Source organism: Opisthocomus hoazin, chromosome 8, assembly GCF_030867145.1.
Source record: "Opisthocomus hoazin isolate bOpiHoa1 chromosome 8, bOpiHoa1.hap1, whole genome shotgun sequence".
NCBI lineage: Eukaryota > Metazoa > Chordata > Aves > Opisthocomiformes > Opisthocomidae > Opisthocomus > Opisthocomus hoazin.
This window is the reverse complement of record NC_134421.1, coordinates 69736531-69850449: the sequence shown is the minus strand read 5'-3', so window position 1 is coordinate 69850449 and position 113919 is coordinate 69736531. Positions and strand designations below refer to the sequence as shown.

Sequence of the window (113919 nt, the reverse complement as noted above, 5' to 3'; positions counted from 1 at the left end):
GTAACCAAGCTAGCTTGGGTGTCTTCACTCTAGGCTGAATGGCAACACTTGTCTTCTGAAATGACATTCTGTGATTTAAAAACTCACTGATTATTTAGGACCATTTCGCACAGAAATTTGCAACCTAAATTCACTGCTGCAGCCTTCTGCTAGTATATAATTGCCTGATCTAGGCTGCCCAGATGGTTATCATGGCTAAACAGGCACCTCCAGAGAATGATCCCAAGCACTTCTAGATATTTGCCCCACACAGGAGGAATTATGTGCTGTAGGTATGTATGCCTTGGCCTAGAAGAGCAGTCTAGACAACAAGCTTAAGCTAGAAACCCAGCTTCTCCTGGCTAACTCTCAGTAAGAGTCCCCCAGTGTCCTTGCAGTGCCCATATGGTGAGGTTTTATCTTGGGGTAGACTCAAGCCCACCACCCCTTTGTGGTGTATCTGTGAGCCCAAGGCTGCCAAAAGTGGGGTGGGTCAGGAGAAGCTAACGGTATTTCAGTTCCACCGTGACAAACAAGTTCCTCTTCTTACTGTGTACTATGTTCCAATTCTTTCATATCTGTTTAGTTCTTCATCAAAGCATAATTCTATGTCTGATTTCAGGATTTTGAGTCAGTTCAAAATTTCACTGACCAATATTATTTCTCCCCTGCGTTAAACTTGCAGACATCTGTGATTGCAAGCAGATGTCTTCTGGCTTTTGGAAATCCCTGGGCATTCAGGGGTTTGTGTTTCAGTTGTAGCATACAGAAGTGAAGAGACAGGAGGACAAGAACATATGTTCTATCTCAGCATTAAGATAACAGGTTGCTTGCTACAATAGCAGCTTTTTATTAGGGCAAGGGCAAAAATAGAAGAAACAGTAGTAGAAGAAAATAGAAACATCATTTAGGAAAAGTCTGAAACAAGCATTGAAATCAAGAACGTATCCCTACTGAATGGTAGAAAATGACAGACCTACTCCTCCCAGGTGAAGAGGAAAAATCTCAGTTGTGGGACCCCACTTTGAGCTAAGCCAAAAGCGAAGATCTCAGTAGAGGTCCTGTGAGAACAGATAGCAAAAGTCACTAGACACAGATCTCCTTGCAAAAAAATCAGGTTTCTAGCCTGTAGAGTTACTGTTCTGGTGCAATGAGTAAAATATAGGTTAGTTAAAGCCTCATTTTCAACTGCATGTACCACAGGAAGATGGTTGTAGAACTTCACCCCTTCGCTTATGCAACACTATCAGAAAAGCTTTTAAAGAACAGACCTAGTCTCAGACACATACAGTGACTGGGGATTTGTAGATTACTCTGACAAACACCAATTTTCTATCACTTTCTGTTATAAAAAGAACTTCTTGCTATGTTATGCTACAAAAAGCATATTCAGGTTTTTTCTTCTGAACCAGCTGTGGGACAAACCACCTCGTGAATGCTACAGGCATAGTTTACAAAAAGCCTACGGGTATCTTTCCGTAGGTGTGTATGTGTGTGCTCACCTAATTATGTCCCTGAACGAACCTCTCTGGCAATACACCCTGATTTACCTACAGACACTTCTCAGCTTCCAGGAGCCATATGTCTAATTAGTCCCTAAACAGAATAACCTTTGCTCAGCTTCCCCAGGGAGCAAACATTGAATCAGAAAACCAAAGTCTATTTGTCACCAGCTGGCAGAGGCCAGAAGCGTTTGCTGGGAAGCTGTGAGTGTGGGTACAGAACCGCTCACCTATTGCACGGTTGTCTTCAAACAAAGGTCCCTGGTGCCTTAGGTAAGACATTAAGACGACAATAGTACATCTTCCTTGTCCAAATACCAAGGAAATTAATAAATAAAAGAAATTCCCATTAGAAACACCTTGTCACATTGTGAAATAAGTGTTTCAGTCCTGAGGGAGGCTTTGGTTTTGTCCTTCTTTCATGTTGAAGGGAAAGACACTCTGCCTCAGGGTTTTACCCATCCATTCTAGCCTTGGACAATTCAACTATTCCTGACAGCTGCGTACAGCACCAGGGACTGTAGGACCAAGGCTCCCTCCAAAGCACAGAGGAGGCCACAACTCTTACTCTGAATACAGTGCCATTTCCACAGAGCAGATTCCCCAGGGAGATCATGGCCATCTAATATTTGGCACCTCACTGCTGCAGAGAACAAAAAGCTGCTGAAGGAAAAGGAAGCAGATGAGATGGACAGGTATATGAGCTGGAAAAACAACACAAGATGAAGCTGCAAAGCAGTTTGAGTCCTGTTTTTCAGAGGGTCTCACCTGGCAAAATACATTGGGGTGTGGGGTCTGCAGCGCAATCAGACAGGCAGCTGCTGGAAGGGGACAGACTGGGATTTCTAGCCAAAGACAAAGCAGGGCAAAGCCTGTGGTTCCTTTAACTAAATAAGGCTGTTTAAGAGTAAGGTGTCCAGACCCAGTGGGAGGAGATCACACTGAGAGCAATTCATCTGACTTTTTCAGACAGCAGTATTAAGAGGAGATGAATCTGCTTTAGAGAACTCTGTTTCCCTCTGCGGGCTCTGGAGGGAGCTCGGATAGCTAACGTAGACTCATGGTCTAACTTTGGACAGCTAAAATGGACTCAGACTAATCCCACCCCACTGATCCTGGGATCTGAGTGAGAGAACAGTACTTCATGGTCTTGAATATCAAAAAAAAAAAAAAAAAAAAACCCACACCAAAAAAAACCCCAAACAGACCAAAGGTGCTGCAGCCTCCTTAGGGGCAACAAGTCAGAGAGCTCCTTTCTCCCCTTGCAAGTGTGAGATGATTGTCCACAGGTAAGGTTAGGTGAGATGGATCCTACCTCTAATATCTGTGCATTGTTGATCCAAATATGGGCATCCTACTACCTGCAGGACTTCCACTTCCCATGCTTCTGCATCTCCTCAGTGGAGTCTTTTTGGTCTTAGGCTACCATTATGTTGCTTTCCATCCAAAACTCATGGTCTTCTCTGGCTATGTTCTGCAGCTTTGCAAATTCTGGTCATTTTTTCTGAGCTTAAATCAAGGTATTTTCATAAGCTCCTTCTGAGAGTGCCTGGTTTTTTGGAGAGTCTGTTCTTCTTCATGGTGAAGTCTCAAGTGAGGGATTCCACATGTCCTCTTCACCTTTAACTCAGAAAACACAATTTCTTCACACATTTCTCAAACCTTCTCCCTGGTTCAGACATCTTTCCAAAACTTCATTCCCTGTAGAATTGCCAAAACCAGCAGCACTGTTTGAAATTCAGTCCCAGAATCTGAAAAAGCCACCTCCATTGAAAACCTTCAGCAGCAACACCAAATGCAAAAGGCTGGCATGAACATTATAATGTCTTTAAAGGAGCTGCAGATCTAGAGTGGGCATTGCACTCATGAGCAGCCACCCCACAAAACACTCAGGGAAATAAAGGAATTTGTACAGCTCAACCACAAAGATGCTTTCCCTGGGGTAAAGAACAATCTCTGTTTCTGTTTCTGCTCTCCACATCATGTCTTTTCACCGTGATCTCAGTCCAGGTCCCAAGTTTTGGTATGTTGCTGTCACTAGTAAAAAGCAGGCAGTGCTGTGACCCAGCCGTACTCCCTAGAGAAAATCCTTAGCTTTTCTGAGTGATCGTCCTGACTGCAACCACTGAGGTTTTGCAAGCCCATCCCACTTGCACTGCAATTTCTCATTGGTCTCACTGCCTGGCGGTAATGGCTCTGAGACCTACTTCATCTCCAGCAGCAATGCAGCACCTGTAGTCTGCAGATGAGGCATCTTGCCTAAGCCATTCACCCAGGCTCTCCCTAAGGTCACAAGAGTGATGAATTCCCACTCAAAGAGGCCACCCATTGACTGGAGGAAGTCCAAGTAGCTTGAATTAATTTGGACTAAATTCAACTTTTAGATGGCCAAAGATGGCTCACTGCGAGTGTCTTGCCCATTGCTGTAGGACCAGGGTGCAGAAGTAAACCTAGCCCTAGCTTTAATCAAGAAACTAGATTTTTTTTCAACTTCTATATCCTGAACAGCTAACTAAGGTTCAAGACAGTCAGATGCACCTTCCGCCCTTGCCTTCCCAATGAGGGAACAATCTTGGTCTTGTTTGTTCTGGGAAAGGTCCTTGCAGATGCTTTAAAAAAAAAAGTGCTCATACATAATGAAAGAAATCAAAGCCTTAAAATATAATGAAATCTGCAACTAACTCTGCAAAGTACTGCAGGAAGTTACAGAAAGCAAGAGCAGGACTGCTGTAGGGTGGGATGGATTTGTATGATCACCTGTAGCGGCCACTGTCCTACTCTTTCAAATATTTTTCTCTCCTCCTGTTAAATATGGAAAGACAGTAAAAAAAAAAAGCCTGACTCCTCTGGAATGCAGCTTCTCTGGACAGCTGTGAGTTATTTCAGGTAGCTTTGCATCCATACATTGCAGAGCTCAGGAATCAGATAAAGAAATACAGCCTGCTCTGCAAGCCGTGCTCGCCCGGCTGAGCACTGGGGGCTCCCCTGTAAACAGCTTCAAGGATGCTTTTGTTCAGATGCTGAATTCAGAGCTGAGATGAGGAGGCACTGTTTGACAAAGTCTGGAAGCCAGCTTTGACTGCATGTCTACGTGTCAGAGACCTTATCTGTTCAAGAGCAATATACCCAGCGCCCTGCAGTCGCAGCCTCCCCTCCAAAACTGAAGGAGACAGTGAGCTCAGCATGCATGTCTATTTATGCTATAATATTTCTGCACTAAGAGGAGTTGTATGTTGGCTATTTGTGGCATGGGTTCAGTGTTTGGGAACTAGAATGTGAAAACACTTCTCCAGTAAGTGGACCCACTCAACTGAGATTGTTTTGTATCAGCTCTCATCTAAGGGTGTGATTTACAGATCTGATCTAAGGCCAACTGGAGCCAGGAAAAAAGATTCCCCTTGAATTCAACAAACACAGGATGAACCTACGTGCCCTCATCACTGTGTTCATTGCTTTGGAAAACCATTGGATATCCTAATGAATGAAAAATAATGACAGTAAAGTTATTATTTTAAATAAAGTGCATATTTGACAGCAACGTGCTTTACTAATCACCACCAGATTTCAGGTTACCTGTCATAGCAGAAATAAGCAATTCCCCTCTTGATATTTTCCTTGTGACTTATGTTTCTCACTTAAACAGAGGAAGTAATTAAGCAGGAATTGAACCCAAAAACAGAGATCTCAGCACTCAGTCCTCCAGGAAGAACTGGCTCGGGCTAATCAGTTCTTCTGCCTTTTGCAACATTAGTCTTCTACAGCACAAAATCAATGTTTGCATGTTGGATGATATACCGGGCTGGGACTCATACCATCTGGTTTCCTGGGTAGGATCCTAAGAAGAAAAACACAAGTCTCCACTTCTATTACCCCCTCCCATTTAATTTCCAGTATGATCATTATGGACTCTCTCGTGCTTCTCGTATGGCTATCAAGAATTTGCCAGTCTCCACACTTGACTTTTAGCCTGAAGAAAGGGTGTGCATGTTTCTTGTGAGAGACCAGCTAGGAGAGTAACAAAAAGCTTTTAAGACAGCTGATGATTTTCAGCAATCCCTGGGAAGAAACACTGTGGGTTAGCACAGGGGCAGATTTTATTGAGGTTTCCAGGCTGAAGTCAGGCTTCTTCGTGAATCCCAAGAAGGCTTATTTGCTGTGATATTCATTGAAACATTTCTAATCCCAACACCATTAACACCCCTTTTCCTGCACACCCAAATGTTTTTCTGGAAAGAAACACCCCCATTAATCCAAAGAGTGAAACTTAGCCAGAGGATCAAGCCCTCTACTGAAAGCTTTTTTGTACCCGTAAGGTTACATCACGCTTCTAACCCGTAGTTCTGCAGCTGAGATTGCACCGTAAATGTGAAACTGAGTCCTCGAGCAGGTTATTACTTAAAAGTTAGGCAGCATTTGCTGTTTTGGAAACATCCCAGAAAAGGTACAGAGGTGCCTTTCAGGATTATCGTCTGCAGCGTGAATCAAAATAATATCTCTACTGCAGCTGTAAAAAATGCATTAAAGGAAGTAGAAATGATGACTTTGCTGTAACATTTATAAAACATCAAGGATGGCTTGTGAGGGAACCTGTAGTTTTCAAGTGCTAATGGAAGAAGGGCTTGGCAGCAGTGAATATTTGCCAGGTCCCGTCAGATTAGCATTTTATTTCAAGACTCTCTATGAGCAATAAAACTCAGGGGAAAATAATCAAGGTCCTCTCAGGTTCATGCTACTCGAATTTTGTGAATATTTAACATTTTGCCAACTGGGTAGGTCTCCATTTCCTAACTGATCTTTTCACATAAATAGTTACCCAGGCAGTCAGATGCTCCCATCCAGCAAAAGATCTGAAAGGATTCATCCAAACCCACGACTGTGCAGAGAAAAAGGCTCTCTTTTCCCTGGAGAAATCTCAGGTCTGCCAGAGAGACAGAAGAGCTGTAGAAGAACAAAACCGTATTTGATTTGATCTTTTTCTCTTTACCTTTTTTTTTTTTTTTTTTTTGTCTGAGGAGAAGTCTGATCCCCCTGAGGTGGAAAGGTTTGGGACAGGCAGATGGGCAAGCGCTGCCGCCTCGATGCAATCCCTGCCTGAGATAACTCCAGGTCCGGTCTGCCTTCAGGAGTGGGGACAGGATAGTGGTGTAACCACACATCTCGATGACCACCAGAGATCAATCGACAAGCCAAAATATTGCCAGTAGTGCCTCCAAGCAGGATTAGGAGTCAGACCTCCAAAAGGGTAGGATTAGGACACTGCTTGTCTGTCCAATAAATAGTGATGCATCACAGGGAGAAGCTGGAGATACAGGCTGGCTAAAAAGCACAGCTGCCCAGAAAATGCATTTCATGGAGAACTTAGGAGATCAACTCATCCATCTTGGCACTTCAGAGATCAACTCATCGATCCTCCCAACCCAGAGCAGAAATTACCTAAACTGTGCCTGAGAAAAGACTACCTAAAAAGATGGATGTTCCTACAACCCTCCAGTGGCAGAATTTCTCTCTCTGCCCCTGGCAACTTTACTGCACTTTGTAACTAGCCTTATTCCTGGAAAAAGGTGTCCTGATGCCAACCTAAATCCACTCTGTTGCAATTCAGACCTAGGGAATTCTGCCCAGGCCACAATGGCCATAAATTCAAATATCCTCTCAAACTTGAAGGAATTTCTATCTGGTCATCCCATTCTTACAAAAGATGGGCCCAGGCCACATATCTGAGTGTGGCATGCTCCCGAAGTCCAGCCCCATGCCAGGAGGTACCAAGAGCAAGCTGGAACTGTACTGTAATCTTTGTTCTATGGTTTGAGAGAAAGTTTAACTTTCAAGAAAAAAATATCTCAAAAACAAATGTTGAATCTTTCAAATAAATCTGTTCTTAGCTAAATAGTCACAAGCCTGTGAATCATCTTATCACTAAAAAAACATGTTTCAGGTCAGTCTAAACTTCTGGTGTGATGACTGTCCCACGTGCACTTGCACAGCACCCATGAAGAAGCTCAGATCTCAGGTGGGGTTTCCTGGCATTGCAGTGTTACAGACAACAGCTAAATGTCCTACCAAAAAGAACCCGCTCAGGACATCGAGAGCTGCCTCTGGGCATGCTTAGGTGGGTGCTTGTACTCCAGTTAGACGCTCCTTGCTTGGCTTTCTCCTGCCGTCTGCTAGGACCTAGGTATGTAGGATACCTCCATTTCAGTGGCAAAGCTGATTTAAGCAATCCCCGCCTCTTGCCCCAGCTCTGCAGCTCTCCACCTTCATCTGTTGTGCCAGGTTAAACTTTTCAGGAGGTTCCCTATACACAAGATCAGCAGCGGGATCTGTGTTAAAGTGCACCAAACCACGTTGGTAATATTACTTGCAGGGCTGTTGCTCCTTCTGGGCTAGCTGCAAGCTGCTGCTTTACGGAATAAAATAAGGCCACGCAAACCATCTGCTCCGATGGTTCAAATAAGCTCATATCACTTGCTACCGTGATGGAGTAATTGTGATCCATGGGCTACAAAGTGTCCTCAAAATGTGAAGAATTGGAACAGCTGTAGCTGTTCTCCAGTTTAATCAGAGGAAGAGCAAAATGCAGAATGATTTCTTGACTAGCCTACGGGCATGTACTAGTACCATAGCAAAACCAGACACTGAAACTGGAGTTTCAGTCCACTTTCTCAATTACCATTCAACCTTCCATTAAGCTGGAGTCCTACCAGTGGTACATGAACTAGTCAGTCTGAGATAGGTGCTGCACTCCAGGGGACCAGCAAGGTAGAAAGGCGATTTCTCAGCTGTCGTGAGCAATGCACAGGACTGAAGAGCGGGGTCTGGCCTCCAGTCCCTGACACCAGTAAAGATGAGCTCACCTGTCATCAGTGGAATCTATAGCTGCTGAGATGGTGCAGGACCATCATCTCTGTATGCATGTAGGGTGATAATACGATCCTGCGAGGGTCAACCCTGATACAGGACCTTCATCCCCATAGGGGTGGTGGGACCTGTAGGAGGTTCCTTTGTGGTCATACAGGACCTTCTACCTTTGCCTCCTACCATAGCAATGACCATGCAGGGCAAATGGGATGTGCTCAAAGGGCTGATTTGCGCAGTTGAGGTGTTCGGAATGAGGAGAGTAAAAAAGGGAGTCTCAGACCTGCCTCTTTCTTCATATCAACACAGCCTGGCATAGACTTGAAAGCCACTATCACCTGCCCCCTGGCTGACACAGCTAGGGGTGAGCTGGGCAATGTTTGAGAGCCTCAGCTCCAAGCCTAACACAGCATGCCACCAATATCACAGGCCCTGTAAGGTGTGAAATTGCTCACATTCATTCAGAGCAAGACATTGAATGTCTCAGAATAACACAGCTAAAGCACTGATTGAAAATACAAAAGAATTATCTTGACAATTACTCCTTGGAGTATCCTGCAATACAAAGTCTTGGCTGATATAAAAATTGGTGTTGGCCTCTTGCTTATGAATATAACCTAGAACTGATTGTTAAATGTGCCAGGCCTTGTAAAATGGGTAATTCAGCAAGAATAAGGCCTATCTGCTATTTAATCAGCAGGGATCATTGCTGCTGGCAGCATGAATAAAGTCTGTTCCAAATATCAGTCAACGGAAGCTTTCTCAGGAGACTTTGTTTTCAGAAACAATTTCTCCATCAGATGAGAAATAAAATCAAATGAATAATTCACATGAGTGTCATCCTGGAAAGGGAATTTTCCTGTGCCCCCCTCCAACTTACCACAATAACCATCAGCAGACCTGCCACTGCCCCATCCTCATCCCCACCATCCCCACTGAAGACCCTGGGGGTACAAAGCACCTGAGTGCTTATGGGGCAAGTGAGTTGAAGAAAATGATGTTGTGGTGTTGTAAAAAAACAGCACTCATGTTTTTGCGACTCTTTTCTGACACATGGGGCTGTCGCTGAACTGCCTGGAGACAGAGTAGGCTTACTTCATCTGAGAGCTGACCAGAATGGGTCAGAGGAAGATGTCCTTCAAGAGGCTGTTTCTCTCCACTGGCCATGAAAGGAGCCAAGGGACATCTCAACAGCGGACACCTAAAGCCAGGTGAGATGGATCCCACCCAAGGGTAGCTCATACAGGGCAGGGACTGGCTTTTTCATTCTATGATTGTACCAGGACTGCTGTAAGGGCATCCCAGGCCATGGCAAGATTACAAAAAAGTAGTAGGCCTAAAAAGAAAAAAAACCCAGCAGTGGGGCTTTGGACACGGAGGGGAATGCCTTTTCCTGTGCTGTTTCCTCCTCAGCTCGGTGCAAAGAGTGGCAAATGCAAAAAAGCTGGAGCCCCTGGCCCAGTGCCAAGTATCCTGCCTGAACCCAGGCCAGCAGCTTTTCACAGCTATGTGTCCTTCAAGTGAGGAAGCCTTGAAACATGTGTCCTGCCCCCAGGTCTGTTTTGAAATTGAAGCCCAGACGTACCGAGGACTCTGTGTGTAAGCCGGTACCTGCACTGCCTGTCAGACATCCCAGCGCGTGCGAAGGGGTGACGTGCAGATGGTTGCCATTAGCCATTGCAATGGGCTGGGCAATTCCCAGTGCTCCAAGATACCCTTTTTTGTGACAAAAAGATGATTTTCCTTTTCAAACAAGGATGGGAAAAAAAGAAACAAAAGCATATTGTCCTCAAGGAATACAGACAGCCCTTTGTGTCAGGAGGTAAGTACAAAAGGTCAGGAAGAAAATGAACATAATCTCAATAGCCATAGGGTAAAATAGAGCAGGATTACTGGAAAAAATGCACTCTAATCGAGCTCAACACCATGCACTTATTTTACATGTTCTCTGGATACTGCCACTACTGATTTTGCCAAGTCAGATCTGTCCAGCCCAAAATACTTGCATTGATCTATGTCTTGATGTCTGGAGCCCACCTGCTATGCTCACACAATGCGGGAATGGCACAGAAGACACCCCAATATCCCAGCTGTGACATCCTCAGTCAAGGTGGGGTTTACATGAGTAACAAGACATCCTTTCCTGCCCTGATTCCAGTGGTGATCAGCTGCACCATTGCTGCAACTCAAATGAAAGAAAAAGCTCTCTTCAAGCACAAGATGGACATCTGATATTTTTCAGTCACTGTCTTCTCAGCCAGAAAAGATGCATAAACAGCTCATAACAGTGCTGTCCTTTCGAGAAATGAACAGGTAGGTGTGAAGAACAGTTCTAACAACTTTCTCTCATAGCTTTTCCTAGCAACTTTCTCTGTACTAGAACAGTTTTGCCACAAACCTCATTTCTCCAATGACATCTATTATTCCTGAAGGTTTTTCTGGGGGAAGAAATTATCCTGTTTCCTTTCTAACTTCTATTCTCTCAAATGTTAGTCTTTCTTCTTGCCTTTCTCCATACTTCAGCATGTATACATCTTCGTGTGAAAGCAATTTTGGGCTGAACCCAGCAACTGCTCCAAATTTTCTCTAAAGCACTCCTGACAACCTTCCAGAACAGGATGGGCTTTCTTCACAACAACTTTTTCTGTTATTGACACCCATTTTTCCTGCAGACCATTTACATCTCCTGATCCTCTTTCCAGCCAGGTATGCCACTTTCTGCCTCCTTCCCTCCCTATCACTCATTGCATTTCACTCTGTTGACTTTGTACCATCCCTCCCGTTCAATGAAATAATTTCTAATTCTCACCCTAAACTCACAAATGTTTGCAGACGCTTCTAGCTTGGTGTCCTTGATTGCTGCCTAAGGGTGGGATTTACCTTACCTGATTTTAGACGCCTGCCTCGGAGCCACCGCACCTCTTCTGGTGCAGCAGCGAACAGCTTTTTGAGAAGTTGGTGGGGATTTGTCGGGAGGCAGTCCTCCTGCAGAGCTCATGGGAGCCACGCATTCACAGCTTATTTATGAGAGAGACACCAGGGTGGCAAGGAAAGCCTTCCCCAAGTCAAGATACGGCTAGTTGTCCTCTCAGAGTAGAAAATGAAACTGGCTTGACATGATTTATTCTTGTCAAATCCACATCAGCTAGTTTTTATTATCTTATTATCCTCTAGGTACTTATAAATTGATTGCTTGATAATTTTTAGTAGTACCTTCCTGGTTACTAGAATAAAGCTGGCCAGTCTCAGATTCCCCAGACTCTCATTCCCCTTCTTCTCACAGACAAGAACAGCGTTTGCTCTTCCCCAGTCCTCCGAAACCTCCTCACCACGTACCCTGTGATAACCCCAGAGGAGCCAGGCTTCACTCTGCCCACTCACAGTGACTCTTGCACAGGTTTCTTCAGGTCCTTAAATACATCAGACTGGCCTCCTCACATCTTTTAACTTGTTCTTGCCCTGCTCCTTCTCACCTCCCATCATTTTAAATTAATTTCACTTGCTAGCTGGGCACAGCTAATGCTTTTTTAAGAGTGAAAAAAATTGAGGTATTTTCTGTGGCTTCCATTAGCTGTTTTTTCCACTCTCTGAGAATTCACAGATTTACTCAATCCTTCATTTTCCTCTTGCTTTCATGCATGTACGGAATTACCCAGATTGGGTTTGCATCCCTTTTTACTTGAAACTGCTCTGGTGTCTCGGCTTTTCTGATTTTAAGCTTACACACATAGCCTAATAGTTGAATTCAGTATTCTTGGGTCATTCTTTTCTTTCAATGATAATTTTTCAATTTCTAGTTCTTAGGAAATTTCTTGCATTACTGCTAACTTGGTTTGCTTTTTATTACTTTGTTATTTTGTTAAATGGCATCGGTGTTTCTCACCGGTATTTCTGCGTGCTCACAAAGTCCAACAGCCAGGTTGAAGTAAATCAGCGTAAACTGGCCAATGCACTGTGAGCCTCTCCAGACGTTTGCCCAACCAAGGTTAAGGCAAAAGGGGAGGATGGCAGCCCTGAACTTCTCTTTCCTGCCATCACCCCACTCTTGCTGCTGAGATTGGCTGCAAAGCCCTAGCATAGCACAGCTGTCGAGGGCCTTACTCCAAACAAAGAAGGGAGTACATTCACTCTCTGAACTTTCCTGCTCGGAAAACAGCTTTATGTCAACTCAGGATAAAATCCACAGCCCCAAAGGAAAATTTGCTTACGGGAAATCATCTGTTGAGCTGTGGCACCTGAAGGCAACAACTCATTACCTGTTGGTTGCAGCTTTCACTGGTTGCACTTGCACTGGTCGCAACCAGGCAGACACACACTTTGGGAACTGCTGGGTAGGAAAAGGATTCACTGCCTCCCTGTGCACCTGCAGAGAGATGGAAAACCCTGGGGGGAAAAGCAGGGAGAAAGCGGGGCATTTTAGTTGTCAAAACAGTACAGCAGAATTTAGCAGCCAGAGCTCCCAGACTCCCCCTCGGATACAGCCGAGCCTTAAGGGCTTTTTGCAGAAAACCCAGATATTTTGAAGTGCAAATCATGCTCTTGATAAAGCAAAGCTGTGGTTTCACGGTGGAGTGTCGAGCAGCACTGACCACTAAAGGATACCTGCCTCCTCCCGCAACAAGGGGTGAAATCAAGGGGGTTTCTGTTTATTGCCCTCTTGTAGCCCGAATGTTTTCACACATATGAGGCACCGTGCTCTCTTGTAGATGTAGCAGCACCTGAAAATAAGGCCTCAGACAACTTTGCGCTGCTGAATGCAACAGCAGGGAGAAATCACCATTAATCAGGACAGTTAGAAAAGGGGGGAGGCACCACTGATTTGAAGAGAGCCTTAGGGAAATTGTCCCCTTTTGCAATCCACTGATGCATCGCAGATGCCCTCTCCTACAGATAGTTTTCAGGTTACTCCTAGAAAATGAAATTTTGAGAAATATCTATCTAGTTTATATGTCTCTTTTTTCCTGTGTGTTCACCAATTGTTGTACTGTACCTGGGTAAACAGAGTCCAAGGCAATTCCCAGGTGAAAAATTATCATCCAGCAGCCAATTTTTGAAAATTGTTCTTTAGAAGCAGCCTAGGAAATCTGAGAAAATGCAAAATGTTAGAGCCTGAGTAAATCTGTGCTAAGATATGTATTTGCTTAATAGATGCTTCCACATATAGTCTGTTGAACTGGCTTACATAAGAGTATTAACTTTAATATTTGATTTAGAATTTAATATAAAGGAGACTGATTGCAAGACACAAACGGATTTAGCAACCCAGGGGAATGAACCTTTTCATGAAACCAACAATTACACATATAAAATCAGCTGCAAATGAGTTAGCAAGATCAAACTTTCAGCTTGCTGACTGAAGTAATGGTTAAAGTCAGTGAGATAAATGAACATCTATCAACCCAAAATTCAATTTGCCCTTCAAAATAAGAGGGACTATTTCTGATGGGGGTTATTCCAGCAACGTGGAGTCAGCACGTTGGTACCAGGGGATGCGTTGGCTCCGCTGAGGGGCTGGGGAAGTTCAGTGCAGGCAGCTGGTGGAGGGACCCTCTGCCCAAACTGCCGGGCACTAATGATCTCATCAGGACAGGGCATTCCCAAGCCCATCATAACACCATTCCCTCCTGTGTTGTAAACAGGGACCTACTTGGGAAGCAGGCTAGCTCCTATGATTTTCTTATCTCACAACTTTTACCACTGTTTTTAGGGCCATTGCTCGGAGTCATAAGGTATGATGAGATTTGCAGCCTCTTTGGCTTTGTAACCAAACACAAGCTCCTGCTTCTCAAGGTCAGGGAGGAAAACTCGAGCGCATGACCTCAGTGCTTCCTAAAAATGGCCTCAAGTATACTGGAAACAGAGAGAAAATGAAACCTACCCTTTGGGGAGGAGGCTGTAAAGGGGACTGGGACCAATGTTAAGCAGAGCAGCAAAAAAAAATAGGTTTGAGGCTGCAGTTTGAGATCCTGACCCCATCAGCAGACCCTGTAATGTCTCAGATCATCTTTCCACGGACCACAGGAATCGAAGCATAGGGTAATTCAGTTTGGAAATGACCTTGGGAGGTGTCTGGTCCAACCTTCTGCTTAAAGCAGGGTCAGCTCTGAGATCAGAGCAGGATGTTCACGGTTTAATCCAGTCTTGAAAACCTCCAAGGACAGAGACTGTTCAGCCTTGCTGGGCAGCCTGTGTCATTACTGTCCTGGAGAAAAAAGTTTTGCCTGACATCCAGGCAGATTCTCTCTTGTTTTGGGTGATGCCCACTGCTCTTTGTCCTCCCACCATGCACCACTGGGAAGCACCTGGCTTTGCCTTCCTGGTGTCCTCCTCATAGGGACGTGCAGGCTACTGTGGGCTGTCCCCAAACCTGTCTCACCACCAGCTCCCTCAGCCTTTCCAACCAGGGAAAGTGCTTCAGCCCTGAGTATCCTGGTCTCCCCCAGCCCAGCACCCCCAAACTCCCCAGGGCTGACCCCCTGCTCTCCCCCAGCCCAACCAAATCCCTGACTGGCACCATTCCCCTTCTCTCCCAGCCCAGCATGCCCAAAGCCTTGCTGGCACAATCTGCATCTTCACCCCACGTCTGCACCCCTGACCCTGCTGCCCATCCCTATGTCCCCTGACCATCACCCTGCAAATCTGCTGGGGCGATTTAATGTGTGTGTCCCCCTCCACCAGTTCTCACAAGCCCTGCTGAGACTCACTCTATCTTCCCCAGCCCAGTACCCCCAGTTCCTCTGGCAACCCTCCTACCCTTCACAGACTGCTACCCAAAATCCCACCGGGACTACCCCCAACCCAGCACTCCAAACCTTGACAAGACCCTCTCCAGCCTGATACCCCAAACTCTGCTGGGAGTCCCTCAACCCAGCACCCCAATCCCAACCAGGAACTCTATCCACCCTCCTCAGACTGGCACCCCATTTCCTGCCAGGACCCCCCCAACCCAGTACCCCAACCCTCCCCCCCCCCATCCCAGAACCTCCCCCTCCTGCCACCCCAAACCCTACCAGGAGTCCCCCAGCCCAGCACCCCAAATCTTTCCAGGACCTCTCCAGTCAGAGCACCCCAAACCCCACCGAGACCTCCCCATCCTGGCAGCCCAAACACTTCTTGGACTCCCTCAGACCAGCATCCCAAATCTCATCAGGACACCCACTCACCCTCCTCAGCACTGCACCCCAACCCCACCAGGACACCCCCAGCCCAGCATTGAAAACTTTGCCCGAAACTCCCCATCAGGGCACCCCAAGCCCTGCTGGGACTCCCTCAATTCAGCACCCCAAACCTCAACAGGATTTCCCTCAGCCTGGCACCCCAAGCTCTACTGAGACCCCCCCAGCACCGCAAAACCTGACAGGCTTCCCCCAGCCCCCCATCCCAAACCTTGCCAGGACCTCTTCAATCAGGGGACCCCAAATCCCACCAAGACCTCCCCATCTGGGCACCCCAAACACCTCCAGGACTCCCTCAGCCCAGCATCCCAAACCTCAATGCGTCACCTACCCACGCTCCCTAGCCCAGCACCCCTATCCCCAGTAGGACTCCTCCAACCGAGCACCCAAACCTCACCATGACTTCCCCAATCCGGCACCCTAGTCCCCACCAGGATGCGCATCCCCATCTCCATCTCTACCACCATTTCCACCTCCGTCCCTATTCCCATCCCTGTTCCCACCTCCATCTCCACCCCTGTCCCCATCCCCATCTCCATCACTGTCCCATCCCCATCTCCATCTTCATCCCTGTTCCCATCCCCACCCTCATCCCCATCTCTATCCCTGTCCCCATTACCATCCCCATCCCCATCTCTGTCCCTGTCTCTGTCTCCATCCCTACCCCCATCTCCGTTCCCATGCCTGTGTCTGTCTCTGTCTCCATCTCCATTCCCACCCCATCCCCATCTCCATCCCTGTCCCCATCCCCATCTCTGTCCCCATCTCCATCCACACCCCCATCTCCATCACTGTCTCCATCTCTATCCCTTTCTCCACCCCTACCCCCATCCCCATCCCCATCTCCATCATCTCCATCCCCATCCCTGTCCCCATTTCCATCCCTATCCCCATGTCTGTCCCCGTCTCCATCTCCAACCCTAGCCCCATCTCCGTGCCTGCCCCATCTCCGTCTTCATTCCTGTCTCTGTCCCCATCCTCATTGCCATCCCCATCCTCATCTCCTTCCCCATCCCTGTCCCTACCCCCTTTTCCATTCCTATCCCAGTCCCTATGCCTGTCCCCATCCCCATTCTTGTCCCCATTTCCATCCTGGTCCCCATCTCCGTCCCCATCCCCATCTCCATCCCCATCCCCATCCTGGTCCCCATCTCCGTCCCCACTCCCAACCCATCTCTGCCCTCATCCCGGTCCCCAGCCCCAGGCCCATACACAGACACACAGAATCACACACAGAATGTTCGGGGTTGGAAGGGACCTCTGTGGGTCATCTAGTCCAACCCCCCTGCCAAAGCAGGGTCACCTACAGCAGGCTGCACAGGACCGCGTCCAGGTGGGTCTTGAATATCTCCAGAGAAGGACACTCCACAACCTCCCTGGCCAGCCTGTTCCAGGGCTCGATCACCCTCAGAGGGAAGAAGTTCTTCCTCATAGAATCACAGAATCACAGAATCACAGAATGGTAGGGGTTGGAAGGGACCTCTGTGGGTCATCTAGTCCAACCCCCCTGCCGAAGCACGGTCACCTACAGTAGGCTGCACAGGATCTTGTGCAGGTGGGTCTTGAATATCTCCAGAGAAGGAGACTCCACAACCTCCCTGGGCAGCCTGTTCCAGTGCTCCGTCACCCTCAGAGGGAAGAAGTTCTTCCTCATGTTCAGATGGAACTTCCTGTGCCTCAGTTTGTGCCCATTGCCCCTTGTCCTGTCGCTGGGCACCACTGGAAAGAGTCTGGCCCCATCCTCCTGACACCCACCCTTCAGATATTTATAAGCATTTATTAGGTCCCCTCTCAGCCTTCTCTTCTTCAGGCTGAACAAGCCCAGCTCCCTCAGCCTCTCCTCGTAGGAGAGATACTCCAGTCCCCTCCTCATCCTCATAGCCCTCCGCTGGGCTCTCTCCAGTAGCTGCTCATCTTTCTTGAAGTGGGGAGCCCAGAACTGGACACAGTACTCCAGATGGAGCCTCACTAGGGCAGTGTAGAGGGGAAGGAGAACCTCCCTCGACCTGCTGGCCACACTGCTCTTAATGCACCCCAGGATGCCATTGGCCTTCTTGGCAGCCAGGGCACACTGCTGGCTCATGGTCAACCTGTCGTCCACCAGGACACCCAGGTCCCTCTCCACAGAGCTGTTCTCCAGTAGGTCAGCCCCAGCCTGTACCGGTGCATGGGGCTGTTCCTCCCCAGGTGCACTTGCCCTTGTTGAACTCCCAATCCCCATGCCCATCTCGGTCCCCAGCCCCATGCCCGCCCCTCCCGCCCCCGCCCCCGGGTGTGGCTGCCTCCGGCGGGCCCCGGCCGGGGGGCGGTGGCTGTCGGGCCGGCTTTGTGCGCGGCGGGGCCGCTCCTCTCCGCTCCGCTCCTCTCCTCCCGCCCCTGCCCGCCATGGCCGCCCCCCGCCCGGCGCAGGGCTGCGGCAGCGGCGCGCTGCTGGGCCGCTTCGGCGTCCTGCTGCAGGCACTGCTGGCCCTCTGCGCCTTCAGCACCCTCATGCGTGAGTACCGGGGGGGGTGTGCTCGGCCGGGGTCCCCTCCCCGCGGGGTGGGTGGGATGGGATGGGGGGGGGGGGGGTCGCTGCCACCCCCGCCCGGCCCCGTAACGCAGGGTGAAAGCTGACGGTGTAACCGGAGGATTCACAAGGGGGAAGGAGCTGAGAGAAACAGGGCGGGTGATGGGCGCGACGCCGCTTCGTTAGCGTTAATTGACTTGTTAACGCTGCTTTGTCCGGAGTTTGCTGAAACCGCGGAGTTTTGGTGAATCGGAGGAAGGAGGTCCCCGGAGGCGTGCGGAGGGGTGGTGAGCTGGGGCTGAGCAGTGGCAGAAGGTGGGGGAACACCAAGGCTGGAAGACCCATGAGAATTCACCGTCGCTTCGCTCCGCGGCTGGGTTCGCTCGGAGCGCTGCCCCGCTCCTGGGCCGAGCGGTTTCACACGCCTTGGCTGGCGTGCCGGGACTCGGTCCCTTTTCCTTCTCCGAAAGGCTCACGGCGGCGGCGAGCTAAAACTCCGGGTTTTCTGGCAAAGTAGCTGCAGATTTTTGAGGCTCGCTTTGCCCCTCTCTGCCCGCTGGAAAGCGCTTGTCGAAGGCTCCGGCGCTGCGGTAGACGCTGAGCTGCCGGGCAGGAGCGCAGCGAGTTCTTCCTGCGGTGACGGGTGGCTTTCTCCAGCTGGAGCAGCCCAGTTGGAGCACTTCACCGCTTGCTTTTCACCAAGCGTTGACATAAGATGAGATGGATTTTGTGTGTCCTTACCCCTTAGTGATGTGCGCCTATGGGTTAATTGTCTCGTAAACCCCCTGTCTGGGCATCCCTCAACTCGGCACCCCATCCTATAAAATCAAGGGTATCAGTTAATTATGCTCCTGTGGATGAAGGCTTCATAACTCCTACTATAGCAAATCATCAACCCTGGGCTAACTGTTGTCCTCCCCTGGTCCAAGGGCTAACATTTCCTGGAACATTAATAACCTCCTGGTTAATGAGGAGAAACCACATTCTTGCGTGGTTTTGTTGTGAATCTGCTCAATGAGTAGAGCTGGGAAGAGAATGGCTGGCTAGGACCCCAAAAGCCAATGTGTTTACAGCCCTGGGATCTTAAGTGCAGCATCTTCTCTGCCCGCAGCCCCACTGGTGGTCTTTCATTCTCCCCAGCTCTTATCTCTGCCCCATTTGCACCCTCGCAGCTGGAGGCTTTCTCAGATGGGCTCTTTGTACATGGACTTCCAACCCACGAAGGTTGCAGTGGGCTTACCACTGACTTTAGGTCAGGCAATAACTTGCTTTGAAGCAGCTTTTGGGCCACTCATGTGGCTCATTCAGTTGGTGGCCTCCTGGGGAGGAAGAGATTCCAGCAAGCTGGAAGGTCTGGGAGCCCCTTGAGACAGTGGTGATCTGTGTCCAGAGTCAAAAAGGGTGCTGGGAACCTTGACTGCATCTTCATCCAGGCCGGCATCGTCAGGCAGTCCCAATGGGATGACTACCTCATCTAGATCTTGGGACCTGGGTAACTACCTCATCTAGATCTTGGGACGCTGCTGTCACTGGAGTCAGCCCTTCTTTGACGCTTCTTCCTTCAGTACTGTGACGTTCCTGGGTGTGTGTTTCTGTTGTTCATATGTCTGTGATTTCTGCTTTAACGGGATGTTGCAGACCAGCTTGCTCAGTCTTACAGGTCAGCAAGTGGAATTTAATTCCTAGCTGAACCCAAGCCAGTGCCTTCTGCGTTCCTTCTACTTTAAAGTACCGGTTCACCTTAGCTATAGGAGCATCTGAATTTGAATACGTAAGATTTCCAAGTTGTGCAGATACTGCTCAGAGCTCTTGAAAACTCAGATTAACAATAATGTAATGTTCTGCAAGGTTTTGCAGGGGCATGTGCATGGGATGTGCTCACAGACCGAACGTGAAGAACTTCTTCTTCCCTCTGAGGGTGACGGAGCACTGGAACAAGTTGCCCAGGGAGGTTGTGGAGTCTCCTTCTCTGGAGATATTCAAAACCCGCCTGGATGAGGTCCTGTGCAGCCTGCTCTGGGTGACCCTGCTTTGGCAGGGGGGTTGGACTAGATGACCCACAGAGGTCCCTTCCAACCCCTAACATACTGTGATACTGTGATGTGGGTCCCAAGTATGGCCCGTTGTAGGAAGGAGAAGTTTGTGCGTTCTTACCAGGAGAGTTTGTGTCCTTGAATTTCTGTTTCTTGAGGCTGTGGAAGGGCTGTCTCCTGCCAACCTGGTAGGAGAACTCAACGGAGGAGGAAGTCAGTCTTGTATGGTTGTCTGAATTGATGCTCTGCGCCCAGCACATGTCTGGGTTGCAAGAAGCACAGCTCGTGTGCAATCCTGGAAGAGAATATAGTGGCAAAACGGAGCTGTCACCTGTGGTTTCAAGTTTTATTGAAACAGCTTGCTTTCTTGAGGCCAGTTTAACCTTTAGTTTGCAAAGGCTACAAAAAGGTAGATTTAGAGCAAAAGTTCTTGGGCAGCAGAGGGAGTGCTTGTTTCCTCATGAAGGGGTGAGTGGGGTGGTTGCTCCCCATTGCTGTGGGGTACATGAAATGGGCCCTTCATGTGGTGAAAACAGGACCCAGAAGTAAACGATGCTCAGCCTTGGTAGGGAATCTGGAAAGCTGTTCAGTGTGTCTGTATTAGTGTGGTTAACCACCATGAGCAATAGTGATGACAGAGTTCTTTTGAGCCTACAAATACACTCTTGCTTTCCCAGCAAGAAGGTCTTTAACGCTGTAGTCAAGCCTAACTCCAGTGTGGTCCAGGGCTTGCTCTGGGTGCAGTTCTACCCTGTTTGGTAATCAAATAAAAATGGATTGTTATCCTTCCCAGCTGCCTGCAGTGGCTTTGGAGGCACTTTGGCTGTAAGAACGCTTGCTGCAAGAGCTGAGAAACACTTGAAAGAAGAGGCAGTGAAGCCTAGCAGCTGTGCGTGTGTGGCAATCCAGTTCCTGTGCAGAGCTTGCCCTTAGGGAGGTCACTACGTGGAGGAGTGTGGATAATTGTGCAATCCCATCCAAAGTAGTTTTTAATGCTCTGCCTTGATCATTGCTCAACTACAACATGCTTTATCCACTCAATTATCTCAGCTGCAGATGCTGGGTGTGATTTGGGGGCTGAGTTGCTGCAGTTGCTGCTATTTAAGTTTAAAACTTTTTTTTTTTTTGAGGAAGGGCTTGTAAACTAGCAAAACTTGTCCAGATTTTCAACCTGGACAGCAAACCCCTTTGAAATAGGGGGAAATCTTGTGTAGAAATTTGAGCTATAGCTTTCTCTGTGGATTAACTGGAGTGCAAGAGAAATGGGTTTGGGGAGTTGAGGGGTTGTTTTCTCCACTGTGAGTGGAAAAAGCTTTCCTTGGAGATAGTATGCTTGTTTTCTACCCCACCACAAAGAGCGTGGAGGATGTTATAAGAACATTTATTTCTCTTACAACTTCCTCTCTTAGTGAAAATGTCTTGGCAGCCCTCTGAGCTCCTGAATGAGGTTTAGCAGCACTTCTGCCACAGGTGTCAAAATGGACTTAGCTCTTGGAGAGAGTTTGTACTGCCAGGCAGGGAGAGCTGTACTGGACTGAGCTCCACAGCCCTCTTCACGCAGTGAAACCTGGTTTTCAGCTTGACTCTTGAAAATGTCTCGGTGCTGCCTAATGTGACTGCAGTGCCCCTTTATCCCCTTCGGCACATCACTGCTGGATGCATTCTTCCAGCACATCTTGCCTTGAGCTTAGCCTAAGAAGGCAGAGCTGCACCCAGGTAAGGCTTGGTGATGGAGGTGTGCTCTTAGCAAGCAGGGTGATGTTTCATGCTCTGGTCCAAGTAGCTTGCCCTGAGGCAGGGCTGTAGAACAGGAGTTTGCCAGACTGACTGTAAAAGAAGTGGTGGCTCCTGACTGTGGAGGAAAATCCCTGGTAAAGAATAAAAGTATCACCCCATTGCTGGTGTTTTTCTGGTCTCTGTGGACTTACCAGGTGCATTTTTCCCCAGGATGATGGCCAACTGGTTACTCAGGATAGGAAACAACCTTCTGGTGAATGGAAGTATATGAACTTTGAGAGGGATTGGTGGAAGCCATGGTACTCATCTCCATCAGATAAATCAAACTTGAGCAACCTTTTGTGACTTTCTAGTAGGCCCTGTAGCGCTAGGACAAGGGGCAATGGTTTTATACTAAAAGAGGATGGATTCAGACTAGATGTAAGGAAGAAATTTTTTTACAATGAGGGTGGTGAAACACTGGCATGGGTTGCCCAGAGAGGTGGTCAGTTCCCCATCCCTGGAAACACTCAAGGTCAGGTTGGATGGAGCTTTGAGTGACCTGATCTAGTGGTAGATGTCAATGCTCATTGGGGGGGGGGTGGGGTGGAGAGTGGTGGTGATGGTTATGGTTATGGACTAGATGACCTTGAAAGGTCTGTTCCAACCCAAACCATTCTATGATCCTGCCCAAGTGTTAAGTTCAGGCTTGTTGCTATACGTAGTTTGAATTGCTGCACTATTTCTGTTCTTCAAAATGATTCCGAGTGTTTTCTGTGTCATGTTTTGACTTTTACACTGAAAATGTCTCATAAGAGTGGGTGGAAGTGTGAGTCCATGTCAGGAAAGAGAAGAAATATGTGGTAGAGCACTTCATCTGTCCAGACTTCCATTCTGTTTTGAAATAAATTTGCCCAGGACAGGAGAGCACTACAGGCTTACTGTGCCCAAGACAGGCTCCGCTGACTTTGCTTCCTCTAACACAAATACATAACTGTGATTTCGATTATTCGCACATATGTATATTTAAATGGGAGCTTCACCACTGCAGATGCTTTTCCCTCTAGGGGAAAACAAAACCACAAAGGTTAACTGGGTCTCTGGAGGCGCAAAGCCTGGGGGTTTGCGGTCTGTAGCAGTCAATTTACATGTAGGTTTGTGGGTTAAGCAAAAAGCTATGTATGGCAGGGCTCTCAAGACATTTTTCTTCTGCTTCAGTACATATGAAAATTGGATGAGCTTGAAAACACGCGTTGTGCTGTGTAAGCTGGAAGGTGCGTGCAGCACTTGATGTGCTTCATTAAGCCGAACGCGGCTTTCTACAAAGCTTTTGAATTCCAGCTGTGGATTGTGTTGACCTCTTCTTGGAAGTCACCTTCTGAACAGCCACACTGAGCAGTGAAAGCTGTGTGCATAGTGAAGATGGTGAGGTTCCTGGTTTCTGATGGAACAAATGGGCTGGGTGAGCTGAGAAATGAGCTGGCAAACTAGAACTGCCTGAAAAGTTACCTGTAACCAAGGGGCACGAAGCACCTGATACCTTGCTGAGCTGGTTCTGCAGAAGGTGGTGAACAGTTGGTATTATAGGTGACTTAATTCTGTACAAGGAACTTTACAGTGAAACTAGTCTTCTGTAATTAAGAGATGGAGCAAGTAATGCTCTAGGGAGGAGGCTATTAAACTTCCAGCTGTGTTTTTTTAACAGCATTTGTGAGAAAACTGTATGGCACACAGACTTTAAGTACTAGCCCAGTTGCTTGACTTAATTCTTCAGGTGTTGGTCTCTTAATGATCTCAAATCTTGTGGTCTTAAGATACAGCAGTCCCTTTTTAAAACTTATTTTTCAAGGGACTGACCTGAAACGTGGTGACTCTTTATGTGGAGAGGGTCACTACTGCCTTCCCCCAGGACAAAGTTAAATAATACATTCTGTGTTTGTGCCAAAGCCCAGCCCCACTCCAGGTCTCCTGTAAGATCTACTCTGTCATCAAATAATGTGCTCTGTTCTCAATGTGCAAAGCATGACCAATTGCTTGTTATCTTGAACTTATGATTTATGACCCCCCTGGCACTCGGCTGTAATGCCAGCTGCAGAAATCCACATAGAAACAAGACACACAGGGTAGAGCTTAAAACCGAGAACTGTACCAGGGTACTGCGTGGCAGTTAATGTGCCCAGGTGGATGAATGGTCCAGCTGAGGCTGTTGGCATGTGTCTGCGGGATGGGTGGTGGGGAGGTGGTGCTGCTCTGTGAGTTCCAGAGCTTCTCTTACACCACACCTGCAGATAACTGTGGATTTGTATGGGAAATACGAATAGATGGGCAAAATAACATCAGGAGCTACACAAGAAAGGGAAGAGGAGCCGCTGTTAGGTGAGATCTCTGGGACGAAAGATGTCCAAATCTTTTTTTTTTTTTTTCTTTTGTTAGGAAAAAGCAGAACTGCTTCTTTTTCTTGTGGTCTACCTGCATCAGCCTGGGAGCTCCACCATGCAGGACTTTGCATAGGACCATAGCTTCATCAGCGCCGTCTTGAGTGCCTGCTGTCCATGCATGCTCCTCTTGCAAGTCGGAGCACTCTAACCCAGAATAAACTCTTCTTATGTGAAAGGTGCTGTAGCATAGCAATAGTTGGATATCTTCAGTAGCAGCTAGTTCACTATATACTTCCCTGCTGCCTCATGTCTTGCAGACCCAGAGATAACCTGGAACATATCCTCCACTCCTGTTCATTCCTTAGAACATCCACTCTGCCAGTTTTGCTGCGGGTGCTTCAAGCGTTGGTACAAGGGTATTTGGGAGGGAATGACTAAAGACCTCTCGTAGAGGCTAGAGGATGTGAGTGAGTAGTAGTCCATCTCCTTAAACCGCTGACAGGCCTTTTGCTGCTCCCAGGACTGATGGAGGGTATGTGTTTTAAGCCTTTCCAGCTCGGGCGCGCACTTATCTTGCAGGCAGCGTGTTGGCCGCGCTCTATGAACTGTGGCTGCTATTTCCTCCCATTGTGTCCCAGGTTGAGCTGCCTGAGCAGCCGCATGCTCGGGCCAAGAATAGTGCAGACCCCAGGGTTTTGGCCTCTGTATCCTGCATGTTGGCTTCTTTCCTGCCTGGGGCTTGGAAAAAGCCTGGGAAAGGGTGTGTCCTTCAAAATAGGTTGAAATGTGTTATTGGAGACTCTACTGCCTATAAATAACGTGGAAGTTGGGCAGGGGGAGAGCTGCTGTTTCCTCCCTGGTACAGCAGCTCTGAGTCCTCTGCTGCTAGGGCCAGAGATAAAGTCCTGACCCTCTTGCTAGTGCGATGTTGCCCCAGAGATGGGCCCTGCTCTTAAAAGCAGGTGACAGTGTAGCCAGGTCTGGGCATTACAGCCTTAATTTTTTTGGCGATTTTTGGCTGCAGCGCTTTCTCTGAGTACTTCCAATATTCATATTCAGCATTCATCCTCTGGGGCCTGCCGCTGAGCTTGGTGGCATCAGGCTTGCATCTCCTGTCAATCCAGTCCTAAAAGCTTTGGCCAAGTCGACATCTCCCTTCCAGACTTCAACTTTTGAATCTTTTGGTTAATTGCAGTAAAACTTATAAAGGAGGTGGTCTGACTCTCAGCCAGGCACACCTAAGCGTCTTCTAGGGAAAGATGTTTCCCCCTTTAATTTTGTAGAGACCTGAGTTAGTAGTCTGGTTTGCTAATCAGCAGCTAGTTGCTGCTGCAGGTAATTCTGCCTGGATTAAGGCTTTTATTTCCAAATGAGGTGAAAGGCACCTGTGCTGATACACACACCTGCAGCGGAGCTGTCTGAACGCAGTGTAGGGTCAGTGGATGCAAGCGAAGGTGTTGCACGGGGGAGTGCTCCACCGTGAATGGGGTGAGGAACAGCACAAGGGAACTGGGTGGTCACTGCTGTCCTTGTCTTAATCAATTCTAATAATCGGGAATTTGTTTAAAAACAAAAGTAGACAAGAAAACACCATAATAAATATCTACCTCTTAGTACTCTGAAAAAAAAAAAGTGAGGATAGCCGTCACTGAACTTTTATCTTCTAGTTTTCTGACTATTTACAGATCTATAATGAAAGAATCTCCTCCCAAACATTTTTTCCTTTACATTTCACAGGTCCTTATTGAGACATTCAGCTTCCACCCAGCCTTGATGATCCTCGGGGAATTTCAAGCATATATGATCTTTATTGTCCTTGACTGAAGAGGAAGGGCCTGGGAGTATTTTTATTTCCTGCCCTGCCCTTTCTCAGCCAGGGGCAGAGTAGGGCTTTCAAATTGTCACTCATCTTCCTTCCCTTTTGTTTAACTTCATGGCTTTGTGTCTGCAGTAGCTGGAGCTAAGTAGGGGCAGAGTGGTAACTTATGAGGACACCAACTCAAGAAGGCAGGCTGTCATCTCAGTGGTGTTTTGCCCCTCTTTAATGGGATAGACCTGGGTCCCTTTCTCCTGACCCTCCCAGGAGCATCGTCTTCCCAGCTGCCCAGCCTTTTGCTGAGATGCTTTGGACCATGTGGCAAGTCTAAATGTTCACACAGCACTTCACCTCCATGCTGCAGCAGGGCTGTGCTCCTTGGAGCAGCTTGTGTGCTTCAGGCTGGGGTTTCGTGAGGCTTCCTTTTGTTGTCCTTGAGGACTGTCTTTGCGTTTCCTTCAGAAAGGCTTCATTTCTTCAGTGTGAACTATTTTACTGTTGACATCCACCCACTTTACTGGTAATTGAAATTTAAATGGAATCATTCAGGAACAGATTGAAATATGTTCAGTGCAGGGTTGGGTCCTGCAAGAAGAGCCTGGGCAAGCAGTCTCCATCTTCCTCTCTTGAGCAACTTTTTTTTTTTTTTCTTCCATGGTGCTTGCTGTAGCATCCTGCTCTGTTACAAGGACCCTCAGCCATGAGCGTGGGCTGTTCAGCTTTATTTCACCCAGCATCTCCTATCAGCCTGTGGTGCCTCTGCAGCAGCAGTAAGCACTGCTGGCTGGTTTTGTGCTGTCAGAGAGGTGGTTGAATTGACACGACTCCCGGGTCTGCTGCTCTTCAGAACACAGATAGGTCTGCTCTGTGATAAAAGGGCCAACTCGGTAGGCCAATGACACTAGCTAGGACTTGCCTTAAACGTGCTGCAGACATCCAGACTTTACACCACCAGTGGAGCTGGGAGTTGAGGCTGACTTCTCCAGCTTCCCTGCTTGAAGTTAACCCTGGAGCAGTTGTTCCCAACCCGCATTCAGCTTTGAGGTTCGTTGCTGCTTTTAGACGTCAAAGATTTGTCTGAAAGCTTCCACTGGTGATTTCTTCCGCTTAGAAAGATTTGAAGAGAGAAACTAAAGGTTCATGTGGATTTTGCTTCCTTCATATGTTGTTGGGACTAGTTTCCTGATTAGTGATGATGTGAAGAGGCACGGGGTGAGATCAGGAGTCCTTACTCTGTGTGCGTAGCATGCTTGTAAAGACTGAAAAAGTTAGTGACTAGCACATGGGTCTGTGAGGAGCAAATGCGTGCCGGAAATCTGGGGAACCTGTGCTTTCCTGGCCTGTGGTGTAGTGCAGACTGCTGCCCTAATTAGGCTGTCCTAACTGGGCTCGCAGTATCCGGCAGCTTGGGAGGATCACTCGGCTGTAGTGATGCGCAGTAACACTGCTTCCTGGCAAAAGCCAGCTCACTGGACAAATGGGCAAAGCTGAGAAGGGAGGCAGAGTTAAAATAAGCAATGCTGTGGCTGGTAGCACTGTTGAGGAGACAAATGCCTGTTGTCTTCTGATGTAGACCCAGTACACGCTGGTCTCATTTTTAATCTAGTTGCATGGGGGTTCTCTCACATCTTGTGCAGCTCTGTGTGCAGTAAACTAAATTTTTAAATGGTTGTAGGTGCTGAAACTTACATATTTCTTTCTTGCTTCATGCATGCATGACTTTTCTTAAAATAAATCTTAGGGGCGGACTGATCTGTCTGAGCCATGCTAGCAAACCCGTGCCTACAGCCAGTGGGAAACTGAGCTGACCCCAGTGAGTGGAGGTGAGTTATGAGAAGAGCAAAGGAGACTCCAGCCTTTCTTCAGCCCCATGCAGCTGAGCCTGTGGCTGTGCCACACCGTGGCTTGGCTCTCTTCAGGGCTCGGAAGAGGAGAGGGACACTTTGCAGTTGCTCCTCAGCCTGTTGCTCCAGAACCCTGCCATGCTCCCAAAACACAAAAGAAGCAGTGCTGCTTCAGAGAGGACTCGTCAGTGCCTTGAGTTTGAAAAGACCTCATGCTGCTTTTATGTGGGTTTAGCATCACCCCTAACCTCTGGGTCACAGCCACCAAACAACTCTGCTGCCTGTTTAAGCTCCGGTAATCTTGGCTGGATTTCTGGTTTAATTTGAAGACAGCCTGCTGCAGCTCTGCACAGTAAATGCCCTATTAAGCAGTTAATTATTTCTCTATAATACTAGCTTTTATCTTTAATACAACAGTTTTACTGTCTCTGATAATTACACAGTCTCGGATAACTCTCTTAAATCTAATGAGGCATGACAAGCTGTGTTCAACAAGGCAGCACACCATTAACATCTTACCTCTTACTTGTCATCTTATCATACTGAATTACTGTACTGCTAGCCTGAGTGGCTGTGGATACACAACATGTCACTTCTCATTAAGACAATGAAGAAATTAATCCCTGGTGCTCTTGCAGATGGGCTAGTGGTCAGCTGGCTGACTTGGTGGCCTGCAGACCCCTTCAACAGCTTCTCTGCAACATAGTGCTCTTTGCCCCACGAGCTCAACAAGCTTGTTAGGTTTAGTTTGAATACTTCTGGCCACTCAAACAGCTTGGTTGGCCCATGGGTGTCTTTTCTTGTGGCTGGTTGAAATGGAAGTGGCTGTTTGAAGGGCCATCGGTGAAGGTAGAACTTTTTTGTGCTGCTGGAAGTCATTGCTGCAGGGATATCTTGTGGGATTCCACTGGGTAAGGGAAACCAGGAATTTTTTCTAGATAGGGATACGCCACAAACTGCTGTGGAAATGCTTGGTGTAACCTGACCTGGCTGCTGCTTTGTTAGCCAGTAGTGGCGGTAGTGGATTACGTCATTGGGGTTCTGATTTTCTGTGAATTTGAGTGACACCATAAACCAAAGTTCTGAAGTTGAGGGGATCATCTTTTCATCCCTGTCACCTTGCCAGTAAAAGAAGTGCAAAGTTATACTGGCTCCTGGCAGGAAGCGCCTGCATCTTCTCAGGCTGGACCAGGCAGGCGTTTCCCAGTGGAAGGAGCCCAGGCTGTCCCTCGGGGCAGGAGGTTGGGCTCCAGCTGGCAGGCTGAGGCCGGACTGATCAGATAAATTAGTGACCGTCTGCATGCAGAGCAGCACAGAGCCTTTTGTTGGGGAATCTGTTGTATCCAGCTAACGTTTTGGTGTTTCTTCCCAGCCTTTGCAGAGCTGACTGCTTTTGAAGGTGGGTTTGCCTTCTGGTATGTGGAGCCCATATGAGTTGTGCTGTCAAAGCTGTGTATTTCCCCACAGGGCAGGGGAGGAAAAAGCCCTGTTAAGGTTATAATCTCAGTCTTTCCGATTCCCTGTGGGTGTTTTCTGGGATGCCCATGGGACTGGCTACAGTGGTGTGCTGGAGTAGATCAGTTCCTGGCTCTACAATGGCATTTTTTGCTTGAACAGAATTTGCTGTTTGCTTCTCTGCCATCTCGTTAACTGAAAGACTAACTAGCGGGTAGAGTGTAAATCTGGAAATGGAGAGTGGGATACCAAGTTGTGTTTAAAATTGTTCTGACCTTGTCAGGAGTGTTAGTGATCTAAAATGGACCAGAGGTGTTGCCTGTGCCTTGTTCCTCCTGCAGGCTGTAAGTGAACTCATGTCCATCAAAGTGCATCTCCTTAACCCACTGGGGAGCAGGCAGAAGCATGTCGCTCTGATGCCCTTGCTTTCATCTGTGGTACTCTGGGTCCCTGTCTCCACATCCCCAAGTTGCCCTGGGAAGTGTCCTCATGTGCCAGGATCTGTCAGCAGTGAGAAAAATCCCTGCCTTTGGTTGTAAATCCGAAGGCAGGGGCTGATCACGTCTAGCTGGGGAGATGAAGGAAGAATAGCTGCTGACCAGTGGGATGGTGCGTGTCTGTTCTGGCTCTGCTTGCTTTTTAAAGTAGCTGAGTAGGCTACAGGGCTCCCAAGGGTGAAGACTTGGTGATGGTAAAATCGATTAACTGCTGGCCTCTTCGGGCTTCCGCAGTGTGTGTGCTCTTCTGTACTCATCGCAGGGATCTACCTGGTATCAGGCACATCTGGGAGGTGCAGAAGGATTTGGTGACTGGGATGGTTTCTCTAACAGGATTGTGCCTTGCGTACTCCCGTGTCCCACTGCTTTCAGGCTCCTGGTTTCACAGAATCACAGAATGGCGGGGGTTGGAAGGAACCTCTGTGGGTCATCTAGTCCAACCCTCCTGCTGAAGCAGGGTCACCTACAGCAGGCTGCACAGGACCGCGTCCAGGCGGGTCTTGAATATCTCCAGAGAAGGACACTCCACCACCTCCCTGGGCAGCCTGTTCCAGTGCTCCGTCACCCTCAGAGTGAAGAAGTTCTTCCTCATGTTCAGCTGGAACTTCCTGTGCTTCAGTCTGTGCCCATTGCCCCTTGTCCTGTCGCTGGGCACCACTGAAAAGAGTCTGGCCCCATCCTCCTGACACCCACCCTTCAGATATTTATAAGCATTTATAAGGTCTCCTCGCAGCCTTCTCTTCTCCAGGCTGAACAAGCCCAGCTCCCTCAGCCTTTCCTCGTAGGAGAGATGCTCCAGTCCCCTCACCATCCTCGTAGCCCTCCGCTGGACTCTCTCCAGTAGCTCCTCATCTTTCTTGAAGTGGGGAGCCCAGAACTGGACAGAGTACTCCAGATGGAGCCTCACTAGGGCAGTGTAGGGGGGAAGGAGAACCTCCCTCGACCTGCTGGCCACACTCCTAGATTCACTAGATGGCACCACCAAGCAGCGGCTCTGCTCGCGTCCCCAGCCGGACTGTCAGGAGTTAGAGGATGCACTGCGTTGTTATTTTTTTTTCCATTTCTCTCAGTAAAAGAAAAAAGTCACAGCTCATTATTTTTACCTCTGAATCCTGTTCAAGCTTGCAGCGTGTTTGGGAAGTGATGGTGCCAGATTTAATGCGCCTTCCATCTTCAGCTCATTAGCACTGGTGAGGAGGAGGAAGGTGGTTCCAGCAGCCGAGGCGAGGTCGGGATCCGCACCCTGTGTGTCTCCCTGAGGTTTGGAGGCAGCGTGCTTGGGGCAGCAGCTCTAGCGATGATGCCTCTAGCTCTAGATGTAGCTATTAGTAACCTTACCAGAAAGCCAGACAGTGCCACTGAACGCACTTTGCTTTTTGTTTGGTGTTGGTTTTTTTTTTCTTCTAATTTAATTTAGTGGAAAAGCCTCTTCCAGGTCTGCTTGTTACAGATCTTTGGTACCGATGGGATTAAAGGGAAAAGACTTGTCCTGGTAGCTGGTACTTTCTAAAATGGGCTGCTAGCTGGAGTGACAGCAAAACAGTCCAAAATTACTTTTGCGTGGTACTTGGTACTTTTCCATTAGCAGCTCCTATTTGCACGTGTAAAAGCTGGTTGAACCCAAGGAGAGCATTAAATCGCTGTGACGAACTAACTGGGACCCTTTGGGATGTTTCTGCAGTGCTCGGACTCTACTCTGAGCAAAAGTAGGTAAAAATCCAACTTGCTGTTGTCTTCAGGCCGTCACAGGAGAGAGCTTGGACTGTGATAGCTGGCACTGGAGGGCTCCGTAGAGGAGGACAGGGCTGAAGGGCTGCAAAGACCAAGCTCATCTAATGGATGAGGGGACTTCCTTTAAAGAATCAGGGTTTGGGTTGGAAGGGACCTTTAAAGTTCATATAGTCGAAGCCCCTTGCCATGAGCAGGGACATCTTCAACTAGATCAGGTCGCTCAGAGCCCTGTCCAGTCTAGCTTTAAATGTTTTCAAGGAAGGAAGAGTTGCTTCAGATATCTTTTTCAGGGCATATGGTTGGTGGTACTGAAGCCATGTGTCTCAGACTACTGCTCCACAGTGGTAGCCACTGGGCATGCAAAATATTGTGTAATGGAATAATGTTTTAATACGAAACATTATTCCAAGCCTGGAGCCATGCCAGCTCACGGGGTTTTGGGGCTTGGCACTGGTACCTCTACGCTGGAGATAAGTGCAAGTTCCAGCTTCCTCGACGGTCCTCTGGTCCTGTTAGCTGCAAGGAGGAGGTGGCTTTATTGCGGTGCTGTGACTCAAAACCTTGATGGACTCTTGTTTCATATTTTTTTGCTGTCGCTACCATAATTTATGTTTGCCTGGAAGAATTATTAGGGCTGGTAGGTAGTGGTGAACCTGAACCTGCCCTACCTTCCCTCGGGTCACTTCTCATGGTGTGAAAACGCTGCTGCCGAAGGGTGCCAGAAGCACATTCCTACCTCCCAAACACCTTAGCTGTTTGCCCTTCTGACCCGTGGATCCGTGCATTGCCTCTGGGCAGTCTGGAGCCGGGTCTTTGGGGTTTGCTCAGCTTTAGACTGGAAAATGCTGGGCGTCCTCCAGGTTTTTCTGACTGCTTTTGCGTTGAAGATTGACGCAGGCTGCACACGTGTATCAGTTCAGCTCTGATGGGTAACGTAAGCTCTCTGATTTTCTTTGCAGTTAAACGGTTTAAGGAACCAAAGGAAGAGAGGCGTCCCTGGAGGATATGGTGAGATTTTTAATTTGGAGCTTGAAAAGACCATGTATATGTAATATTGTTGTCTCTTATACTAACAATCTTCTAAGCCCTCTGAATATCCTGCATGGTATTTAGCTGTTAAATGAAATGCTCTGCTGCCGCTTCCCAAGGAAACCTCCGTAAAGTAGCTGGTGCTCTCTAGAAGTAAAATTCCCTGCCTACCTCCTCCAGAAAAGTTTGGTTTTACTGTAGGTGACTGAACTGAGAGGTTATGGTCCTCTCTAGCTGCTGGCATACCTGCATGTGGGCTGTCTCCCAGACAGGTTCAAATTATGTTCTTAAATTCGATTAATTGCCTTGTCCCCTGACCCAGCTCAGGCATAGAACAGGCAACGTGTTTGGCAGTGTGGTGATGTCAGGTAGCTGGGCATTGCTGTCAGCTTCGGACACCTCTACAAAGCATCCCTGTATCGGTGGGTTTACGGGCTGCCGAGAGGTGGGCGTGTGACGGGGATCAGCGTAGTAGCACAGAGCTACCAGCCAGCGTTAGCGATGGACAAACGTGACAATCTCCTCAGCTTCCTTCTTCCTCTAAAATAATTTGGGAATTCAATCCAATTCCTTGTGGACGGGTGCGAAAATCGTAAACAGCTGAATGCCTTCCCTGCACCTACTGATGGTTGGAGAAACTGGGGCTGGGCACTGGAGGGAGATCTGCCCTTCGCTGCAGGCTAAAATTGGGCAGCAAGTGTCAGGTGCAGATCTGCAAGGCTGAGCTGCCGCGTGCTGCAGTGGTGTCTTTTTTTTTCTTCAGTATTTGGAGACAGCCAAACTGCCCTTTTTCACCACGTACAACTTCTTGAGTATCACAAATACATCTTGGAGGAAAGCAGGAGCATGCAGGGCCTTTGGTTGTGGGGCTGCTGGTGCTCCAGGGAACAGAGTTTCTTGCCTTTTTTCTCCAGGTTTTATGATACCTCCAAGCAAGCAATAGGTGCCCTCTTCATCCACTTTGCCAATGTTTTTCTGTCGGATCTCACTGAAGAGGACCCTTGCTCTCTGTAAGTACGCAAGATGCTTGCATTCATGTCCTACATCTGTTAAAGGAAGAAACGAGCCTGTTGGAAAACGTCATGCACAGTGGGAGCTGATCCATTGGAAGTGCTACACGGGGATAAACTGCGCCGAGCTCATTTTCAAAGTCTGGGTTGTCTTCTGGTCTTTGCAGTCTGCTGGTCTGATGGAGATGAGGCAGTGCAACTGCTTTTCTGATTGCTAAAAGCACCTTGGTATCTATTGTAAAGAGACTCGATGGTCTTGGGTGTCTCTTCCAACCTGAATGGTTCTGTGATTCTAAGATGCTGTGAACAACGCGGTGGTGCCTCATGAAATTGCAGCGGTTAAATGTGGCATGTGTTTGCTCCCCAGACTTTGCAAGTGGCTCATCTCAGAGCAGTGTTGAGGATGCTTTCTTGGCTGTGTGGGTGAAAGCCTGTGTTCAATGTAAGCATGTAGAAGTGCCACCTTTACTTCAGAAAAGCCACTTTGCAGCTACAAATTTAGTTTCAGAATTAACTTCATCTGATTTTTAGAAACTCCTCTAGGCTTCAAAATGCTGCTGAAAGCCCTCTGGCCCAGCTCCTTTTTGTATATTAGTGCTGCACCTTGATATGTTTCTTTAAGCAGGCACAAGTTTGGCTGGGACTAAATATAACCTCTAAAATGATTCATTGTTGTTTTTTTAAACAGACAGTGTTTTAAAATAAACGCTTCATGCTTGTGCTGTGCCCTTTGGGGTTTTTTTTCTTAATGTTTGTTTTGCATTTCCCTGTGCTGCCTGACTTGTCATCTCCTGAACCAGGCAGCTCAAAACTCGAAAGCCCCGTGCCTGGGCTTTGAGGCTCATACGCTGCACGTCCTGCCCAGTATAAACCATCAGAGCCTCATGTTTGTGGCGGAGTACTCTGACTTCAGCAGCTGGAAACTGCAATAAGCTGCTTGTGAGCCTCTCGATGTAGAAGAACTTAATGTCATGTTGTCGAAGTGGATATCAAAAGCAGATTGTTGTTTTCAGTGTCTTTGTTCAGAGGCAGTATCAAGTTCTGGAAAAGGAAATGTTCGTTCCTGTAGCTCTGTGCTTGGTAATTTCTTCACGCTGTAGAAATCTGGCCTGATCTGACAGAAAATATTCCAATAATGGAAAACTGGCCAGAAAACATTCGTCTGAGTGACTCTTGTTTTGTCTTTTTTTTATTTCCCTCTGGAGTACATTAAATTACCAAGCCCTGGAATAGAGCTTGGGCCTTGCAATCCCCAAAAGGTCCCTACTGGTCTCCTGCCTCTGGCACTCTGTGCAGTGAGGCTTTTAAATACAGAAAGTTGCAGAGCAAACCCGTCGGGCCCAAATCTCCTGGTAGGTATGGGTTCAGCTTCTGGATCTCCAGTGGGGACCCTGAATCAGAGGCTTTTGGGGACCCCAGAATGCCTCCTGTTGAGCCAGGGCTGGTTGCCTCTCCCAAGACCTTCTGCCTCTCGGTCTGCATCTCTGCTCATAGGCGCCTCTTGCAGCTGCGCAGTAAAATGGACTTTTTGCCTCTTCTGCTGTGCAGTTTGCAGAGCAGCTGTGCTGTCCAAGAAGCTTCCCTTTTCTTGTATGAAATTCCAAAACTGTCTGGTACCGTTTCCCTGAAACTTGGTATTTCATCCTAATAAGAACAAAAGATGCTGTGAATGAAAAGCCTTCTTTTTTGGCGTAACCCTTAAGCAAGACTATCCCAGGAGGTATTTAATGCTGTACGGATAAATGAGCAATGCCAGAGAGTTGGTGGAGCCTGCTCCCTTCTCTGCTGAACAGACTTTTAAACTAAGAAATTGCTGGGAAGGCTAGAGGAAAATCTAGTAAAAGCGAAAGGAAGTGAGCTCAGACTAAGTGGGGATTTTTTTAAATGTTGGGGGGTTTTTATGGATCCCCGTATTGAAATAAAAGATTTTGAATAAGGCTTAAGAACACAACTGAAACTGGAATTTTCCTCTGCTCTTAGCTACCTTATTAATTTCATCCTTGATGCCACGCTGGGGATGCTGCTGATCTGGCTCGGTGTGAAGGTTGTCTCCTGGATCGTGCAGCGTAAGAAGTACACGTACCTGGTCTTCGGAGAGTATGGTAGGTGTCAACTGCTGGGCACGAAGGTGCCTTGTTTGCTCTCAATTATGAATGAGGAGAAGAAAATGGCAGAAACTGTGGTTTGGGGAGAAAACGTGAGCAGCCGGCTTCTGTTACCTTTTCTCCAAGGAGCTCACAGAGTGTGGTAGCGATCAGCGTGTTAAACACCGGGACATGGCTGGGTCGCAGGTAACCCTGCCTGCTGCCCTGCCAAGCACACCTCAGCGTAGCAGGCTGGTGATGAAAGGTTGAACATTCCTCTGGGCAGATAATATACCCCAGGACGTGCATATAATAAATTAAGGCGTTTGGGCGCTGTGGTGGTGATTTTTATGGGGCTCTTTTGGGTTTTTTTCCTAGCCTCTCGGTTAAGAACACAGAGTTGTTCTTGCATTTGCCTTGAACTGTAGTAGGCATCAGCAGGAGACAGCCTGGCACGCAGACTGAGTTCTCAAATGACTTGTGGGTTGCTTTGGGATTTTATGCCAGCTGATGTTAAAAAAAATTTTGAAAACCACAATGTTAAGGATGCCCTAGTCCAGCAACCACTTTGCTTCGATTCGTGTTGAGAGGAGGAAGAAAAACTGTTTCAGAAAAGCCTTTCTCAGCCAGCCCCACTAGAGGGTAGCACTTCTCTGCATAAAGAGCAGAGCAAGCTTCCAGGAGAGCAGTGCTTCTTTGTGGCTGCAGGAAAGGGAAAAATTAACCCTTTTGCCGATTTTTAAGTTAAATAAAGACTTAATTCAGTCATACCTTAGCAAATGCATCCTATTCATACCAATCAGTTGCTCACCTTTTAGACCTCACTCATTAAGTCTGTTCTGAAGGTAGTCTCATTCCTTTGTGTTTTTAGTAGCTGATCTATTAACTGAGCTGGTGAAACCTGGACCAAACTAGGATTAGCGTGGAGACCGCACCAACTGGTGAGCTCTTGTTCAGGCCCATGTTCAGCATGTGTAAATGGGTCATGGCACAGGATGAAGGGCATGGCTGCGTTTGTGAGACAGCAGAAGCAGCTACAGACTGGAAATGAGATGACAGTAGATGGGCTGAAATGATGGGATGTGGCAGGACCAGCTCTCGTCAAACCTGAGAGTGGCTTTGAAGTGGTCTACAGAGGAGATTCTGCATCCTGACAGTATGGATTTGGTGGGGTCTACCTTTTCTTCCCCTAACGGTTCTTTCTCAAAGAGCTGAGGAGCCAAGCGCAGAGTGCTAAAGTCATTCAGATGAGACAGCAGAGGAATCCCAGTATTCTTGGTCCAGGGACTGGCATTTTTCCATTTGAGCAGCAAGGACTTGAAGCCCAACCACGACCATCCCAGGGCACGGCATCAGCTTCATGCGCCACGTCTGCAGTTGAGCAGAAGCAAGGAAATGTTGAAGTATATTGACAGCTTGCTTTAACCTGGCAGAGCAGTAATGAAGTTCTGTTGAGCTGTAGCTGGCTCCTCATGAAGGCTGGCTTAGACTACAGAAACAGCTTGCTCCTCGGAGGAAATCTTGCTTTCATTAATTAAAAAAAAATCTGCTTTTGCTTGAATTTAGCTCTTAAATTGAGGATTAAACATCTTATCCACCCAGCACCGCTCTTGGTGCAGGTCTCTGGCCAGGGTCATCATGATGGAAAAGTTAAGTAGGAGTCAAGCGGGATGTCCAATGCAATCCTGCCGCGGGGCTAGGGGAGCAAAACACTGCTATCCTCATCTCGGGTGTTAAGTAACTTCCAAAACAGTTTGGAAGATGCTAGTAAATTTTGTACTGTTTGACACAGGCTCCAGAAATATGATTAATTTTCTAGTCTAATTGCTATACCAGACTTTATGTTGCTTTCCTCAGCTCTCTTGGGGAGCAAAAGTGTCTCTTGCAGTTCTGCAGAGGAGGAAGGGCAGAACACCAGCGAAGCACCAAATCCGTGCTGCAGACAGTGCCATTGCCCCAACCATCAGGAAGGGACAGTTGTGTCTTTGTCCAGCATAGGCAGTACTGATCTACCTGTATGGTCTTCAAGCAAAAGTCTGTTGCAACTGCTTCCTTTCTGGCCCTCCAGCTTTTGGTTGCATCCCTGCAACTGATGCAAACCACTGCAGTTATCCTCTCTTTTGGGCTCCGGCAGTCCCTTCTGCTCTACTGTCGATACGCCCATCTCCACGGCCCTGAGTTGTTCTCCATGTGTCACTGCAATAGCTGCATTAATACAAAAGCAAAGAAAAAGGAAGGAAAAGCACCTAAATCTACGCTGCTATTTTAAGCATCCAGCTGTCCAGAACTGTTTAGAAAAATAAATTACTTTCCTATTTCAAAAAAAAAAAGTAGGAGACACCCATTCTGAGATCAGCTTCTCTTGTGCCGGAGCTCTTAGCCAACGACTGCTGCAGCCAGGAATGACCTGCTTTTTAGCTAGCGGAGAGTCAAAGGCTCCTGTAGGCTTATGTTCCTCCATCGTTGTCCAGCAGATCTTGATTCCTCTTTGGACTGCATCTAAGCACAAGCAACTGCATTTTAAAAGGCTGCTGTCTCTTCTGCAGACACTTGGATCCTAAGATCAAAGATTGGAGAGGTTTATTCTTCATCTTGGTTCAAGTAGGCTTTGGAGCATGATGGTTGCCTTACACCTACTCAAAGCTGACAAACTCCACAAATGCTCTATGCACCATTGCTCTAGCAGGGTAGCAGCAGGGGACTTCTGCGGGGAGGAGAGCAGAGTTTAAGCTGCAAAGGACTTGGACGGTGGATAACCAAGGTCTTGGAAGTGCTGCTGGGTCTGCACAGACTGAGCAGAGGAGATGCTGGCTGGAGTCAGAGCGTGCGGCTGAAGCCTGGTTCAGCTTTGTGCCCTACCTCCAAACTTTTCCAGCCCTCTTCTCCTTCCCCTATTCCCATGGTGATAAGCAGCTCCGTAGAGGGAACTTCTGGATGGCTGTAATGTCCTGGCATTGTAGCTGTGTCTAATAACTCTAAACTGTTACTTCAGAAATACTGGAGTATTTCTTAGGTAAGCAAACCCTATGAATTTGCCTTAAGAGGTGGTTTCTGCAATGTGCCAGTAAAATGCTGAAGAGGAGCATTATGAAATGATGGGGAGAAAGAGGGTGTTCTTGCTTGAAAACGCCTCTCTGGATGCCCATTTGGATCCTGACTCGTGTATGACTGTGGCTGCCGTCACTGACGAGCCTAAGCTTGATGCTTTGTGCTCATTCACTGTCTGGAAATGGAAAGGCATGTTGCTTGGAGGCCTTTAAAGTCTGTTTGGTGGCCTGTTGAACTCTGCTGGTCAAGTTTAGTTGTAGGGGAATATGCTCTGCGTCAGCTGCTGAGTTTAACTGAGGACCTGTGTAGGCTGCTTTTGGCTCTGTTGTGATGTTGTACAAAATTTCCATAACAAATATTCCCACGTCCTGAAGAAGCCAAGGGAGCTGGCTGCTAATGCCTGAGGAAATACTGCTGGAAATAGCTCTAACCTGAGGGCCTGTCCTTGGCATGCTTGGCCTTTCCACCCCTAGGACCAGGGGGGGAGAGTAAGGAAGAGGACTGAGGATCATCCTGAAATGGCCGAGTGTGTGGTCAGATCTGTTGCTCTGAGCAGGGGTGCAAACCTTTGAACCTCCTGGGTTTGGATGGTAGCAGCGGTGTTTACCCCACTGCAAGAGCAGTATCTCCAGGGACAGAAGACCCAGGGCAGTGGGGACAGCTGTACACTCACTTTTAGTTCAGAGCATGCCAGAGAGGGTCTGGGATGTCCACTGGACCCATCTGGCTGCTCTGATGCATCAAGTCCCAATCTCTGAAAACCTATTTTTGTACCTGAAGTTAGCACTTCTCAGTAATTCAGATGCTTGACTGCTATTTCTTACCCTCCTCTGTACTTGACACTGATAATTGGATCCCTTGATTTTGGAGGTGCCGTTTGAGTATCTCAAGAGATTTTTATTGACTTTTTCTATCCCTACCATGTCACCCAGTACAACTTTCAGTGCTTTCAAATATTTGCTTTTCCTGAACTCTCCGCTTTGGCTGTGGTTCAGTTTTGTTTTTTTTTTTTTCTACCTGCTCAGTGCACACGCAGTCCCCAAAAGACCGTAAATAAAGCTGTCTGGCACTAACGTGTGGGCTGTGCTGACAGCTTGGTACATTAGGCAGTCTGGATTAGAACTAATCCTGTTGTGTGGTAACAGCTCAAATACCTCAAGCAGTGCTGCTTTTGCGAGCAGTTGGGCTCCCACGCACAAGCAGAATATGCGAGACGTGCGTTTGTGCGAGGTTGCTGCAGGCACCGGTGGTCCTAGGTCTGCACCAAGGGAGTTCTGCTGATCATGGGGAGCACCAGCAATGCTGCTGGAGGAGAACAGTCTAAATGCAGTGTGTGCATCATTTGGGATGAAGGGGGGTATTTTTTTATGTCAGGGTGGGAGATGGCTGTAAAAAGGTTTGAGCAAAGGGTGTTCATTAAGATAAAAGGAGAGGTTGGTGGTAGAGTCAGTGTGTAGAGCTGACATGTCCTGGGTTACCTTCCGACTAGGACTGGGGACAAGAAAGTGTTCAAAGGAAGCATGATATGTGGAATCTCCCACCGAGTGTGATACAGAGGCTGCAAAGTTCCTTTGGACCTGTTCCCCTCTTTTACAAGGAAAGGGAAGCTTTTGACACAGCAAAGAGGAGGACATCTGTTCGGCTTAAGCCTCCAGGGAGCAGTCTGGGTTTTGCTGGCTGGCAAGCTTGTGTGGCAGAAACAGTCTTGTAGGCGCTCACCTAGGTTTATGTAATGCAAACACTTCATGTAAGAAGAATCGTCTCCCACCCATGGAGCAGGGCACTTGTGGACAGCACTTGATCCATTAAAGATATAAAGTTGCATCTGAGGATGCCTCTGACCATCTTGCTGTAGGAAGCCAGCACCTAAATGAAGTGCGTGGTTAGCTGGTGGTTAGCTCAAGTTTTCCAGCCTTGTTTCTCAATTGTGGAAGGAGGAGATGATGTGACCAATCTGTCTTATGGGCTTGCTCAGGGACCGCAGCAAAGGCTTGCTCTTCCCTGATAAGATGCCAGTAGGTGGTGACTTGTATGTTACTGGTGTTAATTGAAGTTAGATGAATTAGTGATGAGTAGGCTTGGATGATGGCCACTCTGAGGTGTATCAATGGTCTTTATATGACTTCAAACCTACTGAGGTAAGGAGCAGCCAGGTGAGTTTCTTAGTGAAGAGGAAACAAGCCACTGTCTATAGCTGAAGTCATCATTGCAGCCCTGTGGGCCATGCTGCTGTTTCATTTTCATCTTTGTCCTGAGTTGTTCTGGTACTGAGCAGCCTCCTGTCCTTGGGAGACTAAGATGCAGTAAAAAAGTAACTGTGGAGACACGCTCTGATCTTCCTGTTAGGGGGTGGAAATGAAGTCCTGTCTAATTCTGTGCTCCAGGATGGCTTCCTGTACAGAAACTTCTCAACTCATAGTCTGAAAACAAAGCTCAGAATGGAAAAGGAGGAGGAGGAGGAAGTTGCAAAACAGTAGCAACTTTGAGCTGCTTAAGGTGATAGAGCAGATGGCCAAATCTGGCCTCTGCATAGCTCTGTGGGTGTCTTTCCATATGCTTCCACTGTCTATGCTGGACACGTAAGAAGTGCTGTTGTCCCTGTAACTGTGGAGGAGATTCATAGTGTCTTCTGTAGGTGATGCAGAAAGGACTAGCGCGAGAACGTTGAACATGTAAAGCTCCATGCTGGAATGGAGGCACCTTTGACAGGGTGGGAGGTGGTGGGTAGTAAGGGGTGCAGGTCTGTCCCGCTTGGTAGCGTGTGTTTGCTGTACTGCTTGTGTGTGCCCTGCACCCTGAGCCAGTGAAGCTGGCCGAACTGCAACAGACCTCTGGTCTTGGAGAAGTGGGGTTCCCTAGATGGGGTCTTACAGTTGCACAGTAAAAACTGTTCTCTAGCAAAGGGAGAAAAGGTTTTCCTTTTCCAAACATGGTCACTTCAAGAAAACTCAAGGGCAATTTAATGGCTTTTATGCCAACTGGAAGCGAAGGGAGAATTTTCTGGGTGAGGCGCTATTCTCCCTGGAGACATGGGTCATGCCTAGGGTGCGTTGAGAAGCAGGTTGTCTTTTCTAGTGTCTATCTTTCAGCCTGGTTAGGGCTGTCTAGTGCACAGTGCACAAAACGAAGAACCGTAGCCCACTGTTCATGATGATCAATGGTAGCGACCTCCAGTCCCCAAAACGGTGTGAGGGGACAGGTATTTGGGAGAGATCTCGAACTTGCTGCTGCTTTTTGGGCAAGCTGAGGTGAGAGGGAAGTGTTCCACAAGTGCCATCGTGACTGCAGCGCAGAAGAGCCGACTCGCAAAGGGTGCTGTGGCTGTTAGCCCTGTCTCCCCACGGGGGATGGAGCACAGCTGACAACACAGAGCGGAAGGGAAAGAGTTCAAATGCAGGAAGGACATGATGGGTATGTTTGTTTTCCTGTTTTGTTTGTACTTGGAGCTCTCATGGGTGATGGTAGCCTGGGGGTTTGTAGGAGAATTGGTCTGTCTTGGGGTATGGGGTAAAAAGCCCCACTGTACCTAACCTGTGCCAAAGACAACCAGGCACCCGAGTCTATCGGGAGAGGCTGTCCATGCTTCAGGAGGATCAAAGGCTCTCTGGCACTGGCCTTTAGCTGCCAGCTGCCTGTAACACTGCTCCCGTCTCCTCCGCAGACCACCCATTAAGCCGTTGCCTGCCAGGCAGCGGAGACGTGTGCTTTCTGAAATCCTCTGCGGGCTCGGCTGGTTGCACTCGCACGTAACCTTCCTGGCTCCCTCTTCCTTCCCTCCCTCTGCGTGGTTGCCTGCTGATCTGGCTCACTCTGCTTGCTGTCCTCCCAGCTCAGCAGCCTCTCTGCACCCCTGGCCTCCCAGTCCTTCCCTCTCCCCTCCTTTGCTTCCTTCTCGATGGTGGCTTGAGGAATCAAAAAAGCTGAGATGCAAGGTGATCACTCTGAGGTCTCTAGGAGACACTAGCTGGATGCCTCTGCTTCTTAGCTGTAGCTTTGCAACGAGGCAGATGCAGATGCTTTGGTGCGTTGCCAACAAACGGCAGAATAAGGACAAATACACACGCAAACCTGTTCTGCCCTTGCTAGGAAGCGGATCCCTGTAGAGTTGGGCTTGGTTGGGTACCAGCTCTTACTAAATCCTGGTATGCACTGCTGGTCTCTGTGGCTGGAGGATTGCGTAGTGGTTTGGATAAGTGTGCTTTTGCAGACTGCTGGTTTTGTCTTCCCCTGCCACGTCTCGACTGTGTTGTGCTGAGGATAAGTGGGGCAGAGCTCCCAGTCAGCCAGCACGTCGAGCATTGGCATCTCTCAGAGGGTTTGGTTCTCCTGCACAGATGAAATTCCAAATTCTGGCCCAGTTATGCTGGAAACAAGTGCTGCCAGAGGTTATCTTTATGTTCAAGTGGTAAGAGGAAATGCTGCAGCTTTCTTAAGGCAGATACTGTAGCCCGGTTTTGCAGACCGGAGATATTCTGATGAGCCTGGGAAGATGATAACCAGCTGGCAGGGTGCTTACACAGGGCTGAAGCAAGCACATGTAATAGATACGGTACCATTATCGTTGATAACAATACAAATATGCTTTTACTTATTACTTGGTAAGCACCCCATTGGAAACATTCATATTTAATTAGCATTGATTCTTTTTGAGTGAATTGCTCTAAAACCTGGGGCGATGGAGCCCCTGTCTCTTGCTCAGACAGTGAGTATCACATAATCAGCCGTTCACTTCATCAGCAAAAAAAAAAATTAATTCTGTTTAGGACTGAAAATTTATGCTTCTCATATTGAAAATGGTGACCAGAAATTTTCAGACTACTGCTGGCAATGGGATGGCTAAGACTTGGCAGGGAGCAAATTGTGGGTGAGGTCGTTAATGGTTGATTTTTTTTTTTTTTTAATTATTTTTTTAAGGAGGCGTGTACAGGATACTGACTGGTCCTGGCGTAGAGGAGGGTCAGTCCAGCAGTGTCTTGTCTTGGGGATTGCTGATGGGGTTAGCTTTAATTCAGAAGGGATTATCAGTCTGCCGTAGTGGTCAAAATGCTCTAGAATTTTCTGAGCTCACCTACGAGGCTCCTATCCGCTGGAAGGGTGGGAGAAACATCCAGGGGCCCATCTCTGTGGACATTTCTAGGTTTGCCGAGGTGAAGAGAAATTAAATCTCTGGTACCTTGACAAAAGGATACCAGAGAAGGGGCAAACAAAATGACCGATGTCCCAAAGCAACACATGCTTGTAAGGACCTGTTTGAGTAGGATGCTGAGATTTCTGAGCTTTCAAGCTTTCTCTGTGTAAAGGATTTTAATGGTCTGGGCTTTGAGGAGATGGGACACTTGCTGCCTTGCACAAGCAGGGCTTCCTCCCCTCAAATCCCTGTATCCATCCAGCTCAAAGTAGCTCAGCACCATGGGAAGGATAGTGGCAATGCCCATCAGTGTCTGGAGGAGAGGGAAAACGTGCATCTCCAAGGCTTCCCCCAAGTGGAGGAGAACATATTTGTTATCCAAACCAAGATTTGTAAAAGTTGATCCAGTCCCTTTAGAGTTACTGGGAATGGCTTTTCCATTAAGCACTGGTGATGCTACAGGGCTGTGGATCTAGAGAGACCGGGAGTGCCTGCAAGTGCTGGGGTTTCTGTATAAACAACGGGGAACTTTAGGTCTTCAGGCAGAGCTAGAGCTGTATCTCTCCCATTTTGCAGAAGCTACCTGCCTGCCTCGTAGGGCGCTTGTAGGACTTTTGCTCCAGCAAAGCCATTGATCTAGGAAGGACAGGCAATGGAGGAGATGCAAGGCAAGAAGGTTTTTGGTGGTGGTTTTCTCCTCTTGGTGGGTTTCAGAGGCAGGTTGGTGGAATGGAGAGCAGGACAGGAGGCAGATAAATACCCGTCGTGTTAGCATCTGCAAGGTAGGTAGGGCTTTTTGAGTTGTGTCTGAAATTTGCTATTTGCTCGCCCTTCAAGTGAACCAGAGTTCTGGTTAATTGCCATCTCCATTTCAGAATCAGCCCTAAAAAGAGTAGAAAAAGAGAATCACCATCTAGAACACAAGGCCAGTGGTGGTAGTAGTGCATGTCATGTCTTGGGAGGGACAGCTCTCTTGCTTATAGCCAGGTTTAATTCAAAAGTACAGCTGCAGTATGAAAGACAAATGGCTGCCCTGATAAAGGGGGTCCGCACAAATGGAAGCGGGGTGCATTTTTGCCTTTCTGTGCTTATTTCTCTACATCAGTTTGCAAAGATGCAAAATGAGGTGTGACTAGTAAGGAACGCAGAGTTTTCTTTGAAAGAGGTCAGGTTTGCTTTTTTTTTTTTTTTTTTTTAACTAGAAAGATTTGAGCTTAGATCTTGGTGAAGTTTTGATCTGCAATGGAGTAATGACTTGTAGACCCAGCAGGGACACCAAACCTTTCTACCTCGGGTATCTGCTCCTACAACTAGAGACAGAAAACCTCTCAACTATTTTTAATTTTGGTACTGAGTATTTGTCTTGCTCCAAAACTTGCAATATGGAGACACTTCCCCTGTCCCTCTAATCAGCTCAGGAATCAAGCATGAGGCAACTGTTCTGCAAGGCTGTCTCCTCCTGTCCTCTGTCTCAGATTTAATATGTTGTTTTCCCAGGTGACCCTCCACAAGCTGCTGCCTGGATTGGCCAGTGTATCCTCTACTTGCTGATAATGGTTTTTGAGAAGACTGTGATTAGCCTTGTGCTGCTTATTCCTGGTTGGACAAAGGTAAGTTCCTGAGCTGTATTTTTGTAGCCACAGTTGTTGTAGCTTGTTTCTTATCAGCTTTGCCTTATTAGTGGTCCCCATCATCATAGGTCTTTAATCTTTATGACTTGTTGACATCTGTCTGTAATCATTAGTTATTATGTTGAGGGAAACATGACTTTCATAACGGTTTGGCTTTTGGTACGTTCTGTTGCTACTCAATAGCTAGTGGAATAAGATGATGCTTTAATTTTCTTTTCTGTCCTTGGAAGGATAAAATGGGCTGGACTGGCAGCTAAGCTACTTCAGCTCTGCCAGAGGATTTCTACGTAATCTCATCACTTGAGTTCATGTTGGTGTTTCGTGATCCCATGCCTAAACTAGGGAGGACTCTTGGAGGTTAATTTGGAAAGAACTGTCTCAGTAGTACCCTGTCCTACCCGCTCCCAACTGCTTCTGTATGGTAGCTCATGCAGTGGTAATTGTGTTGATCATGATTTTCTCTTCTAAAAAGAATAAAAATAATCCTGTGGCAGTTGTGGCCACATACCTGGTGGCAGGTAGGTGTGATAAAAAAGAATTCTGAGTATTGATGGGTAACTTCAGTACTTGAGTGCATTTACACATACTGCCTAGTACCTTGCAGGCTGATGTGGCTTGACTGAGGAGTTACAGCAATCTGGGAGCATTTATCTGTTCCTCTTAAGGGCTTGTCTTTCTAACCCAGTAGTCTACAGTGCTGCCTTGGACACAAACATGTTGTTTAGCAGCACTCACCATCCAGAGATGCTGCTGGATTTCTCTCCATGATTATCACGTAAGGCTGGTGCCCTTATTTTGCAGCTAGGCTTCAAAGAACCAGGGAAAGTCCCACCAGTTGTCAGGGGTAGTTAAACTGAAAGACTAGCAGTACTTATTTCTCGATCTGTACAAAATCCTGTGTTTGGCAGCTGGGCTAAAGGAATAGCCCACATAATCTTTCGAAGATTAGGCTGGGCTAAAGCAAAGACTGCAGAGACCTAGCTAGGAGACTGCTGGTGTAAGAAAGCAACCAGTTTGCAGCAAAGATCTCACAACAGAGCTGTTCAAATAATGCTTTTAAATGTTTTCTCCTCTGCAGCTTCAGCAGATCCTCCTGGGTTACATCCCAAACCCCCAGCTGGAGCTCGTCCTGGTCATGCTTGTTGTGCCTTTCATAGTCAATGTAAGTGATGCCTCTGCAAGCACTGGGTGGGGTGGTTTGGAAATCATGGTCCCCCCTCAATGGGAAGCATGTGCAGTAACTGGCTTGGGGCAGCCTTGAGTAATTGAAGTGGCTGGGACGGGGTGGAGGAGAGTGGAAACAAATATCTTTGTTGTCATGAATACACAAATATGTCACTACTGCCCTGCAATGGTCTCTGTTCTGAATTCCCACTCCCTTGTCCAAGCTGCTGGGTGGCTGACTCTTTGAAGAAAGCTGGAGTTCATTAGCCGAGGGCTGCATCTCAGCAGCAAGCAACAGGCATGGGAATGCCCCAAAGCCCTTGAAGTTGCTGTAAGATGGCTTGACAGTGGTGACTTTTCGCAGCCTGCCAATCGAGCCATTTGGCTAGGCTTCATATTGCGCTACAGCAAGGCAAGATATTCAGGTTACCCAGAACTACTGATCTTTGCAAAACTCAGAATCACAGAATGGTAGGGGTTGGAAGGGACCTCTGTGGGTCATCTAGTCCAACCCTCCTGCCGAAGCAGGGTCACCTACAGTAGGCTGCATAGGACCTTTTCCAGGTGGGTCTTGAATAACTCCAGAGAAGGAGACTCCACAACCTCCCTGGGCAGCCTGTTCCACTGCTCCATCACCCTCAGAGTGAAGAAGTTCTTCCTCATGTTCAGATGGAACTTCCTCTGCTTCCGTTAGTGCCCATTGCCCCTTGTCCTGTCACTGGGCACCACTGAAAAGAGCTTGGCCCCATCCTCCTGACATCCACCCTTCAGATATTTATAAACATTTATTAGGTCCCCTCGCAGGCTTCTCTTCTTCAGGCTAAACAAGCCCAGCTCACTCAGCCTTTCCTCGTAGGAGAGATGCTCCAGCCCCTTCATCATCCTCGCAGCCCTCCTCTGGACTCTCTCCAGTAGCTCCTCGTCTTTCTTGGACTGTGGAGCCCAGAACTGGACACAGTACTCCAGATGGGGCCTGTGTAGAGGGGAAGGAGAACCTCCCTCGACCTTCTGGCCACACTCCTCCTAATGCACACCAGGATGCCACTGGCCTTCTTGGCAGCCAGGGCACACTGCTGGCTCATGGTAAACCTGTCGTCCACCAGCACGCCCAGGTCTCTCTCCCCAGAGCTGCTCTCCACAGGTCCACCCGAAGCCTGTACTGGTGCATGGGGTTGTTCCTCCCCAGGTGCAGGACCCTGCACTTGCCCTTGTTGAACCTCATCAGGTTCCTCTCTGCCCAACCTTCCAGCCCAACTTTCCAACTAGTTTGGTAAAACCTCTTGAAAGCTTAGCTTTTTCCTGGTTACCCTGATTCAGGGTAATCCTTTACCTACTGCTTAGTCCCTGCTAAGATGGGAAGTGAGAACAAATCGTTAATATTCAGATCCCCCCTAGACGAGGAGTGAGTTGAACTCTCTTCATTTTGTACCATGAGCATTGCAATGCATCCAGCGTTGGCAAAGTGAGGTTTATTTGTCTCTGCTGCCAGCCTCTCTCCCCACCCTAGGCTCCATTTCCTTATTTGAAAGCAAACTCTGGTTCTCAAAGAACTGACCAGGGACTGGTGCAGACAGAGCAGGCGAACCTGGGGTGGAGCTTGGTTCAATGGTTATTTCCTGGTGGAAACTTGGCCTGTTGGGGGGGGGGGGGGGGGGGGTCCTTTTTTTTTTTTTTTTTTTTTCTTGCTTCACTGGGTCTTCAACATCTATGGAATCTATAGGATTTATGTGAGAAGAGATCTCAGGAATTTGACACATCCAGCCTCCATGAACACACTTGGTGCAGGGTTAATTCAGATAAATTAGGTTGACCAAGGCTGAACATCTGGGGTAACCAAAAGGAGAAGAAATAGGTGTGATTGAATGACTTTGTATTTTGGTCTCTGCAATCTATTCATGCAACTTCTTTCTCCCTAAGGCCATTATGTTCTGGGTTGTGGACAGCTTGATCATGAGGAAATATAAGCAGAAGGACACCCTGGACATCAATGGATCCATAGAAACTCCTCGGGCTAGGAGGACTGAGGAATCTCAGGTAAGACCAAGGTTGTCCTGTGTTTAAGACCAGACTGCGAGCTTATGGCATGGTCTGTGTTCTTCACCACAACCATGCAACATAACGTCACGTTGCCTAGACCTAGGGGGATGCTTCATGCATGTGATCGATGACCCTGCGAAGTCAAATTGAATTTCCATGCGTGTAGCTGAAGTCAACAGAGGGATGTTTTCCAGGATGATCTGGCCCTGTCTAACAAAAAGCAATATTACAGCCTACAAAGTGTTGCTGAAATTTTGCACTAAATGATGACAGCATCTTGTGAGGGATGACCTAGCTTTTGCACTAACCTGTGTGGGCTTGTTGGAGGCAGGCTGAAGCTCGTGGGTACCTCTGCACCTTCTCTTCCAAACTTCTCATTTTTAGTTGTAATTAATCTTGGCTTGGAAGAGTTTGCTTTCCTTACTGTAACTGGTAGCATCCCTTTTTAGAGGACAAGGCCTAGCTGGGGATCCTATTTTTGTCAGCGGTTGGTATTTTTTTCAGCCAGATGATGGTCCCATAGCTGTAGGAAGCTGTATTCTGTGTAGTCTGAGCTTGACACTTAAAAGTTATGGGGGGGAAGGAAGTGCTCCAGTTGCAGCAGACTTTGTTCATGTTAATGACGCATGGTTTGCTGGGCAGGTGGTGTCTGTACAGCTCATCAGCTTTTGGGCAGACACCAAAACCTGAGTCGCTGGGTTGAATTCCCTTCCCCTGGCACCCAGACCTGGTTTCAAAGTGCTCTGTGTATGACTGCTGATATCTTGCATTCACTAGTGAGACTTGTTGAGATATGAGAGCTTCTGGCAGTCACAGGCTGGCTCCTGGAGTAGCTTCTGCTGAGGAATTTAGGATGAACAGAAATAGCACTTGCTCTCTGAGAGCTCTTTTATGAAGAGTAACTCGGCTCTTGTGCTGATGGGTTGGATGGGCGATTACTGGTGACATTGCAGCACACGTGGAGGTAACAGTGTTTAACGGTGTGCTTGGCATTCTGCACAGCAGCCATGGCTTCTGTGGCTCAAGGGTGCGGCAGGGAAGTGTCTGTTGCTCGTGAGGTTGTGGTGTTGGAGGAATCTTCCCTCTGGCAGGAAGACCAGGCAGATGTGAGCAGCTGTTGAGACAAGTGAGTCACTCCTCCTGGCCCTGCCACCACATTAACAGTTGTAGCTTGGTGAGGTCACTAGAAACATGCAGTGTGCCCCAGGGAGTTTCCAGAGTGGTGTGGGTGGTGAGGGCATCCTCAAGAAATCTTTTACTGTTTTGGAGAGAAGAGGGAAGAGAAGGCCTGAGCTGGGCAGTGCCAATATGTCTTGGTGGTTGTTCACTGAAGCTAAGAACTCATACCTAGGATGTGAAGGTGGATTAACTCTGGGCATGAATGTCTCCCTGGTTATGGCACAGTCACATTTTCTTAGTGGTGACTGATGTTCAAGGCTGTTACTTCCTTGGAAGAGCTAGGCTGAAGGGCTGCTTCAAATGTAAATGTGGTGGTGAAGATCTGCCTTACTGACTGGATATGCTGGTGTGTTCCTAAAGGCTTAGCATCAGTTAAAATTACACCAGCTTAAACAGGGGTAAAGACATGGCTTCCCTAGTTGAGATGGCAGCCTCCTTTCCAGCCTTTCAAACCTAAGCTTGGAGAATCTAGTCTTATAGATGGCTTGCTGCTGTTAATACACAGATGGTGTCGCAGCTAATGGTTTTCCATGAAATTGGAGCTAGTCCTCTGCCTTGCTCCACTGAAGGCAGGCTGAGTGTTTTCTGGCCTCTAGCTTGGTTTTGGATAATCTGAAGGGAAGCTATCTGTTAACCTCCAGAAGCTAGGAAAGGTTCTTCTGCTAGCTCAACTAGACAGGTTGTTTCAAGTGTTGGAAACTGGACTTCCACAGTCTGACTCTTGTTGTCAAAGGCTTCTTCCATCTTCCAAGTACTTGACTCTCTCAGACGGACTTTTGCTGAGGCCTGCAGTGTGCAGGTCACCTGTCTATCCTGAAACCCTCTGATCCATCCCTGCCGTGGAGCTACCAAGGTTTAAACCTGGAACAGCCTGTGGGGCTGCCTCCTTTCCACTCAGACATGTTCCTGTGCTTCTGGCCCAACAAATTGTCTGGGCAGAGAGCAAGGTAGTGAAGAAATACAGAAGTGGGGGAACTGCTTTTCCAATTCTGCTTCTTGGCGCTGGGCCTCAAGGTATAGCCATAGGCTTCTGCTTCATGGGTCAGCTTTTCAGGCTGTAAGTTAAAGATCACATTGGCTGACTGGGCCCTGCAGCTGGATTGGCTGGAATTTAGGCTCAAAAACAGAAAATGAGGGTTTGCTGGACTCGTTGCTGCTAATAACCTGGTCAGGTGGGGAAATTTCTTCCCTCCCTACTGCCCAATGGAAGAGGAAGGAGGGGGCTGAGAAGTGCTGTACAGGGCGGAGCTGGCTGAGGCTAATGTGTCCCGCGGTTTATCACGGTTCATCAGGGCTGTCTAGCAGCAGGCGCCAACAGCTCCCCATCGTGCTGCCTTCTTGAATTTCAACCCCTCTGCCTATCTTGCGAATAGAGAGTGTCATTACTTTTACCTGAACTAGCAGTTTGTCTTTGGAAAAGGAGGGGGAGAGAGAAAGGAGAATGGAAGGAAGGGGCTGAAGTTAACCTGTTAAAAACACATGCTGAGTGTTTTCTGTAGGGATAGCAGGAAAACTCAGCGTTGTCCTTGGCTAGGTAGACTAGGTAGACCAGCTGGGTAGGAAGAAGAAACCCAGCAACCAGCAATCCTGCCTCTGGTGTCACTTACTGACTGTGTGGCTGCAGTGTAGACCAAAGAACTGGCAGCCTCTTGGGGGTTTTCAGGCTCTTCATGTGAGCCACAGGTGTAACGATGGGCGCTTGCTTAGAATGGAGCAAATACTGAACTTCTTTATACACTGAAACCCTGAAAGGGACAAACTTGCTCTTACGGCTGGAAGAATTTCACGATTCCTTCCAAGGCAGTTGTAGAGCTTTCTGTTGTTTGAGACTTGTGTCCTGCCTTGGTAGATCTTCATGCAGTCTCCTTTTGCACTGTCATGGGTTGGAGAGATCCCTTGAGTGCCAGTCTGAATCCAGTGCTCTTCAGGCTGGGGACATATGTTCATCTGCATGGCCTTTATTTCTGCTTTGTGTGCGCCCTGCCCTTGACCCGAGTCTCTTTTCCCTTGCCCTTGCAAGTGCCAATAAACCTTAGATATTATCAGTGATTTCTTTGTTTCCTCCACTCAGGAAAACAAGTCAGTTTTAATAATGTTTTATTTGATCTTTTTTGAACTTGTTTTGTTATTTCCCCAAGGGAGGTGAGTGAGTTTCTGCTCCTTTTCTGAAGGCTTACATTTTCAGAGACGAGCCTTAAAGCAAAATTCGGTCTAATAACAGTGGTACTTGTGAGAACCATTAGGGTGTAACTAGAGGCTAGTTGAAGGTTGGGAGGAAAGCTAATATACTACATGGGGACCTGCCTTTGGTCAGCATGGAGTTCAGCACTTATGCCCCCCCCAATTCCCTTCATAGGAGCTGTGACTTTTGGCAAATCCCTAGACTGCAGATGCTGATGAATGCCAATACCTATGCTTCTTGCTTTGAAGTACTGAAGAACACTCCAAGAGCAAGTTTGATTTATTGGTTGCTTAACTGAGCTGATTTTTTCTTAAATAGCTCACGGTCAACTAAGGTGCCTGGCCCTTGTGGGGAAGCTAAATGAAGGTGGGCATAGAGGTGCCTCTGGAAGGAGACTCTCACACCTGTCAGCCCTGCTGACTCACAGGAAGTCATCTAAGCTCAGATGCAGGAGAATGTTGGGATAGTTCCTACCTCTGTACTAGCCTGGTGGGGCTTTAGGCAAACAGGTTGCCATGGCTAGCGGGGAAATGGCCCCAGAGCTGCTTTGTTTTAGTCTGTGTCACGGCATCTGTCTGTGCAATCTCTTTCTCTGCCACTGAGATGGCTTGATGATCTGAAGGGTTTGCTTGGATGGAGCACCGAACCAGTAGGCAGCCTCTTCCCCCAGACAGGAGAGGCTGGCAGAGCACATGGGCAGTCCTGTTTCAGCACCATGATCCATGTTGTTTCGCAAGCTGCTGGCCTCCTGATGCAGGGAGGAATGCATGAAGTATTTGAGGACTGCTGAGTGAGACAGTAGCACATTGTCCTGGGAAGATGTGGTCCATTCCCAGCTGTGCCACCGACCCACTGTGATCCTGACCTGGATGCATCCGCAGGGGAAGCGCCTTGTCCAAATTGTGTTGAAAGCTCCCAAACTGGAGTTTGGCTTGCAAACCAGATCTGAGGGTATGGCCCATGACTGTCATAGTGATGAGGTGCCGTCTCATGATGAAGCTCCCCAGGGAATTGTGGAAAGGTTACCGAGGGACTGTTGGCTCAAGTGACTGTATATGAGCTGTACGCTGGGCAGGTAGCAGCCTGAATGGGTCTGGATGCACAGTGCTTGGTGCCTGCAACATCATCCGTGCTTGGCTGCAAGGGGATTTGAGTTTGCAGCTGAAACCCACCAAAATTACCAGTTCATTAGGCCCCAAAACTAGCCTGTTGCAGCCTGTCAGAGTTCAGTGAGTTTATCATGCTGTGTGACTAATTACCCGCCTGCTTTTTCAGGTTTAACAGCATCACAATATTAACATGATAAACAGAGGAAATCTTCACTTGGAAGAGATGGAAACTTTCCAGTGTGTGTCTTGAACCAAAAAAATTTCTTGAGACCAGTGGGGGGGGGGACACACACAAAAGGGAGCTTAATCTGATCTGCTGCTGTCTGTGCTGCTGTGAAGATAACATCAGATGGAGGGGCTGGAGTGTGCATAAGGGTGGGGAGGAAATCTTCCCCTGCGGCTCTTCTGCTCCTTTGAAGTCATTGACTCATTGCAGTTTGTTTTTCCTGTTTGGTGGTTTTGTTGCTGTGGTGACTGGCCCCGTGGTGCTGTCCATGTGTTAACAAGCGGAGGGCACGTTACTTCACAACTGTGCCCGGAGATAGCTACGGATAGGACTAATTCCCTCATGCTGCTGTTTTTTGCCCAAGCTCCAGGACTGGCCAAGCTGTTGGGGACACTCTGCAGATGAACGTGCTTGGCTAAAAGCCCACGCACCATCCCTTGACTTGTGCCTTTGAGCTGGAAGGCTGCTGTGGGTCCAGCACAGGGAGGCTTCATAGTGCGTTGGTTCAGTCTTTGGAGCAAAGTGGGGTCAGATGGGGCTGCGGCTTGGGCGGGAGATCTACGCTGCCTTGTTGGAGGAAGCTGTGTTTGTGGGGGTGGCTGTGGTACCTGCCCGCTGTCACTGCATCATCAGCCATGAACTAATGATGCTATTTGAGTTCTGTGATGGGCAGGTGGCAGAGGGGGAAAGGGCTGCTGGCGTTGGTCATCTAGGGAAATATAACTGGAGGCCCTTGACTGTGCTGTTAGGCTTGTGCCCCTCTGTAGAGTTGGGTGCTGAGGTGCCAAGGACCTGGCCAGGCTTCTGATGTGGATGACTAGTGTTTACTACAAATTTGACTGAGATCCTGAGTACTGCTGGGCATGACACAAGCTGCAGCACAAGGGCTGACTGCCCTTCAGCTGTGCTTAGAGCTAGCTACTGTCAGGGGTAATGACAGTAGGGCTTCTCCTGCCCAGAGCTGAGTATTTGAGGTAAGAAGAAGGGGTGGGATGGTGTTGAGCAATCGGTCTGTCAGGCCATGAATCAAAGCTGCTTGTCCATCTAGCCTGCTGGCTGGCATTGGGTTTCAGCTCTTTTGCAGTCAGTGCAGCCATAGCCTGAGTAAAATTTGGCCTTTTTCCTCTTCCAGATGATGTGGCTGGAGGATGTCCCATGCGTGGCTCTGCATCATGCAAACGCTCCAGGCCGGTGGCAGCCAGTTAGCTCAAAACAGCCTGTTGGTAGCTTCAAGTCTGAAGTTAACTGCTGAGAGCGTAGGTGTTCCTGGAGGCAATGGGAAGCCTTCTGATCATGCAGCAAAGCTGTGGGCTTTCTTACCTGGAGAGGTACCGGTGAGAGGTGTCAGTGCTTTATTCTATTTTTGGCTCCCACAATTCAGACTGAGCCAGGAGCTGCTGTGCCAGGTAGAAAGAAGATACTACTAGGCTAGGGCATCACTGCTGAGCTGGCTGGCCATGGCTGAAGCTAACCCTGTAGCTCTGCTTGCTCTCCTGGCTGAACTCTGGAGATAGCAAGAAGCTGGGGGCCTGGGAAAAGGTCTACATTTGCTACAGCTATTCACAAAATACGTGGTCTGTTCTTTGTACATCTCCACTGAGACTGCAGCCTGGCCTGAACATGCATGTCTATGTGTGAGTCCCATCCTGTGATGAACAGAGCTTTTAGCTGCCTGTTCTGCTCTCGAGGGGGGTGGTTGAGACACCAGATCATCAGTGTCTGTGCCCACATCTGTCTGTCTGTTGTTGGAGAGATGACCAAGGTGACCTTACGACCTTTCCTATCTGCCAGAGGGGATTAGATCTTGCAGCAGACCCCTCTAGGGGGGGCTTGACCCCTTCAGCAAGCAGTATCAAGACGAGCTGAGAACTTTCACTCCAACAGCATCTGTCTGTTCTGCTTTCTAGGTGTTACTCTCTCCAGATACGGACTTTGATCAGTCTGAAAGCGACCAGGATATTTCAGGACTCCAGGGAACGAACCAGAAGATGAAGCAGCCCAGCTATCAAGTGGTTATCTGACAACACCAGGATGAGGGAGGTGAAAGAAGGAAATCAGCACTGTGGTCCTTGAGCTGGCCAAGGAAGGGGCAGGGTGGGGAATGCTAGTTGATCGCTATGGATCTAGAGAGATCACTTTGCCTGCCTCATCTAGACCTGTCCTCCTGCAGTTATCTCTTTGGGTTGGTGTCTGTGCATCCTCTACAGGCTTGAGCAGTATCTGCTTTACCTGTCTGACCCTAACCTGTACACATGCAGGCACGTTGAGGTTAGGGATGTGGAAGTGTACTTCCCCTGGCTGGCCAGCTGGATGTAACTTTTTGTCAGGGCTAGAGACTGAAATCAGAAGATTGTTTGCTCTTTTTTATAGAAAAGAAAAAAAAAAAATAGAATCTATGCTCTGCTACCTGAACTTTGACACTTTTATATGCACAATACTGAAAAGAATTTGTTTGCAATATGTACTTAAATGCCTTGAATTGGGAAGATTGTCTCAGTGGATCTGATGCTTTTTACTGTTTTATAAGGAAAGCAATAAATATTTGACCTAGAACTGCTTCATAATTGGAATGCCTTCATGTGCTTAATGTTTTGCAAGACCCTAGCGCTGTAAAGGGCAGGAAGGGGATCTGCTGAAATCTTTTCTACCCAGTTCCTCATAGGGCAGGTTGTCTTTCTGTAGCAGGGCTATCCTAGTAAACTTACAGAAGAGCTGAGCCACAGTGCTCAAGTTTCTGTGGATGGGTTGTACGAGCCACTTCAGTGCGAAGACTTGATGCTGCAGCATCAGCCTGTGCTGGTTCCAGACTGCAACAGACTCGGAGATCGATCCCAGTTGCCACCTTTCAAGCAAGTGTTTACTAGGACTAGAAGTGGACTGCTTTCCCTTTACCTAGTTTAAAATAAACATGTAGAACCTCTGCAGGATCCGATCAAAAACTAGAGCTGAAGAGTCAACTGAAGCACCGTTAATCAGCCCTGATGTCCTGGGTGTGAGGGAATGGCCTCAGGTGGGACTGCTGCAGGAGAAGACCCCCGGGTCATTGCAGATCCTGGCTCTAAATGTGAGGTGCAGGGCTTTGCCCTTGCTCTGTTGGTTGACGTATTGTGTTCGTCTATAAACACACAAAAATGCAAAACACTTTGCAGCTCTCCTGGGGGGGAGAGAGAGGGAGAGAGCACAGAGCAGCTGCATATTGTGCACCCAGGCTGGGTGCAGATGCACAGCTGTGAGGAGACCCACACAGAGTCCCAGTGGCAGATGGGCCTCAGAGCAGGGCCTGATCCAGGATCTGCTGCGCTGAACCAATAGATCTGGTTGAGCCACAGACAGGCTTTGCTTATTGCAAGATGGTCCCCGGAAGTGCTGGGCAGGAATTATTTTATTTTCCCTCCCTACCTTGTATTTTCCCAAGAAAATACCCTTTATTAAGGAACAGAAAATAAGGGATTTGGATTTTTGAACTTAGATGGATTTAGACTTTTAAAAGCTCAGCTGAGAGTGTCTAAAGTTTTTTGGCTTTGTGGGGTTTTTTGGGTTTGGGGGGGAGGTTTCCTGACTTCAGAGTAGTTTAGAAGCATTAGACGCAAATCAAAGTCTTGCATGCCCCTTAGTGAACTAGACGTGTGTGACTACTCTTGTAGCTGTGCAGCCTTATACTGTATTTCTGGAAATTAAGTCCTTTTTTATTTATTCCTTAATGAAGGGTCAAAATCTTACTTGTGTTGGCACATCAAATGGCTTTTGGAACACATGGCACACAGCTCTCTGAATAGATCATTTATATTGTGTGGTGAAAACAGTTTCACAATGCAACTTTTGCTTGTCTAGCAGAGTTCTGCACTGGTAAGAGCTGGAATAACTCCTCTGCTGTTTAATGTCTTGGCTGATTAAAACAGCTTCCCTATTAGAAACTTGCTCACTGTTTTGGGGTGTACTGATATTTTGGGTTTTGTTCTTGCTATAAGGCTGCACAGTGCAATGCTCTAGTATGTGAAGAGTGCCCATTCAGCCACAGCAAAGTCCTTGTCCTGAAATGGAAGGGGAGTGATGTGGTCTTCATCTTAGCCCTTAGCTGTGACTGGCTGAGAAGGCTCACAACAGGCAATAGCAGGGCAAGAATGATGTGGGGGAAGGTTGTCGCTCTGGAGCATCGCGTAGCCAGTGCTCTTCCAGCAATCCTGAATTCAGGAGTCCAGTTCCCCTGTCTGAAATGGTGGCGTGCAATCACTTTTATTGGGCTCCAAAGTGATCACTCAGCCCTCGTTTCTGAGCTATTTGAGCAGCTTGCAATTTTTAACTACATCATGAGAAGACAAAGTCTCTGTAGTGCTCCTGGAGATGAGAACGAATGTGTGCTTGTATGTGCAGTTGTTGCAGTGAGCTTCCTGGGACCTCTCTGTGCTATGACAGTGGGGTACAAGGACCAAGCCTGGTCACATTCTCCTTCTGAGAGAGGGATGTGTTGTGATACCCCCTTTATAGATAGGGAAAGCTGAAGTTTACAGTCCGTGACCTGCCTTTGCTCTTACTGCTCTTGGGGCAACAGGAGCACAAACACTGGTGTTCCATGTCCTGTGCTGCTGAATTTAAAGGTTGGATCAGTCTTCTCTATGTGGTTAAATTCTCAGTTTAGTGTGGGAGTAGAACCTTGGGGTCTGTTCACATAACACACTTCTTGCTTCCTACCAAGTGTATAGAGGCTAAAGAACATCATTGACCTTTAAATTTCTGCTGAAATTACTTTAGTTCTCAGCCTTTCATTATCTTGTGAGTAGTTCTTTCAGCCATCTGGTAATATGAGCTTGTCCAGTAGCATAAAACATACATAACCTTAGCTTCAAAGCTTGTTATCTTTGCCAAATGAAAGTTTCACTGCAGTGTTCACTGTAAAATATTTATTGTGAAATGGATAACTGGAGCCTTAGCGAGAACTTGAGTATATTGCTCCAGGTGCTTCATATGGCTGGGGAGTTGGACTTGATCACTGTTCTTTTCAGGCCCTGAAAGAAATGTGTTTCCTTGGCTGGAGGAGGAGGAAGAGGAGTAATGATGCACCTGAAGCATTAGAAATATGTGTGTGTGTGTGTATATATATACATATCTATATACAGGAGAGACGAGAGGAGAGCCGAAGCCAATTGCTCCCCTTAGCAATACACTTGAACAGCAAAATGTGGGAGGAGAGTGATGGTTTCAAATCTCTTTTCAGTAAGGACAATATAAAGAAAACACCTGATGAACCATGGACTGCCTAGAAGTTCACTGCCACTATCCTGTTCACCCCGTGCTAGTGAAATGGGAAGTTATTTGGGAATGGGCTGGGAGAGCGTCCTGCAGTCTGCTTGGGTAGAGAAGTCAACATCAGAGATGCTTTTTCTCACCTTATTTTTGGCCCATGAGCATTAGCATCTTTGGTTGTTTCATGCTCAGGCCTGCGCTGAAGGTCTTGCCTTCAGTTCTCCCTTGCAGGAGAGCTATTTCTGAGGATAGCTGGGCCCAAAGCAGTAGTTTTGTCTTTATGTTTTGTTCCAAAGCATGAGCCTTGGCACGAGTTTTGCACTGAGCTCTCTGTCAGGATCTTCCAGAGTGCAATTAAAGCTAGCTGGTTGCTTTCAGCTGTTTCCCTCTTCCCCACAGCACATGATGTGAAGATGTCACAGTACTAGCAGTGCTAACTAGATGATCAAGCAACTGGAAAACCAGCACCCCACCCCCAGCAGCTGGAGCGCCTACAGCAACAATATGATTTAATTTTGAAATATGCAAAGTATCAGTCAAGACTGAACCTATGTCTGTAGGTCTCTGGCAACTCTGTTTTCTCCTAACACATGGAGATCATTTAGCTCCTGGAGATGCTTCCACACCCGCCCTCCTTCCTTTCAGTTCTGGAAAGGCAGAGTATACATGAGCTCAATTTGGCATTGCCATGTAAATGTCTTTGTGGTTGTCGAAGTCCTCTTTGGCCAAGTCCTCTACTAAGCAAACTCCCCTCTGGCTTAGCTATAGCGTTATTCAGTGAGTCTCACATTAAAATAGACCACAGCCTTGCAGTGTGGGTTTGGAGGTTTCTTTGCAGAGCAGCACCACCTGCAGTGGGGGTGGCTGGCGGACCCTTCTGCAACCTCACACTGCCAAATTCCTGCTGTGTACGAATTCCTGCAGTGTGAGGAAGAAGGAGCCGGGGAAATTGGGATAAAAAATTTTTGACAATTTGGAATGAATAGATACTTCCTCCCTGATTAGAAAAGCAGCTACAAATGTCTAGTCTAAATTCGAGAGACTGTTTCGTAGGGTCATAAGCTATCGTGGGTGCTGGTTCATCATCCTTTAGAGAATTTAAATCTCTGCTAAGCAGAAGTGATGCTTTGCTCAAGGAGGTGGCAGGTCTGTTGGAAGCTCACAGTGGAACTTTGTTTCTCTCTGAGGGAGTCACGACTCAAGAAATAACTAAACCTGCAACGTTATTTAAATTAGATGCTTCATGGAATGGGAGCTTGCACCACTCTTCTTGCTGCTGAAGACCAGAGGTGCTTTTCAAGCATGCAGCCAGTGTGCTGAGACAGCAATGAACTACATGAACTGTTTCAAGGGTCCATAGTGGTTCAGGGAACACCATGCTTTGTGGCAAATCCAGACCCCATCCCAATAACCAAGCAAGAAATACCCTCTTGTGACCTATTGATTGAAAGTTTTGATTTCTTTGTTACCTCTTTGATGCTAATGGGTCACTGCAGATTAATATCCACCCACCTCTCCTCTCTCGTCGTTCCCCAGGGACAGTGGTTGGAGCAGGTGCTCCAACTCACTTCTTTGCAAAGCATATCACCCAATGTTGTCTTTCTAGATAGGCACTGTGCTGTATGATCTGTGTGTCTCACCGGGTGACTCACCAGCCCCTGGGGATATTGCACAGATCCCTGGATGGGTTTATTTTAAGGCCAGCAGCTCTCTGCACTCTTAGATACAAGTACTGGCCCATTTCTTCCTCGTCTCCCCCTAGGAGAGCACCGATCACGCCTTTAACCGTGTTCTCAACCCTTCCTCCCCCCCAAACCACCTTGTCTTCAGGATTTGATGAACAATGTTAATCTAGCATGAAAGAGAGACAGCTGATTTCCAAGGGAAAAAAGCCTTGGTTTCTTTGGCACCAAAAAAGTAAAGAAATATTTGTAAGTTGCTCTGGAGGCTTCAGAAGGGAACCGCTGTCACACGTGCTGCTGCAATGCTTTGCTCTGATCGGTCTTACAGGCTGTTAAGTGTTCCAGAGCTGGTCCCTGTGTCGAACGGATGAGAAGCCAAATAGTCTTTATAGCTGCCATCGATCAGTTTGTCCGCATTGTTTTTGGCAAACCAGCAGTCGACTTCCTGCTGGCCGTTGTAGATCCTCCTCTGCTTCCATACGACAGGAACGAGCCGTCCTTTCACTTTCAGCGTATTTGTAGGGTTCGGCTTTAATGCTTCAGTTTGATTCTGACCAACCTGCTGACGACTTGTGTGTAGAGATTCCTGAAGAAGTTTAACTTCATGGTTCAAGAACTGACCTGCAAGGCAAGAAAAATAAAGTCCATGACTGGCTGGTTTGTGCCTGTTTGTAAGTTGTTGGTTTGTTGGGTTTTCTTAATAGGCTGTGTTCTGAGGATTCCTAGCATATGGGGTTGTAAAGGGCTTCTGTGCAATAGTAGGAGGAATCTAGGTACTGTGATTCTATTCTAAATCGCACAAACATAGGGACAGAGATTAGAATAAAATGCTGTTTCTTTTTATTCACTCATCAAGATACATTGGCTGTGCTAAAGAGCTTTTTGAGCTGCTAGTAGTAGGTTCCCTTCTGTGGGCCATGCTTACTAGCAGATAATAACCCTGTTATATACAATGCCCATCAGCAAACAGAAAGATCTAGGCCTGAAGCTGCAAGTTCTCCTCCTTTGCCTTCTTGTGGGCAAGCTCTTTTAGGCCAAACCTAAGTGTGGATTTAGAGGTTTGTGCATGCAAGTGGCCTGAATACAAAACCCCACTCATGAGGGATCATCTCCTGCTTAACCTGGGGGTGCCCAAATGTCACGGAAACTATTGCTTCAGTCTTAGAATTCTGCACCTGTACATGGACATAAGCATCACTACTTCTCATTGGCTAAAAGAACCCAACCATCTAGTCATTCTCTGAGCCTACCTAAAGCATAGTTGCTGTCAAAATGTGGGGATGGCTCTTCTTTCACTTCACGTTTTAAAGAAAGGGGCCACAAAAAGTACCAATGTTTCTTGATCTCAGTCAGATTCTGGTGTAAACAGCTCATTTCTGTGAAAACAGACCCTCTGGGAATGTGCAAGTGCAGTAGTTGAAGGCTAAGCCAATGATCTGCAGCAATGTGTGAGCTCTGTTTCAGAATATGCAAGACCTCAGCTGACTGTCCTCTCTGCCTAGAGTCAGACCCTACTTGGCTATGTTCCTGAGAGCCCATTAGCAGCTGGGCTATTCTGAATTAGGGCTACTATTAGAGAATCTCTTACTGGCGCCTTATTCAGGGTTTTTGTGGAATACTCGATTTCTGTCTCTGTATTGGGAGCATCAAGTAAGTGTATTCTAATGACAACTGTATTAAACAGTCATAAAAAGAGTGGAAATGTGAAAAACAGGCACAGCCACATAGCTAGGACTGTGGGAGATAGGTCATACAGAAAAAGATGGGAGAGGAATTGGGGATACTATCAATAGAGAAGTTGTTTGAGAATGGATGTGAAAGTCTCACCTTGGAACTTAATCCCCACCTGTCTTGTTCACTACCTCCTGTCTCCATCCTTTAAAATGTTTGGAAGGATCATTTTTGTCTGCTTTACAGCTCTGAACCTGAGAACCTGTTACCTACCCAGTAGACCGTGGGAGTCAGAAGAGAGGCCTTTACTGTTGGAGATATAGAACCCCAGGTGATTCCTCTGATATGGGGCCGGCTTCTTGTAATGGTGGATGAGGATGACAAAGCTAATTGTGTCTCGTATCGTCACAGTGATGTTGGAATTGGCAGAGATGGACACCTCAAGGCTGCTACTTCGCACAATGGCACTGCGACCGCAGGACAGAAGAAGTCTTTCCCCATCATCCAGGATGACTCTTTTGGGTGTGATCTCTAGGTAAGATCTCTCCGGCTTATTGCTGAGGATAGTGATGGTGCTGAAGTAAGTCCGATGCTTCTTGTGGCCATTGGGTGGTGCAGGAGCTCCAATTAATTGCCCATTCACAGTTACACCTTGCGGGAAAACAATCAATAAATGAAAGCTGGAACCAAGAATAGATCTATTCTCTCAAAGATATAAGCCTTGCAACTGAGGACATGCAGATTCACCACCTCATGCTCGATTATTTCACATATCAGTATTCAAAACAGTATAACCAGTCTGTTATAAAATTATTACCTTATACAGGGCAGCTAAATTTAACCAAGCTCAGAAATACTGGCCTTCCCCAGAGACAGGTGCGCCCAGCCCCGTTAGTCCTAACACTGTGTACACAGTGCTACAGCACAGGATCAGCTGCCTCTCAGCATAGACGCTTCCTAAGCTCCATCCAAACTTAGATCTACCTGTCATTGAGACAATGATGTGTGGGGATTTTAATCCACATAAGACAAATATTTATCTTCCTGAATGCTATAGCCTGACCAACCGTGGTATGATTTACCTAGACCACCTATTTGTTGATGCGTTACTCAAACCTACGCAAACATACCAGATCTTGGAGGACTAAGTAAAGCCGCTGGCAGGGCTGCTTTTCCTCATGTCACCAACTGGCATAGCGACTGAACTTCTAGGAAGAGGACGTGGGTATATCTGAACACTGCTGCCTCAGAGCTTCTCAGGGTAGTAGACAGCTGCAGTTTGATGCTCCTCTCTACCTGACTTATAAGAAGAGAAACTAGCCTGGGAAGCCGCAGAGTAAGGGCTACTATCCTGTCCAACACACTAAAGACTGAGTAAGACCTGTAGAGGGACTAGCCTGACCTGCAACAGTCTGCTAAACCTCCTCAGGCAGCAGTGTAAGAACTTCAGGTTCTCTTTGTGTCACTGCAGAAGAGGACCCTGAATCCTGCACTCCCATTGCGTTATTTTCAGCTTCACCAGTGCTGCTCTTCCACCTTTCCTCAGTTTTGCCCCCAAAGAAACTCTTTTAAGCAGTCTAAGGTGCAGATCCCACCAAGTCAAGTGAAGCCTAGATGTCCAGAGCAAGATTCCCAATCATTTTAATGATTTTTGTGACTTGCTGTCCATAAGACAGTGTCTCGCTTCCCATGGGTCTCTGAACAGCTACCAGTCAGTAACAATAAAGGAGGAGGCTTGTTGTTAATCCAACCCATCAACAGAGAGATGAAGTATCTCCTTATTCCATCATTGCTGAGGGAATCTCTCATTTCTGTCTTGCTAAACTCAGTTTGCTAGGGCTATGGACTCTGTTTTCCTGAAGCTCATTCCACATTTGAGCCACAAAATCACTCAAGCGGTAGCACAAACATAGTCTGTGAAAGAAGTTTAAGAGGAACATTGCCAGGAGCTGGATCTTATTCACTAAGGCAGGCATAATCACAGAAATATGGAGGCTAGGCCACTGCTACACAGAACAGAATTCTTATAACTTCAGTGTGAGGTAGTTTATCTTCTTTGTAGAACAAGTCTGTGCATTGTCTCTTGCTCTGCTACCCCTTCCTCCCACTGTTTCCCTTCTCAGGACATAATCTGCTTATTAGCTGGCCTGCTTAGAATTCCAGATCGGATCAGAGCGGATCAGAGCACAGTTTGGGCCCCTGGGGCTCAGACTGGCTTGGACAAAGCAGGTCCTGAATTGTGTGGGGTTTCTCAAATCTGTCATGACTTGGTAACCAGTTTGGTAGTCTCTTCATTGAAACAGCCTCAGTGCTTGGTTAGCCTGTTTGGATACTTCGCTCTGTCCTACAGCGAGCAGCACTGTAAGTAAATCTTTTATGTGCATGATGGGACTTTGTAATGAGAAGGCTGGTGAAGTTGTACCATCAAAGAAATGCGCCATCTCTGCACCAGAAATCTGAACCCGCTGTGTAATCTCTCAGCAAGGAGGTGGCCGCATGGCTTACGCAAAGGCCACGTGTGGTATGCAAAGTGCCTGTGGCTGTTCCTTTAGCTGTGGCTGCTGTAGCACTGGTCACGTGCAACCCCTAGGTCACACTGGGTCTAGTGAGCATGAACTGAGCTCTCCAATCCAGCTGAACTGAAGGGGTGCAACGTGCTCCTCATGCACTCAGGTGGGTCTCTTGGCTGCTTACATGTGATTGCTGTTCCCTTGATTCCAGTCAATGAAGACCTGAACTAGGAAGAGTTTGGATACACTTGAAGGCCGCTTCTCTCTATGGTTAGGTCTACTCTGTTGACAAACACTTCTGTAGACTAATTGTATATGCAACAGTGGCCAGGCCTCCTTCTTGCTTAGGCTTGCTGTGAATTTAGCCATAAGCTATGATAAAGTTGGAGGTCAGTAAGTGCAAATGAACAGTTTACTTCCCCTTCTAATCCAAGTGATTAGAGCCAGAAAACTGGTGTGCACCAATTTTCCATTGCCTGGCCAGAAAAGCAACTTTTTCTAATTTCCCGCCATTTTCTTGCCTACGAAGCACCTTGGTGCTTATCTTTATTGCTAGAGAGCTGGCCTTGCACTTCAGCTTTCTTCCACAAGCAACTGCTTTCCTTGGCTGCTCACCAGATTCCTTATGATCAGAGACCAGTCGGAGAATGTCCCCTGGTTCTCCATCGATATTGAAGCAGACAGAGAACTTGCCGGAGGGAAAATCAATGACAAAGTGAGGGTCTCCATCCGCTGACAAGACATGGAAAACGAGACAAATGTGAGAGACTTACACAAAACTGCAGCTCCAAGAACGTAACAAAACTGTTTTTCAAAGTGTGTTTGTCCCTGTTTTTCGTAAGACCTCCCGGTTTGTTGTTTTTAGAGGGTCAGATGGAGTTTGCCAGGAAATGCCAAGTTTTGCTTATTTTTTCACAACAGTTGTTTTGTTTTGTTTTATTTTTCTCACAGAAGAGGTTGGGTTTTCAATGAAAACTCAAAACTCAAAGCAGTTCAGGTGAAAATCAGGATATTTTCTTCCTGGAATACCATTTCAGTGATTTATGGGAATTGTCATGCAGGTGGATTATACTCCTCTTCACCATACTTAGTTGACAGGTTACATCCCCCCCAGCACAGAAAAACCTATCTTCTAACCAAGGACTCTGCATGGGCGCACCTTGCACTGAAGCTTCTTGGCCCTCACTATCAGATTGGAGCAGTCAACAGCAGATATTAAACAATCCCACAATCTTAATTTTTCAACAATCCTTGACCTATCATCAATTACCAGATAGGTGTCATTAGGGCTTTGGCTTGTCTTATTATTAGTTTTTAAGGTAAATTTGACCTTACCCTGTGAAATTCAAGTCTAAATTCTTGATACTTCAGTGTTTAGTGTATGAAAAGAATATTAAACAGAGGTGCAGAACGCACAGAAAAATAGTAACACGCTATAGAATTTTCTTTTTTTTTTCCTTCAACAGCATTTTTTATGTTTCAGCAACATTGCTTTATAAAATGTTTTTTGACTAGTTATAGTACAGACAGAACATGCTGCCTGTTCTCCCCTAATCTACAGAAGTCTCAGACATGAGGAGCAAGTATTGTAGATCATCTGCCTTGCTACGTTTCCTCACACCACTTCTCATTACTGATCCTCTCTACGTTTTGTTTTCATTTTCCTCCCTACCCTGCAGGTCTTGTAAATACAATTTTGGCTTATCCATTGGGATGGTTATAACACAGTGGCATGTAACTAAGTCTTCCATAAATCAACCACTATTAATTTGGATTATTAAAGGATTAAAGACATGAAAACAGGCACTGACCTGAAGTTTTGGAGATTTTAATCCTTTGTTTATCTTGCTGTCTGCGTATACCTAGAAGTGGGGAAGGAAGGCTGTTACAATTACTTATTGAGCAGCAGAAAGAGTAGTATACTAGTATAATAACATTCCTAAAATATTATTCAGTGAGATTATGGGACATATTCCTGCAGCTACTTTAAGCTTCATTTAGAATACCAATTTTTATTCAATACTTTCTACAGAGCAATAAGTGCTTCCAGGGAGCGAGTCAGGTGCCTAAAAGGTTTGCTCAAGGTCACCCAGCCCACAATTAGCAAAATCAATATGAAAACCTCAGCTTTCTCTTTACCACCCTGCGGTTCAGTGGCTAGATCATCCCTGTTGCCAAAGTCAGCCATGAGACGTTACCTATGCAAAAAGATTTCTTACCAGCACATGGTTATTTTTCCCTCGTACCTGGTGGTGCCTTGTGTCCCTGCAAGCTCTGTAACTTCTCACCAATGCCATCAGTAGAAGGGCTGATAAATGCCTCTTCAGGTGGTTCTGAATGGAGCCCAGCCTCTCTCATTTTCAGAACAGTGAAGGGAGTGACAAAATTGTAAGTCAGGGCCATTGACTTGGCTTTCTCCATCAAATAGTCTTTTTCCTGATTGTCATCACTCTTCAACCGGGAGTTAAGCAGTTCCTTGATGGTGAGGTAACTCCATGCCCTCTCAATGTAATTTTTATCACCTTCACCATCTTCCAGGCCGGGGACACCTCTGATGTCATTCATGCTTGGCAGGTCAATAGCCACATCTGTTTTGAGGAGAATGTATTTCTTGGAGTTGCTGGCAGTCACCTCCACGTGGAGACTATCTGAGGTTCGGTTGATGAGTTTCCCAGCTATTATAATTTCAGAGCCGTTGAAGTAATTAGGGAAGAAGTTTTGGGTGACTTGCTCCACATTGTCTTCAGGGTAATCAACACGGATATCAGAGAGAAGGGGTGTTCCTATTTCATCATAGAACCTTAAACAAAGACACATTTCTCTCCATTAGTACTGTTCATCCAAGTGTATGCATGCACTTTTGCGCTTACACACGGTCAAAGATAGAATCAGACTTTGTAATATGGCTCCTAAGACATTCAGGAGCAGCTAGAGATACCAGGCCTCAAATTTAACTACTGCATCCGCTGTAACTGGGCCAAGAGAGATGAGGGAATCTCTACCCTTAGAGATTTTCAAAACTTGAGTGGACAAGGCCCTGAGAAACCTCACTTAAATTTGAAGCTAGCTTTTCTCTGAGCAGAAGGCTGGATTACGTGACCTCCAGAGGTCCCTTTCAACCAAAATTATTCTCCACCTCATTTTAGTTTTCAGTGTTTCTTAAGCATCTAAACAGAGTCTCTTAAGTATGTTCAGAAGCATCCCAGCATGGCCTCGCAGTCATCTACTTCCCACTACAATTCCACATCTCTGCAAGGAGATATCTGTGACCCCTTAAGTCTGCTTAGGACCACCTGTCCATTAAAAGTGAATTTTTGGCTTCTCAGGCTCACAGAAAACACACTAGTTATTTCAAAATGTACTTAGAAGATAGGCTGTTACCCACAGTTTTGTAGTGTTATTATGCATGGTATTCCAGAACCAGAAACTGTAAGACCAAGACGCTAGATTCCCCAAAGCTGGAGAGTGTCGGAACCAAAGCTTCTGTATCACTGGAAGAGTCCTAGATACTACCGTTTGGGATGGTCAGCGTAGGACAGGCAGAGATACAATTTTCTGAGCTCCAAAGGAGGAAGAAAATCAAGAAGGAATCTCACTATGCCCCCATAAAATGAGGACATTTCCAAGGAATGCAGGAATCATAGCTACTAAATACAGGTGGCCAGGCAGAAGAGATCTCACTTCTACCTTATTGCTGATTTTCTGTTGGAGCAAGACACAGCTTCTGTGGAACCAAAGAGCTTAACCCTGTAATGCCTTGTTAACGTGACCTGCCATACTTCTGAGTATGCCGTGCAATGGACAGGCCAGAAAGCTTTTACAAGGGGTCAAGGCCCAAGTTTACAGTACTGTGTTTTCCCTGCAGCAATGTGCTTTTAATGGATCTTCCCAAGCTGCTCCAAGAACGCCATATTTCCCATTTAAATGCCAGACTCCTCATCTCTTGGCAAGTCTTTTGAGTCTAATTTGGTAAATAAATAAAGAATTGGCCTTAGCCCTTTTTTAATTCAAGCTGCATTTATTTTTCACATCTGCTAAAACAGATTGTCTGGAAGCTAGTGTGACACATTCTGTTTTATTCTCTCTCCAAGGAAACTCAAAGCCTGAATTGGTTGACTTTCTTTTAAAGTCTCTCTGAGAACTCAGTGTCTTTGATGCAGAGACCTCGTCACATTTTAAAACATGAGTGAATTAAACCTGAGAACTCTCTGTGAAATAACTCCTGGGTTGTGACAAATGGTGGAGTGAGAGATACAACCTGTCTTATAGTACAATGCAAGGAAGTATCTGTGTAAAAATACAATCTACTGACCAAAAAAATCAGAAATTACATTGACACCCATGTAGATTTTCCCTCCAACAGTGGTGTGAATTGGCCTCCAGCAAGTGATTGTGCTTTTCTGTATAAATTTGGCGCCAGATGCCAAACGGGTTTGCCACCACTGAGCTTGACAAACAGTGAGCTGTTTATCGGGTAGAGGTGTTTGAACAAGTCCTTGCAGTGCTGGGTTCCTGCAGCCCAATCAATCAGCACATGCTTCATCTGCCAGGGAATGCCACTTGCTGCCCAAAATGCATGAGCTGAGACGCAAATGGTGTGGGCGGAGTGGCAGATGGATCTACAAAATCCGTTTAAAAGGAAGACACTCTTGCCCATGCATAACCACCACAGCAAGAAAAGCTCTGGTGCAAGGTGCATGGTCTCATTGCTCCAGATGAAATAGACCCTAGCTAGGTGAGAGGTCACTGCTCAATGACTGTCTCTTTTTGGTTTCTGAGGTTCAAAACACTAACTTCTTGGGAGTGAAAGCCAAATATTTTTGCCTGGAAATGCTGAAACACTGCCTGACATTATAGACAGAGCTGTGGTTCAGGTATCTTTTCACTGTTCCTCACTAAAGGAGCATGATCTCTGGTCCTACTGAATGCAAGGGTTACAGAAAACTTGATAGGAGTTTGGGTCACAAAGAATGAGGGAATGAAGTGACTATATGATCATCCCAGGAATGACCCTAGTGTATTTTTCAAAGTCAAATATTTTGGTGTTTGGGCAAAAGGTTATCGTTTTCAAAAAATAAATAATATTTTGCGCCAATTTGGGATCTTCGTTCCTGAGCCCCTCCATGCTGTCTGTGTTGTCAAATTGAAGTGACCAATGCATCCTTTCCTGCCGCCATCCACTTGCAGAGAGGTCACACTCATGCCTCCCATCTCTCCAGGTTTACATGCCCAAAATAATGACCTGAATTAGGGAAACAATTGCCTTGTTCTGAGGGGCTGGGAAGCTCCAGTAGAGCTCAGGGGATCTGCTAGGAAGGAGACAATTTCTGAGTAGGCATCCTTAGTATCTGAGCATACTCTGCCTCTCTCAACCAGAGTTGAGCCTCAGAGAAACTCCCATTTCTTGTGATGTCTCAGAGGATTTTCCTTCCTAAAACCCTTGCCCAGAGGAACCAGTGCAGATATAAACACAGAAAAAGCATAACAAACCCTTTGAGGTGGCTAGCTGCATCCTCGTCCTCCTGGAAATGCCTCGTCATGCCGCAGTTCTCCAGTGCCATCCTCTCCAGCAGCTTGTGGTCAACATCATTGCCGATGCCGATGGTGAAGAGGCAGAATTTATCACGGATGGCATCCTTTGTGTTGCTGAGGATTTTGGACGACTGTGTTTCCCCAACAGTGGGCCTCCCATCCGTAAGGAAGATGATCAGAGAGACGCTCCTGGCATCAATGTCATTCTGAGCAATGTAATCATTTAGCAGCTTTGCACCAGTCTGGAGAGCACTGTTAATGTTAGTCCCTGGGAAGGTACCAGAATGATTAGCTCATTTCTCCTTCCAAGAGCGGTAAAAATAATTTCACTAAGCTCCCTTTAGTACAATGACAGCACCTCTGTTCATCAGGATGTTCCTGTTCTCTACATGAGGTTGCACTAGCCCTTTAATTCAGTTCAGTTCTGTTACTCAGCATCAGCTTGGGATAGCTGGTTATAGTCTTATGAATTGAATTACAAATTGCAGTTCATTACATGAAATTGCTGTATCCTTCAATGTCTCAATGTACAATAATCAGCCATGGTAAGCAAAGTCACAGCACATACCATGTCCTGCTGGTACCTACAAAAACAGTTACACTTTATTGTTGGACTCTCCCAGATGATATCTGAGCTAGGAAAACAAGTTCTGCTCACTTTGTCTGACAGGCATAAGATTTGAAGAGAGGAAAAAAACCTTCAGATGGGAAAACAAGTGGCTGGGTTTGTTCTTCCAACCCCAGGGGCTAACAAAGTCTAAAGGGAAGGGAAATGGCTTTGTTAGCTGAGGAGTGTGTTTCAGAAAACAACTGGTTAGTGAAGAATGGAGCTGCCTGAAGTGGGGAGAAAGGGGGAAAACAGAAAGTAAATGAGGGAACATATGTATGCTAGAAGAATTACCACGAAAAGGATTTAAGCCTACTGCATGTTCAGATAAAAAGAAAGCAGGAAAATGAGTACAAGTATCTCCTTGCTCCATGTGTTTCTTGTTGAGTCAAAGTAAAGAGGGATTGGTTGTGGAACTTTTGTGAGATCAGTACATCTGGGTTAAAAACAGCCCTCAGAATAAAAGCAGGTGAAATGGGTTAAGAGCCATACACAACAGACTCCTGGGGGTCCAGAATGGCAGATCTAGGGAGGTTATCAGCAAGGATGTGCTAGCAGGTCTGACCATGCATCATGTACATAGAAGCTTAGCGTCCACAGCTCCAGTGACTACAGCAAAACAAGGAACAGCAATGGGGCTAAGACTTCTTAAACGTCCTCAAAATCCAGACTGTGTTTTTTGCAAAATGGTTTTGAACCAAAACCCTACATCTAAATATCCTAATGCTCTCTCAGTCTATATCCAGATCCAAAATTGCAGAAGGAATTTTTACCCCAGAAACAAAAGAAAACCACACTATGTGGCACATAGTGTCATTTCAAACCCAGCCACATCAGCGCCAACAAGCACTGAAAACTGCCTTTTGCCACATGCACGAATGTTTAGCAACAATATTTTGTTCCAGTTTCTTTGGTGTGCCAGTATGGCACAGCGGCGTAAGCAGAGCACATTCTTTGTGTGTGTAATCTGTGAGCCTGAGTGCATTCACATCCACTGGAAGATATTCAAGCAACAGCACCTTTACAGGGAAAGTGCAGAGTTAGCCAAAACTAAAGTACTGCTGGCCTGCCGCGGAGAATCACTGCACCTTGCTGTTGAACCCGAGTTAATCATTTCCTTTTACTTTTGTTCTCTGGCAGGTTCATGGGCAAACTCAGCTGGTTCCTGCACAGCTCTTTTGGAACTTCAAGAGTAAAAAGCTTTATACTCTGAGTTTAGTCCCACTCTTGGTGATTGTTTAACTGGGCAGGTCCCTTGACCACTTCCTAAACTCTTCCTCTCACAATACAAACAGTACGGCAAACCATCCTGTTTGCTGTGGTTTTCCATCAGAGAGTTTCCTTTGCTAGGAGTGGTCACTGCTCAGGGGCAGCCATGGGAAGGCCCTGTCTGACCTTCAACCAGCTGTGACAGCTTGCACAGGGAAGAATTTGCATAGGTCATTTTGCAGCTCTGCTTACTTGGGGAGTGCTCAGCTAGGATGGGCACAGCTGCCAAAGTATGTTTGATTACAAACCTCACTATGTTGTTGGGGTTTTTTTTTATACTAGTGTCCATGGCCTCACAGGAGACCACTGAATCAAATTCAAAATCATGCCTGCACTTTGCCACTGCTCAGGGTTCGCCTCCTCTCCCCCTTCACTCCTGGCAACAAGGCACAATCAAAAATGGACAAGAAACTCTTAAATGTCATTCTGGCTGCTCCTTGGTAGAGACAAGAAGATGACTGTACTAGGTGAGAAACCAGATCTTCCAGAAGGCAGTCCCACAGCCCAAACTGGGTAGTCCATTCATGGAGTTTCCAGTCCAGACAAAATCACGTCCCTGCTTTTACAGAGGCTTTCAAAAACTGCACAAGCACAGGCCCTGTGTGTCCTTCACCAGGATATGGTATTTTTTCCTGTGTCCTCAAGAAACAATCCTGGGAACTTTCCCAGCCTGAGAGCCTCACCAGATAAACGGGAGAATGGGTCCAGGTTGGCTTTAATAAGTATATCAGGTCATATGACTGGGTTTGGGGACACCTTGCCATCATGTACACTGATAAAGGGCACATATCATTGTCACATAGTCACATAACCCTGAGTGGAGGTAGCGAAGGGGACCCCTCGTCCCATGACCTAAGTCCCGATGTCTTTTTATAGCTACATGCTACAGAACCACATTCACCACTCTCCATTCTGGTGTGGTTAATTGGATAGCAAAATTAATCCTGTTCATATCTCTGGATCATACCTCCAGTAGGCGACATGTTATGAATGTACTTTTTGGCATCTCTTATATTATTTGGAGTAACTGGTACCATTCGGTCCTGCTGCCAGACCTTTATTCGGTTGGAAAAGCCAATGATATTGAAGTGGTCTTCAGGCCTTAGGTCCTGGAGAATTGTGAAGAGAGCTTCTTTGGTCTAGAAAGAGAAGAGAAAAGAGACCTGTAGGCACAACTGTCACTGCTTTAGTAGGAAAGAATTTAATTCTTAGAGGTTTACTGATCTTATAGATACTTCTACACTGCCAGTTTGGTTCATGAAGAGAATTGGGATGTCCTTCCCTGTCTCAAGGCCTGATCTCTGTGGTGCCAGATGTAAATAGAAGACGAAAGAATGACTCTTGCCCAAAAGATCTTGCAACGATGTGAGACATGCCTGGATCTAACTAAGCTTAAAAATCACATATGACAACTAGGGTAAAAGCTCCCAGTAACTGGGAGAACCATGCACTGAACTAAGAGTTACTGCATAACGTTGACTAGTAACAAAATCCTCATGAAGTTCTTCTAAAGTCCTCTAGACTTGTACTAAGCTGTAAGTGGCATGTGGTTGAAAATGTTACTTGAATATGTCCAGGATGCACATTCTCTGTTTATAATTAGGATACCGACATACTCCAGTGAATAGTTCCAGCGATTATCAAATGTTTAAGCTAATAAATTCATAGAATAAGATATAAAAAGAAGCCCTGACTAATCATTGAAGATTCTGCCTAGTAGTCAGTTTTGTCCCAGGCATGTTGTTTTTCCAGCAGTTGTATTGCTCTGCTGTTCATCATCCTATGCAAATATAGGCAACCAGAGTGAGGAAAGCTGGTATCAAGACAAGCTCATAGCGAGAGATGTTGAGGTTCCTGGGTGATGGGAAAGACAGACCACTGAGGCTAAGTCAACAGGAAGAGTGCAGATATGTCCAGTACTCCCCAATGTGACCAACTTTGATTCAGCAGCCATGCAGCTGCGTTCACTGGGAGACAAACTTCGGCTTAGTAAGACCATCTGAGAGAAGATGCCCAAAAGCAGCCTCTGTCCATGCAGACATACCCTACATTGGAATACAAAACACATGGGAGGAATAAAAGGCAATATCTGTAAGCAGAGGGATCAGCAGCTTCTCAGCTCTGCCCCTTCTTGGCCACCAGTAAGCCTTTGAAATTCCAAGGAAATAATATGGTGGACTCATCAGCATTTAAAGGCTTCTTACATGCCTATCAAAGAAATATGTGAAGAGTTTGTCCAGAAAAAATACAAAAGGTAATCAGCAGTGCTGGAAACCACATGTTTCTAGGCCTGATGTTGCGAGGTAAAGACAGTTTGTAAAGGAGCTCAAAGGACTGATGAAGCAGTCATCAATATCCCTTTGGATTCTGCATTGAATCTGATGATGCAATGAAGCAACTGCAAATAAATTACCCACCACAGTGGAATCTCTAATCCTCCCAGCTGGTGACTTGGCTTCCAGTTCATCTGAAATTAAGGGGAATATTTCCCATAGCTTCAAACATTTTGGAGCCAAGTCTGGAGTCCCTCCCTGCCTGTTTCTGTCCGCTGTATAAACCATTTTCCTCTGTAGAGATTGCAGGATTCATCCCTCCATTTGCTTAGCTGGAACATTGCTCCACGTCTCACCACCATGTGTTTTATGAATGTTTCGCAGATAAAAATACTAAACCAAATGCTGGTGGAAGAGACTCTTTCAAAGAGGAGGGGAGAAACTCACCAGGCTCACATCACGTGCACAAAATAAACCTTCAAGAAGATGAGTGCCTGCCCCAAACGTGAAAGCAAATATTCACAATTCCGTTTTACAGAAGTCAAAACTCAGGCACAGGCTCCTTTAGTAATGATGTTAAGGCCACAAATGGAGAGCTTTCCAAAACTTGGGAGTTTCCAGCTCTCAATCCAATAGGCCAAACCATCTCTCATGCATGCATAGAAGGGCAAAGCAGCAATCACACAGTGGAGAAAAGGACTCTTGGATTTATTCCATGATAACAAGAGTGGTCTATGCGTTTGTCCCTCAAAAAATGGGATCAAAGTAAGCAGAAAGTGAAAATGAAGAAGCTTTTATCCTGCATGAGTGTGACCAGGCCCTCATGCCAACCTCTGCTGATGGAAATTTTGGGCAGGATGTTAAACTGAGCAACAATGAGACAACACCAGCTCCTCACGTGCAACATCTCTCCTCAGCTCCCCACCCTGGGTAGGCAAGGGAGAGAAACAGAGGTGCCTAGAAGCAATGATTTGGAGGGAAACTCCCCAGATCTCATTATCCATATTCTAGCTCTGAATATAATTAACATCCCTTGACCTTTCCCATTACAAACCCTCTGTTTTCAGTTTTTCGCAGTTCTATCAAACTACACTTTTCTCAGAGGGCTTTATTTGGCCCAAACATCTCTGTTGTTTCTGAGAACAAGGTAAGAGGGAAAATAATCTTCCCTTGGCCTTCCTGCAGAGAGACTGTGTCTCACCTCCAGTGTGCCCAGAAATTCCTTTTTACATTCTTGCCTGTGTTCAGCCAAAAGTAAAGGAAAAGAAAAGGAGAAGGACCGCAGAGCAGCAGTGCAGTTTGTGTGTACGCAGCATCCAAGCTAGAACTGCAGAGGGCTCTGGTGGGAACTGAAGCAGACTTTCCTAGAAAAAGCTGCACTTCCCCACACCCTCATACAGGGCCCAAACGTGGAGTTAGGGCCATCTCTCTCTCTCCTTCTTTCATTCTCTTTTTCCTTTTTGTGCCTTATTTTTGTCACAGTTAAGTCATTTCCATGGAGTTTGAGTCAGTTTTGCCCAGGAAAATATTCTGTCATATTTTAATGCAGATGCACAGACAGCCTGGATTCTGGCATCTCTATCATGTGCTTGTCTCTGCAATTCCAAAAAAAAACAACCAACAAACTTCTAATTTGTATAATATATATATATATATACACCAACACATGTACAAGTGTGTGTATGCGCACATGGTCTTGCTCCAAAATAAACAGAATGAGGGAGGCCATATGGTTCATACTCCTGTAGCTTTTACCTCATCCCTAGTAAAAATTAAGGGTGGGATTCAGCTTTCCCAACTCAGTCATCAGAAAGCTGGGCATTGCATCTAATTTCTCTCTAGGCAGGGAAGGACACCTCCAGAGAGTAATCCATCCCATCTGTTTTGGACAGGGTTTAGGATGGGCTGAGTCATTGTCTGGAAGTGCTGGTCTCCCAGCATTGCCTCCAAGAGACTGAGTAGCTCAATTCTAGAGAAGGTGGAACTCACCTCAGGACCAAATCCTGCCCAGTCCTGAGCACCACAGTGCTTACTGGTGCCAAAAGGAGCTGAACTGGCTCTCCACCTCGCCCGGAGTGCTCTGAACTGAGTGGCTCATCCTGTGTGTTTCCACCTCTCCTCCCAGCTCATAAAGACCTCCAGGTTTACCCTAAAGACTGCAGTCCTCACGGGGTGGCAATACACACGTTGCTACGTATATCCCTCACCCATAAATGGACTCTGAGTGAATTCCCTCCGCAGGGCTGGATATGATTCAGCAGCTGGCAGGCAAAAGCAACTTTAAATAAGGAAAATATCGTGGTAAAAGTGCACTGCTTGAAATCCTTAAGTACACAGATATGACTGCGTGCTCTTGGTGCCCAGCCCTCCAAACTCCAGCAGCCCCAGGCAAGGATTTCCAGAGCTCTTCATGCAGAGGGTGCCTGGCAGCGGCTTCAGTTGGGACACGGCAGCAGGTTTCTTGTTCTGTCCTTGTAAGGCCACAGCTGGAACTTCTCCTGGCTCCGAGGAGCCAAGAGCTGAGGCTGCCGTGGGATTCCCAGGCTGCTCCGCTGTGGATGGGGTCTTTGCACTTCCATTCCTGCCTGGCCCCACTGAGTCATTGCACTGAAGCTCAGTGCCAAAGGCGCTCTCCTGCGAGGCAGAAAATTAACTGTTTCTTCCCTGGTGAGGGCCAGATCGTTCCTCCACAACTGCGCGTATGACACTGGTTCATTTCGGGGATAAGCTGGGCACAGATCTAACCCACTCACACTGAGGAAAACCAGTTAAAAGGATCTAGTGCCGTTGTGCCAGGTGCTGTAAGATGAAACAGTTCTCCCAACGTGTTTGCCTGGGTAGATGCATTTTTGTGTGGAAGGTGGAGCAAGGATTAAAGGAGAGGGTGGAAGGAAGTTAAAATACAGAACAGCTGAAAAAAAAATCCGTTTTTCCCAGTTGGGAATGGTTTGTAGCTGTCAGACACGAGTTTTTAAAACAAGATTTAAAAGAGGATAACTCAGTGAAGGAAAATTCCTCAGTTTCCCCCAAATTAGCATGGATGAAATTAAGCTGAAAGGTGGAGACTGAATTGCCACTCCGGTGCATTTGAGTCGAGAAGGTGTGCTGATGAATGAGCTGTCAGCACAGCTGGAACCTAGGGCTTGAAAGAGCCACCTCCAGGGCTACAAAATAATCACTCTCCAAATCTGGAGCAGAAGAGTCACGGCCTGCAGCTGAGGATAGGTGGGATAACTATGGCTGCCAGAGAGTGATCACAGTTTTTGTCTGTGCTTCAGAGATTATAGAATCATTAAGGGTGGAAAAGACTTCTAAGATCATGAAGTCCAGCCATCCACCCAACACCACCATGCCTGCTAAACCATATCCCGAAGCGCTGCATCTACATGCTTTTTGAACACCTCCAGGGATGGTGATTCCACCACTTCCCTGGGCAGCCTATTCCAGTGCCTGACCACTCTTTCAGTAAAGAAATTTTTCATAATATCTAATCTAAATCTCCCCTGACGCAGCTTGAGGCCCTGGCCTGTCATCCTATCACTAGTTAGTTGGGAGAAGAGACCGACACCGACCTCACTACAACCTCCTTTCAGGCAGCTGTAGCAAGCAATAAGGTCTTCCCTCAGCCTCCTCTTCTCCAGAGTAAACAAGCCCATTTCCCTCAGGCACTCCTTGTAAGACTTGTTCTCCAGACCCTTCACTGGCCTTGTTGCCCTGCTCTGGACGTGCTCCAGCAACTCAATGTCCTTCTTGTAGTGAGGGGACCAAAACAGAACACAGTACTTGAGGTGCAGCCTCACCAGTGCCGAGTAGAGAGACACGATCACTTCCTTTATGAGAAGCTGAAGATGGGTTCACACTGTCTGAATGACTGATGTGCAGATAGTGTATTCTCAAGCCTAGGAGGTCAGAGACAAGCCATCTCCTAGCCACCACTCTAGTCTTTGTTGTCACCTCTACACCAATACCTGGACATGCAACACAACTGCTGCTCTTCTGATGCTGGCTTGCTAAGGGCCCTGCATCATGGCCAAGATGATTCGGGGCTGTATAACCCCCAGTAACAGCAGAAAGAGGAGAACTCCCCCAGCTACACTCCAGTTCGGCTGTGAATTGTCACCTTTGTACCTGGCCCTTGGAGCTAGCTCTGACAGACCCCACTTAGCTTAAACACTGGTAAAGCAAAGCATGGGAAGAGACACACTCCCATGGGAGAGCTGAGAGCCTTCAGCCCTTCCTTGGGTCAAAGAGCTGCCTCAGAGACATCTGGGATGATGTCAGACCATCTGGGTACCTTTTAGTGGGAATCTGAATCCCGGTGACATTTCTCTCACAGTCTCTTGTTTGTTTGAGGAGCAGGGTGAGGGTGAAGCCTGGCTACCCTGAAAGCTGTGCAGTTCAAAGGCAGACAATGTGTGGTTGTTAGATGCCATGGTATTGCCAGACATTGGCCCTGCGATGAAGCAAGGGGGGAATTCAAGAACCTCATTATAATGCATGTCTCAAGCCCACGTATTCACACTTTCCATTGCCTAGAAGAACTTGTAAGCGCTTCATGCTAGGCCCACATCCTCTGCACAAGCTTCATGCCAGCTCATTAAAAAAAAAAAATCAAGAGACTTTCAGTTCATGCTGAATCCACTTCTGTACGGATAGTGGGTCTCTGCAGCACTGCAGTGTATCTCAGCCCCTCTTGGAAATGGCTTCCAGATGCAGAGGGACCTCTCCCAGCACCCACCCCATCAGTGCCTCAGAGATCACTGGGCAGTCCTCAGCTGCATCCTGCACGCCCCAGCAGGGCTGGCATCTGCCCTCATAATAGTTGGGCAGTGAGACATCGACTCCAGCAACACGGACCCTTTCCAGCTTCAGGCCACACCAGGGAGCCACGTGGGCTTGAGACCAGTCAGTCTAAACAGTATGGCTAGTAGAGAGGACAGCATTCATCACTAAAGCCTTCAGAAAGCAGTATCTGCACAAGGACAGTCTGCAGATAACAGACATGGAACCATCTGCAACCATATACTGAAGGATGCCACAACTAGAAGACAAAATTTAAGTAGGCTTTACTTTGTCTTTCCAGATCCCCTGTGAGAGGCTGTATTTGACAAGAAAGGAGCTAAGGCACAAGATATAAGCTCACAGGGAATTAGGAACCCACAGCTCTGTCCAAGGGCTCAGAAACCAGATCTCCTACAGCGAGAAGCAGAAAAGTACAAGTAAATATGTTGTTTGGCAAAACACTGCAAGGAAGTACAGGGAGAAAAAACAGAAGAGCTCCCCCCTCCCCTTCAATATCCTCTGTGCTTTGGTTCCTATCTTTCCCTTTCCAAACATGCACAGGCAGGTGTTAAAAAGGTCCAAATCTGGCTTTTCCAAGCTACAACAGCAATATCTGGTCAAATCTGCCCATAGTCCATCAGAGGGATTAATACTGTGACTCAGGCAAAGGCTGGCATCAAAGTTGCCCCAGAAATGGTGCTATCGAGGTCAGACAAGGTACAGCCATAGGCTTGGTTTGGGATCCAGGAGCCAAGGGGAAGGCGGTGTGAGCTCCACTGCCATTTTACAGTGATGAGCTGAGGTACAGAGAGAGCAAAGGTTTGGGCATTGTCCTGCCCACTGAGGTTTGAAGCCACATCTGGTGAGTTTTGCTTTCATCTCTGACCCAGTTTCCTTTCTGCCCACACAATGCAGATTACGTGCCAGTTGCCAGCAACAGCAACTTTTGTACCAAAAATGGGTTTTAACCCAGAAGTGTATCCTTGAATTTTTTTTTACTTTCCTCCATACTCCTCTTGTGGAGGACAATCTGCCCTTTCTTCCTCTGCAGGGAACGTCATGCAGTTCAGGGACTGCAGCTCACCCTCTCCCTGTCAATGTATCTTTGTGCTTTCTTCCTGGCAGACACTGATCATGTAACCAAGGAAAACTCCTTCACAATTCTGGACAACAAGCATTTTGTTTTACACTGACGCTGGCCTGTGACTGGAGGGAGTTTGGTTGTAGAGCTTTGGACAATAAAGGTCTGTCTCCAGTCCATGGTCCAGTCTCTCCCAGCTGAACATCAAGGATCACTTGCTAGTAGCTTGAATATTGCTGACTCCCTATAAAGCCTTAGAAAAAGTTGCTTTGTAGTCTTCTGGTCTACAAAAGAAATACTTCATCATTTAGAGCAACAGTTTCTATTACCTTTTCTGAAAACAGTTTTCCATTTAACATTGAGTAAATCACTCAGCTTCACTTTCATCCAAGGCATTTAAGCACTGGATTTCCGCTCAGTGGAAGATAAAGCTGTCTTCAAGGATGTGGACAAGTTTAGCTGGCAGTTGGGATTAGCTCACTTCTCTAGCACCCAACAGCACGGTGAGGATAAATACGTGAAAAACTGCAAGATGATCTGATTTCTCCAGAACCGGAGTTTCATGTGCCCAGAGGGCAGAGTAGGTGCTAAGTCTTTGCCAAATCATTGCAGTGTTGAGGGTATAAATAAATGCTTGTACAAAGTTTTAAGGAGACAAGCTGTTACCAGCACCAAGCATCATTACTTCAAGCATTGATCAACTGTCCAGTACGGATTACATTTGATGCAGTAAACATTGCCATACAGTAAGTCAAAGGGAAAAGTTTAAAGGCTGCCACACAGTGCCATACTGAAATAACCCTAATGGAAACAACAGGGCTACCCAGGCAGACAGCCAGACTGACACAGCAGTGTATGAAGGCCGCATTCTTGTCTTGTGCCTAGCTCATTTAAAGTGGGATCACATCCCATAACATGCCAGCTGGACACTCAAACCCCCACCCTGTCAGTATGACAAACAATTTCCATGGAGCTAGCAGCAAAAAGGTCAACACCAAGGGAAAAGTGCCCCATGCTCCCAATGCAGAGCTTGACATCTCTCCTTCTGCCCGTCCTAGGAAGATGGAGTTAGTCGCAGCGCAAGTAAACTGTTCCAACAACTCGGGCCTTTCGTTCTTTGTCACACAGATCAGCCACCAACACAGTTCTGGGAAGAGTCAACATGCCCAAGAGGCTGTCCACAGCACATGCCCTTGATTTTAGCAACCACTAGCTGCTACTTTTTGCAGCAGGAGTTGGGCTGAGACACAGGTTGCTATGCTTTTCATGTTGATTAGCCTCCATTCTTCGTCATGTAGCCACTCTCTCACAGTGGGTGGCTTAGCAGTCAGAAGCCTGCTGGTCTGAAGCTTTCTAGCCCTTTCTCAGAACATCCTACGTGTGTGTAGAACCTGGTAGGAGAGATGCATTGCTCCTTCACAGAGAGATGTTTCATCTCCATGGAGAAAAGATCTGTGCTATTTCACCAAGGAGAGATTGCGCCCCTGCTACTCAGAGAGGAGGTGTTATTTCTCCATGAAAAGGAGTGCTGTACTTCACAGAGATGAAGTATCTGTTATCCCTCTGCAGAGGCTGTGACTCTGTAGTCACCTCCTCTGGTAGCCCTGGCCCTTTTTCCTTGGACTGTGATACCCAATACTTTTAGATGCAACTTCCCCGTTTTCATTTCCAGTCACTGAGGGGTGGTGACAATGGTTGGTTGGAGCGAAAACCCAGCACTTTTGCTCAGAGTTAGCATTAAGCAATACAAGAGCACTAAACTGTTCTTTAAAAACAGCAAACTTAGCTGGTTTCCCACCTGAGAGTGCCATAGGTCCATCACAGTCCTCCAACACCTGCTCCCATTCCCATTTTCTTCATTTCCAAATGTCCTCAGCATCTCCAGCTCCAGTATCCCCACTCCCTCCTGCACATCTCTGCCTCCAACCCTTCCGCTGCCCACTTCTATCCCAAGCCACTGCCTCAGACCTGAGCACAGGCCAAATCTTTGCGCAAAACGCTGCAGAGAAGAGAGCAGATGTTTTGGAGAAGATGAAGTAACTACATCAGGGGTAACTATCCAAGCAAAAGCTCCCTTCTCATGACACAGGTAGCAGCATAGTCTTCATTCCTAAGGGACCTCAAATTACATCATGTGGACCTCAGAGTCAGAACTGCGTGTGAACACTGTTTGGCGACTTCATACAGTAATAGGATATGGAAGACCTCACTCCAGCAGGATTCCACACGAGGTCCCACAAGCAATTCTGAGCTTTAACTGCACTGCAGAGTTAGAAACAGACTGTCCCAGTTGAGCAATGCGTAGTACACACCCTATATTAGGGTGAAGGGGTATTTACTTGGAAATAGTAGGGTTGCTGCAAGCAGTGTTAGACTAATCGCTTAAGTCTTGGCATAGATCAGGCATCGTTTAGACTTGGGGGATCTTGTACAGTCATAAGCTCAGCCATGGGTTTGCCAGCTAAACAGACAAGACTCTGCAAAGATACAAGCACAGACAAACAAAATAACCTACTTAAGTTCACATAACAGATCCATGATGAAAACATGAATAGAAGCCAGGTCTGGCTCCCAGGTATTGCTCCAACAACTGGAAAAACACGATCCCAGCTTGGAAAGTACTCTTAAAGAAACTCAGACCTGTAGGTTCATAGACTTGCATGTGTATGCCAGGGCCTTGAGCATACTAATAGGCTTTGATGGCTCTGTCGAGACCCACCTGGGGCCTCCACCCACACTCCTGCCCATTTAAGGCTCAGACCAAGAGCTATGCTGTAGCTGTCTCTAGATTTGTTATGGCTATGTCAGGTCACAGACATCAGTGACCCTGATCCATGGACTGATTTCCCAGCTTGATTTAGCCCCTTCCTTTTTGCTATAGACATGTCTGGTGGTTGCTGGGCTGTGTCTGTCACTTCAGTCACACCTGTTTTCAGTTCATTCTTTGATGAATTCAACAAAGGTCCCGCTGAAGCCCTTGGGAGAACTCTTAGTGTCTTCGTTTCAGTTCAAGCATCAGCAGCATTTCCATGCCAAACTCTGCACTTGCTTTTGCATCCTGTTTTCTCTGAACCCAGTTAAGGTGCTTGTTATTTATGGGTGGGCTGGGGTTTTGCTGGGAAATTCTGTCTACTTCTACTGTCTCAGCATGGAGCAGATCAGCTGAGGGCGTGTTGGCTGTTAGTCCTGAGACCAGAAGCAGACATTCTCTGTCCTGAGGGCATCTTGCTCTGAAGGCTCCTTGTTTCTCTGTATGACCCTGTCATTATTTATAAGTTTTAGGGTTTGGGGAAGGAACATTATTTTGCTGTATGACAAGTGCTTGCACCTTTTTTGGAAGCTGGGTAATTAAGGTCTATGTGGATCTGATGTCTTATTTACTGTAGTGGTTCCTATATTCCATATTTATATCTAAAGAGAGGACTGAGACGACATGACTGTGGTGTATTCCTGAGCAGGAAGCAGCTGCATGAAGTTGTTGGTGCTGGAGACACTGCGTACAGCTATCCTGCATTCACTCAGGCTGTTGTTTTCCAGTAGAAATAGAAAATCTGAGAAATCTTTCCGCTTCACACTAGCTTTAAACTCACTAAAGGCTGTAATTGGAATCAGCATTTTTTCCAAAGAAGTTCCCTGGTGATTTAAGGTAGTTCTCCTGGGCAGCAGCCATTATTTGGACTAGTAGTCAACAGGGCCGCAGCCAGGTCTGCAGCAACCAGCAGAAGTCAGTGGAGTTTGGAGGGAGAACATCAAGTGTTGGGGTGCTCGTCTGCTGCCTCACCACCCTGGAACTGCTCAGAGGGTGTCTGTGTGCTGAGGCACAGAGGTTTAGGGATCTGCGTATATGAGGTGCTCGGGCCCTCACAAGGGCTCAGACAGTGTGGGTCACAGATCAAGGGTACCGAGATGGATGCAGGCAAATAAACTGAAGCATTTGCAAAGACGCAGCAGGTCCCAGCTTCAGTTGAGTTCCTCCTAGTGCAGTTAACCTCACAGAAAATAACAGTCTGGCACGCTACCACCGACAAGCTGCCAGGCTTGCGGTGTAGCCAACTGTTTAACTGAGTGTGTGGGCATTTGTTGCCTGTGGAAAAGGTAAGGTGAAATAAAGCTGTGATTGAAATAGCTACATTTCACTGCATGTCTGCAAAATATCTGCAAGTCCATCCTCTTGTGGATACATTCATAGTTTGGAACATGCTTGTTCTGTAACACTGAATTGCAGACTGATAAAGGTCCTTTTTCATGATGTTTAGCGAAGCCGTAGATAATCATGGTAATCACAAAGCAGTGAACCTATATCTGGCCCCTCTTTCTGCTAGTTATACCAATGTAAAACTATGTCACTCTCTACTTGGCCAAAGGTACCATAAGAATCAGCAGCTCAGATTGCTCAAAGGGCAAATCATTTTGCTTTCCAGTAAACCTTGCAGATATGACTTGTTCCCCGGTCTCTTCTGGCTCCTGTTGAAAGCAACCACTCTGCACAGAGCTTACTGTCTCTGCAAATGAAGGAGCAATGCTCATGAGGACAAAAACAGTGTTCTCCTTGCCACTGGGACAGCAGTAGTGACGTGCAAAGTCTTGAACACATAAAGAATTTTTTTATTACCATGCTCAAGAGTTTTCTTTTCCTGAACTTTATCTCCCTGCCAATGCTAGAAGGTGACTGTCACAAAGGCCCAGCTTCTCGGTGGAGGTAGACTGCTGTAACACATCTGAGTCTGTTAGACATCACCAGAGTTCAGAGGCTGTGAAAACTGCAGGAGGAACAGGCACATTAGCTGGTCTTCCCCACAAAGCTAATATATGTCTCAGTGATGTGAGGGGAATGTCTCAGGGGTCTTAATGATTTGATTTAAGCTAATCAGTCAGTCTCACTATATGTGTTTACAACTGGGTCTGGACATCTTGTTGCTTCAAAGACTAACGCATCTTAGGAAGAAAGGGATGACACGAACAGATAAAAATTCATGTATGTAAAGGAAAACTTTGGGAGAGGAAGAGAGAAATGATTCACAATTAGATTGTGGGAAATGCAGGATGCATGAAATCCTGACCCCCATGTGTGTCACTTTGCCATTAACTTCATGAAGCCAGGTGACTGAAGAGTACAAAGTCTCCTTGAGTTACTATAAGAAAGAGTTCACAGCTGATGTTTCTCATCCTTGCTTACACAACCCTAAAAACTGTCCTTTGTCATAGCTACCACAGCTGACCTGCAAGAGCATTCTTTACAAGTGCTGACTGTATTTTTAGCTGATCTTGCTTGTGACTCAGTAGAGAGAAATGAGGAAAGGCAGTCCCAAGGGAATGCCCAGCTCTCAGCACACCACCATAGATCACCACAGCTGCAAGAGTCCGAGAGAAAAGAAGAAAAGGAACCATTTCCTCTGCTCAGATGTATCCTGCCACCAGGGCACGTGTCTGTAATTTAACAAACATCTTAATAACAACAACAATTGGGTAAAAAGGCCACTGAGCAGACATGGGCCATGGCTGTAACTGATCACACGTTCTTAGTGTACCAGAAGACACATATTATTCAGCCAGTCCTAGATTTTCGTCTTTCCTTGACTAATCTATGTGGGATTTTTATATTTTAGGTCATAATTCTGTGAAGGTCTATTTTTTGGAGCAGTTGAAATCAGAGGCAGATAAGTCCTTCCTGCACATAGCGCGCCTCCATAACATACCAGTGGTTCTCCATAAAAAGAGCATACTGAGATAACAGGCAAAAAGTTAGGTACACCCTCAACAAAGGTTCTGGCTAGACAATTCCCTCACTTCAGACTCAAAAGGCACCTATTTGTATCTAATCAGCCTGAGATTCATGTTTAGCAGTAGGAGCTGGCTGGGGTATAAAGCAGACCTTCAAGGGTTAATGGCCATGTTGTTTCTAGCAAGTATACAAAAAAGAAAAGCTAATACACTCAGGAGGAGAATAAAAACGTTCATAGTACAAGGTTAATCTGCTGACCCAAGGCCCTACTTGCACAGCACACACTAGCACCAAAGCCCTTTGGAGTCTTAATCTCCCTGGTTCAGTGCTCTGTCACTGACCGTCTGCTTTCAGCATGCAGGTTTGGGTGCATTTGTACATTTGTTTATTCTGCAAGGCAAGGCAAGGCAGACATGTTTTAGCAGCAGGATAACAGAAAGCTAAGAGCCACTCTGTCCACAGGAATTTGTAAAGATTCAAAGGCATCTTCATTCAAGACCTCATTCAGCATGGTACTAGGTATGTTTGTTAACAACACTCTGTTTGCTACTCCAGTCACTGGGGAAGATAATTAGGAGCCATAAAAGTCATACTCCAGTTTAGCTCACAGTGGAGATAATTTGATTTAATAGGGGGGACAGCTTCTAAATAAAGATCTATGATCACCATTGAAAACAGATAGTAAAGTTTTTAGCAGAGAGACAAAGGCATGTATACCCCCAATGTCCTTGTTCAAAGACAGAGAACTGCCAGAGAATGGCCATGGTCTGTGTTTTCAAGGACATTTCAGCTAGTGTTGGTGGTCAAGCCAAAATAAAAACGCTCTTAAATAACCACACTTTCCAGAAATTTCGGCATGTTCCAAGCAGGCAAACAAGGAGCCTGAATGGACTAATTAGAGCTCCTTAACTGGCCAAGATACAAGTCCAAGACATTGGCCTTCAGTCATTCTATTAGAGTTACGACATCACACCATCCATACAAGCTGAAGCTGCCCCATGTTGGTGTCAACCTATGTGGAAAGTGTCACTTTGCACTGTCTTTAGCTTGGCCATGGTAAGAAGGTAGAAGGTAAAGATGTGGCCCTTCACCAGAGAGAAGCCAGCTGATTTCTCCATATCTCATGTCCGTGGGGCAAGTCGTCAAAAGGAAGGAAACAATACTAACCCTACCGCGTCTTTTCTCCTGTTCTGCACAGGTATGTAAGATAAAAACTGGACTTACCTCTCCAGTGTGAGTACAGACCTGAAGTATATCTGTCAAATCATTCAGAACAGAATTGAAGTCTTAATTAATCTCTGCTTCTAGTTTAGACTGATAATATTGTGTTGAGAGAGTATAACCCAGGCACAGTCTGCTTCTAGTTTACACTGATAACACTGTGCTGAGAGAAAGAGTATATTCCCCCAGGCACAGTGCGCTTCCAAGCCAACTACTTGGCTCTCGAACTGGGGATGGTTTCTATCTGTCCAGCTCAGAAGATTGAAGAAGCAAAAATGTTTAGGCATGAGTCCGAACCCTCCATGTCAAAGGTCAGTTTTAAGCATTGGTGATGTGCCCTTCAGCTTTGTACGTTGGCTCATGTCAAGACCTGTGCCCTAGAAAGAGATCTGAGATTTGTGCTGGAAGACTCAGATTCTCAAATTTGACAAACTGACCTTTCATTCAGCAGAACCCATTGAGTTATATATTGCTAAGTGTTTTGCCAAGATAATTTAAAGACAGCAGTATCTTTTCTCTGCTGTTAAGCTGGATACAATAGTCTGCTGAATGCATTTTGCTGGGAATCCTCCCTATTTTGCCTCTCTTTAAACTGCCCAAAACAGAACTGCCCAGAATAATCCTATCTGCAGCATCTTAACTCAGTTTTGACAACACTGACCTTTTTTACAGAGTGATGAAGTTCCATTCCCACTAACATGATGATTTCTTGTTGCAGGTAAATCATCTCACTTTGAGGTTTCTTCAGAGCCTCCTCTCACCTCAGACATAGCAAACATTTTGCAGAAGAACCCATCTGGTGAGACGGAGACTGAACCAAGCTCTCTGCAACCTTACAGCCAACCAGTCTATAATAAATGCAAGGACCTCACCTGCTTCAGTTTTGTTCCCACCATGGAAGCACTGCTGTCAAGCACAAATACAACGTTCTTTGGCAACGGAGGAAGATCTGTGGGGGCGAAGTAGTGCACGAAATACCCATTAAGAATCTGTGGAAGAGCAAGGAAGTCAGGAATCGCAGGTAGATCATGATGCAGTGTTCTACACATATCTTGATGGGATATTTGGTTGGGCACACGTGATCCTGCTTTCAAGATCTGTGTCTACATTGAAGGATATGAGTGCTTCCTGGTATCCCTCTTAATCCTGGTCCCCTGTTTATCGAGACTGGAGGAGCCTACTGGAGATCTCCACATCTCATTCCATGGTGCACACTGGAGTTTCCTTCCAAATGAAGTAATGATAGAACATATGTACTCAGGGATCAGAACCACAACATACATTTGGGGAACTGGCCTTGTATCCCGATATATACAGCCAGTATACTGAAAAACTGAAAAGCAGATACTCAATGAAGTAGGTACCTGTGGTTTTTAAGTCCATCTTGTGGCTGCGAGCTTACTGGTTTTATTTTGGATAGGTCTTTACAAGATGGAGAAGTAACCTTCACTTGGAAAACATTTTCTAGGACATGTGGAGCATGCAAGACAATTTAATTATCTCAGGTATAGTTAATAAAACAGAAAAATGAGTTGTGTCCAGTACCTGAACATCCCCAACGCTCAGCTCCCTGTTAACATCATATCTAATTATGAAGTCTCCCAAAATGCCATTTCGGGCAATCCTGGTTTGCTCAACAACACTGGGATTGAACGTAACTTTAGCTAAGGTTTTGGTATGTCCAACTACAGTAGAAGGAGGAGGAGAAACATCGCCTGTTGAGATAAAACCACATTATGACAAGTTTTTCCCTTTGTTTTACAGATGACTAAGCACAGCGCACGCAGTATTACCACGGAGTCAGGTCAACTAGCATAGTTACGTACTGAGATTAAAGACTCAGCTCACCAGTGATAAAACAAGAACTTAATAACCCTCCTCCCTAATTCTAAACTGAAACCAACATTGCAATGCTGTCAGGGATATAAATGTTTAGGCAAAATTCCTGTGCTTGCTTCTGTTTGGAGGTCACTGAACTCAAAGGACAGATATTCTCTCCATGACTGTTAATTGTTTTCTGTAAATAATGAACACGCAACTTCTGACATGTATGTGGTATTCATTCCAGCCAATTCTAGACATCTAGAATGCAGATCCTATACCTGAGACCCTGCCAGTCAATGCAAGTATGATTCATTTGACCTGTTCAAACATTTTCTCTAGGATTAGATGAATCATACTGCAGATATGTCCCTATTGATTATAAAGAGTTCTTGAGGTGACTTGTTCAGATGTACTCTAGGCATGTGGGGTGAGATTGATCGGACTAATTGATCACTTGATCTGATGAGTGTCTTATGTGTAACGTCTGCATCTGAACAAGTCATCTTAGCTGCCTTTAAGTTCAGAAAAGAGTTATCAGTATAGTCGCTGCAATTTCAGTCTTTCTGAGACAAAATCCAACGCTTGTGAGTGCAGTCACACAAACTGCATCCCTGAGATGTAACTCACTCTACTCTGAGAGAGCCCTTCCTGAGCCAATGAAGGGAGATGTCCCTTTCAGAGTGCATCTCAGAGGAAGACAATAATTTAGGTCTGAGTTACCCTGAAGGAACCTCTGCTTGTCTCATTAGCTGTGTTCATTTTCTGAAGCTGAGGGATACGGAGATTCCTTGTTGTCTGTCTGCATGGCCAAAATACCACCTCACTCTCTTTAGGGGTGCCAACTGTTCATTCCCTCTGAACTCTGTAAGGACCCTTACAGGAGACTGACCAAAGGTCAGATTTGGCCTTGAACTTCCCCAGATTTTGAGGGCTCTCCCCCTTATTCTAACTGAACAGAATCACAGAATCATAGAATCATTAAGGTTGGAAAAGACCTCTAAGATCATCAAGTCCAACCATTAACCCAAGACCACCATGCCTGCTAAACCATGTCCTGAAGTGCCACATCTACACATTTTTTTTTTAACACCTCCAGGGATGGGGACTCCACCAGCTCCCTGGGCAGCCTGTTCCGATGCCTGACCACTCTTTCAGTAAAGAAGTTTTTCCTAATATCCAATCTAAATCGACCCTTACGGAACTTGAGGCCGTTGCCTCTCATCCTATCGCTAGTTACCTGGGAGAAGAGACCAACCCCCGCCTCACTACAACCTCCTTTCAGGTAGTTGTAGCAAGCAATAAGGTCCCCCTCAGCCTCCTCTTCTTCAGACTAAACCGCCCCAGCTCCCTCAACTGCTCCTCCTAAGACTTGTTCTCTAGATCCCTCACCAGCCTCGTTCCCTTCTCTGCTTCGGCAGGGAGGCTGGACTAGATGATCCCTCAGAGGTCCCTTCCAACCCCGAACATTCTGTGATTCTGTGATTCTGTGATTCTGTGATTCTGTGAGCAGATCAACGCTCCGACCCAACTTGGTGTCATCTGCAAACTTACTGAGGGAGCACTCAATTCCCTTATCCAGATCATTGAGAAAGATCCTAAACAAGACCAGACCCAAAACTGAGCCCTGGGGAACACCACTCGTGACCGACCACCAGCTGGATTTAACTCCGATCACCACCACTCTCTGCACTTGGCCATTCAGCCAGTTCTTTATCCAGCAGACAGTAAACCCATCCAAACTATGGGCAGCTAGTTTCTCCAGGAGGATGCTGTGGGGAACAGTGTCAAAGGCCTTACTAATGTCTGGGTAGATAACATCCACAGCATTTCCCTCATCCACTAGGCGGGTCACCTGCTTATAGAAGGAGATCAGGTTGGCCAAGCAGGACCTGCATTTCATGAACCCATGCTGGCTGGGCCTGATCCCCTGGTTGTCCTTCACATGTCTGGTGAGTGCACTCAGGATGAATCGCTCCATAATCTTTCCTGGCACCAAGGTCAGGCTGACAAGCCTGTAATTCCCAGGATTCTCCCTCCAGCCCTTCTTGTAGATGGGTGTTACACTGGCGAAATTCCAGTCACCTGGAACCTCCCCTGGTAGCCAGAACTGCTGATAGATGATGGAGAGTGGCTTGGTCAGCTCCTCCGCCAGTTCCCTCAGCACGCTTGGGTGAATCCCATCCGGCTCCATAGACTTGTAAGTGTCCAGGGGGCACAGCAGGTCGTTGACTGCTTCCTCCTGGATTATGGGAGGTTTGTTCCACACTCCTTCCCTACCTTCCAGCACTGGGGGCTGAATACCCTGGGAACAACCAGTCTGACTGTTAAAGACTGAGGCGAAGAAGGCATTAAGTACCTCAGCCTTTTCCTCAGCCTTGCTGGCAATATTCCCCCTCGCATCCAATAAGGGATGGAGACTCTCCTTGGCCCTCTTTTTGTTGTTGATGCACTTGTAAAAATATTTTTTGTTGTCCCTTACAACAGTGGCCAGCCGGAGTTCTAGCTGGGCTTTTGCCTTTCTAATACCAAAATAGATTCTCAACTAATGTTTTTCTTGGGTGCTTCAACTCTCACAGTGATTATTCCAAGACACCTCTGACGGACAGAAGTTCTATTGTATCTGCTCAAGTGCTGATTAAAATTGGTGGGAATGACCTGCTTGATTATGCTGTGTGGAGAGGATCTCAAATCTTTGCCAAAGATTGCCCAAGAAGTCTGTGGTATGGCAGGGAAAGGAAAAGATGGGTGAGATTCAGTTCTGGTGTAGGTATTCACAATGCAAGTGCCTACTTCTGAGCTTATTTTCTACGCTTCCGTCATGCTCAGCGGAGATCAGGTCAAGAGTGTCAGGGCAGACTAGGGTATGATACATCTAGCCAGACACAGACATTGCTTTAGGATAATTTTGCTTATGTGCTATACCCCATTAACAATACTGATCACAATGACAAGGTGCTGTCAGTCTTGGAAAGCTCTTCTCCGTGTACTGCTATAACATAGTCTATGTAACGAGGAGTGGCATTTCTGCACCTTTGTAAATGCTTTGAGCAGCATTAGAAGAATGCATTGTGACATCTGTGTGCAACATTGAATGCAATACATCTCACATCCAGATCCCACAGTGATTTACAAAATCACAAAACTACAAAACATTTACATATTGTTATGTCCATTTAACAAGTGGGAAAACAAAAGCATGGAGCAGTTACCTAACTCACCTGACTTTCCACAGGTCAAAGTCCATAGAAATGCTGGGACTAGGGTTCTTGTGCGTTTATAAAATAATTAGCCAAAGCTGTGATGTTTGATAAAGTGCTATGTACAATCGAGACTCTTCTAGGCAAAGTTGTGAAGTAAAAGTCATAAATCTATAGCACTCTAGGATGTTACTTCCATGTTGATTTGACTCTACTTTTACAGCAGTCCTATGAGTGCATTTGAATAAAGGCACAAGACCATACCACTGAGGCAGGGAAGGGTTTTCTCATAGGCCCAGCTTCTACACAAATAGATTACAGTCAGAGAACCTGGAGTGTGAAACAAGCTTATTGGCAGAAGTCTTCATCAAAGAGGCTGAATGACAGACACTACTCAATTTCAGTAAAGTCAAGAATTGACTCTGCATCTTGGCTTCTCTGACTACACCAACTCCAATCCATCCATCCTGATGGAAAGAGAGACATAGTCCCCAGCTAGTACATTGAAATTACTTAAGGACACTAGTGATGGATCTTAAAGGGGGCTTATAAAATGATTGCCCAGAGCTTTGAGAATTTTTCTAAAATCTGTGTACAGCTCAGATTCTGCCTGGCAGAGGAAAGTCACAAATCAATAGCTCTACAGGATTTTACTTCCATCTTGATTTGTTTTTACTTTTATAGCTGCCCTTTGATCTGATAATCAACAGATGTAATATGTTTTCAATACACAATGCATCAGATTTGCTTCTGTTGGCCTTCGTGGATTTTCCATCTGTCTTCTATCACTTCCGAGATCCCATTTCACTGCCAATGTGTGGGAAATGCCCAGAATTCATAGAAACAGCTTAACAATTGATTTATATTTTCTGGTCTATTTGAGGGTTTCACATTATTTCTCTTTGATTGCTGAAAAGCAAGCATTGTCATCAGTTAGGATGCCTGGCCATATCACATCTGGGTTAGTGAAAGTCAGTCTCAGACTGGAAACAGAAGCTCTTTCCTTATACCTACTGCACATATACATCTGTGGACTTCATGTCTGTGTTTGCCATAAATATATTGAGGTGAGCACAATATGCTGTGTGCCACAACAGCATGTGTTCCAGTCCTAGCATTTCTATGGACTCTGATCACCTGAAATTAGCTGAGTTAGGTAGTCACTCCATTCCTCAGTTTCCCCACCTGTTAAATGGGCATAATCACATCCATCCAGTTTTGTAAAGCACCGTGGAATCTAGATAGGGTCATCTGGATCAAACTGAATTCCTCAATTCGTCCTGAAAACACTCTTTGGAGGTGAGAAATGTCATCTCCCACAACAGACAGTGCTCTAGGAACCCCTGGAGAGGAGGTTTCCAGGGCTGCCTCACATAGCCGTTGTCAGTGACAAGAATAGCTGAAGAGATCTCCCATCTTCCTCATAGCCACTCATCTCCCATCTCCAGGACAGAGATTAAAAACAAAGACTGGTCTGATAGAAAAGGTCAAAAATAACTTTTTGTTTCCCTGGAATAATAGAAATCAGGTCTGAAAGGCAGGTTGTCTGATTAATCCTATGTTCCCAGATTAAATCCCTTCCTACTTGGTTTTATGACGCGGTCTGGAAATGCTCCAGACCTCTGGTAACGGAAACTCAGTACCTGCCCGTGCCAGTCCTTTCAGAGCTTCATTTTTGCACTGTTAGACATTTTCAATGTCTAATTTATGTTTTTCTTTCTAGGTTAGAAGCCTATGACTTCTTGTTCTTTCTGTTATTGACACAGAAAGCACAGCATTATTTTCTTCCTTGCAGCAGACTATTATATATTTGAATACAGTTTTATGTCTTCCCCGAGGTTTCTTTTTTAGGCAGCACTTGATGTCTGGATCACAATTAGTCTCCTCTGTTTATTGGCCCAGTTCATTTCAAACAAGTGACTGAGAGGAGAAAATCTATGAGATATTGCAGAGTACACAGCATGGATGAGAGCCAAAGACTTGAGCTGGTCTATGCTGACACTGAGGTAGTTAATAGGGCCTTTGGACAAACTTTCCGTCAAATTCAGCTAAAGAATTAAACAGAGCAGGAGAAAGCATTTTTCATATGAAACTGTAGTCCTCACGTGACGAACAGTTAAACCTAAATTATTTTGGAGACTGGCAGAGTCAGGATTAGAGCTCAGATGCAAAGTTCATCCTCTGCTAACACGAGGAAACTTCCAGACAACTCTGATAAGAAATAAAAACCTTGCTGAGACCTACGACTTTGAAGAGAAATAGACATTCTGAAGTAGCCTAGTGTCTCCCTGCCAGAGTCCATGACTAGTTCTCATACCGCTGCGCCAGAGGGAAAGGTTGAGGACAGTCATCCCTGTGGATACTAGGTAGGACATCATTCAGAAGATGGCTTCATTCTGAGGTCACCAGAGGAGGACAGGATCACTGGCCTCAATGTCTCCTGTTATGGGGTTTGTATGTGACAGAAGACAACACCTGCACATGCCAAAAGATCACTCTCCAAAACTCAGATGCCTAATATCTTCCTCTGGGAAAAATAACAACTCCCAGATGGAGCTGTGTGCACAGGAGTCACTGACAAAGGAAATATCCTGGAAAGACCTCTCGTCATGTTGTCTCTGCTCCATATTCAGAGAGGATGTACGCAGGACTTTCCAAAAGAGCCTATATCTATAGCAAAGCACAGCTTTACTTTTCATAAATCACTGGAAGTTTGTGAAACCAAGTCCAGTCTTTGTATCTTGGGCCCCTGCAGCCAAAACCAGGCAGATTTGGACTCTTTACTGCTTCTGCTCCTACAGCTGTGATTTCTGTGCTGTTTTATAAATGGCAAAAAAAGTGTCCTTCACTATTTCTCATCAAGGGACATCTGTCTATAGGTCTTTAAGTTTTATCTCTTCTGTTCGTCACAGACTGTATGGCTGCTAGCAATTCGGCTGGAGTAAAAATTGCAAATCCTGAATGACCATTAAACAGAGAAATTTTTTCCACTATACTTCCTGGGTGGTACATGGGCTCTATGGAGAGCAGGCAGAAAGCACCACAAATGTAAGAGGATTGGTCCATGAAATAAAGGCAGATCCGCCATTCCTCCATTTTTTGTCAGCTAAATTATTGGGGTTTTCTTTTTCATTAGTTTTGCTAACAGCTTTTATTGCCTCAACAGCTTGGCATTTCAGTTATGAACATCAGTCACTGCTGGTGTTCATCATCTGGAGCTATGGATGACTCCAAAGCCAAACATATTTGATTTTCAGCTTAGTTTTCCTATCCCACGCTGGATCGCCAGGACCTGTACTCAGAATAAGAATGTAGTTTCTTGTCCAGGTCAGACGGAGTCAAAAGTATCTAAATGAGTTGTAAGGCTATATCCCATCCTCAACAACGGTTTCGGGTTGGTGATACTTTAGACATGCTACTCAGAAAGCCATGTAACTGATGACTTGATGTCACAATACATTTTTCACCCAATACTCTCAAAGTAATTCATTAATACCTATCAAAATCTCACATTTTCTCATTAAATGTGAGATATCTTTGTAGGCATAGGAAATTGAGGAACAGAGTTTTCATGATATATTTAAACTCAAACCAGTCAGGCATTATCATTTTCCAGTGTGCAGGTCTCCATTCATTATTTGGTCATTTTTTTAAGTCATGACCTCTCATTTAGGGCAGCACGGGTAACACAGTATGGCAGCATCTGGTCTGGCATCCTTTGCTGGCCACTTACTAGATTGCTACCATGCTCTCCAGTCAAGTGATACTGAAGAGATTTAAGCCACGGGAATCCATGCAGAGACCAGACAGTCCCTTGTTCCTGGTTTACTCCCAATTTGCAGACTGCCTGCCAAGCAGCCACTCTTTAAATGTAAGACTCACAACTCACCTGTCTTTCATTTAAAAACCCATAGCCTTCCCTGGAGGTCTCAATGGATGTGCAGATCTCATGCTCTTGGGTCTTTACATGTCCTATGAGCAAGAAGGCTTTGCAGGGAGGATCTAATCACTCAGATATTTTGCTTTTTGGTTCAAGCTTGAGAGATGACAGCTGACTGGAGTACAGTGGATTTCCAAGTGAAGTGCTCCTTGCCTTGGCCTTGCCCTCCCTAGGAGTATTCCTGTGGTTTCCATTTGTGTTTAGGAAGGCAGGAAGTTCCTGTTGTCTGCTCTGAGTGTGATTAATCTTGTTGGCCAGAAGAAGTCACAAGCAATAAATCCCTCCTATCCAAAAAAAGCTGTCCCTCTCTGTGACCTACATTAGACCCTTCTGAGACCCTCTGCCAATTCTTTTTTTATTTTTTTTCTTTTTTTTGTCTGGCTGCTGGTAATGTCCTAATCTCCTCATCTTGCTTTAGAACAGAAAGCAGCTCAGCAAACCTACTGAATTCACTAACCCTATCCACTCTTCTGAGTGGCACACACCTGACTACCAGTGAAGACTTGATCTGGCAGAGACACAGCCCACTCCTGACTGCCCATGATGAACCCCATAAGTGTGTTTGGCATTTCAATGACTTCCGTAGCAGTGATTTCGTCACAGTAAATAGTTTTCACCAACTGTATAGTGTGACTCCAGATAGAAAGGGTCTGTAATGGAATTCTGAGCAAGGATAAAGCACAGGGAACCTGAGTTTCTGTTGCTTTACCCATCCTGAAATGGGACATCTATTTTGTGTACATTTTACTGGCTAGGGAGGATTATGGAATCTTAGAGCTCGGGACCATTTTTATATGAACTGTTCTAAATGTGAAGCACAGTGCCAAGAATGATCAGTGCTCACAGGCTGCCATTTGGAGAGCAAGTTACGAGAGTTTTCCCTGTATGTCATTTACATATAGGAATTTCCATACTGCACTAGGCCAGCAGTGTGTCTGCTCTGCTTACCCTGTCTCTAACCTTAATCAATGCCAGATGTTTTGCAGGAAACCGTATATGACAATGCACTGTGGTACTCCTTGATAGGTGAAAAAGCTTTCCTATCCCCCCTGGTGACAGGCCGAACACATTTATCACACAGTGCATGGGTGTACAGCAGAGAGATTAATTAGTTGTACAAGGTTTGACCTGAAGCTAGTCCAAGTCACTGACAGCCTTGATTTCGATGTGTTTTGGATGAAATCAGTAGGATCACACTACGCAATCAGTTTAACTCCATTTCACATGCTTTAGGGCCTTACCTGGCAGACATGAACAGCTCCACTGATTTTGCTGGTGTTATGTCATGTAGAATAACTGAGGATCAAGTCCCACAAGATTCTACACCCTACTTCCAGCACCAACTCACCCTCTTTCCTTGGTGAGGGTTTTTTGCCAGCATGTAGCAATCACAGTGTCCTGAACTCCTCACTGTTAGTTTACACTAGAAAATCTACCTTTACACTCTCTGAACAGTGAGCGAGGACGGTTGGGAGTAAGAGCAGATACTCAGACTGCACTTAGTGCTTTGGCAAAACATGGATTTTCCTCTTGGAATTTCCCATGTTCTAAAATGCAGGATTTCCTATCTGCCTTGGCATGGATGGATGGAAAAAACAATTCACTTCAAATAAACAGATCTCAGGAGATGTGGAGCCAGGGAAGACCCTGCTCAAATGCTGAGCACAAGGCCTGAAGGCCCAGTTCAAAGCTCATAAAGACAATAGAAAAAAAAAAATTCCTGTTGAGTTGAACGGGGTCAGCCCTATACTCATTAAGCTTCAAAGTTCTCACGTTCTTATGCACAGATACCACACAGATACAGTCATCTATAGAAAACAGAACAAAAGCCATCAGCCTTTATGATAAGACTGAATTCCCACCACTGAACCTCACAGAGTTCGTAATCCTGAAATCCCTTTCACGTTGTAGCCATTATATCAACTTTCATGAACCTTGAAATTGCCCTGCCAGTGAATGAGAGACCTCTAAACAGGAACTGCTGATGGCCTGCAGTGCTTAGAGACTTGCTTGTCACTGAAATGCAGCCATCTCTTGGGTGGAATGTACCTGTCGTACAGCGAGTGCAGCAAGAGTAAAGAAGGGAAAGTAAAAAATGTATCTTTCTAAAGAAAGTCATAGTTGGAATTTGCCAGAATAGTTTATGCATAACGAGCTGCTAGCACTTATTTTTCTTGTTGTCTTCCCGAGATGTGTCCCCTAATTTCTAATACATTCTTGATCCTAGACAAAGCTGCTTTAATACAATGTTGGAGTTTTGTTTAATGCCTCATTTGGAGTGCAGGGAAAGTGAATGAAACACCAGTCTACACAATTATCCAAGATTGCCTTGGAGAACTCCCAACACTGCCAACCCAGTTCTTGAGAAGTGATTAAGGCCCCACAAGTCATAGAACCTCAGGTCAAAAAAAATCTCTCATTACCTGCAGCTTTCCCATTGCCTTTATGCTTGCTGTTTCGAAGGGGAGGCACTTCCAGTGAAACTATGCCTGAGTTCTCCAGGATGTTCACCTCCACTCGTAATCTCCCCACAAGTTGCTGGGGCCTGATGCTGACTGTATACTCGTATTTTCCAAGTCGCCTTTGCAAAAGCTCTTCATAATGCAGTAGGAACCTGGCCTGCATCTTGCGAGGAATGAAGACAGAAGCCTTGAATGTCTCATAGCCATTCTCCCTGGAAGGAAAATCCAAAGACACCTTCACACCCCATACACATCACACACCACCTCGTCCAGTGAATGCCAAATCTGGATTTTGTTGGTCCAATAAAAGTATTTCCTATCACTGAATATGTGAAGGCAACAAGAAAGAAAACACCGTAATGCTTCACAAAGCATTGGGCACATAGTGGGTTTCCACTGGAGGAAAGGTCTTACAAGACGAGATGACTGCTTACGGAGAGGAATATGACAGACATGTATAACATGGAGCCGGACCAGAGGAAAGGCTGTCTCTTGGTTTCTTACACAGAGGATTTGCAAGACCCATATTTAATTCCTGACTTTTCTCCTGCTGACTCATGGCAATATCTTAAGCAAAGTACAAATGAATTCATCTTCCCTAATATTACCTATTTATAGCTACATACTCAATGAGGACAAATAGGATCCCTATTTCCTCACCACTGGAGACCTCTCTAAAAGGACTTTTCCAATTAGCCACAGCGCGCCATCAGTGACCCAGCACACAACTGACAGTCAGCTTTCTGTTGGCTAGTTTGAAGAGAGATGAATTCCCACCTTTAGCCTTTATTGGCTTCACCTGCCCTTCTGTTAGACAGAGACAACCTAAGATGCTCTGCCTCCCATACGGTGCACTGCAGCGTCCAGCTACCAGGCACTGATACAATGCCAGGCACTACTATTGGTGAAGGGAAAATAAAAAAGCTGCATAACAAGAATGGAAACTTTTAATGCCATGCAGCGGTAACTTCAGAACTCACTGATGTGAGATTTTGGTGATGCCCAGAATTCAATGAGTATCTGAAAGGATTTGAGACTTTGATTCCGCTAACACTTATTAAAAGGTGGTTTTGTTTTTTTAATGCCTTTAGGACAGTTGGAATGACATCTCTGGGTCATACCAGTAGTGTAACAATGACAGGTAATAATCGCCTACAGAAGAGGATGAAACAGGGCAGGACAAGAGAAATATAGTGATTCTTCTCCTCCACTCTTTCAGGTTCTACCAGTTTGTGTCTGGATCCTGAGACAGCATCCATTGCTAAAGATTCATGGTGGATTCTTCCTGCCATACATTTGTCTAGTCACTTTTTAAACCCACATTTAATTTGGCATCCACAATTTCCAGTGGCAAGAAACACAATTTATGTGAAGAATACCTTATTTTGGCTGGTTTAAACCTGACATCTGATCATCTCATTCAATTTTCTCTAGTTTTTCTATAAAAGACAGAAAATGAAGATTCTTTATTCTCCATGTATTGCTCGTTAGTTCAGATCTCTCTCTCTCCCCCCACAGTTCATCATTTTTCTGGTCTGAAAATCACAGTCTGTGTTGGAATAGTGCTACTATCCGAGGTAACTGCAAATAGTGTAGGATTTTCCAGAGCAGCAAAATCCATCCCACGGTACAGCTCTTTCAAAGACATTTTGGGGGAATTTAGGCACCTGGGAAAACAGCCCATAGTGCTGCTGAAGCTGTGCATTCAGGTGAACATACAGGATTTTAGATCATTAAAGGAATGGGATTTTCTGCCAGTACATGGCCAAGAGGACTAAACACAGTCAAGCACCAAGAACAAGGCAAGTACACAGGAGTGCAAAAGGCGACGTGTGGTTCTACCACTGACTAACTTTGTAGTCTTGAAGTTGTAACTCACTGAATTTCTGTGTGCCTTAATTTTCCTGTCTGTGATTCAGGAAGTAACAAGGTTTCTTTCCCTGACAAATACATCCTGGAGCATCTTGGATGTGAAATGTTGTGTAACAGGGCTAGAAAAGGCCACATGCAATTTTACATAGAATTATAGAATCATAAAGTTTGGAAAAGACCTCTACGATCATCAAGTCCAACTGTCAACCTAACACCACTTTGTCTGCTAAACCATGTCCTGAAGTGGCATATCCACATGTTTTTTGAACATCTCCAGGGATGGTGACTGACCACTTCCCTGGGCAGCCTGTTCCAATGCCTGACCACTCTTTCAGTAAAGAAATTTTTCCTAATATCTAATCTAAACCTCCCCTGGTGCAACTTCAGCCCATTTCCTCTCATCCTATCACTAGTTACTTGGGAGAAGACAACAACACCCACCTCACTACAACATGACTTGTAGCATGGGCATGACACCAGGCAGTGAACATAATGTTCCATTTAGCTGCTTCTTCCTATAAATCCATGGATGGGTATGCCAAAACAGCCAAAATAAATGTGGAAGGAGAGTATGTTGCTTCCCAGCAGGCAGACAAATGCACAACACTTACCTTCCATCTGTAGGACTCGGAGGTTTCTTCTGCCTTGCTTTGTCATCACTGCTCTGTTTCTTTTCTTTCCCTGTGACCTCCCCATAGTAAGTCTTGTTGCCGATGCTCCTGGAGAGACCAGAGATGTCAGCATGACCACTCTGCACCCATATACAGTGACAGCAGTACAGCTTGCTGCAGAAGGGTTCACAGACTGTGCACATGTGAATAGGCTAAGTGTGCTGCTGCTGTAACTCTCCTGGAGTCCACTTAAGTCACTGAGAAGTCAACATAGAGGTTCCCTGGCTGGTTATACTAGCAGAGTACATTTTTAGTCCAGTTGTTTACCTCTCTAAAATCACAATTCAGTAGGTAATCTCCAGAGCACAAGGATGCAAACCAGAAAGCAAAGCAATTGCCAAGAATCCCAACGAGAACTTTTTTTCTACTGTTCTCAGATCCACCATCTGTGTCAATACACATGGCAGTATTCAGGATGACTGCTCTCAGTTAGCTGCCTCCCTAACTAAAATGCTTCTCCCTGGGAATGATCTACAGGCCCATAGATTCCATAATGAAACAGCCATTAACATATGTTTTGTCTGGCCGATGGCAAAAGACTGCTTTTCCTCCTATTCAGTCCAAATGGAAGTCTTTCTAAAAGAGCTGGTCCTCCATCTGCTATGGTCAAGTCCAAAGTTATGGCCCCAATATCTACCCATAGAGGGGATCTGAGTATGACCAAACCAAACGTTTTTGAAACCAATTTATTCCTTAGCGAGTCATTTCAGTATCAGCTTGGTTGCCCTCTACTTGCTCTGTTATCCTCAGAGAATGACTAGCACCTCCAGCAGCAAGTGAAACTATCTGCTTGTTGTTGACTGTCCTCCTCCATTGACAGTATGGAGAACCTGGAACAACAGGGACTTCCTTAGGCACCATAGTCAGTCAGGCGAGATAACTATTGTGAGCCTGTGTTGCTGAAACTTGAATTGCAAAGGTTTCTGAGGGCTAGGAGAGATTTTCTGGTCTAAAACAAAGAGGGAGGAGGAGAAAGAAGTTGTTAAAAGACACTTAGATGGGAAATAGAATAATTTTCTTCCCTATCTACATTGAGGACTTGAATCTTAGCATCCTGTCATCCAAGAACTTTCTCTGTGCTTTGGGGCCATGTCCAGTCTTGGATGGAGTATAGCTCATGTGTGGTTTTATTTTTCCCAAAGAAATGCAAAAAGGCCTTGATGATACAGTCACACTGCAGATTAGCCAGTTTTTGAAATCTCAGAGACCTATCTGTGGGATGGGAGAAACATTTTCCACCTGGCCGTCAGCATTACTTACTTACATGGTAAAGTTGGAGATGAAGGCTGCAGCTGGGATCTGCATCTCAAACACACCTTCTCGTGCTTCCGACCCACTGTTCACCATCGTGCACAAAACCGTGGTGAAAGCATATCGAGAAATGATTGTGGATTTCACAGAGAATTCGGACATCCGAGGCCTTGTTTCCTGTAGGTATCAAAAGGTTATCTATTAACACGGACAGCTAGATAACTCACCCCTTCAGTACTTTGCTGAGTTTAATACTTAATACGCTAAAGCAAATAAACACCCTATGAGTATTAGGCTCCTCTATGAAAAAAAGTCAACGGCAGGCCAGGTGGGCCTGCCCTCGAAATTTCAGGTGAGCTGCAAAAGGTAAACCAGAGACGTGTCACTGCCTTTGTTCACACACAAGAGCAAAAGCCACAGTCATTCCCCAATGCTTGGGAAGGGTCCGGGTGGGATGAGAGCTCTGATTATGCCAGAAACATGCTGACAAAATCCACCTGTGTCCTAAACTACACCCTTCAACTCCAACCATGTGAGAGGATCAGGATTAGTCCCTTATGGCCTGTGAAGAGAAGCCTAAAATATGTCCCCATAGGGTCCAGAACTGATGTCAGAGAAACAGCCCTGCGGACTGTGCACAAAAGCAGATGTAAGACCTCTTGAAAGACTGAAATCACCGTGTATGAAGCAGTGTCTTCAAATTCATACAATCAAATTCGTAAGTTAGCTGTCAATGGAGTCGACTGAGTTGTCCTCTGCTGAAAATCCATCCTGGAGGTCTCAGAAAACGGATGGAAAAGACTTAATAAGAAACACTGACACCGTGACGTCTCAGGCAAAATATTTTAAGCCTTTTAGCCCACATTGGATTCCCTCCAGCAGAGAAGCAGCAGAGACTGCAATGAATGACACATGATGTAGCAATGGAAGCTGAAAGCCAATTTCTGCTTCTTGGGAATGTGTTTTTGTGCACAAGTCCTGGGTTGGAGCATTTCTCCAGTCTAACATGTTTTTTGACAGCAGTGTCTCCATGGAGCTCAATAGTTTTCCTTCTGGAAGACTTCAGTGTATTTAACTGTAAGCAGCCCATGAAAAAAAATTCTGTATGTTGCCTTAAACAGTCAAAGATGAAATCCTCAAAAGCAGAAGGAAGCTAAAGGGTAAAATACATTGCAAATACAGAGCAACTTCACTAAGCCAAATAGAGCGAGACTTCCTATTGAGGTTGATAAAAAGTCACAGCCACGTAAGACTTGTGAAGACAAGAACATGCTCTTCAGCTGCACTTCCAGGCTTTTTTCCTGAACAAAAATAATTTTCACAAATGGCTTAACAAAGGCAGCAAGTGTTTGTAGAAGTATGAAAGAAGAACATTTCTGCAGTAGCTGATGGCATCAGAATCAGTATTCTTACTGAGCACCCAACTAACCAAGCTGCTGGGCTAGTGAATTCCAGGCAAATGGAAGAATGAGGATCCAGTGGAAACAAACACAAAACTGTCAATAGACTTCGAATAAAGCCCCACCTGTCTACACTTTTAAGGCTTGGAAAGACTCTAATAAATGTGTCTCAGATGAACCTAATCATGATAGATATCTTGAACAGCTGGAGAATATGTGATATTCTCTATGTCCATGATCATCCTGCTTACCACAGGCTCGCCTCCCACGGAGCACAATGGCAAGAAATCAGCACATTTAGGGTGTGATTCGTCTCACTGATTTCAGACAGCTCAGTGCGATGGATCTAGACTAGAACACATCTGCTCGGATCTAATGTCCTCCCCTTAGGTCACTAGTGGCTTTTACTCAGTCATTGTTGATTAGAACTAGACCCTGCTGCTCTTAGGACCTTCCCTGATACATGAGCATGGCTTTCTAGTCTCATTATTCTGAAGGTGGAGAGGATGAGGAGTTTTGATCAGAAGTAGTGTTGTAGGAACATTTCCAGATACAATGAGCTGACATTTCATTCAGTCTTCCACATCACTAATTGCCTGTGGCTTAGCAAGATGTATAGAGGATTTAACAACAGAAGTAAAAGAATCTGAAACTACAGCAAATTCTTTGGTTCCAGATCTTCTGCATCCACTCCCATGTTCTGCATTTCATCATAAGCTGTGGGTTCAAACACAGTTGACAGCTCAACAGCAAAAGAGGATCAAGCCCTTTGCCTTTCGCTTGAGATACAAGTGGTTCTTCAGTGACAGATCTGACACCGAGTCTAACACTGTGAATGCAGTGAAGGATTCACCTGAAGTTGGAAAGTTTGTAGAATATGACAGAAGACATGGACTTGCCCCTGTTATGACAAAAGCATAAGAATGGTTGTATTGGGTGAGAACAAAAGCAGTTCTAACCCTGTAAGCTATCACTGACAGAGATCAACAGTACATGCTTAGAGAAGAGTGTAAAATCCGTCCAACCTGCACTGATACTACCCACAAATGTTCTCTCTGTTTTCAGTAATTTGTGGCTGAAGGATCTCCTGAGCCAAGGCTGGTATTTCTGTGCTGCGTAAACCTCTGTGAATTCTTCTTCTACAACTTTACACAGCTGCTTTTTGAATTCTTGTAAATTTTTAGCATCCATAACATATTGTAGCAAGGAGTTCCACAGCTTAATGGTATTTTACATGAACAACCACATCACTTAGGGTTTTTTGCTGAATCTACTATTTGCTGGCTACAACTGATCTCTGTCCGATCTCTCTGTCCCACTGAACAAGCTCAAGCTCTGATATCCTCACAGACTGAGGAACTGGAAAAACAAATGAAAAAAAGATATTCAACACCTTTCCCTCTTCCTGGTGATTAGGAGTTGCTGTTGGAGAAAGAAAACACTGAACAAGGGCTTTGCATACAACAGAGGATGAAAGAACTGATTCATACTCCCATCCCTGGAAGGGATCTGCCATTCTTTGTATATAGAAAATATAAACGCTGGGGGCAGAGGCGGTTTCCAAACAGGTTGCTAGGTCGGGCTTGGCGGGCAGCCCGAGTTCCAGTCTGTGATTCTTGTGCATTCCCTGGAGCTCTTGCACAATCCATCAGCAACTGATGCTCTGACTTACAGCTGTGCAAATGCCTGTTTGTTTTCTTCATTTTTTATTAAGGCCTTCAGAAGATGAGAGGCATCAAAAAGGAAAAAACAAAAACAAACCATTCATTTAATATTATTATTACTGTGATTTATTATCCCTGTTAAAAATAAAGCTAGGGAATGCCAAGGCAGCATATCAGCACACTGCTATGAGGCAGGTTGGCTGGATGTTTCATGAAGGTGTCCTAGTTATTATGATGAACTGGGAGCTGAAATTTTCTCGCCAAACAAATGATTCTATGCTTGTTTACATCAAATGTTTGGAAAGACAGAAGAAAGCTGAAGATAAGTGAAATACACTCTGTGTTTTTACCTTTATCAGTTGCTTTCATCAAAACAAATTGACCGTATCTCAGATTAGAAGTAATAAACTGGTAATAAGTCTGAGAGGTGCTCTCCTCTAGGCTACTGATTCAGATCTGTCAGAGATCAAAGGGACCCGAAGCTACTACCATATCATGGCTGCTCGGTGTGTGAAATGACTTCCTCCCGTTCTCAACTGGGAAGATCCTGTCGCTCAGAAAAGCCAGAAAAATAGCTGGCCATGAACAGCAATTTCCCTGGCTGCCTCTTTAGCCAAAGTTTTGATCTTTGCCATGCAGCAGCCAGTGCAAAAAGACAGCCAGATCTCACAGATTTGCTGTACGTCTAAAGCTTAGGTTCCCTTGCTGAAAGAAGGATATCGGCTTCCTTGTTTTCTTCCTTTCTTCAGTAAATTTTCGACAGAGAAAACAGAGATCTTCATATTTCAAAGAAAACTCTCCCATTCTCTTCAAATTCGACGAGATTTCATCAGGCTTCTGTTCACTGCATGGTTAAGGTTTGTAACTTTGAATGTTCTCTGTCCAAATCTGGGGTCGAGAAGATGGATTGCAAAGTGTTACAAGAACCTATGTCTGTTGTGTTGATCAAAATGAAGATTTTTATACCTAGAATCTTACCCTACCATCACCCACTGACAGAGTTCATTCCTGGGCACAGGGACGCACACACATATATACATAGAGCAAGTGTGATTCCATGAGGTAAAATAAAGACACAGTATGATACGTACCAGCCTCTGCAAAAATTTGGCCTGTCTTGGAACACGGCGTGCAACCTGCAAAGAGTTAAGGGAGTTAATGGAGCCTGGTCAACTTACAGAAGACATGTCACTTGTTTAAGTTCAGACAAAGGTTTGTGTGACTGGTCACCCGTGGCTAGGTTCAAATGTTCCTCTGGTTAAAATTAAAACCTAAATCTCTTCTGTATTAACAGACCCATCGATCAAAGCTCAGCAGTGGAATGTGGTTCTCGCAGGCGAGGAGGTACCGTGTGTTTTGCAAATGCTACTTGTCAGGAGACCCTCTATGTGAAGATAGGAACCTCAGCCCTTAGCCTGAGCCCTGGACACTGTGTCTTGGCCCTGGAAGTGTATTCGTTTATAGCTTCCTATGGACTCACACGAAGGCTCTGTGTCACCGGTTTTGGCCCATTGCATGGTATATGGCACATGGTGAGAAGGATTGCTAGATGGTCCACGATGCTCATCAGACGTCACACAGGGCCCCTCTACCTCCTCAGGTAATTAAAAGCCAAAGCCCATTCCCCAGATCAGAAGCTGTCTTCACCCATGCAAGAGCATTTGGCACCCATGGTGGGTTACAGACACTGGGCAGGGAGAGGGCTGAGGGTATGATGAGCCCAGACACCTGAGGCTGTGTGCAGCTCAACACAGTGTGGCTGCTTCGAGCTTGAGCAGCGACCAGGTTAAAACCTAGCACCCACGTGTTGGAGCTTAGCAAGCACAACCCCATTCTGCTGCACATGTGAACCCGCTCCACGGGAGGACTTGAGTAAATTAATGCTACCACATCAGCTTGATCAGTATTACCGCAACAGCAGATCTTTTGCCTAAAAACTCTCCACAGGTCCTGTGGATTTATTGCTCAGTGACAGAAAAGCACTAGTTATAAGCAAAAAAGCAATAAAGATATTTGAACTCAGCTGCAGATTTTTTTGCAAAATGAAGTATTTCACCTATGACAAAGCAATCATATTCATTTTATTGCCCTTTACAACAACAACTCCTTTGACTTCTCCCCTGCACATGGTGTAAGTCTCAGCTTAGCAACATCTCCAAACCAAATCCCTCCCCAAAACAGAGAGTACAAGTCTCTTGTCAAGGAAGGAAGCCAAGTGACTTCTTAAAATGTCAGTGAAACTCAAGAGAGCAGAGGGATGCTATCTGTTTTTACCTGATTTGCCCTTTCTGTTGATTTACACTGAAATAACAGCAGTCGTTGCCAAAGATATGATTTGATGTCTGTTTATATCATGCATTGAAAAGCTCAGGAAAGCCCAATGGAGAAATTTGTCTCCTTTGCTAGAATCTTTATTATTTCCTTATGCATTATTTTAGCCAACGTGTTTTAACATTAGAACCAAGGGTAAACAGCTCCCTCGGGAAATTCTCAGTGGAGAGGAGAGGAGAGGAGAGGAGAGGAGAGGAGAGGAGAGGAGAGGAGAGGAGAGGAGAGGAGAGGAGAGGAGAGGAGAGGAGAGGAGAGGAGAGGAGAGGAGAGGAGAGGAGAGGAGAGGAGAGGAGAGGAGAGGAGAGGAGAGGAGAGGAGAGGAGAGGAGAATTCTCTACAGTTTAAATTTTGAAAGAAATTTTCTGTCTGGGTCTGTTATCTCCGGCAAGTAAAGCACCTCAGGAGCCTGCTGTGAGAGGCTGCAGAGTCTCCATCACTGTACGTTCTTCAGAACAAGCCAGACAAATGTCTGTGAAGGTGGTCCTGCTGAGAGCAGGGGCAGCAATGAGAGATCAGTGCTTCTCAGTACTTTTTTTACTAAAGGATTACCTTTTGGAACAAATCTACCCGTTGTCCTGTGTGGAACGGTCACAATGGTTTTTACTGTCTACTTGGTGAAATTGGAAATTTGTTTTCTATCTTTCCCCACCACATACTCATTTTATTTGCTTGCTTATTTGCGTAGAAAGGCTTTGTATGACTTGGCTTCTTCAAAAGCTACCTTCTAATGACTTGAGGATAACCAGTAGACATCGGTGTGTAGCTAAGGATCACCAGATAACAGTATTGTTTGCTAGAATTTCGTGACTACTACCAAAGCACTGCTGCAGGGTTTACGATACTGATCAGTCCATTGAACTGTTTTGAATCAGCCAGCTTTTGCTAGCATCATCTAATGGAAGAATTTCCAAGTTACCATCAACCTTTAGCTTTAAAGCCTTCCAAAGTACTCATAAAAGCCCAATAATTGCTAGTAGTGACCCCACAGCTGTTGCCATCTGCTAGTCTTAGCATGGTACACAGAGAATCAGCTGGACAGTAGCAACCCAACTACCTGTGAAGAGCTGCCCAGAAGAACTATCTCTAGTGCAACAGTAATAACTAGCAACCATGTCAACTACTTTAGCAGAGTGGTCAACCACATTAGCAGAGTGGTCAACCATTGGATGAGGCACCAAGTAATTCACACTCATTACAAATACAATGGTCCTGCAGAGACCTGTGCCTGTACTTGCCTTTGTGTAGGAAGATCCTTCCATTTAAACACTGCCTTACATGCTCTCCAGAATTGGTTAGAGGTTTCCTTATAGGGAATGTAGTATGTTGATTTAGGGAAGCACTTGCCTCTTCTTAACCTGGCTCATGTTCCATGAGGACAGACAGATGTCCTCTTCTAGATCTGGCTGTTCCAGTGGACTAGATTGCCACCTCTATTTATACATCACTGCTTTTCTGTTGGAAGTTACTGCTGCCAATCATCAGCCAGCAACACTGCTCCTGTGAATACACACTTATTTGCCTCAAACAAGATCAGCCAGGTTACTTCAACACTGTGAGCCAGTTGCTTGAGCCTTGCAACTGATTTTCACCCTAAAGCAGATGAGTGAGTGTTCCCAGATACCACTCCACTGGCAGAACAGCGGTGGAGATACTCTCTTCCACTTGGACAGGTGGGTCTGCAAGAAAATGTTGGTTTGTGGCTGAATTCCCCAGGAAGGAATATGTGTTCACAGCAATCAGGATCAACAACAAAGTTGCTGAGGTCCTCATAGTGGAGACATGTGGGCACTTCTGGAGAGAGAATCTTCCCATTCTAGCATGGGTGGGGTGAGCACCTGAACGACCAGCTCTGAGACGGGTACAGATACATGTGAAGAGTCCCACTCTTCCCGCTCACTGTATGGCAGAAGATACCAAACACAGGCATTCACTGACATTTTAGAGATGCTAGGGTATCCAGCCTGGCCTCCAGCAAGGCATAGGTCTTCCATAGGTCCTGCTTCGTATCTGCCAGTCCCACATGGGTGCCTCTGATACTACAAAGCCTCTCAGATCTGATCAAATTTAGATAACTGATTGATACCTTAAGTGACCCAAAGTCACACATGAGAGCTGGTATGGACCCAAAGGTTGTGAGCACAGATCTGAAGTGCAGCTTTTTAAATCAAAGCCTCCCAAACCATCACCCAAACTCTCTTGCTAACTTGCAAAAAGTTCATTGCCCTTTCAACCCTTTTTCTCCCAAAAATCTCAAAGCCACACAATGACACAACATAACAGCCCTCACTTGCAGAATACTTTTTTTTTCCTCCCCCAGTCAAGAAGCATTTTACAAGCTGAAATTCATGGGGTTCATTTCATCCAGCATGAGTTAAAAATCAAGTACAGTAAGGCTGACACCATAGGCAGAAAAATTTTCCTCCGAGCCTGAAATACTCTGAATTACTCAGGCTGGCACGAAGCCAGGACACTGGGTTAACTCCCTTGTCCCTGCAAAACACCTCGTTAGCACAGCTGCGGGGATGTCAGCTTTGAACCCATCACTGGGCAGGAGCACCCAGCACAGGAAGGTGCCGGTGCTCTCCTGGCTTAGCACCTCCACCAGCTGCCTTGCTCATCAGTAGAAGCAGCTCCCGCTGAGCCAAGCTGCCACCGCAGCCGTGGGCACGCTGCAGGGATGGGTGCAATAAATGCAGTTTTAGCAAACTGCGCTGCACGTCAATATTGATGGTTAAGAGGCGACAAGCCAGCCCCGGCCACCAGATGCTCCCCAACGATGACCTCCTTAGAACTTACCTGCTCCATGATGCTATAGTCTGCCATCAGCTCCTCCTCCAGGTACCTCGCCATCAGCTCCGAGTCGGGCTGCCCCGCCGAGGTGGAGAAGCCCCAGCAGAGCCACAGCCAAAGGATCATGGTGGACGGGGAGAGCCGGCCGGGGCTCCGTGCCCCGAAGGTGGGAGGAAAGTCCCGCTGCCTTCGGCTGCTGCCTGCGCTGCTGGACGGGCTGCGAGGAGGCTGACAGCAGGCGAGATGACCCACCCTCTTCTCTTCTCCTCCTTCCCAGCTTGGGACCTGCCCCTTTTTCACTCCGGTCGGCTGCGGGGGATCCCGGCAGGGTTTCCATCCTGCAGCTGCTCCCCTCGGAGGGTCACGCTGTCTCCTCGTGGGGTCAGCCATTGCATTGGGCAAGCCTGAATGGCCGATGCCACAGTCTGTATGAAAAAGCACTCTCCCACCCACCCCCTCGGGACACGCTTCAAGGCTGGGGCTTTACCCAGGAGGGGTAAAACCCTTCGGTTTCACCCTCTGTGAAGGGACAGCTTCTCCTGCTCCCTGGTCGGGAGAGCCCTGGTTCATTTGTGAAAGCTGCCCCAGGGTCCACGTCCCAGCGCAGGGCAGGGCTCCCTCCGCACCCTCTCCTTGGCACCCCACCAGCGAAGATGCCTGAGACCCATACTTTCACCCCTCTGCCTTGTCATCTGGACTCCATTAATCAGCTCGGCAAAGCTGGGGTGAGCCTGCGGCTCTTCCCTCGTTTCCCACAGGCAGAGCCCTCTCCTCCCCGAGCAGCCGCAAGGCTGGCTGGGCAGGCTGGATCCTCGCTGCTGGGCTGCCAGGGACGTTCCCCAGTGCTCGGCTGCTGGGGACGGTCTCCCAGACAAGGCTGTGCCAGCTGGCACCGACCGGGCATGCCTCATCCCCAGGCGTTCGCGAGCTTGCAGCACTCACCTAACGCCAAATTAGACACATTACTACTTCATTCTTCCATGCCAGCAGCAACTTCTTAAACCCAGCAGACCCAAATTTCTCTCTTTTTATTTGGGTTGGTTTTTTTTTTGCAGGTGCTAGGTGATGCACGCATAAACCTGTCAGGATTTGAGCCACTGTATTTTCTTTTTCCTTTCCAGCTCTGGGTCATCAGGGGCTGAAGCTGTTTTCCTTCAGCTCCAGTCCATGGCAGTGATAGCCCAGTGAGTGGCTCAATGTCTCTCCAGCCTTGCTGGGATGTATAAACACACCCTTGGGCCACTGGAGTTTCTCCTTCTGGGCAGACACACGTGCACCCACCTGAAAGCATAGGTCCACTGAAAGCATATGTTCCAGGAGCATTGTATCCTCCAAATCTAGCATGCACAATGGGGGAGAGGGAAGGTGCTTGCTCCCCATACAGAAGGGATGAGGGGAGCTAGAGATGGGGTAAGGGACATCAAGGTCAAAGCCTTTGAAGCTCCCTTTAGCAAACTGGTGGCTCAGGCTCAGGCCACACCATGTTCACACACAGGTCCCTTGCGGCATTGCCTGCAGGAGGGAAAGAATCAAAAGCCTGGCCAGCTCCTTTCCCACTGGGACCGGTCCACCACTGGCAGATACAAGGGCCTTTGGAGTGGCCATATCCCTGATGAGAGCTGCAGAGCTGGGCAGCACTGTATGGAATGACAAAGAGCTAATGCGGCTGGAGAAGAGAAGATGCTGGGAGAAAGCTGGAGGGAGGCTGGGGCGAGATGCTTCATGCCCCCAGAGACCACACAAATGGTTGCTGCACTGATCTGGTCCCTGCCAGAAGATGGTCAAGGCATTATCTTCAGCTCCTCACCATTTCAAAGGGAGGGAGAAGAGGGCTCAACCATCCATTTGTGAATGAAGAAAGACTTCAAAGCAGTGGTTCAAGCTGAGACCTGGTTTAAGGACACACAAAAAATAGTTTGAAGTATTTTTCACCTGAGTCCAGTTTATTTTGGCTTCTGCATGTCTTGTCCAGCTCAGACACAGAAGAAAGAGCACACTCCTGGGCTCCAGATGAGAGGGGTGAGAAGTAGGGCTGCAGCCTCCTGTGCCCTCACTACTGACATTAGGGTGGGCTGCTCCTCAGCCCACTCTGTCTATATTTCACTAACTAGGGGCCACAGCTGAATAAAAGTCTTCCAGGTCTACAGCATATGCTTAGAAACACTGGAAACAGGCATTTAAAACAATACCTATAGGATGATTTTCCTACTGTTTTGGAAAACCTGGAGGAAAATAAGGCACCCCTGTAAAAGCAAGTTGAAACTACCCTGCTAACCCTAGACGTAAGGGCAATGCCTGGCAGGATGGTGAGATGTTTGCCAGTTTGAAATAACCATTGGGCAGTCAGAATGTATTTGGCAAAATATCCAGCTCTCATCAGCTATCACTCTTTGCCTTCTGATCAGTATTCAGCTTGTTTCTACAGCCACTCGGCTTCTCCCATTGTACAGTGAGGAGCTGAGGGCCAGAGTACATCAAAACTGTGAGACAGTGCAAAGATAGTGCAGTAAAGCTGATCCTAGGCTCATCTGGTGAAAGGAGAAGAATCAGGACCCTAAAGCAGGTATGGGATAACCAATGGACATGAGAGAATGAGCTGGGAAAAGCACTGCCCTTCCCAAGATGATCAGGAGCAGCCAATTCTGCTCATGATTTCCTCATCAAGGGCACATGAGGACACAGCACATAGCCAAGTAAGACCAAGGTGTGTTTTAATGTGGTTCAGATGCAGTTAGGTTTGGTGAGTGAACATTATGCCCGAGGTCTTGATTGTTCATGTTAACCCCTCTTCCACCTCCTTGGAATCAGGTCTCCTGGTATATGGGGGAACGCGGTAGGCACTTTTCCAGGGATGCCATTGAACACCAAGATAAGCAATTACTCAGGTGTGTTCACATTAGACATGTTTGATGCTGACTTTTGCCGACTTAGCAAGATGAGCAGCTGTTCTTTGGGTGGGAGCTCAGCAAATTAAACTGCCTGGCATGCCTGCGGCCAGTATGAGCAGAGACATTGGAGAGAGGCATGATCTAACAGCTGAGCTTCCACACACGTTTCACCTGGAAACTATCACGTTATGTCAATGAATCTCTGTGTTGACATAACAACGTGCACTTTGGTGATGTTCTGCCTTCACAGATCTGCACCCCTCTGAATTCCATGCAAGGTTCATGTGTAGGATGAGTCTTCCTCATTTTCACTGTAACAGTTAAACAAACCCTGTAGGGAGTGTTGAAGCTAAAGAAAGTGTCAGCACTTTCTAGCTCAAGAGCAGGAGTTTTCCAGACTCCAGGTTGAAGCTGAAGGAACAAGATGAGAGCTGCATTTGGTTACAACATTGGTGCCATGGCTGCAAGGATTCATAAATTAAAGATTTCCAGTTCTCTGTTCTGCTAGGTAAAAGAATGAGACACCAGACACCCATCTCACATAGAGACACCTACGTTGAATGCCCAAGTGGAAGTGTCTGAAACAGGAACTAAATTTACCCAAAACACTAACAAACTGTAGTATTTAGGGGCATTCAAAGCCAGCAATTTGATCAAGAAATTGGTAAAAGTCCCAAAGGGTTACATAGACATAAACATAGATAAATGTCCAGAGGCAAAA

The 113919-nt window shown here is 46.4% G+C and overlaps 2 protein-coding genes across 3 annotated transcripts; one reads left to right on the top strand and one right to left on the bottom strand.

Annotated features, from left to right (window-relative positions):
- Positions 1-17896: 17896 nt before the first annotated feature.
- On the top strand, positions 17897-55863 carry LOC104336822 (store-operated calcium entry regulator STIMATE). The gene is given in 10 exon segments (XM_075428533.1): positions 17897-18005; positions 32450-32498; positions 33434-33529; positions 35510-35631; positions 45287-45399; positions 46499-46582; positions 48502-48618; positions 54450-54562; positions 54564-54651; positions 55225-55863. Coding segments are annotated over 10 exon segments (1005 nt in total). The 3' UTR covers positions 55339-55863.
- Positions 55864-58226: 2363 nt separating this feature from the next.
- On the bottom strand, positions 58227-110526 carry ITIH5 (inter-alpha-trypsin inhibitor heavy chain 5). 2 transcript variants are annotated; one of them, XM_009942573.2, is made up of 14 exons: positions 110317-110526; positions 106281-106325; positions 102139-102302; positions 100815-100922; positions 98293-98543; positions 88454-88623; positions 87781-87897; positions 72797-72968; positions 69912-70221; positions 66668-67221; positions 66233-66283; positions 65037-65153; positions 62185-62562; positions 58227-60861 (listed from the first exon to the last, which is right to left on the bottom strand). In XM_009942573.2, exons 1-14 carry the CDS (start codon positions 110434-110436, stop codon positions 60563-60565), a joined length of 2856 nt encoding a protein of 951 aa, XP_009940875.1. In that variant the 5' UTR covers positions 110437-110526; the 3' UTR covers positions 58227-60562. The 2 variants fall into 2 exon arrangements, with proteins under 2 accessions (XP_009940875.1, XP_075285108.1); XM_075428993.1 differs by lacking the exons at positions 102139-102302; positions 106281-106325; positions 110317-110526 and having other exon boundaries at positions 98293-98494; positions 100815-100883.
- Positions 110527-113919: the final 3393 nt, after the last annotated feature.

Excerpts from the sequence above, each read along its gene's own strand:
- ITIH5 (XM_009942573.2), bottom strand. The coding sequence starts at position 110,436 with ATGATCCTTTGGCTGTGGCTCTGCTGGGGCTTCTCCACCTCGGCGGGG. Across the intron at positions 67,222-69,911 it reads GCAGCTAGCCACCTCAAAGG|GTTCTATGATGAAATAGGAA; the intron begins GTTTGTTATGCT and ends TCTTTGTTTAAG. Across the intron at positions 62,563-65,036 it reads CTCTGATCATAAGGAATCTG|GTGTAACTGTGAATGGGCAA; the intron begins GTGAGCAGCCAA and ends TTTTCCCGCAAG.